This window comes from Engystomops pustulosus, chromosome 1 (genome assembly GCF_040894005.1).
Source record: "Engystomops pustulosus chromosome 1, aEngPut4.maternal, whole genome shotgun sequence".
Classification (NCBI taxonomy): Eukaryota; Metazoa; Chordata; class Amphibia; order Anura; family Leptodactylidae; genus Engystomops; species Engystomops pustulosus.
The window spans coordinates 270,691,971-270,835,278 of record NC_092411.1 but is presented as its reverse complement, the minus strand read 5'-3'; the positions used below and the strand labels follow the sequence as shown (position 1 = coordinate 270,835,278).

At 42.9% G+C, this 143,308-nt stretch overlaps 2 protein-coding genes across 3 annotated transcripts in view; both read left to right on the top strand.

The window, feature by feature from the left end:
- The window catches only part of MSANTD1 (Myb/SANT DNA binding domain containing 1), a 6,001-nt gene extending 4,982 nt beyond the window's left edge, over window positions 1-1,019 (top strand). Inside the window, exon 3 of the mRNA XM_072132626.1 lies at window positions 1-1,019. This exon is cut by the window's left edge and continues 243 nt beyond it. The gene's annotated coding sequence lies outside the window, so the exon portion shown is untranslated.
- A 23,910-nt stretch (window positions 1,020-24,929) lies between these two features.
- On the top strand, window positions 24,930-134,074 carry RGS12 (regulator of G protein signaling 12). Of its 2 annotated transcripts, none has more exons than XM_072126156.1 (18): window positions 24,930-25,046; window positions 32,806-34,728; window positions 37,656-37,772; window positions 88,720-88,741; window positions 108,849-109,018; window positions 110,163-110,255; window positions 110,524-110,667; window positions 111,507-111,686; window positions 112,496-112,655; window positions 114,437-114,549; window positions 115,522-115,710; window positions 117,476-117,549; window positions 118,180-118,306; window positions 120,415-120,511; window positions 120,833-120,900; window positions 122,080-122,236; window positions 122,624-123,223; window positions 132,325-134,074. In XM_072126156.1, exons 2-18 carry the CDS (start codon window positions 32,878-32,880, stop codon window positions 132,666-132,668), a joined length of 4,506 nt encoding a protein of 1,501 aa, XP_071982257.1. In that variant the 5' UTR covers window positions 24,930-25,046; window positions 32,806-32,877; the 3' UTR covers window positions 132,669-134,074. The 2 variants fall into 2 exon arrangements, with proteins under 2 accessions (XP_071982257.1, XP_071982258.1); XM_072126157.1 differs by lacking the exon at window positions 132,325-134,074 and adding an exon at window positions 123,406-123,925.
- The last annotated feature ends 9,234 nt before the right edge of the window (window positions 134,075-143,308 follow it).

The following is a 143,308-nucleotide window of genomic DNA, read 5'->3' as shown; positions in this document are numbered from 1 at the left end:
CCTTCTCGGTGATCAACCAGATCTTATGGATCACGCTCCACCACATATCTCCTTGTATCGGTGCCTTTTATGGTTTCTTGGAGGACACCAGGAAGACAGGATCTTTGAGGAGGACCTTTAGTGAAGGACTTTGTTGACTTCATTGAGCACTTATATGTGGAATATTATAGTAAAATCTAATTATATGAACTAAAAGAGTTGTCTGACTACAGAATATTCCTTGGATACTGGAGGGAATGTATGGACAACCAGATGTTTTGGTAACATGGTGGCCAATAAGATAAATGATTGTCTAGGTGAAACATGGAGGCTTGGATTTCGCGAGTGTACATCCCCATACCCTATATGCTAATAGGACACATGGACGAGGGTTGATGTGGTTGTCCACCATCCTACCCAATGCTCAGATTTATATAATGGATACATCACAATCTATGGGCCACGTCTGTGGTGAAGACATTTACAAAACCTCACGTGTAAGATGATAGAATATGTCCATCTCCACTGCAGTAGATCCAACCACGTTTCAGATAAGAAGATTGTTCAAGAAATCTTACAGGAAAGAGCTGCTTTATGTTATTCTATATGTTTAATGCCTCTTACACAAGATTGAATCCAAACTCTCTGTTGCCTGACGCATGTTATAGAACAGCGCCCCCTCCAGAAATAATATCACAGGTTATTCGTTGGGTATGAGGAGACACTATTTTTAGGTGAGAGGTCCTGCTTTAGGACCCCTGATGCTGCTCCTATCTTGCTGCAAGTGGTGCTGCCAGAGGCAAGAGGCTCAACTCGCCTCATGAATGGTCCAACCTCTGGTCAAAATTTGTACCAGTTTCCCCAAATAACAGGTATTTTTAACTTTAAAGGGGACCTACCACCCCGATTCTACCTTTAAAGGTAGAATGGGTGGTAGGTGGTTGAATGGGAAGTGAGGATAGCTCTTTTTGGGCTAATCCTCACGTCCCGGGTGTCTTTTAGAAAACTTTATTGCAGGCATATGTAAATTTTTTTATGCGGCTACTGGGGCGTGGAGTAGCCTGACATGAGGCTACTAGTCGCGGCTACTCCACGCCCCAGTAGCCACGTTACTCCGCCTACCATTTAATCTTCGGCGTGCAGCTCCTCGTAGTTGCGCGCCCTCATCCTGGTCCCCCGGCATCTGCGGCCTTCTGCGCATGCGCAGTAGCTCCAGCCGCGCAGAATGCAGAGGACCAGGACGAGGGTGCGCAGCTACGAGGAGCTGCACGCCGAAGATTAAATGGTAGGCGGAGTAACGTGGCTACTGGGGCGTGGAGTAGCCGCAACTAAAAAGACACCCGGGACGTGAGGATTAGCCCAAAAAAGGGCTATCCTCACCTCCTATTCATCCACCTACCACCCCATCTACCTTTATAGGTAGAATAGGGGTGGTAGGTGCCCTTAAAGCTATATGTGGCATTGTGGCTCAACCCTTATTCACTTATAAGGAGCTAAGATGTATTACCACACATAACCTTGAGACAGGTGGGGCACTTTTTCTGGAAGATTACAGCTCTGTTTCTGGCAGCTAAACTAACCCACACTAACTATCCCTATATTGTTCCTCCCCATGCTTGTAAAATTCCACAGTCCATTTGTAAGGTTTATTCACCATTTATGTATATTCATGTTCTTCTAGCTCAGCCTCACCTCCAGTTTCCTGATTTCTCTTCAACCGAGTCAGCTCAGTTCTGCTACATCATTCACCCCTCCCTCAGGAATGAGAGAGATGATGGTTGTTTGTGACTTTCTGAAGAGAATTCCACTGGGAGGGGAGAATGAGGGAGCTGATTTCTCTTCAGTGAGTCACACACAGCCAACATGTCTCCTCTCATTTCTCTCAGGAATTTTCAGTGACTCCCACTCTGCTGGTGTCTCTCTCATTCCTGAGGGAGGGGTGAATGATGCAGCGTAGCTGAGATGACTCTGCTGAAGAGAAAGTATAGTGCTTGTCAATCAGGAAGCTGGAATAGAAGATTATGAATATGCATAGATATCACAATGGACTGGCGAACTTTACAGGTATGGGGAGGAACAGTATAGGGATAGTTGTACTGCTGTATAATAGCAGATTTCAAAGATATATTTAGTTAGAGTGGGTTAGTTTAACTGCCAGGTTCCCTGTAACCTATAGATGCCTTTACGCTGTAATGCCACATTAAGATCTGGCTAGCAGGACTGCTTTGCAAAAAAAAAAAAAAAAAAAATATCAACTATAAAAATGTGGATATTATTTCCAGAGGCTAAAACCCCCAAAAGACTGAATACTATTCTTAGAAACGTCTCATTTAGATGGTCAGACTCCTTATTAGGAGCCTCTCTAGGACCCCAGACCTGGGGTCACCGTATAAAATGTAAGAATATTTTTCTATCACAACAAAATTGCAATGTGAAAGGTCACCATTATTTTTTACAATTCTGTATTTTGTTGGAAGAGCAGATGTGATCTATTTTTTCATGTTGTATTATCTGTGGCTTACACCATGCGGCATCATTGATCATTGCATTGTCACTGTGAGAACATGTCACGTAATAAAAGATTTCCATCAGAATAAGAGCGTAATATTGGTATAAAAATATAGAAAAATAAAATCTAACCAATGTAATTGCAGATGGTAGCACAGATATTGTGGTATAATTGTATAAAAAATACCTGCAATTCTCACTTTCACCACTCAACCTAATAAAAAACTGGCACTTGCTTGATCTATAGGAGATTTCTTTGCAGCAGTCACCTCATTTACATCACAGACAAAATGGAACACCATCATTACATCACTACTGACAATAGATGATGTCACAGCTTATCTCCTCCCCCTCCCTGTACAATGACCTCTATATAGATAACACTGACCCATCATTACATCACTACTTACAATAGATGATGTCACAGCTTATTTCCTCCCCTCCCTGTACAATGACCTCTATATAGATAACACTGACCCATCATAACATCACTACTGACAATAGATGATGTCACAGCTTATCTCCTCCCCCTCCCTGTACAATGACGTCTATATAGATAACACTGACCCATCATTACATCACTACTGACAATAGATGATGTCACAGCTTATCTCCTCCCCCTCCCTGTACAATGGCCTCCATATAGATAACACTGACCCATCATTACATCACTACTGACAATAGATGATGTCACAGCTTATCCCCTCCCCCTCCCTGTACAATGACCTCTATATAGATAACACTGACCCATCATAATATCACTACTGACAATAGATGATGTCACAGCTTATCTCCTCCCCCTCCCTGTACAATGGCCTCCATATAGATAACACTGACCCATCATTACATCACTACTGACAATAGATGATGTCACAGCTTATCCCCTCCCCCTCCCTGTACAATGACCTCTATATAGATAACACTGACCCATCATTATATCACTACTGACTATAGATAATGTCACAGCTTATCTCCTCCCCCTCCCTGTACAATGACCTCTATATAGATAACACTGACCCATCATTACATCACTACTGACAATAGATGATGTCACAGCTTATCTCCTCCCCCTCCCTGTACAATGACCTCTATATAGATAACACTGACCCATCATTACATCACTACTGACAATAGATGATGTCACAGCTTATCTCCTCCCCCTCCCTGTACAATGACCTCTATATAGATAACACTGACCCATCATTACATCACTACTGACAATAGATGATGTCACAGCTTATCTCCTCCCCCTCCCTGTACAATGTCCTCTATATAGATGACACTGACCCATCATTACATCACTACTGACAATAGATGATGTCACAGCTTATCTCCTCCTCCTCCCTGTACAATGATCTCTATATAGATAACATTGACAGATTATTACATCACTACTGACAATAGATGATGTCACAGCTTATCTCCTCCCCCTCCCTGTACAATGACGTCTATATAGATAACACTGACCCATCATTACATCACTACTGACAATAGATGATGTCACAGCTTATCTCCTCCCCTCCCTGTACAATGAACTCTATATAGATAACACTGACCCATCATTACATCACTACTGACAGATGATGTCACAGCTTATCTCCTCCCCTCCCTGTACAATGACGTCTATATAGATAACACTGACCCATCATTACATCACTACTGACAATAGATGATGTCACAGCTTATCTCCTCCTCCTCCATGTACAATGTCCTCTATATAGATAACACTGACCCATCATTACATCACTACTGACAATAGATGATGTCACAGCTTATCTCCTCCCTCCCTGTACAATGACCTCTATATAGATAACACTGACCCATCATTACATCACTACTGACAATAGATGTCACAGCTTATCTCCTCCCCCTCCCTGTACAATGACCTCTGTATAGATAACACTGACCCATCATTACATCATTACTGACAATAGATGATGTCACTGCTTATCTCCTCCCCCTCCCTGTACAATGTCCTCTATATAGATAACACTGACCCATCATTACTGACAATAGATGATGTCACAGCTTATCCCCCCCTCCCTGTACAATGTCCTCTATATAGATAACACTGACCCATCATTACATCATTACTGACAATAGATGATGTCACTGCTTATCTCCTCCCCCTCCCTGTACAATGACCTCTATATAGATAACACTGACCCATCATTACATCACTACTGACAATAGATGATGTCACAGCTTATCTCCTCCCTGTACAATGACCTCTATATAGATAACACTGACCCATCATTACATCACTACTGACAGTAGATGATGCAACAGCTTATCCCCTCCCCCTCCCTGTACAATGACCTCTATATAGATAACACTGACCCATCATTACATCACTACTGACAATAGATGATGTCACAGCTTATAACCTCCCCCTCCCTGTACAATGACCTCTATATAGATAACACTGACCCATCATTACATCACTACTGACAATAGATGATGTCACAGCTTATCTCCTCCTCCCCCTCCCTGTGCAATGACCTCTGTATAGATAACACTGACCCATCATTACTGACAATAGATGATGTCACAGCTTATCTCCTCCCCCTCCCTGTACAATGTCCTCTATATAGATAACACTGACCCATCATTACATCACTACTGACAATAGATGTCACAGCTTATCCTCTCCCCCTCCCTGTGCAATGACCTCTGTATAGATAATACTGACCCATCACTACTGACAATAGATGATGTCACAGCTTATCCCCCCCCCCTCCCTGTACAATGACCTCTATATAGATAACACTGACCCATCATTACATCACTACTGACAATAGATGATGTCACAGCTTATCTCCTCCTCCTCCCTGTAGAATGACCTCTATATAGATAACACTGACCCATCATTACATCACTACTGACAATAGATGATGTCACAGCTTATCTCCCCCCTCCCTGTACAATAACCTCTTTATAGATAACACTGACGCTTCATTACATCACTACTGACAATAGATGATGTCACAGCTTATAACCTCCCCCTCCCTGTACAATGACCTCTATATAGATAACACTGACCCATCATTACATCACTACTGACAATAGATGATGTCACAGCTTATCTCCTCCCCCTCCTGTACAATGACCTCTATATAGATAACACTGACCCATCATTACATCACTACTGACAATAGATGATGTCACAGCTTATCTCCTCCTCCCTATACAATGACCTCTATATAGTTAACACTGACCCATCATTACATTACTACTGACAATAGATGATGTCACAGCTTATCTCCTCCCCCTCCCTGTACAATGACCTCTATATAGATAACACTGACCCATCATTACATCACTACTGACAATAGATCATGTCACAGCTTATCTCCTCCCCCTCCCTGTACAATGACCTCTATATAGATAACACTGACCCATCATTACATCACTACTGACAATAGATGATGTCACAGCTTTTCTCCTCCCCCTCCCTGTACAATGACCTCTATATAGATAACACTGACCCATCATTACATCACTACTGACAATAGATGATGTCACAGCTTATCCCCTCCCCTGCCTGTACAATGACCTCTAAATAGATAACACTGACCCATCATTACATCACTACTGACAATAGATGATGTCACAGCTTATCCCCTCCTCCTCCCTGTACAATGACCTCTATATGGATAACACTGACCAATCATTACATCACTACTGACAATAGATGATGTCACAGCTTATCTCCTCCCTCCCTGTACAATGACCTCTATATAGATAACACTGACCCATCATTACATCACTACTGACAATAGATGATGTCACAGCTTATCCCCTCCTCCTCCCTGTACAATGACCTCTATATAGATAACACTGACCCATCATTACATCACTACTGACAATAGAGGATGTCACAGTTTATTTCCTCCCCCTCCCTGTACAATGTCCTCTATATAGATAACACTGACCCATCGTTACATCACTACTGACAATAGATGATGTCACAGCTTATCTCCTCCCCCTCACTGTACAATGACCTCTATATAGATAACACTGACCCATCATTATATCACTACTGACAATAGATGATGTCACAGCTTATCTCCTCCCCCTCCCTGTACAATGACCTCTATATAGATAACACTGACCCATCATTACATCACTACTGACAATAGATGATGTCACAGCTTATCTCCTCCTCCTCCCTGTACAATGACCTCTATATAGATAACACTGACCCATCATTACATCACTACTGACAATAGATGATGTCACAGCTTATCCCCTCCCCCTCCATGTACAATGACCTCTATATAGATGACACTGACCCATCATTACATCACTACTGACAATAGATGATGTCACAGCTTATCCCCTCCCCCTGCCTTTACAATGACCTCTAAATAGATAACACTGACCCATCATTACATCACTACTGACAATAGATCATGTCACAGCTTATCTCCTCCCCCTCCCTGTACAATGACCTCTATATAGATAACACTGACCCATCATTACATCACTACTGACAATAGATGATGTCACAGCTTTTCTCCTCCCCCTCCCTGTACAATGACCTCTATATAGATAACACTGACCCATCATTACATCACTACTGACAATAGATGATGTCACAGCTTATCCCCTCCCCCTGCCTGTACAATGACCTCTAAATAGATAACACTGACCCATCATTACATCACTACTGACAATAGATGATGTCACAGCTTATCCCCTCCTCCTCCCTGTACAATGACCTCTATATGGATAACACTGACCAATCATTACATCACTACTGACAATAGATGATGTCACAGCTTATCTCCTCCCTCCCTGTACAATGACCTCTATATAGATAACACTGACCCATCATTACATCACTACTGACAATAGATGATGTCACAGCTTATCCCCTCCTCCTCCCTGTACAATGACCTCTATATAGATAACACTGACCCATCATTACATCACTACTGACAATAGAGGATGTCACAGTTTATTTCCTCCCCCTCCCTGTACAATGTCCTCTATATAGATAACACTGACCCATCGTTACATCACTACTGACAATAGATGATGTCACAGCTTATCTCCTCCCCCTCACTGTACAATGACCTCTATATAGATAACACTGACCCATCATTACATCACTACTGACAATAGATGATGTCACAGCTTATCTCCTCCCCCTCCCTGTACAATGACCTCTATATAGATAACACTGACCCATCATTACATCACTACTGACAATAGATGATGTCACAGCTTATCTCCTCCCCCTTCCTGTACAATGACCTCTATATAGATAACACTAACCCATCATTACATCACTACTGACAATAGATGATGTCACAGCTTATCTCCTCCTCCTCCCTGTACAATGACCTCTATATAGATAACACTGACCCATCATTACATCACTACTGACAATAGATGATGTCACAGCTTATCCCCTCCCCCTCCATGTACAATGACCTCTATATAGATAACACTGACCCATCATTACATCACTACTGACAATAGATGATGTCACAGCTTATCCCCTCCCCCTCCATGTACAATGACCTCTATATAGATGACACTGACCCATCAACAAGAGGAATAAGGAGACAGTGAAATATAAAATCCCAGGTGCTTCATGAAAATGCTAGTTTACTTTTGTATATTTTGGTGCGCCCCTTGAAAATGCTACCCTTGTCCTTGGTGGGCACTTGTGTTCCTACGACCCATCTCCTCTGGGACATTCCCTGTAGGAGGTAAGTGTTCCTATCTGTGCTGTAGCTTATTATTCAGGACTGGAACAGTGGAGGAAGGAATACAGACTCGTGTTTTCTATCCTCAGCCAAATCTGATATTTGTATTCCTCAGCCGCACTCAGGGATTTGGCCCATTAACCGCAGGCAGGGAAGAACATTCAAGCCAAATGGAAGTTTATAATTTAGAACGGAAGTAAGGAAACAAATGGCAACTAAAAACTGCTCATATAAATGATGGCATTAACAGCAAGTATACCCAAAAGCTACAGAGATTAACCCTGAAAGGAGAGGGCAGCATTCTACAAGCAGAAGTTTATTGTGTCCTATCCACAGTCAGCGCTATAAAGACAGAGGCTTCATGAATAACATGGTCAGTCCCTCCATAATGTTGTCAGTCATGATCAGTGCCTCCGTAATGTTGTCAGTCATGATCAGTGCCTCCGTAATGTTGTCAGTCATGATCAGTGCCTCCGTAATGTTGTCAGTCATGGTCAGTCCCTCCATAATGTTGTCAGTCATGGTCAGAGCCTCCATAATGTTGTCAGTCATGGTCAGTCCCTCCATAATGTTGTCAGTCATGGTCAGTCCCTCCATAATGTTGTCAGTCATGGTCAGAGCCTCCATAATGTTGTCAGTCATGGTCAGTCCCTCCATAATGTTGTCAGTCATGGTCAGAGCCTCCATAATGTTGTCAGTCATGGTCAGTGCCTCCATAATGTTGTCAGTCATGGTCAGTGCCTCCATAATGTTGTCAGTCATGGTCAGAGCCTCCATAATGTTGTCAGTCATGGTCAGTCCCTCCATAATGTTGTCAGTCATGGTCAGTCCCTCCATAATGTTGTCAGTCATGGTCAGAGCCTCCATAATGTTGTCAGCCATGGTCAGAGCCTCCATAATGTTGTCAGCCATGATCAGTGCCTCCATAATGTTGTCAGTCATGGTCAGTTCGTCCATAATGTTGTCAGCCATGGTCAGTGCCTCCATAATGTTGTCAGTCATGGTCAGAGCCTCCATAATGTTGTCAGTCATGGTCAGTGCCTCCATAATGTTGTCAGTCATGGTCAGAGCCTCCATAATGTTGTCAGTCATGGTCAGTGCCTCCATAATGTTGTCAGTCATGGTCAGTCCCTCCATAATGTTGTCAGTCATGGTCAGTCCCTCCATAATGTTGTCAGTCATGGTCAGTCCCTCCATAATGTTGTCAGTCATGGTCAGAGCCTCCATAATGTTGTCAGTCATGGTCAGAGCCTCCATAATGTTGTCAGCCATGGTCAGTGCCTCCATAATGTTGTCAGTCATGGTCAGAGCCTCCATAATGTTGTCAGTCATGGTCAGTGCCTGCGTAATGTTGTCAGTCATGGTCAGTGCCTCCATAATGTTGTCAGCCATGGTCAGTGCCTCCATAATGTTGTCAGTCATGGTCAGAGCCTCCATAATGTTGTCAGTCATGGTCAATCCCTCCGTAATGTTGTCAGTCATGATCAGAGCCTCCATAATGTTGTCAGTCATGATCAGTGCCTCCATAATGTTGTCAGTCATGGTCAGTGCCTCCATAATGTTGTCAGCCATGGTCAGTGCCTCCATAATGTTGTCAGTCATGGTCAGTGCCTCCATAATGTTCTCAGTCACAGTCAGGGATTCAAAATTGCAAGAAAAACAGATGCAAATACATTGTAAGGAAATTCATTCCTTTTCAGAATCATCATTGGAGCCTGGGATTTCACCATTTATGAAAATTGAAGTATCTAGCAGTGAGCTCAAGAGGGCGCTATCTTTTCTCTCTATTCGGTATATTCTGCACTCAGGACCTTTTTCCATGCTGCTACACATGACCTCCCATGTAACGACCTCCCATGTAACGACCTCCCATGTATTGACCGCTCATGTAACAACCTTCCATGTAATGACACTGGGTTCATCATTGTCCTTAAAATGACTGCTGTAGCTTTAAGATGGGTAGAACATTTCTTTGTTTCTATATTATATGTAATACAATGCAGGAAATTAATCAGAGCTCAATGTGTATTGTGAACCAGGAATAGAAAGATTATTTCGGATTATGATATATCATTTAGCAAAACCCTTAAAGGTGCGGGAGTACAGAAGAGTAAAGTCTTCCAGAGGATCTATTGCCTCCTCTATCCACAGTAATTTGGGTAAATTTACGCTTGTAAAGCAAAATGTTGCATGGGTACAGGGTGCGCTAAGACATTGTTCTCCACATATGTATAAAGCAACAAATGATGATGAAAAGTGACCTTCAGCTGGACACAATGGGGGGATTTATTAACCCACTTTGGCCCAAATTATCTAAAATGGGGCATGGCCGGTGGGTAATAGTCTGTGCACCAAAACTCATCGTACCAAGATTTATCATCACAGTGATCTGTCACAGCAGAAGACTTATGTCTAACTTCGGACCATGTGACACATTGATAATTACCCCCCAGTGATTCTGTGGGTTCACTTGGCCGTTCCCTCTCACCAGCTTTTTGAAGAGACCACTTTACTCCTCTACATGGTATAGAGGACGTGTTTGGTACTGCAGTTTAGCTATACAATAGAGCAGGGTTGTCAAACACATTTTTCCCAGCAGTCACGTCAGCCTTATGTTTGCCTTAAATGGGCAGAATATCATTTTATCACTGTATAAATGTATCTACTTGATCTGTTAATTAGTTACATTACAATTACAATCAGCCATTTGAGGGAAACCATAAATCTGAACAAATTGTTAAATAACCGGAGACACCGGCATGGCCTGCATGTGCCCCTAAAGTAGTATATGGTCAGAGTGCCCTCACAGTAGCCAATCGTCACAGTGTCCCTACAGTAGCCAATAGTCATTGTGCTCCTATAGTAGCCAATAGCCATAGTGCCCCCATAGTAGCCAATAATCATAGAGTCCCCACAGTAGCCAATCCTCACAGTGTCCCTACAGTAGCCAATAGTCATTGTGCTCCTATAGTAGCCAATAGTCACAGTGCCCCCATAGTAGTCAATAATCATAGTGCACCCCACAGTAGCCGATAGTCATAGCCACATTAAAAAGACATTATAATAATCCCTTTTCTCTGGTCCCCTCACATATAATGTACTCCTTTATGTAGAATCTCCTGCCCCCTTCCCTGATGTACATGCCAATATATGTTTTCCCATCTACTCACCTTTCCCCATTCCCCCATAGAAGCAGCAATCTTCTTCACTGCTCCTCTGTGCGGCGGCTCTGAAGACAGTGATGATTTGATGACAGTGCTGGTTTCAGAGCCGGATGTAGCCAACGTACAGTGGAGAGGAGAAGAAGACTAATGCTGCTTCGGGGTACAGGAAAAGGTGTATATTGGAATACTGTCAGCTCCTATACTGCTCTCCTGACTAACGCAGAATAGGGGCAGGGAGACGAGCCGGATAACACAAGGTGCGAGCTAGGATTTGACCCACAGGCCTTGTGTTTGACATCTGTGTAATAGACTATTTGACAGATGGTGCCACAGATGTGATACCTGTGACGCATAATCACCTAAGGATAGGTAACCAAATAAAATTTGTTGGGAGACGGGTCTGAAACAACAGCATAGCTTAAAGGGATGCAGAATAAGCCGTCATGTATATACCCTGGTGCCTAAAATGTCCATCTCCCACAGAAGACATCACAACATAATAAATATGGGGGTCCATATTGTGGATTTTACATTGAGACCAAGGGGCATCAAGTTGTATCAGTTGCATCGGATGTGTAGTATCAGTGTGAAATTTACAAACATTTGCAACAATAGAACAACATGTATCCTAAAATTTGGGAACAGGTATGGTAAAAAATATGTAGTCATATACACACTGGATATAGCAGGGGCACAATATGTCTGACTTCACCCAGGACCATAAATCTCTGAACATTCATTACCAGAATCGGAAGTTAACGCATTGTGGATTGAGCCACTGGAACAATTTCAGGAAAAAGAAGAATAGTGAGTCGTGTAAAGGTCACAGCGCTGAGGAGGAAAGGTTATAACTGGAGAGCGCAAAACCGAGGAATGACATGAACACAGCATGGTAAAATATATACAATATAATAATACTGAGACCTGCTGCTATTGTCTTGCCGACCCCTGACCTCTACTGACGTATTCTTCACAAAATAAAATTTCTATGTTTTCTGATTTCATGTTATAATTTTACTTGCCAAAAACGTGTGTCCAGAAATAGACAGCACTGACTGGACAGTCTTTAGACACGCCCCCCACAATGGTAACACCCAGTTGTCAATGTTTTCGTGCAGGGACACAGATGGTGAATTTTCAAGTATTTACGAAGACAGATATTTCTGGAGAGGTCACACAGGGGTGGGGAGAGGATGGGTAGTGAAACACTATGGTGGATGTAGTGGAGAATATTAGAGGTGAGTTTTACTAAATCATCCCTTTATTACATGACGTATATCGGTAACACGTGTGGGAGGGGAGGTCATTAGCGCTCACATTCCTGGATCTCCTCTGTATACAGGATGACAATGATACAGTGAGGAAGATTTTATCTTGTAAATTCTGCCATAAATTCTTTGCACTGATATAACTTGTGTGGTTCCCTCCTCCCATTGTACAGAAAGTTTAAGGGGTGGATTATTGCTCTGGATGTACTTCTAAAAGTTAAGGATGATGGGATAAATGTAGTGACACAATTACATTTTAGTGTCCTAAGCTCCACCCTTTAATGTACCCCATCATAGTATACTGTAATTGCTTCTGTCCTGTGCCCCCCACACTGTCTAACGCAACCAGCCAACTAATAATGGCTCCTTATCTGTAATCCTCCTCTTTATCATTGTCTATATGATGCCCCCTCTCTATAGTCCTCCTTATAATGCTCCCCTGTTCATAGTCCTCCATATAAAGCCCCCTCTCTACATAATTCTCCATATGATCCCCCTCTCTATTGTCCTCCATATCATGCCCCCTATCTAAACTCCTCCATATAATGATTCTCTCTGTAGTCCCCCATATAATTCCCCCTGCCTATAGTCCTCCATATATGCCCCCTCCCTATAGTCCTCCATATATGCCCCCTCCCTATAGTCCTCCATATAATGTCCCCTCCTTATAGTCCTCCATGTGATGCACTCTCCCTATAGTCCTCCATATAATGCCTCCCTCTCTATTAGTCCTCCATATAATGCCCCCTCCCTATAGTCTTCCATATAATGCCCCCTCCCTATAGTCTTTCATATAATGCCTCCCTCTTTATAGTCCTCCATATAATGCCCCCTCCCTATAGTCTTCCATATAATGCCTCCCTCTTTATAGTCCTCCATATAATGCCCCCTCCCTATAGTCTTCCATATAATGCCCCCCTCTTTATAGTCCTCCATATAATGCCCCCTCCCTATAGTCTTCCATATAATGCCTCCCTCTTTATAGTCCTCCATATAATGCCCCCTCCCTATAGTCTTCCATATAATGCCCCCCTCTTTATAGTCCTCCATATAATGACTCCCTCTTTATAGTCCTCCATGTAATGCCCCCTCCCTATAGTCTTCCATATAATGCCCCCCTCTTTATAGTCCTCCATATAATGCCTCCCTCTTTATAGTCCTCCATGCAATGCCCCCTCCCTATAGTCTTCCATATAATGCCCCCCTCTTTATAGTCCTCCATATAATGACTCCCTCTTTATAGTCCTCCATGTAATGCCCCCTCCCTATAGTCTTCCATATAATGCCTCCCTCTTTATAGTCCTCCATATAATGCCTCCCTCTTTATAGTCCTCCATATAATGCCTCCCTCTTTATAGTCCTCCATATAACGCTCCCATCCCTTGATGAAAAAAAATACTCACTATTGCCTGTTTCCCTCTAGAAGTGCTCTCCTCTTCTCTGATGCTGATGACTACCCAAAGACATCATCACATGTGCCTAATGGCCTCAGCCAAACACAGCAGTGGCATAAGACCAATGGAGGAATGGGGAGGCAATAGCTCTCTACTTCACCATAGATTTCCACTTCATGTCGCTTTGGAGGGATCTGAAAATATGGGACTATTCCACCAAATCTAAATCTATCTAAAAATTACCTAAAGCCATTGGGGGTCATTTACTAAGGGCCCGAATCGCGTGCCCCGGGTTTTTGGCGCACGTGATCGGATTGTGGCGCATCGGCGCCGGCATGCACGCAACGGAAATCGGGGGACGTGGCCAAACAAAAACCCGACGGATTCGGAAAAACCGCCGCATTTGAAAAAAAAAAAAAAAAAGTGTCGTGGGACACGCGCTTACCTGCACCAAGTATAGGATCGTGCACTCCGGAGGGCCTCGGGGAACTTCAGCGCAGCAGCGACACCTGGTGGACGTCGGAGGAACTGCCTTAGTGAATCGCTGGAAGACCCGAATCCACCGCAGAGAACGCACCGCTTGATCACGAATGGAACGGGTAAGTAAATCTGCCCATTCTCTGCGCTGGATTCGGGTCCGGCCGGGATTCATCAAGGCAGTTCCTCCGACGTCCACCAGGTGGCGCTGCTGCGCTGAAGTTCCCTGAAATGCACTGATGTTCACGATCCTATCCTGGATGAAGGTGAGTGCAAGCTCCGCGACACAATTTCCTTTTTTAAATGCGGCGGTTTTTCCGAATCCGTCGGGTTCTCGTTCGGCCACGCCCCCCAATTTCCGTCGCGTGCATGCCGGTGCCGATGCGCCACAATCCGATCGCGTGCGACAAAATCCCGGGGCAATTCAGGTACAATTGGCGCAAATCGGAAATATTCGGGTTACACGTCGGGAAAACGCGAATCGGGCCCTTAGTAAATGACCCCCATTATGTTTCGTATGAACATGGCCAAATGCAGCTTTCTAAAGCAAATTCAGCAGCACAGCCCGCTAAGTGCAGGAACTGTACAGACTTTACGGACACAAAATAGGGTGTTCTTATATTTTTTAAGAATACTATTTAGAAAGTTTAGGAAAAAAACAAAAAACGTAAGATACTGGTTTATACAGTATAGCAATGCTCTCTGGACATATTTGTCTTCAGCTTTTTATGGAATATCTAAGAAAACAAGGCTTTTATAAATGTCCCCAATCCAATGGCTGACACAGGTCATCACCCCAGTGGAGCCAAGTCTCTCATATAAAATATGCAATGTCTGCTGCCTATATAATCCAATAATTGAGATGTATGGAAAACCCCCAGTGATCACCATGTGATGGATCATGTGAAGGTCACTGCCTGATAATATATGTTTCAGGCAATGTAATGTCATCTGATCTGGGTCAAACTTCTGGTTACAGAGGAAAATAGAAAGTTTAGTATCTATACACACAAAGAAATAGCATACGCCAACACAACAATGCAACAAGGTAACAAACAGGTTCTACACGGATCGTTCTGCTGGAGGCGACGAGTCTGAATAGTCTCAATACATTCTAACAGGGACCAACATTTTATCAGCTTTAGTTCAGAACTTCTCTACTGAATCATTTCTGAATATTTTTATTGCTAGGGTATTCATGTTTTTGTGATACAGTGGTACAAATCCCTTGCACAGACATAGAGGGAAATGAAGAAAAATACAGTAATATGCTGCCTGCATGTAGCCACCACTAGAGGGAGCTGTTGAGAGTACTGAATACAGTAGAACTGTTATACTAGTTAAAGGAAATATTGTTCCCTACAGAGCAATGCCTCAGGTGCTCCAAATCCATCATTTACCTTTTATGTTTCAGAATTGTAGCTTTTCCAAGTGCACTGGGGGCTTGTCCTCACACTGCTGTGCTCTTAGCTCTCTGCTAGTAACTCCTCTACAGCCCTTCCCCTTTTCAAGGCAGATCTAGTATCCAAAAGTCTTTATTCACTATTGAGACTATGGACTGTGAAGCAACTTTTTTACTTAAAAAGCCACAATAGTTAAAGGTGGACAATTATTATAATGTTGCTATTTTAGAGATCTGCTGATGGAACAAATCCCAAATAAAAGTTTGGGCAGAGTATAAGAGGCAGTTGTTTTATATCCGCCATCAGTTTTCTCTATTTCAGTATGTGGCGCGTGTCACCGCTTACCTTATCCATAGCACCATGTCAGACGTCTATACAGCTGCAGCTTTGTTCCTATGAGATCCGGTAATTACAGACTTTGCATAAGTGTCACATAAAGGCTTAGCTTGTGGTATATGAAACAGATGGCTCAGGATGAACAATGCTATAGATTTGCTGGGAAGCTCATTAAAAGACACTTTAAAAATGTAAATGCCAATAATAAGATGAAGATGACTATCACTAGTAACTGCTACTTAGGGCTCTATCACATTGGCGTTGTTTCTCACGTCCGTGATTCAGTGATTTTCACGGATGCCTCACTGAGCCATTGTTTTCTGTGGTGTGTTACTTCATTTGGCAATAGAAGTCTGAGAGTCTGCAAAAGAAAGAAAAAAAAAAAAAAACACTTCCGTTTTTTCACTGATGAGGCTTTATTGAGGATGCAGATAAAAAAACGGAAGCAGAACTAAGATGAAATGCAACGGATGAGCAAAGGACGCGACACACGCCAGTGTTAATCCACCCTTAGTTACTTTTTTTTTTTTACATTTTGGACACATACAGATCAATTTCCTCTTCCTGGCTTCAGTGATTTGTCACTGATGTCTTACTGAAGCAGTCTTTTCAATAGGCTTTTTCACACTCCGCTTTTTCCCATTGATCCAGTCGTCAGCGAACACAAAAACGGACACCTTTTCTAACTATCTGCCTCCCTTTGACTGCAATCTTAAAATTATGGTCAGTAAGTAAGAGACTTTGCCAATTAAGGCCACCTTGCAGGCGTGAGGAGAGTTATAGCCATTCATGCTCCACTAGGAGATTCTGGGAAATATGCAAATATGTTGTCTATGATGGGAAAAGAAAAACCAGGCCACTTTTAGCTACCGTGTAACACCAAGCACAACATCTCATGTAAAAATCCATAGTGTATGTGTTTTTTTTTTCAAACAGGAAAAAAAAGTCCTGCAGCCACTATAATTTTTCAGTAAAAAAAAAAAAAATGGATAACGGATGACATAAAATTTACGTTGATGTCAATGGGATTTTTAATGGATATATTTATCCTCTGTTCTTTACTTTTTTAAGGGGGTTTGTGTGAACTGAGCCTTACTGAGAGATGTGACTTCTGGAGGCAGTAATATGGACATATGACGGTCATACACAACATCCTGACGCTGGTTGCCTAATGGCATTGCCTGGAATGATTATGACCTTGTTACTGAATGGTTACTACATTTTTTATCACCCATTTTTCGTGTTTACGGTCAGAATTTTATGTATATGTCAAGGCTGCACAGTATATTGGACACACAGTGGGATATCTATAAGGTGACGTGTGTGTACACAGTTTACCTCTGGGGCCATGTGTGTGGCACAATAAATGTGTGGGAAGCAGTAGATGGTCAGATGTCAGAGCATGCTAGGAAATGAGACTGAAACTCAGAGACTCAAAGGTTTACTATGGGACCCAGTAATCTGCAGTTACACCCTAAAATAAGGATCTTAAAAGGAGTCAGTCACCAGATTTCACCCCACTAAACTACTATCTTTTATGTGAAATCTCACTTGTTTACCTATAAAAAAAAAAATTCCTCCAAAGTCAGGTGAAAATGAGCAGAGAAGAGTCATATTTTGCCCGAGGTGAGCCAAGTTTAGAGGCTGCAGGAGGAGTATCACATAGAAGCCCCTATCTTCCGTTCTGTAGTACCTAAGATCATGCTGCTGGTGTCATATTAAAGATAAGAATCTCATCTTTCAGAGCACATCAGGCTTGTGGTGCTACAGAACCAGAAATACAGATTAAGTTGGAAATGTGAGCTGCATATATAGATCTGGTAAGCAATAATATATATATAATATATAATTATTATATTATATATAATATATATTATATTATATATAATAATATAATATGTAACCAGAACATAATTTGACATAATATGAAACCATGTTTTTAGATACTAAAAAACCTAAGATAGGAGCATCTGAAGTGACCCTCCCACTCTAAACTTGACACACCTCAGGCAAAATATGACTCTTCTCTGCTCATTTTCACATGACTTTGTTGGAAATTTCACATAAAAGAAAGAATTCTAGAAAGGACAATTCATAGAAAGGATATTTCATAACCTACCTGATGGGGGCTGCTAGTTTGTACTTTTGTTCTGGTTTGGTTGCTGACAGACTCCTCTTAAATGGGTTCTCCAATGGTAGAGAAAAAACATGGCTGCTTTCTTCCAGAAACAAGCGCCACAACTGCCCATGGTTTGTGCCGGTTTTGCATCTTAGCTGTATGTAAATGAATGGAGCTTAGCTGCAATAATGGAACTGATGTTTTTAGAAGAAGAGTGAAGAAATCAGGCGACTAATGTTTTTAGACCTTTGGACAACCCCTTTAAGTCTCACCTCCTCTGGTGGTCTCAGTGGAATTCAGTGTGAATACGGCCCTGTATAGACAGAGACAGTAGGAGTCTACATATGTTACTGTGAATGCGAAAGACATCCCAAATATTAGGAGTTACTGCTCTCCCCCCTTGCTGTTTGTGTGTCTTGTACAGAGAATAAAACCTTCTTCTCCTCAATCACAGATTTTTTTTTCCCCAGGTCTCATTAGCTCCTGAAATTCCTCTCCTTATATTGTTACACGCGCCATTAATTTTTATAGGAGCCGACATATGTTTCTGTTTAGTGGATCCATCATAGTACAAGTCATCCTGCAAAACAAATTGTCTCCATAAAGAAATCCCTGGCAGGAGTGACATTTCTGGGATCACATTCCTATGGCCCGGCACTGGATACCTATAGATGTAGGTCATGAGTCATTGCCGGCTCCTCGATGTATATAGGTGTATATCATATGTACGGACAATGGTTGTTTTATGACATTTTTGTGCCCTGTGGGGCCTGATTTATCATGAACTTCTATGTAAGTTATGCAAAAAGTTGCAAAAAGTTTTATTTTCGGAATTTATCAGTTAATGCCTTGTGTTATAATTCATGTACTGTGTGGCGGTATTATTGAGTCACTCTGTAGAGACATTATTTACTTATTTAAGGACATCTAACACCAGGACGAAAGACTCTATGCAAATGAGCCTGAGGGGCTCCAGGCTCTATTAACACCTTTCGAGCCTGGAGCCCCTCAGGCGCATTTGCATATAGTCTTTCATCCCGGTGGTAGATGCCCTTTAAATAGCTGTAATGTTCAGTTAATGTAATGTCATTGGGGCAAATTTATGTTAGTCTGTTTTTTGGTTGTGTTTTAGTGATTTTTTGGGCACTTTTTTCAGCAGTTCTCTGTGTAGCAGTAATCCTGGTTTGTGCCTAATATGTCTTTCTATTTCTCCTGCTTCCAGATGTTTGCGCCCTATTAAACATTGATTTGCGCAAAAACACTTCAGTCCTGTCCCTGGGTAGAAAAAGCTATTTTAAAAAAAAAAAAAAAAAGTTGTGCTATTTTAAAAAAATTGTGCTTAATAAGTCTCAAAAATAATTCTGCATTTGCCAAAAAGCCAAAACTACAAAGACAAATGAGGTGCAAACATAAGACGCAAGAAGAGAGCAGAGGAGGGGGAAATAAGATAAATGACCCCCATTATTCGTTCACTTTGAAGTGGTATTATTTAGCAGGTGTATAAAGGTATTATTCGGTCATTATATGATGGTATTATTTAGCCAATGTATGGAGATAATATTCAGTCACCATATTGTGGTATGATTTAGTCACTTTATAGCTGTATTATTGAGTTACTAGAGCCTGTTACTACAGCCATTGTATGTGGGTCTTATTCTGATTCTCTATGGTGGTATTATTCATCTACTCTTTTGTAGTATTATTCAGCTACTGTATGGTGTATTATTCAGTTACTGATATTCAGTTTCTGTATCCTGTTATAGTTCCCTTAATCACCTAATGGAGGTATTATTTAGGCAAATAAGTTTCCCAGGATGCGGATTGGCTCTTAGCTACCTTGTAAGGCAGCTCCCTTAACATCAAGCATGACTTTCAGGAAACCTAATGACATGATGTGGGATTAAAGCCAAACCATTATATCTTTTCCATAAGGAACAGATTCCCAACTGTAGACAGCGCTGTTTCGACGTGTTTGCGTCTCTTCAGTACAGTGTAGGGAACGGGTTTAGTTGAGTCACCGTATAGCAGTAGTATTCAGTCAATGTATAATGTTATTATTCAGTCACTGTATGGTGATACTATTCAGTTACTTTTTGACTGTATTATCCATTTACTCCATGGTGCTATTCATTCCCTCTGTGTTAGTATTATTCAGTCACTGAATGGCGATATTATACACTTACTGTGTGGCGGTATTATTGTGGCAGTTTTCAACATACAAATATCTCTTTGTGGCTAGACTTTCTCTATAACAGACTTGGAGAGAAGACATATATTATCACAATACAGGGAAATTGCTTTACTCCGGGAGCAATGAACAATCCTGCATGCCTGACGTTCCATGAAGGAGTTACGGTATTATATGAGATGTGAGGCTGAACACTGTGCAGAACTAATGAGTGGAGTCCTGGAAGATCCTTCATAGAGGACAAGGTGAGGAGCTGTCACTTCTATCTACCTGTAATAAGTTATAACCTTCCTCCATGAGCTGGGACATTTTATGAGCTTTGATCTCTTGTAACTAGAAATCTTATCTCCGGCCGTTGAGTCTTGAAGAACGAGTTTTTATTCGTAGACTTGCGGCAGGTGAATAAATCATGAACTTGTCTCAGGATCGTCTTACATGTCACGTGGTGGGAAAGCGACACAGGTGAAAGGGCGACGTAACTGACTGGGTGCCGGGTTTTCAATTTTGGCGCCTGAATCAGACGAGGCCCTTAATCCTGTGGTTACACACATATCTCTTCCTAGGAAAGATGGATTATGCCTTGTATGGTCGCTCTTAAAGGAGTTGTAGCGTCCCTACAGTTAAAAAAGCTTCACACAACACTCAATACGGGGGCATATATTTCTGACAAAATACTTGAATATTTTCTACTTAAAGGGGTTGTATCAAGTTTAATTGTTATCTTCTATACACAGGAATGGGAATAACATTCTGATCGGTGGGAGGAGACTCCTAGGACCATGAGAATGGACCTCAGCAATTCATGAAAATTGAAGTGCTGTCCTCACTAATTGATGGAGCTGCAGCTTGAAAATGTGTCCTGCTGCTCCATTCAGTGTTTGTCAGTGTGGGAAATTGCTGAGTGCAGCACTCTGGTATCTCCCACTTTCCCCATTCACTGTCTATGAGAGCGCTGTGTTCAGCAATTTCCATCATTGAATGGAGCTGATGAACACCTGCTTGACCTGGCACTCAAGTAGTGTGAATGGGAGCCCCATTCTTATGATGGGTGGTTGGAGCCATACGGATCAGATTGTTATCCCCTATTCTTGTAACTTGGACCATTAAGAGGCTCTCTTCCTGTGTTCACTATCACTCACAAATGGGGCACATTAACTTACCCGTCTCGTCGCGATCCCTGAGGTGCGTTGTCCGACAAGGATTCGTAGCTGCCGCGATTCACTAAGATTGTGCGCTCGATATCCTGCTTTTCACGCTTCCCCGGTGAGGTCCGCCGGAGTTCACCTTCTTCTTCCTGTTGTATGTAAGCGCATTGTAAGCGACACAATTTTGAATGTTAAATCCTGCGCTTAGTCTGAATCCGTCGGGTTGCCTGATGGCCACCCCCCCGATTTGTGTTGCATGAATGTCAGCGCGATTGCGCCAAAATCCGATTACGTGCGCCAAAAACCCCAGTTAAATCTGGCGCAAAACGGAAAAAGTCGGGAAACTTGACGAAAATGCGGTGTGCAGACCCTTAGTAAATGAGCCCCATAGTGTTCAGTAGAGAGGCAGGAAACATATTCGACCTGCCGCTCCATCAAGTAATAAGAACGGGACCCCCATTCTCATGAACTGCAGGGGCCGTTTCCTGTGGGGGTCCCAGCTGGCAGACCCCCATTGATCACATTACTAGCTCCTATCTTGTGGATAGGGGGATAACAATCTAAGTAGGGACAACCCCTTGGAAAGTCTGATAACAGTGATTTTTGTCAGTACCAAAATGGCGACTGTTATGTGACCCGGTATTAACGGAGACAGAAGTGATGACTTTGAACAGATAAAGGGTTTAATTAACAGAACTGTCTATACTTAAAATTTACATTGTTGCCCATAGCAACCAATTAACTTTCACTTTGTAAGTAAATGTGATTGGTTGCCATGGGCAACAAGGTCAGATTATGTCAGGGACTATTCATTAATTATAGTGAGGAATATCTGCCAAAATCCAAATTTTATGGTGTAATATATCTGCTTTTTAGTAGTGAAACACACACATATCTACCGCATTCACACCTACATATACAAACTCACAAAATCCAAAGGCTTCAAGTCATCCGTAGTAGAGACAATAACAGGTCGGGCCTGTTCACACCTCGTGTCCCTAGTAACAGTAGACATTGCCCCCGATACACCTCAGGTGTCACTTTCACCTCCCTGGTAGATCAGATACAATCTGCATAACTTTCACTGAAGTGGGAGAATATACCAGATCCTTAAAGGGAAAGTGTCGTCAGACAATGACCTGTGTTTGTAATGAAGTCTTTATGTTTTACAGATTTTACACACATTAGTTGTCCTCGGACCACAAGCAGTGGTTCTGGGGTGTTTTTTTTTTAGGTCGGTATGTCATCAGTGTGTAATCAGTTTATATTGGCAAAAAAATGGATGAGGGGCAAATGATATCTTATTACATCCTCTTGAAGGCACACCGTAAGTTACCTAGCAACCAGTGGCGTAACTAGAAGCTGATGGGCCCCAGTGGAAAGTCTGTGCCAGGGCCCCGGCTATAATGTATGGTTTATAGTAATAGGGCCACATTTATCACTTTTGTGCGCCTAAGTGTAGTAGTTGCGCCTAAATTCAGGCGCACTGTTTTGCCAGATTTATCACAAGCTACAACCATCTGTGATAAGTTAATTTCCTGCCTCTAATTAATCACTTTACTTTAAAACAGTTTAGGCGCAATGTTAGATTCGGGCACTTACATGTGATCCTGCTACAAGCTCCTCTCTGCTTCTCCCACAGCCCAGAATGAAGATAACACTCACAGCAGCACCCAGGTGTGTGACACCCTGCACCCAGTGACCTCCACAGCAGGGGCTTCTCCTGGAGGGGATCCCCCAGTGCTGATCTCCTGCTGCACCCCTGTAATTCTGGCCAGTATTCCCCTCAGATACTGAGCAGAATTACATGGGGGACACTTGTATGTCGTATCTGCAAGCTTCTGCAAACTTGTGCAAACTTCTCTCCTGTCTTGCTTTGAGCTCAGCGTTTTTGCAGAATATTTTGTAAATAGAAGGTGATGAACTGTAAATAGAGTCTGCAGCTCCTGTCTGTAATGTATCTATTATATGTTCCAGTGTCTGCAGTGTATGTAATGTATCTATTATATGTTCCAGTGTCTGCAGTGTATCTAATGTATCTATTATATGTTCTAGTGTCTGCAGTGTATCTAATGTATCTATTATATGTTCCAGTGTCTGTAATGTATCTAATGTATCTATTATATGTTCCAGTGTCTGCAGTGTATCTATTATATGTTCCAGTGTCTGGCTGAGCTCTGCTGCTAGAAATGAGCTGTTCTGCAAAGGGGCTCAGTGCTTTCTTCTCAGATAACGCCACCTTCGGGCTGGAGTGTTTTTGCGCCCGTTTTTGCGCCTAATTGCAAAAGTCGCACGTGATGAATATCATTAGGCGCAGCAAAACATCTGGAATTGAACGATAGATGAGGGAAAGGTGGTTATTTTAGCTGCGCGGCTAATTTGACGTTTAATCGCAAAACGGGCGCAAAAACGGTGCGCCTAAACGAAAAGGCGCAAAAACAACAGAAAAAACAAGTGATAAATGTGGCCCATTGTCTTCTCATATGGGAAAGTGACACCATAAGGGCCCTCTTGGGCCCGGGAGCAACCTCTGCACCCCCTCAAGTTACGCCCCTGCTAGCAACTTCCCTTCACCAGGCTAATATGATTGATCTATCTATACAGTCATTCCTCAGTCCTACTAAACTTAAAGGGAACCTGTCAGCAGAAGGTGCATTAATAAACCCCAACCATTAGGTTGCCATGCAGCTGAACACCATCCAGATCATGTATCTTTCATGGCCCAGTGTGGTGGAATCATCCAGAATATCTACTTTGAAGTGAGATGTAAAATGGTTGTATAAAAGCAGAGATTTTAACACTGAAGTCAATCTCTCTCTTCCTTTAGAAAGCACCTTCATTGTAATTGATGGTCCTGAATCCAGATATATCACTAACCAGATCACCTTCTTCTTCCCGCTGCATGTAAATGCTTGGGCTTGCAACACGATTCCTTAAATCATGGTCAATTCTTGTGCAAGGATAAAGTAAAATTAAATATATATATATATAAAGAGTTGTCGATAATCTGAAGGAACAGACAGTGAAACGTGTGCGATTTCTATGCGGTTTATTTGCGTCTGTCTAGTCGCAGGTGAAGTTTGGGACTCTGCACCGGTAAACAGCACTGACCAATGAGCGACCCCCATTCATATCAACACAAGCATCTCCTAGGAGACCGGAGGGAGGGCGGGCAGAGCAGGGCGGGGATAGGCTGCGGCCGGGGCAGGGGGCGGGGCGCGGCTGCGGCTATTGTCATCTGCGGGAGAGAGAACTCGCAGGACGGGAGGAGGGAGAGAAGTTTTTGAAATGGCAGAAAGTGATCGGGGAGCAGGCGGGAGGCCGGGGAGCTGAGCCACACACACGGTAAGGGCGGCCTGTGCTGCCGGGCGGGGGCGCTGTGTGTGCGGGACCCCTGGACAGGGCCGGGCCCACCCCGGGGGCTGCGGAGGGTGCGGGACCCCGGTGCACAGCTCATGTATTCTGCTGAGAAACTAGCACTCCCTTAGTGGCTGTGCAGATTTCCTAGAACCACAACTCCCAGCATGCCATGGTGGTTGTACAGCTGTTCTAGGACTACAACTCCCAGCATGCCCTAGTGGCTGTCCAGATGTTCTAGGACTACAACTCCCAGCATGCCCTAGTGGCTGTGCAGATGTTCTAGAACTAAAACTCCCAGCATCCCCTGGTAGTTGTACAGATGTTCTTGAACTACAACTCCCAGCATGCCCTGGTGGTTGTACAGATGTTCTAGAACTACAACTCCCAGCATGCCCTAGTGGCAGTGCAGATGTTCTAGAACTACAACTCCCAGCATGTCCCAGTGGCTGTACAACTGTTCTAGAACTACAACTCCCAGCATGTCCCAGTGGCTGTACAACTGTTCTAGAACTACAACTCCCAGCATGACCCAGTGGCTGTACAGATGTTCTAGAACTACAACTCCCAGCATGCCCTAGTGGCAGTACTACAATTCTAAAAGTACAACTACTAGCATGCACTTTTTGAAATCCACATGTTGCATTGTTGCTCTACTGCTACTGGTAAACTACAACTCCCAGCATGCTCTGCTGGTCTTACAAGTATTCTAAAACTACAACTCCCAGCATACCCTGGTGGCTGTGCAACTTCAACCATTCACATGTGGCTGTACAATTATTTTAAAACTACAACTCCCAACATACCCTGGTGGCAGATGTTACAGTACTACAGTTCCCAGCGTGCACTTTTTGCTATCCAGATGTTTTAACCTCCCATCATGCATTGTGGTTCTAATGTTACTGGGAAACTACAACTCCCAGCATTCCCTGGTGTCCTCTTACATAATCACAGCTCCCAACATTCCAGGATTTCAGCTGTACTTAGATTATAAAGGAATGTTTTTAATATGAGGATTTGCTGGGAGTTGTAGTCTCGGCTGCCCCTGTATATGATATTACATAAGGCACTTGGTTTAGTAATAGAATGTAGTATAGAAGACACCTGGACACACAGCAGCCTGCACAGCTGGATTCTGGGAAAGCTGGGTATGACTGCCATATGTCTACATTCACATGCAGCAGAATCTTCTGGGTTCTTATCACCCAGCTTTCCAAGGAACTGATCTGACAACATGGTACAGGGCAGGGTGGTCTACAGTCTGGGGGATAAATCCGGGGTTCTTCCTAGTTGTAAGTGTTGGTTGCTGAGAGACAAGGTGAGAGCAGGAGGCATTTGGGGACAATGTGATTGTGTATTACAGGCGAGCAGGAACAAACATTGCAGATTGTGGAGTGACTAGTGACACATGGCTAATTACATACACATCAGCCGCTCATTAGAGAACGTACAATATCGCCTCACTGCTAATTATCCGTATCCTGACCAGAAGGTCACAGGTCATAAGGACCCCAAACCGGATTGTCTTGTTTTCTATGAACTTTTTATTTGTTTTTTGCTTTTTTTGTTGTTGTGGGAGAACTGGAAACAAATAGACAGAGGATGGAAGGAAGGATGCGGGGAGCTGGTCTGCCCCCCCTAGATTCTAACCCATAGCAGGATCTGCTACTCATATACAATAACCTGTAGCACAAGGCTACACACTGCTACTATGCTCTATATAGGTAGGTACCTACCTCATATAGTGTATTATCAGTGTGTAAGTGGAGGTTTCATTGATGGGACCTGGATACAGAGACACAAAACTATACTTGGTTTTATAATAGCGAATAGATATAATTGTATCCAGTCTAAACAAAGTTCTGTGAGCTAAACCACCTGGACTGACACATTGTAGCAAATTCTCTGGAAGATGTAAGCTGCTGTTTTTTGGAAATCTACCATCAAAATCCATCCTGATAAACCAGGGACACTTACTCATAGACCCAGGCACCGTGACTGTGTTATCTTCTTATATTTGTTATCCATGGCTTCCATTCTTCTACAATCAACTTTTAAAATTATGCTAATGAGTCAGAAGGTCTCTGGGGGTGTTACCAGAGCTCCTCTCATCCAGGCACAGTGACTGTGGTAATATTCTTATATTTGTTAGCCATGACCTCCTTCCTTCTAAACATCAACTTTTAAAATGATTCTAATGAGCCAGAAGGACTGTGGGGGTGTTATCAGAGCTCCTTTGTGCTGTAGCTTTACAAGCTGTTATACTGTGCAGGAGCACTTCCTCTTCCCACTGTGATAGATGGAGGGAGAAAGGGCTGATGAAGCAGGAGTGAGACACTGTAGATCTTTTATTAAGATATATAATTTAAAACATGACAATAACCCAAAACATAAACCAAACATTATATATAATATATACAAAATATTTTCAACAACCCACCTGCTGGTCCAGCCCCATACACACCTAGCACCCGTATAACATATACATCTAAATTAAATAGTGAGACACTGTAACAGCCTATGAAGCTACAGCACGGAGGAGCTCTGGTAACATCCCCAGGTCTCCTTCTGGCTTATTAGCAGTACATTTTTCGAAGGACGGAGGGCATGGATAACACATATAAAAAGATGGTAGGTTTCCTTTAATCTCACGTTGTCTGGACATTATAGAATTGCATTCACTTCCAGACAATAGTGGGACTAGCTGTGTGCATGACTCTGACCATTATTAAGACTATTCTCATCCACTGATGGCGGGCAGAGAACTTGAAAATGATGAGGCGCGGATGTATAAAGTGTAAAAGAAGGTTGGAGAATATATTTACTCTTAGCTGAGAGCAGCACTGACTGTCTGTGGGTCTGTCTGTCCCTAATGTACTTTACATGTTCATTGTAATCCAGTGGAAGGTTTACCTTGATCGAGCCCCTCCGGTCTTCATCTGTGTGATATTTCGGTGACTCTCCTCTCGCCCCCTGCCATGCCTCCAGCGTCTTAATCTGGACTAGTCTGTCTGGAGATTACCGCAGCTCACATACAGGGCAAAGGCCTCGTCCGGCTTCTGTACAAGTGACTAGACCTTCCATAATGAGCCCGGGATACAGGTGCCTGCAGCGGGTGACACACAGGGGTCTCCATTGCCCCCCTGGCCTCAGGAAGTAAATTGTAAGGACAGTTTGTGGGGATCATTCACACAAGAGAAACCTTTTCAGTTCACGACTGGAAATGTGAAATCATTTTTGGGACCGTAATATGGAGCAGGATCTGTAAGCTGCAAATGGCTGTATCCCATAGTCCTCCGGGCCATGTCCGTATACTGCAGGAGGTCCACGGATTGCTGCCTCCATATTGGCAATGCCTGAAAATGGCGTAAGACCACACTAACATGTATTGTAAAAAGCTGATAATAACGTAAGAGATATTAGCCAAAGTGCACATACAGGCAGTCCCCTACTTAAGAACACCCGACTTACAGACGACCCCTAGTTACAAACGGACCTCTGGATGTTGGTAACTTACTGTACTTTAGCCTTTGGCTACAATAATCAGCTGTAACAGTTATCACAGGCGTCTGTAACGAAGCTTTATTATAATCCTGGTTCTTATGACAACCCAACATTTTTAAAATTCAATTGTCACAGAGACCAAAAAGTTTTTGGCGGGGGATACAATTATAAAATATACATTTCCGACTTACATACAAATTCAATTTAAGAACAAACCTACAGAACCTCTCCTGTACGGAACCCTATCCTGTACATAAACCTGTACATACTGCCTGTATGTCTATAGGTCAAATTTATGGAAAAATTGTACAGATTTTAAAGCTTGGGGTTTTTTTGGAAGTGATTTTTTTAAACGTGTCATTATTTGCAACATTTCAGGGGAAACTTGACGTGATATTTCTTTTGAGTAAAAAAAAAAAAGTTGAACTTTTTCTTTTCTTAAAAAATTATGTGAGTTTTCATGTAGTTTAATGTTACAGATTGTTGCTACCCACATCTATCTCTCTCATATATATACATTGTATCATTATATATTTACTATACTTCCTATATTCTGTATATATTACTACATATAACTGTATATTACATAGCGCTGGTATTACAGATCCTGGGAGAACCTTTTCCAGTCTCTGTAGCCCCACTGCCTTGTGACTGCTGCAGATAACGTATTGGCGCCTTTATTTGAATGCGGCTGCCTTTCAGTTGCTTTTCCCTTTGACCTATGTGGGTCATGTGACTGGAGCAGGTGAAAGACGATCTTGTGCCGGGTTCATTAATTATTCACCCAGAGTCTTATTTCAAAGAGTTTAACATGGGAAATGATGATACGGCTCAGTGCGGGCGGCATATGGATCGCACATACACTTTACTGTTGTTGTTTTCTCTAGTACAGGCGGTCCCCTACTTAAGGACACCCAACTTACAGAAAACCCATAGTTACAGACAGACCCCTGTGACCTCTGGTGAAGCTCTCTGGATGTTACTATAGTCCCAGACTGCAATAATCAGCTGTAAGGTGTCTGTAATGAAGCTTTACTGATAATCCTTAGTCCCATTACAGCAAAAAATGTTTAAACTTCAATTGTCACTGGGGCCAAATTTTTTTTTTCTGGATCTACAATTATAAAATATACAGTTTCGACTTACATACAAATTCAGCTTAAGAACAAACCTCCGGACCCTATCTTGTACATAACCCGGGGACTGCCTGTATATAAAATTGTGCGCTGATCCGTAATCTCACAAGGTGCGCTGGGTCGTGGCTTGCACATCCCTTCCACACCCATATAGGACAATAAAAAAATGCAATATATAAATATATTAAAAGTGCGGGCGGCACAACAATCCCAGGACATGGTAAACATTGCTGTATATCTACAGCTCTTATACATAGTGAATTACCAGTATATATAGTGTATTTTGTATCCAGGAAGATCCTTCCATAGAAAGTAACTTTAAAATTTATTTAAAGGGATTGTCTGGCTTAATAATGAATCTCTCTGGAATGTAGAAGGACATTGTTGCGGTCCCTGTCACTGATAACAACTTAGTGGTGTATGGATCTAAATCCTCATGACAGGTTCCCTTTAAAGTCTGTCCACCACCTGTTAGGTAATTGAGATCCTAAACTTTCAACCTTATTAGCTTGAATAATTTAAACATTTCCAAAAAAGGGTCTCTCTAGAGTATTTTTGTGAGGCTACACATATGGAACGTGGCCATGCTGACATGCAAATGCAGTCTGAACAGTCTCATATCCTTTCATTGATCTCTACCACTACATGCCACCAGAATGGGTTTGCCTTATTTTATATATATATATATTCTGTACATGCTGTGTCAGACTGAGCATCCTTGGGCTAACCAGATAAAAATTATTCTTTAAACCTACCCCGTGAGTCAACTACTAAAATCTAGTAGACTCCAAATTGTGTTGTGTTCTATTGAACCTATTGTGCCCATGAAGGATCTGCGGATTCTCTGGTGGGCCAGTCCGACACTGTGTACATGCTCAGCATGGAGCTTCCCTTTCTTTCTTCTACTCCAGAACTAATATGAAAGAAGGAAACAGTTGTTAGCGCTTTGTATTTGCTTTTCTTTCTGGCACCTTCTGTATTAAATCTGCCCATGAATAATAGATGAGTCACATATGCATCAACATATATACAGATACATATATTACTATAAGTTTCTACAATATAATTGTGATTAATATTAGCAATTTAAGATGTAGGACTACATGACATGCTAAAGGAAAGTTCACCGCTTGGTCTATTTTGCTAATATCCGAACTTTTCGGCATTATCCATGATCTTCCCTTTGCATTTGACTTACGGTACTCCCCTGCCCCCTCTCATTTTAACAATTATTTGTATTTATTTAACTTAAAGAAATTCAGAAACCAAAAATTTGTGTATAACCGCAGTTGACCTATTACCCCCTTGCGTATCCAACTTGCATACCAAGATTATTGGTAGGCACCATGGCTCTGGTAATCTTTTATTTGTTATCTGAGGGGTGTTACCAGAGCCCTTCCGTGCTGTAGCTTCACACTGTCTTCCTTCCCCCCTGCTGCCTCAGCACTTCCCCTCTCCCTCGGTGTGCTGAAACTTCCTCTGCTGCTGTGAGATTACATCAGGCAGAGGGAGCAGGGGAAAAGGGGAGAGTTTAACAGCTTGTGAAACTACAGCACAAAGGGGCTCTGGTAACGCCCCACTAGCCCTTTTGGGCTCATTAGCATACCAATAAAAGTTGATTTTAGAAGGAAGTGGGCCATGGATAACAAATAAAATATTACCACAGTCATGGTGCCTGGATCTATGACGTTTGTGATGTTTCGGTTACTTAATAACCAGTCAGTCCCCGCGGCTGCATATTTCCTAGACCAGCTTACAAATATTTTGATAGAATTTACGCTCTTTACCCCATGTAATAGCCTTCCTTCCCGCCAGCTAATGATCATCGGGAGTAAAGTACATTACGTGATTTCCATTGAGAGAACCTTCAAGGTACACAATTAAATGACCCTTTAATGAATGCACTGGCATGTTTTAGATTTTGCATGTCATTTACCTTTATGCCTGAGAGTATTAGTTAAAGGAGTATTGTGGAACCCATCCAAAAAAACCTCAAAAACTCAGAACAGGTTAATACCGATCCTCCTCTGTGCTCCTATTCTGATGAGTTTCCGGTTCTACTTGGTGGTTCTTTATAAGATACAGGAACCACAGGTGGTCCCCTACTTAAGAACACCCGACTTACAGATGACCCCTAGTATCAGACGGACCCCTCTGCCCCCTGTGACCTCTGGTGAAGCTCTCTGGATGTTACTATAGTCCCAGGCTGCAATGATCAGCTGTAAGGTGTCTGTAATGAAGCTTTATTGATAATCCTTACAGCAAAAATGTTAGAAAATACAATTGTAACTGGGACAAAAACATATTTTGTCTGGATCTATAATTATAAAATATACAGTTCCGACTTACATACAAATTCAACTTAAGTACAAACCCAAGGAACCTATCTTGTATGTAAATCGGGGACTGCCTGTACTGCTCAGCCAATCACCAAGGTCGGTCACCAATCAGACGGTGATTGGTCCAGCAGTGATTTCCTGTTTGTGAAGTCGTAACAGGAAGTAGAGATTTGCCACCCCAAATCAAAAGGGAGTTGATTAGATGACTACTTTTTAACTTATTTTGGGATAATTCTCAGAAAATTCGAACCCATTTTTCTGCATGTTTTCGTTAAACATGGACACTTATTCCAAAAAGTTGTGGTTGATATTCTACCTCAGCCTCAAGTTCTGACTTTATAAGGTGAACCCCCATTGTACATACGTTATGTCAAGCCACAATTTTGCACAATGAGTGGCCATTAGTTCGATGATGCGAATTGACTTGATAATTTTTGGACCGCTAATGAGGTTTCCACTAAGTTTCCATGTAAACCATAGTGTTCTGTATGTGATTCAGTCTTGTTAAATTTTGGACAACCCACAGTCTTGTTAAATTTTGGACAACCCACAGTCTTGTTAAATTTTGGACAACCCCCAGTCTTGTTAAATTTTGGACAACCCCTAGTCTTGTTAAATTTTGGACAACCCCCAGTCTTGTTAAATTTTGGACAACCCCCAGTCTTGTTAAATTTTGGACAACCCCTCTTTAAGCAGATGGACTTGCTATGGCTAGAAGTTGACTTGATGAAATACGGATGCTTAATGTGTTTTGTATTTTTTTTTCAGGAGACTTCGACATATGAGTTTCCGAAACTCCAAATTTTCTAAGAAGATTACTTCACACCAAAAGTCGATGAAATGCATAGGCCAGGTGATCCCACCAGGAGCCGGAGTAAAATGCATCTGCCACAGAGATTGAGGAGCGTTGAAGTCGCACGGGGAAGAACAGGCTATGGCTTTACCCTTTCTGGACAATCTCCTTGTGTCATAAGTAGCGTCATTAAGGACAGTCCTGCAGAATTTGTGGGACTGAAGCCTGGAGACCACATATGTGCTGTCAATGATATCAGCGTCAAGAACGCGACTCACGAAGACGTAGTCAAGCTGATTGGGAAATGTTCTGGTGTCCTTCATATGGATATTGCTGAAGGAGCCCGTCATTTGGATCCATGCTCAAGCGATGAGGAAATTGCTTTCTACGAGGGCAAGACTTTGTTAAAACCGAGGCCTGATTCCAAAGCATTGGGTATAAATCGAGCCGAAAGAGTGGTTGAGGAGGTGCAGTCGGGAGGAATATTCAGTATGATGTTTGAGAACCCAGTTGGTGGTGGAAAGATTGACCATCAAGCGGCAAAACACAGGTCAAGGTCAATGTCTGCCTCCTGCTATGAAATGAGAAGGGACAGGAAGAACCACAACCTTGACTTTCTCTCGAAAGACGAAATATCAAAGATGATAAACAGCGACTCTGTCTTCTCCAATGGCCTGCAGAACCTGGAGGACTTTGAGTTGGATGCAAGTATCCTAAATGTTGGGATGATAGTCGGGTATCTTGGTTCCATAGAAATCCCTTCTACAAGTTCGAACCTCGAATATGACAGCTTACAGGCCATCAGAGGATGTATGAGGCGACTTCGAGCAGAACAAAAAATACATTCTCTCGTATTGATGAAAATTATGCATGACAACATTCAGCTGTGTAACGATAAGGCGGGTGTCATAGCGGTCTACCCAGCAGAGAAGTTGGCCTTCAGCGCAGTTTGTCCTGATGATAGACGGTTCTTTGGACTTGTAACTATGCAAAATTGTGACGACCAAAGCTTGGCACAGGATGAAGAAGGGGTTCTCCGGACATCTTGTCATGTCTTTATGGTAGATCCAGAATTGTTCCACCATAAAATACATCAAGGCATCGCCAGAAGATTTGGATTTGAATGCACTCCAGACCCAGATACTAATGGCTGTTTGGAGTTCCCACCGTCTTCTCTGCCGGTTCTGCAATTTGTCTCAGTTCTGTATAGAGACATGGGTGAGATGATTGAAGGGGTGAGAGCTCGTGCCTTTCTCGACAATGATGTGGATGCCCATCAGAATAACAGCACCAGTAGTAACAGTGATAGTGGCATCGGAAATTTTAATCAGGAGGAAAAGACTAACCGGGTGCTGGTGGTGGATTTGGGAAGTGCCCCAACCAAACATATTCCGCATAACATTTGGGAGAATCCGGGAGGAAGAGGGCAGAACCAGTCGGTTGTACATTGGAATGGCTACTGCAATGAGGATGATGCGCACTTTGGAGTACCGCATGGAGCAATAGCTGATAAACCACAAAACTTTAAGAAACACTTAGGTCCTTCTGCCCGCATTGAAGTTCCGGTTATCCCACCCCGAGGACCACAACTTCCACCGAAGAAATCTGGTGTTCTGGAGGGCCAAAAGAAATGGCTGCCTGTTCATGTTATTCGGGATTGGCAACAGGGGAATGTTAGTGATCAAGAATCCTACGCCGACTCAACTGATGGGTGGTCAAGTGTTAATTGTGGGACCTTACCGCCGCCGATGAGTAAGATTCCAGCCGACCGATACAGAGTTGAAGGGAGCTTTGTACCACCTTCTGCTCGCAAGGATGACTGGCCCAAGAAAGCCTTTGACATACACCACATTTTTGGCGGTGGACATGGTTCCAAAAAGTCCAGAGAAGATAGAAAGGTGAGATGGGGTCAAATCCTACATTTTTAAATCTTAGTGATGTTGTCCCTTTACCAGACCTCATTATAATAAATAATACATTCATCAATACCCGGAAGATTAGGGATTGCTCCACGTCTTCATGATCTGGCAGGAGTATTTGTGGGGCATCATACACATATTATATACTACTGTTGCTTTATTATATACTAGCTACTCATTGCTTTTCCTTTTTTCTCTTTTTTTTATGAAATACACATGACGTTAATACTTAATATTCATTCTACCATTGCTTTAATGGAAATCAGCTGTTCTCCAGACATCCTGGAGAGCTGGGGCTGGACACCGTATTCTTTACGTTGAAACTGCGAAAGGCTCATTAAATCAGTCAGCAGCCTAACTGAGAAAGTGGAGCTTCAGGGCGCGTTCACACGATGCCTTTGCGTCGTGTTTTTTCTTGCGTTTTATGACACATTCCAAAGTCTTCAGCCTTGATTACATGCTGAAGATACATTGCGTTTTAGCAGATGCAGGGGAAACGCGATGGAACCTCAGCATGTGATCAAGGCTGAAGCCTTTAAGATGCGTCAAAAACGCATAAAAAAAACACAGCGCATTGTGTGACCAGGCCCTCATGTGCACATGTTAAGATTTGTGTTTACAAAACTCAACCATTGACTCGATGTTAACACACACTTTAACGTGGTGTTAACAAACCACGTGCGTTAACGCATTGTTAACGTACGCATTAACATTGTAACATTGTATACGCAAATCACCTCTTCTCACCTGACGCAATGTAAATGCAACCAAATCGCAACGTGTGAATGCCCCCATAGCCTGAGAAACAACAGTTACTGATTATAGTTCAGCCGTAATATTGGGGCCTTAAAGGGGTTTTTCCTACAAATTCAAGTTAGGCCCTATCCACAGGATAGGGCCTAACTTGCTGATCGGTGGGGGTATCGGTGATAAGACCCACACAAATCACGGAAATGAGGGGTCCTTTGGGGTCCCACGTAGCTCCGCCGGGCACTTTGTCGCACTTCTGCTCCATACATCTCAATGGAGCCAACAGAAATTACTGAGCGCCGTTTGCTCCATTACTTTCATGAAACGACAAGGGGTCCAACACAGGGACCTCATCTGATCCCTTGTTGTTGTAACCTGTGGGGGTCTCGTCACTGAGACCCCCACTGATCAGCAAGTTAGCCTTATCCTGTGGATAGGACCTTACTTGTTTCATGGGGAAAGCCCTTAAATACCCAATTATATTAATTTTATTTAAAGCGGTTGTGTCACATTATACACTTATCCCCTATGGATAGGAGATAATATGATAGCTTTGGCTCTGATCGGGAGAATAGGGGACTTCTGGAAAGTCCCATAAAAGTTTACCCTGTTCTGTTTAACACGGATGATCTGCAGTTTCCAACAAAGCATAAGGCTGTTTCTCGGATAAAATGTAGACCCTTTTTACCCTTACCCAACCCCTTTAATTATGCGGTGAATGAGAACCTGCTACGGGGAAGGGGAGTGTTCATCCTGGTGGCAGTGATTTATGATTGTGAGGAATAGATATTCCCATAGTCCAGGCATAAATATTGTCACTTAGATGATTTTATGGCTGTTAATATTTAGCCTGTGTTTGGATATTGTTTTTCTGTGTTTTTGTAATAAATTATTCCATGATCACATATACAATCGCTTTATTGTAGTATGGGCAGGGCATAGCGGGAGTACGGCTGCTGATTTTCCTAATTTTTTTTTTGGGGGGGGGTTAAATGGGCTCTCATTTTCATGCAATGTCTTTGTGTTAGAATAGTCACCCAAATATTCACAGCATCCCCATTGATCAGCTGTAAATTACAGGGCAAGGTGTTTAACCTGTGCCTATTGTGGTTTTGAATTATTGCACTAGTCATGAAGGTAATTGCTGGGTTGCAGATCTGCTTGGTTGGGGTTCTTTGTCTTAGTGCTCTCCTGCTGTTTCTGTATGCGTCGGTATTGCAGATAAGTGTCACTGGGTCTAAGTCCTATTCTGTTGTTCATGTTAGGGTCAGTATTGAAGATGAGGGGTATCTGTTCCAAATGCTCTCCCATTGATCCTGTTGGAGTGCCATTCATCTGAAATACTGACCCAAGTGCTCTCCTGTTGATCCTGTTGGGTCGCGGTGGGTCAGTATTGCAGATGAGTGGCATTGGGTTCAAGTGCTCTCCTGTTTTTCTTGTTTGGGTCAGTATTGCAGATAAGGGACACTTGGTCTGACTGCTCTCTTATCGTTCCTGTTTGGGTCAGTATTGCAGATGGATTGTAGTGGGTCAGAATGCTTTATTGTTGTTCTTGTTTGGGTCAGTATTACAGATGAGGGGCACTGGGTCCAAGTGCTCTCTAATTGTTCCTCCTGTGTCACTAATGCAGATGAGTATTACTGGGTCCAAGTGTTCTCCTGTTATTCTTGTTTGGGTCAGTACTGCAGATGAGGGACACTAAGTCTGACTGTTCTCCTGTTGTACCTGTTTGAGTCAGTACTTATGAGGGGTATTGAGTCCAAATGCCTTCCTGTTGTTTTTGTTTGGGTCAGTATTGCTGGTGAGGGACACTGCTTCTGAATGGTCTCTAGCTGTTCCTGTTTGGGGCAGTTCTGCGGATGTGGGGCACTGGGTCCAAGTGTTCTCCTGTTGTTCCAGTCTGGGCCACATGAGTGGCACTGGGGTCAACTAAATAATGGAAAACCGTGTTAGTACCCAGGAAAGGGGATTGCCATAGGTGAGGTCCAGTTCTCCCATCTTAGGACCAGTCATAATTCATATACTGATATAGCATTCATGTTCACGTGTTCCACTGTTCTTGGCACGATGTTAGACAGAAAACCACCCACGTATGCAAAGTCTTTGTTCCTAGCCCATTACATTCTATAACTTTTTATATTGTGTGTATTTTATAGAGCTCAAAATTCGGCCATTCCGGTGCGTTAGCGCAAGGTCCTCAGCGCAATTCAGGAAGGAGGTCACTTGGAAGATCAAAGAGGTTCAGCGTCACCAGGTCCTTGGACAACTTGGAGGTAAGGCGAGGGCTAGCCTTATTGCTTTATCCATGCGTTGTTCTGAAACATATCTTGCCGTTCATTTTGAGGGGGGTCTAGGATGTTTGTTGACTGAGAAATTGTAGCTGTGGGTTCTCCTTGGGTAGAGTTGATCCATTGGAGTAGACAGTGGAGGCCAGTGGGGTCCTACCTGGCCTGAGATTGAAGGGTTGCAGCACAGCCCTTATCACTTAAGAGCAATGTACAACCCATGAGGGCCCCATAGGTCACACCACGGTGAGGGCCCCATAGGTCAGACCACCACCAATGGTAAAACAATGGCCTAAGTGAATGAGAAGCCATCACCTTTAAGGAAGTGTCTGTGTGTTGGTATTGTGAGGGCTGCAGTGATGGCCTTCAAAGGGGGCAGCAGAAGATGTGATAGTGTTCTTGCTTTTTTTATAGCAGTAATGATATTTTAGGTCACTTTTTCAAAAAAGGAATCGCCCCTTTAAGATTCTGCTCTACAAAAGTGTGAAAGTTGTGGTTTTATGAAGTGTACGGTAAAGTGCATCTGTAAATGGTTGTTCTGTAAAGACTTAATAACGAAGGGAGTGGGGGGGTGGTCTGGATTTTATCATAATTGCTCAGATACGACCTGAATACTGCAGATTGTATGGAATTATGATTATCATTACAAGACATAAGACAGAAGTCTCCAGGAAAGTAGAATCCGGACGTATTTCCGGCCGTACACTCAGTGTTATGTTTCCACAGGGATCGGCTACTGTGGTTTCACTTGGCGCAGTGACTGCATTTCCACATTTTTATCCAAAAGATATATAGACCAGCAGCTAAGGGCAACACCCAACCCTGAGCACAGTAATAACAAGGCAACAATGTAACCGAAATAACATTGTAACATAGTGACACCGGGATATACACTGTATATAACAGGACAGGACATAGTGACACCGGGATATACACTGTATATAACAGGACAGGACACAGTGACACCGGGACATACACTGTGTATAACAGGACAGGACATAGTGACACCGGGATATACACTGTATATAACAGGACAGGACATAGTGACACCGGGATATACACTGTATATAACAGGACAGGACATAGTGACACCGGGATATACACTGTATATAACAGGACAGGACATAGTGACACCGGGATATACACTGTATATAACAGGACAGGACATAGTGACACCGGGATATACACTGTATATAACAGGACAGGACATAGTGACACCGGGATATACACTGTATATAACAGGACAGAGCACAGTGACACCGGGATATACACTGTATATAACAGGACAGGACACAGTGACACCGGGATATACACTGTATATAACAGGACAGGACATAGTGACACCGGGATATACACTGTATATAACAGGACAGGACATAGTGACACCGGGATATACACTGTATATAACAGGACAGGACATAGTGACACCGGGATATACACTGTATATAACAGGACAGGACATAGTGACACCGGGATATACACTGTATATAACGGGACAGGACATAGTGACACCGGGAAATACACTGTATATAACGGGACAGGACATAGTGACACCGGGATATACACTGTATATAACAGGACAGGACATAGTGACACCGGGATATACACTGTATATAACACTACAGGACATAGTGACACCGGGATATACACTGTGTATAACAGGACAGGACATAGTGACACCGGGATATACACTGTATATAACAGGACAGGACATAGTGACACCGGGATATACACTGTATATAACAGGACAGGACATAGTGACACCGGGATATACACTGTATATAACAGGACAGGACATAGTGACACCGGGATATACACTGTATATAACAGGACAGGACATAGTGACACCGGGATATACACTGTATATAACAGGACAGGACATAGTGACACCGGGATATACACTGTGTATAACAGGACAGGACATAGTGACACCGGGATATACACTGTATATAACAGGACAGGACATAGTGACACCGGGATATACACTGTATATAACAGGACAGGGCACAGTGACACCGGGATATACACTATATATAACAGGACAGGACATAGTGACACCGGGATATACACTGTATATAACACTACAGGACATAGTGACACCGGGATATACACTGTGTATAACAGGACAGGACATAGTGACACCGGGATATACACTGTATATAACAGGACAGGACATAGTGACACCGGGATATACACTGTATATAAGAGGACAGGGCACAGTGACACCGGGATATACACTATATATAACAGGACAGGACATAGTGACACCGGGATATACACTGTATATAACAGGACAGGACATAGTGACACCGGGATATACACTGTATATAACAGGACAGAGCACAGTGACACCGGGATATACACTGTATATAACAGGACAGGACATAGTGACACCGGGATATACACTGTATATAACAGGACAGGACATAGTGACACCGGGATATACACTGTGTATAACAGGACAGGACATAGTGACACCGGGATATACACTGTATATAACACTACAGGACATAGTGACACCGGGATATACACTGTGTATAACAGGACAGGACATAGTGACACCGGGATATACACTGTGTATAACAGGACAGGACATAGTGACACCGGGATATACACTGTATATAACAGGACAGGACACAGTGACACCGGGACATACACTGTGTATAACAGGACAGGACATAGTGACACCGGGATATACACTGTGTATAACAGGACAGGACATAGTGACACCGGGATATACAATGTATATAACAGGACATGACATAGTGACACCGGGATATACACTGTATATAACGGGACAGGACATAGTGACACCGGGATATACACTGTGTATAACAGGACAGGACATAGTGACACCGGGATATACACTGTGTATAACAGGACAGGACATAGTGACACCGGGATATACACTGTGTATAACAGGACAGGACATAGTGACACCGGGATATACACTGTATATAACAGGACAGGACATAGTGACACCGGGATATACACTGTATATACCAGGACAGGACATAGTGACACCGGGATATACACTGTGTATAACAGGACAGGACATAGTGACACCGGGATATACACTGTATATAACAGGACAGGACATAGTGACACCGGGATATACACTGTATATAACAGGACAGGACATAGTGACACCGGGATATACACTGTGTATAACAGGACAGGACATAGTGGCACCGGGACATACACTGTGTATAACAGGACAGGACATAGTGACACCGGGATATACAATGTATATAACAGGACAGGACATAGTGACACCGGGATATACACTGTATATAACAGGACAGGACATAGTGACACCGGGATATACACTGTATATACCAGGACAGGACATAGTGACACCGGGATATACACTGTATATAACAGGACAGGACACAGTGGCACCGGGATATACACTGTATATAACAGGACAGGACACAGTGACACCGGGACATACACTGTGTATAACAGGACAGGACATAGTGACACCGGGATATACACTGTGTATAACAGGACAGGACATAGTGACACCGGGATATACACTGTATATAACAGGACAGGACATAGTGACACCGGGATATACACTGTGTATAACAGGACAGGACATAGTGACACCGGGATATACACTGTGTATAACAGGACAGGACATAGTGACACCGGGATATACACTGTATATAACAGGACAGGACATAGTGACACCGGGATATACACTGTATATAACAGGACATGACATAGTGACACCGGGATATACACTGTATATAACAGGACAGGACATAGTGACACCGGGATATACACTGTATATAACAGGACATAGTGACACCGGGATATACACTGTATATAACAGGACATAGTGACACCGGGATATACACTGTATATAACAGGACAGGACATAGTGACACCGGGATATACACTGTGTATAACAGGACAGTACATAGTGACACCGGGATATACACTGTGTATAACAGGACAGGACATAGTGACACCGGGATATACACTGTGTATAACAGGACAGGACATAGTGACACCGGGATATACACTATATATAACAGGACAGGACATAGTGACACCGGGATATACACTATATATAACAGGACAGGACATAGTGACACCGGGATATACACTGTATATAACAGGACAGGACATAGTGACACCGGGACATACACTGTGTATAACAGGACAGGACATAGTGACACCGGGATATACACTGTATATAACAGGACAGGACATAGTGACACCGGGATATACACTGTATATAATAGGACAGGGCACAGTGACACCGGGATATACACTGTATATAACAGGACAGGACATAGTGACACCGGGATATACACTGTATATAACACTACAGGACATAGTGACACCGGGATATACACTGTATATAACAGGACAGGACATAGTGACACCGGGATACACACTGTATATAACAGGACAGGACATAGTGGCACCGGGATATACACTGTATATAACAGGACAGGACATAGTGACACCGGGATATACACTGTGTATAACAGGACAGGGCACAGTGACACCGGGATATACACTATATATAACAGGACAGGACATAGTGACACCGGGATATACACTGTATATAACACTACAGGACATAGTGACACCGGGATATACACTGTATATAACAGGACAGGACATAGTGACACCGGGATACACACTGTATATAACAGGACAGGACATAGTGGCACCGGGATATACACTGTATATAACAGGACATGACATAGTGACACCGGGATATACACTGTGTATAACAGGACAGGACATAGTGACACCGGGATATACACTGTATATAACAGGACAGGACATAGTGGCACCGGGATATACACTGTATATAACAGGACAGGACACAGTGACACCGGGACATACACTGTGTATAACAGGACAGGACATAGTGACACCGGGATATACACTGTGTATAACAGGACAGGACATAGTGACACCGGGATATACACTGTGTATAACAGGACAGGACATAGTGACACCGGGATATACACTGTATATAACAGGACAGGACATAGTGACACCGGGATATACACTGTATATAACAGGACAGGACATAGTGACACCGGGATATACACTGTATATAACAGGACAGGACATAGTGACACCGGGATATACACTGTATATAACAGGACAGGACATAGTGACACCGGGATATACACTGTATATAACAGGACAGGACATAGTGACACCGGGATATACACTGTATATAACAGGACAGGACATAGTGACACCGGGATATACACTGTATATAACAGGACATGACATAGTGACACCGGGATATACACTGTATATAACAGGACAGGACATAGTGACACCGGGATATACACTGTATATAACAGGACAGGACATAGTGACACCGGGATATACACTGTATATAACAGGACATAGTGACACCGGGATATACACTGTATATAACAGGACAGGACATAGTGACACCGGGATATACACTGTATATAACAGGACATGACATAGTGACACCGGGATATACACTGTATATAACAGGACAGGACATAGTGACACCGGGATATACACTGTATATAACAGGACAGGACATAGTGACACCGGGATATACACTGTGTATAACAGGACAGGACATAGTGACACCGGGATATACACTATATATAACAGGACAGGACATAGTGACACCGGGATATACACTATATATAACAGGACAGGACATAGTGACACCGGGATATACACTGTATATAACAGGACAGGACATAGTGACACCGGGACATACACTGTGTATAACAGGACAGGACATAGTGACACCGGGATATACACTGTATATAACGGGACAGGACATAGTGACACCGGGATATACACTGTGTATAACGGGACAGGACATAGTGACACCGGGATATACACTGTGTATAACGGGACAGGACATAGTGACACCGGGATATACACTGTATATAACGGGACAGGACATAGTGACACCGGGATATACACTGTATATAACAGGACATAGTGACACCGGGATATACACTGTATATAACGGGACAGGACACAGTGACACTGGGATATACACTGTATATAACGGGACAGGACATAGTGACACCGGGATATACACTGTATATAACGGGACAGGACATAGTGACACTGGGACATACACTGTATATAACGGGACGTAGTGACACCGGGATATACACTGTATATAACGGGACAGGATATAGTGAAACCGGGATATACACTGTATATAACGGGACAGGATATAGTGACACTGTATACCCCTATATAAGTAATTGTATACATACTGTCTTGTATGTACATGCCGGGGACCCCCTGTACCAGTTTGCTCTTTGCTCTTCTGATTACTTGTTGCCTCTGAGGAAGAATATAATGGGATTTTATACATGAGGAGCAGAACCTTTGAAGACATGAATCATCAGAGGGATAACATGGAGCCCGGTGTACAGGCTTCTCCTCTGTGCCGGAGGCTGAATACTGCACAGCTGGGGACCTCTGACCCGCTGCCCTAGATGTGGCCCGATGTCTGAGGAACACAGGAGCCATTGTCCTCCACATACACAAGTGCAATTACTTTACTATTCACTCTCCAGCCTCATCTCCTGCCTGGACTGCAAATCACTTCAAGGGCTTTTCTAGCAATAACCTTGACTTGTGCAGCCGATTTCTAGAGAAAACATGTTTTCACTGCAGCCGCCCCAGTCATTTCTTATCATATCTTTAATGTATACAATGAAAGTGGACTTTTATTTAACCTCTTCCTCGAACATAGCGGCTGATCCAATAGTCTCAGGACATCCTTTCATTTCAGAAAGTAAAGAGAAAATATTTTTACCTCAGCAAGTACTGGGTGAGGGCTGCTATCTGCACAACATGGCGGCCATTTTGAAAGCCGCCATATTGAATCAATATGCTGTAACCAACGACCAGGAACGCGTCCTTTGGTGCACAGATATCAGGCGTGTTGCTTTTGGAGCTGACGGTGCTGGATCCAAATGTTTTGAACCCACATGAGAATATGTGGAGAATTTCTGTGTTTTTAGCTTTGGAAACATAAGAGCTATTGTAGATCGGATTTCTGAGTCAATCCCTGGTCTTTCTTGATGGTACATGACCACCTTCCCATTGAGAAATTTGCCTTTGATCCAATATGGCAGCTTTCAGCATGGCGGCCATGTTTCTGTCATAGCCTAAAAGATAACACCCTCACCCATTATTTGCTGGGGGTATCAGATATTTTCCCTTCAGTTTTTGAAATTATGCTAATGAGCCCTCAAGAGACTCATTAGACTCATTAGCATAATTTAAAAGTTTATTGGTTCTAGAAGGAAGCAGGCCACGGATAAAAAATATAAGAAGATTACCACAGGTATGGTGCCTAGATCTATAAGTAAGTGTCCCTGGTTAACCCTGCTTAATTTTAGGGGTACATTTCCTTTAAGGGGTTGATCCAAGATGTTATTGTCCCCAATCCACAGCATATAAATAATAACTTGCTTATCATTGGACGTCTGACTAATACCTTTTCTGACCACCTGCAGTCGCCACTAGATGGAGCTGTTGAGGTTATGTTTATAGATATCCAGTCATTAAAATGTGCATTACCATATTATTCCGCACTCGATTATAGAGCTAAAACTACATGACGATAAAAGCTGTTCTCCTGCAAAAAAAAAATCTGCTTTTTTTCATGTAAAATTTATCAATTCACTGTAAATCTTAAAATAAAGAATAGTGAAATACGCAACTTTCTTTAACTTGGTGTTTTCCTGCCGTTCCTCTTACTTAAGATTCTGCTTTAGTGCGGCTTGTCTGAGGAGATATGGCGGACAGGCTTATGTGCTAAAGAGCTTCCCTTTAATAATTCAGGCTCTAAGCTCATGTTTATTCAGTGTATAAATCCAATCTTATTCCGATATTACCACCAAATATCTACGGTATGTGGATGACTGCAGAGAAGTCATGTGAAAAGAGTTTATCCCTGAAAAATAAGACCAAATAGACCAGAATACCTGACCAAAATAGTCTATCAGCCTCTTAAACGAACTTTCCATGTTTATTTTGCATAATGAATGGATGGATGTGGCCAGATTTCACTCCATAAAACTACTAGTACCCTGAGGTAGGGTATTAAATATCTTTTCTAGAGTTCCCTCTCTCACACGTTCGCCAATAAAAGATCTCCTTCAAAGTCAAGAGATAATGAGCAGAGATGAGTCATTTTTTTGTGTGAGATGAGTCACTTTTGGAAGCTGTAGAGGGAGCGACACTTTTGACGCTCCTTTTTTTTTATTCTATAGAATAATACGATGTCATATTAAAGATAAGAATCTCATCTTTTAGACCGCATCAGGCAAGGAATAGACGGGACGTGGATCATTATCTGTAACTTGCATTTCCAATCTCCGGTTCTATGAGTCACAGAATCAAAAGACTGAGGTAACATGAACTGATGAGATAATAATAATAAAATAATAATATGGGCGGCACGGTGGCTGAGTGGGTAGCACTTCTGCCTTGCAGCGCTGGAGTCCTAGGTTCGAGTCCCACCCAGGTCAACATCTGCAAAGAGTTTGTATGTTCTCCGGGTCCTCCGGTTTCCTCCCACACTCCAAAACATATTGGAAGGTTGATTAGATTGTGAGCCCCATTGGGGACAGGGACCGATTTGGCAAGTTCTGTGCAGTGCTGCGTAATCTGTGTGCACTATATAAACAAATGAATTATTATTATTATAATAATCTTTATTTCTATAGCGCCATCATATTCCATAGCGCTTTACAAATTATAGGTGACAAATACTAATATAATATTTTATTACAAACATTCATATGGAACAATAGGAGTAATAGAACCAAAGTGACACTCCTCCTGCAGCCTCTAAACTTAACTCATCTCTGGCAAAATATGACTCTTCTCTGCTCATTTTCAGAGTTTGGGATAGATTTTTTATGGGTAAACGAGTGAGATTTCACATAAAAGAGGAAATTCTTGAAAAGACATTTCATCCCCTAACTGAGGGGAATAGTAGTTTAATGGGGTTCCCTTAATTTTTGTATTTAGCTGTTAAAAAATTAAAGCTGCGTTGTGTATTGATATTCATCATTGCTGTTTGCTTTGGTGTAGCTATTGACAGTAGATAGTATTATGGGCTCTTATTATTATAGGTATTGCCCATCACAGGGAGCAGCAGAGGCTGGGCATGTGCCATGAGGGAGGCTCAGGCTGTGAAATGTTTTGCCAGTCATTTCCTATAGCAATGTGAATAGATTTCCTTGGGTCAGATATACGATTCATCCTGCCATCATATCAGATTGGTGTATTCTGAGAGATATGTTCTATCCATGAGGCTCTCCGCAGTCATCTCCCAGCCAGGATTAGTGCTGAGCCTGCATATAGCATTCATAGCCACCAGCAGGCTGCAGAATTACACAGCGCCGACAGAGAAACCACTTACCTCTCAGAATCAGCATCTACTTATAAAAGCCGCAAAAGGACATATATAAGAATGGCAAAAACAGATAGTGAGTGCAGCTCTGGAGTATAATACAGGATCAGGATCAGTACAGGATAAGTAATTTCATGTATGTACACAGTGACTGCACCAGCAGCAGAATAGTGAGTGCAGCTCTGGAGTATAATACAGGATGTAACTCAGGATCAATACAGGATAAGTAATGTCATGTATGTACACAGTGACTGCACCAGCAGAATAGTGAGTGCAGCTCTGGAGTATAATACAGGATGTAACTCAGGATCAGTACAGGATAAGTAATGTCATGTATGTACACAGTGACTGCACCAGCAGCAGAATAGTGAGTGCAGCTCTGGAGTATAATACAGGATGTAACTCAGGATCAGTACAGGATAAGTAATGTCATGTATGTACACAGTGACTGCACCACCAGCAGAATAGTGAGTGCAGCTCTGGAGTATAATACAGGATGTAACTCAGGATCAGTACAGGATAAGTAATGTCATGTATGTACACAGTGACTGCACCACCAGCAGAATAGTGAGTGCAGCTCTGGAGTATAATACAGGATGTAACTCAGGATCAGTACAGGATAAGTAATGTCATGTATGTACACACTGACTGCACCAGCAGCAGAATAGTGAGTGCAGCTCTGGAGTATAATACAAGATGTTGCTGAGGATCAGTACAGGATAAGTAATGTCATATATGTACACAGTGACTGCACCAGCAGCAGAATAGTGTGTGCAGCTCTGGAGTATAATACAAGATGTTGCTGAGGATCAGTACAGGATAAGTAATGTCATGTATGTACACAGTGACTGCACCAGCAGCAGAATAGTGAGTGCAGCTCTGGGGTATAATACAGGATGTAACTCAGGATCAGTACAGGATAAGTAATGTCATGTATGTACACAGTGACTGCACCAGCAGCAGAATAGTGAGTGCAGCTCTGGAGTATAATACAGGATGTTGCTGAGGATCAGTACAGGATAAGTAATGTCATGTATGTACACAGTGACTTATCTTTATAGTTGAAATCACTGTATACTGTATGCAATTGTTAAAATAGTGCTGGTAAGTGAACATAACTTTTCGTGAATTAAATAACATTTTAAACTTGGAGTTCCATGCTATAGATACCTACTGTGGCCAAAAGTTTTGAGAATGACACAAATATTATATTTTCACATGATCTGTTGCAACTGTAGCCCCATCCCGAAGCTGAAACACTTAAGAGACGGTCCTGGTGCCTGCTGGTCCTTCTTGGGCGCCCTGGAGCCTTTTTGGCAACAATGGAACCTCTCTCCTTGAATTCCCTGATGATGCGATAGATTGGTGACTGAGGTGCAATCTTTCTAGCTGCGATACTCTTCCCTGTTAGGCCAGTTTTGTGCAGTGCAATGATGACTGCACGTGTTTCTTTAAAGATAACCATGGTTAACAGAAGAGAAACAATGATGCCAAGCAGGGCCGGATTATAGGCGGGGCTCCCGGGGCTCGAACCCCAGGGCCCCCACCATCTTGCCCCCCCAGGGGGGCCCCACCAGATCGCGTCCCCCCGGGCTATGACTCCTCAGCCACCACCTCTCTTAGTCGTCCACCCGATCCGGCACAGGTGTTCGCCTCCCCGCATATCCCCCTGCATGGCCTCCCCGCCCACCTGTCCGCCCCCCGGCACAAGTTACCGCCTCCCCGCCCTTCAGCTGCATGGCCGAGCCGTCCGCCCCCTGCCCGCCTCACTGCCCGCCCATCCCGCTGCATTGCCAGGCATCCCCGCCTGCTCGGAATCCTGCTCGCGTTCCCTCCCCCCCCCCTGCCGGAACAAGCAGCCTTACCCAGCATCCCCCCGCCGCCAGCCGTCCTCCGCTTAAAACTTCCAACCCCCCAAACAAGCAGCCATGACTTTTCAATTAATTGCTGTGAAGCTGATCACTCTTTATAACATTCTGATGTATATGCAAATTGCCATTATAAAACCTGATGCAGGAGACTTTGTAAAAATTAACATTTGTATCATTCTCAAAATTTATGGCCATGACTGTAGTGATTATGTTGTGTATATAATGTTTGCACCAATCTTCCTCGCTATTGTGTACATATTGTGAGCAGTAAATAAATCTTTCTCACTAAGGTCTTCTATGTGACTGTAGCAGAATCCATTATACAGATTAATAGTGCGCAACAACGTGATTGATACAGATGAAGAATCATTACATCTCCAGCGCCAGACACATTCATTTACCAGAGCAGGAGGGAAGTGGGGAGCAATGCAGGGCTGTCATTACTGTCATTTCATTGGTTTTAATTAGAACTTGTGTAGTACAATATTTTTCCTGCGGAGGCACTGCAGGAGGATTGTAACCTTGCTGCTGGGTGATTATATACAATACAGATGATTGCTGAGGGACCCTGCGTTAGAACACCATGTGATTAACATATTCTGAGAGGACTGTAAAAAAAAAAAAAGGTTTTTGTCATGTCAGATAATTACTGATGGAGTGTCACTTATCTATTAGTTTTCTATGTTTTAGGGTAATTCTAATTATAAAAATAGACTTGTTTCTGCCTCTTGAGTCCGTTTTACAACAGACTGTAAAATGAGAGGTTCTTTCCAAGTTTAAAGTTTATACTGACATCTAGTGGACAATATGAATATTGCAGCATTTAAAATAATTTGTTCATGAATAGTCAAGGAAAAACAACCAAAATGTGGCTATATATCAGGGGGGGAGGAGCTGCAGAACAGTAATGTCTTATATAAGATACACATCACTGTTCTTAAAGATTGTGAGTAACAATTGTGCCTGTTGCCACTGGAAACAGACAACAAAACTGTAGTCAGACACTCCCCTTACAGTTTAGCGGATCTCTTAAAATATACAGCTTGAGACCGCCTGGTTCAACAAATGCAAATCATCCTAGTAGAATTGAGAATGCAGCCTCCGAGTATAACATTTCTAAAATAAAAGGTCAAATTAGGCCACTCTCCTTCGAACAATTCCTTGAAATAATTGTGACTCTATATCCGTATTATCAAAGCAGAACTGTGAATGCAGCTCTGGAGTATTAACAGAAAAAAAATTATGAAAAATTAGGGCACTCTCCTTTGAAATAATTGTACCTCTGCATCCATATCATCACAGCAGAATTGTGAATGCAGCTCTGGAGTATAACATGAACAAAAATGTTCCTTGAACAACCCATCAAATGATTGTGCCTCTATATCCATGAAATCATGAAAGCAGAATAGTGAATGCAGCTCTGGAGTATAACATTTAAACATGATCACATTTGGGAACGCTCCCTTGAGCAACTGCAACTTGTGCCTCTATATCTATATCATCAAAGCAGATTGGTGAATGCAGCTCTGGAGTATAACCATCTACCCCCTTTAGATCCATTTGATCATTGCATAATTGTGAACACAGCTCTTAAAATGAAAAAAATACTAAAATTAGAGTACCCGCCTTTGAAATAATTGTCCCCCTATGTCCATGTAATTGAAGGAGAATTGTGAATGCAGCTCTGGAGTATAACCATTTGAAATAATTGTGCCCCTACATCTATATATGTGTAATAATAATGTATGTCCTCTGTGAATTGTATTTGTCATGGAGAAATCTTGGTATATGCTTGTTCTTCCATGGAGGCCACCTAGCCAGGCAGTGGTGCTCCTCATCAAGCCTGTGGACTACACAATTTCCCTAATTCCGACTCAAGATCCACCAAAATGGTCACCGACACTCCTACTCCACAGTCCTGGTCACTCTAGCAGTACTGAGATAAATGCTGGCATTCCTTCCCAGTGACTTATTCCTATGATCTGTAGTGGGAAAGCTTCATTACTGAGCATGTACATAATGTGCAGCACACATTCATCTCAGCTAAAAGCCATGAAGAGGGTGGCACAACTTTTTGCCAACGAGACACATGTGACATGAGTTATGGTCCGCACCCTGTTGACAAACTGATGGAAGTTTTCATTGATGCAGGAGATTGGGCAGCGGGGAGTACAACTGAGCAGTCCCCACTGCGTCAGAACCCGGAGCAGAGCAGACCCCGGAGAGGACCCAGGTGTGGTTACTACTCACCAGCTGTACTGTACTGCTCCCGGATCCTCACCTGCTCCTGACACAGCTCTGCTCCGGGTCCTGATGCCACCGCATGCTACCAGCACAGAACACATAGCGGAGGAGGAGAGAAGAAGCTGCAGTGTGGTGCGCTGGGAGTCTCCAGTATTAGTATTTGTCTGCTCTGGGAGTCTCCAGTATTAGTGTTTGTCTGCTCTGGGGGTCTTCTGTATTATTAGTCTTCTGCCATATGTCCTGTGCTGGTTGTATGAGGTGGCGTTAGGACCCGAAGCAGAGCTGTGTCAGGAGTAGGAGAGAACCCGAGAGCAGTACAGTACAGCTGGTGAGTACTGACCACACCTGGGTCCACTCTGCTCCGGGTTCGCCTGGGTCTCCAGTATTTAATCTGGGGGTCTCCACTATCATTGTCTACTCTTGGGTCTCCACTATTATTATATGCTCTGTGTTCTCCACTATAATTGTCTGCTCTGGGGGTCTCCACTATTATTGTCTGCTCCGGGGTCTCCACTATTATTATATGTTCTGTGATCTCCACTATTATTGTCTGCTCTGGGGGGTCTTTGCTATTAATGTCTGCTCCGGGGTCTCCACTATTATTGTCTGCTCTGGGGGTCTCCACTATTATTGTCTGCTCTGGGGGTCTCCACTATTATTGTCTGCTTTGGGGTCTTTGCTATTGATGTAGGCTCCAGGGTCTCCACTATTATTATATGTTCTGTGTTCTCCACTATTATTATCTGCTCTGGGGGTCTCCACTATTATTATCTGCTCTGGGGGTCTCCACTATTATTGTCTGCTCTGGGGTCTTTGCTATTAATGTCTGCTCCGGGGTCTCCATTATTATTATATGTTCTGTGATCTCCACTATAATTGTCTGCTCTGGGGGTTTTTACTATTATTGTCTGCTCTGGGGTCTCCACTAGTATTGTCTGCTCTGGGTCTCCACTAGTATTGTCTGCTCTGGGTCTCCACTAGTATTGTCTGCTCTGGGGTCTCCACTAGTATTGTCTGCTCTGGGGTCTCCACTAGTATTGTCTGCTCTGGGGGTTTTTACTATTATTGTCTGCTCTGGGGTCTCCACTAGTATTGTCTGCTCCGAATGCAGTATTTGGTTGCTGGGGTGGTATTTATTGCTGTACTTTGGTATGTATAATTTCTCTGGTGGCATTTTGTGCTATACTGTGTTTGTTGGTGCATCTAGGGTGCTGGTGTCCCTTAAATTTGACCAGTATGACAATAAAGAAAATGTTATCATCTTTATCATTTATTATATGGCTGTGGAGTCAGAGTCTGCCCATTGGTCATGGAATCCACAGCTCTGCTCCTCACCAGGACATCATGCATGGGGTGTGAGAGGAGAATATAGCCTGGTGCCTGTGCCAGTAAGTGCCCAATAGTACATGCCCTCTGCTTAGTAGAAATGTGACTCTGGGACTGGATCTGAACTGTGAAGTGAGAAGGAGAAAGCATTCAGCATACAGCAAGTATTGCTATACCTGCCATGACTACATTTGGCCACTAGATGTCACTGTTGTAACTTGAAGATGCCAGAACCCCCCTTGACCCATCATAATGGGATCACATTTATGTACAGTGCAATGTCCCGTATCGTGTTTGCAGCTCCAGCGGCTGAATGTTGACATTTTTCCCATTTGTAGTTTTTCTACATTAACCTTTCTTCAAACAAACAACATCAACACGGTGATATTTTCTTAGAAAAATGCCTTTTCTCCTCGCATTGCCCCAAGGGTTTATATAAAAACCATAGATTCTGTTTGTTTAGGGCATGTACCTGCCTTCTGGTGTGTTCATTACATCTAATACCATAGAGTGGCTGCAGGCTCGCTTAGTTCGCTTAGACTAAATGTCTGCAAAATATTCAGATTTTCTGTTGCAAATCACGACTGTGTGTGTGCGCCTTTCTATAAGTTTTTGAAATTCCAAAATTTGATTTCAGTAAGAATTGTGTAATACTTAACAGATCCTGCGGAGGCACACAGGGGCAATGCATAAGAATTGTGTAAAACCTAACATATCCTGCGGGGGCACTGCAGGGGCATTGAATAGGAATTGTGTAATACTTAACATATCCTGCGGAGGCACTGCAGGGGCATTGCATAAAAATTGTGTTATACTTAACAGATCCTGCGGGGGCACTGCAGGGGCATTGCATAAGAATTGTGTTATACTTAACAGATCCTGCGGAGGCACTGCAGGGGCATTGCATAAAAATTGTGTTATACTTAACCTATCCCGCGGGGGCACTGCAGGGGCATTGCATAAGAATTGTGTAATACTTAGCATACCCTGCAGGGGAGCTGCAGGGGAACTGTATATGAATTGTGTAATACTTAACAGATCCTGCAGAGGCATTGTAGGGGCATTGAATAAGAATTGTGTAATACTTAACAGATCCTGCGGAGGCACTACAGGGGCATTGCAACTGTATATGAATTGTGTAATGCTTAACATATCCTGCAGGGGAACTGTATATGAATTGTGTAATGCTCAACATATTTTAAGGTGTCGCTTCAATTTAATAAAGTGCTTGTAGTTGTGTAATGCTTAAAATATTCTGGGTGGGCGCTGCAGCCGAACCAAATAATATTTATTAAAATATATTTCAGGGGTGCTGCAGGGAAACTAAATAAGAATTGTGTAATGCTGAACATGTCCTGCAGGGGAGCTGCAGGGAAATTGAATAAGAATTATGTAATACTTAACATATCCTGTTGGGGCGCTGCAGGGGAACTGAATATGAATTGTGTCATGCTTAACATATCCTAAGGTGTTGCTCCAGGGGAACTTAATAAAAATTGGGGCGCTGTAGGGGAACCAAATAAGATTTATTAACATATCCTCCTGGGGCACTGCAGGGGAACTGAATAAGAATTGTGTAATACTTAACATATCCTAAGGTGGCGCTGCAGGGGAATTGAATATGAATTGTGTAATACTTAACATATTATGCAGGGGAGCTGCTGGGGAGTTGCATAATAATTTGTAGAATTGCTGCTAGGTTCACCCACAAGTCACAGCTGATCAGTAACCAGATACCATCATCAGCCTAACAAAAAGATCACCCAAGCTCTCTTTTTTATTAAATAAATGGGCACATGGGCTTTTAATGATAGGTGGCTTAGAGGTTGCCCTGCTAGAAAGGATGTGCTGGTATCAGCTCCCCACAGCTCCTCCACTGGATAACTGTGGTACTGCATGCTGTCCTTTTGAAATCATTTTGAAATCAGTGAAGATATGACATTGTATCTGTGTTAGATAAGGTTCGTGAATAGCAAATTCTTCTTTTATTTACCCACAATGCCTTATAATTTAATGAATTCCCAAATCCAGAGAAAGCCTCTCACTACTCCTCTTTGTCTAAATTACCCTTCTATAGGGGATTCCCTACACGAGGGAAGTTCTGTGGAAATGTGTAGGTGTGTGTTAGACAAACTTCCCTTTTATAAGAAATAATAGAATTTTTTTGCTTTTTTTATGTTTATTTCAAGGCAAACTTGAAAATCTTACTTTTCCAACCAATCAGTATAATAACTGTGAGTAACCTATGCTAATGCTCCAGACCTGTGGTCTAGTCCCAGGGACAGGGGCTTTTTATATATCTACATGAACACTCATAGCGATGTTTTTTCTCCGGACACCTTAAAGTGGTAGCTGTGGATCACTGATTTCAGTACTGGCTCCATATTGGGTAAATATAAGAAGGGACTTATAGCTTATACTCGCTTCTTTCCTGCACCTCCTGGCACCACCAGCCTCTGTTGTTATACCCAGGCTCAGCGGGGACATCACAACCATAATGCCCACCCCTGCTACAGCTTTTGGCTGCTGCCTGTATTAGGCTTTCGGTGTGGATGTGACGTCATCTCTGAGTATTGTATAGCGACACAGGCTGGCAGTGATGGAAGGCGCTGTGCTGGACTGGAGCACACAAGTGCCTACCAGGGACCAGTTCTAAAACATATGTGATCCCAGACAACCCCTTTAGGTGAATCTGTCCCAGAAATGCAATTTTTTGCATCTTCCAGCATTCTGAATTATTTCAGTGCTTTATAAAACTTTATTTCACATTACCTGGCTCTCTGCCAGCAGCGTATAGTGAGTCCTGGGGAGGGGGCGCAATTGCAGCCTGTGTGTGCCTGTATCTCTTCATGTATTCTTTCTCTCCTCCCCACAATCCTGATCCCTACTCTGCCTGCTCAATGCACATGACAGGAAGTGGATGAGGAGGAGGGAGCTGGGTGAGTGTGGACGAAAGGAGACAGACACAGGCACACACAGGCTGCAGCTGGACTGGGACTCGCCACACATTGCTGGCAGGGAGTCAGGTAATGTGAAATAAAGTTTTATAAAGTACTGAAATGATACAGAATGCTGACATTTTTAACATTAGCATAACATAGGCTATTGGAACCTGTCACCAGCTAAAATTTACATTCCTGCTGACAGGTTTGCTTTAAGTGAAGGAGACTAGTCACTATACAATGGATGCTACTGTTCTTGGTGAGCAATGAAGAGGCCACTGAATGCTACAGTCTCTTTAGACCTATGATGGGGCACGAGGGGGTCTGTTTGTTGAATCCCTACCAGTCTTATATTGATCATCTATTCTTGGCATAGTACATAATTCCCAGAATACCCCTTGAATAGACTCTATGCCTGTTAAAATATGTACAAACTAGAAAGGGTTGTCCAAGTTGTCCAGGTTCAGGAAAACATGGCTGCTTTCATCTAAAAACAGTGCCCCACGCGGCCTCAGGTTGTGCTTGGTATTGCAGCTTTAGCTGTACTGAAGGAGCTGCAATACCAGACACAAGCGGTGGGTAGAGTCACCAGCCTCTCCTTCTTCTAGTGGCAATTGTAGTAGTTTTTAGTATTACTTTACAATAATTTAAATTTTTTAATGGTATTTAAAAATAATTAGAATTGAAAGTGTATTTAATTTTACACATCTTTTCCTGAAGCCTGAGATGCACTGATGGTAGGACAGGAGGATTTAGGACAGAGCGGGTTTTGTGGCCAGAAATCTGCAGTGTTATGAGAGGGTCACCTGCTTCACCATTGTAACACTGGAGGGACACTGCTGCGCCAATCCCTCTCCACCAAGCGATTAGGACGTCAGGGTCTGCGCGCTGCCCCCTGGAAGTGTACTTAATGTGCCTGTCCTTCTTGCACCAAATAGGCTCAAAATTTTGTAAAAGTCCAGAAAAAAATATATGTACTGGTCACATACTATAAACACTGCTCTGTAATGTCATCCCTGTATATATAATCTAGAGATGATATATACTCTATATCACTACTATATACCGGTCACATACTGTACACACCTGCTGTGTAATGTCCTCCCCATATAATAGAGCCTAATGATTCTATATCCTCCATATTACTGCTATATACTGGTCACATACTGTATATACTGCAATGTAATGTCCTCCCTGGATATAGAGCCTAATGATTCTATATCCTCCATATCACTGCTATATACTGGTCACATACTGTACACACCTGCTGTGTAATGTCATCCCTGTATATAGAGCCTAGTGATGATATATCCTCCATATGACTGCTATATACTGGTCACATACTGTATACACTGCTGTGTTAGGTCCTCCCTCTATATAGAGCCTAGTGATAATATATCCTCCATATCACTGCTATATACTGGTCACATACTGTATACACTGCTGTGTTATGTCCTCCCTGTATATAGAGCCTAGTGATGATATATCCTTTATATCACTGCTATATACTGGTCACATACTGTATACACTGCTGTGTAAGGTCCTCCCTGTATATAGAGCCTAGTGATGATATATCCTCCATATCACTGCTATATACTGGTCACATACTGTACACACTGCTGTGTAATGTCCTCCCTTTATATGGAGCCTAGTGATGATTTATCATCATATGACTGCTATATACTGGTCACATACTGTACACACTGCTGTGTAACGTCCTCCCTGTATATAGAGCCTAGTGATGAATTATCATCCATATGACTGCTATATACTGGTCACATACTGTACACACCTGCTGTGTAATGTCCTCCCTGTATATAGAGCCTAGTGATGATATATCCTCCATATCACTGCTATATACTGGTCACATACTGTACACACTGCTGTGTAATGTCCTCCCTGTATATAGAGCCTAGTGATGATTTATCATCCATATGACTGCTATATACTGGTCACATACTGTACACACTGCTGTGTAATGTCCTCCCTGTATATAGAGCCTAGTGATGATTTATCATCCATATGACTGCTATATACTGGTCACATACTGTACACACTGCTGTGTAACGTCCTCCCTGTATATAGAGCCTAGTGATGATATATCCTTTATATCACTGCTATATACTGGTCACATACTGTACACACCTGCTGTGTAATGTCATCCCCGTATATAGAATCTAGAGATGATATATACTCCATATCAGTGCTATATACCGGTCACATACTGTACACACTGCTGTGTAATGTCCTCCCTGTATATAGAGCCTAGAGAGGCTATATCGTTCATATGACTGCTATATACTGGTCACATACTGTATACACTGCTGTGTAACGTCCTCCCTCTATATAGAGCCTAGTGATGATATATCCTTTATATCACTGCTATATACTGGTCACATACTGTATACACTGCTGTGTAACGTCCTCCCTCTATATAGAGCCTAGTGATGATATATCCTCCATATCACTGCTATATACTGGTCACATACTGTATACACTGCTGTGTAACGTCCTCCCTGTATATAGATCCTAGTGATGATATATCCTTTATATCACTGCTATATACTGGTCACATACTGTATACACTGCTGTGTAACGTCCTCCCTCTATATAGAGCCTAGTGATGATATATCCTCCATATCACTGCTATATACTGGTCACATACTGTACACACCTGCTGTGTAATGTCTTCCCTGTATATAGAGCCTAGTGATGATATATCCTTTATATCACTGCTATATACTGGTCACATACTGTATACACTGCTGTGTAATGTCCTCCCTGTATATAGAGCCTAGTGATGATATATCCTCCATATTACTGCTATATACTGGTCACATACTGTACACACTGCTGTGTAACGTCCTCCCTGTATATAGTGCCTAGTGATGAATTATCATCCATATGACTGCTATATACTGGTCACATACTGTACACACTGCTGTGTAATGTCCTCTCTGTATATAGAGCCTAGTGATGAATTATCATCCATATCACTGCTATATACTGGTCACATACTGTACACACTGCTGTGTAACGTCCTCCCTGTATATAGAGCCTAGTGATGATATATCCTCCATATCACTGCTATATACTGGTCACATACTGTACACACTGCTGTGTAACGTCCTCCCTGTATATAGAGCCTAGTGATGAATTATCATCCATATGACTGCTATATACTGGTCACATACTGTACACACTGCTGTGTAACGTCCTCCCTGTATATAGAGCCTAGTGATGATATATCCTTTATATCACTGCTATATACTGGTCACATACTGTACACACCTGCTGTGTAATGTCATCCCCGTATATAGAATCTAGAGATGATATATACTCCAAATCACTGCTATATACTGGTCACATACTGTACACACTGCTGTGTAATGTCCTCCCTGTTTATAGAGCCTAGAGAGGCTATATCGTTCATATGACTGCTATATACTGGTCACATACTGTATACATTGCTGTGTAACGTCCTCCCTGTATATAGAATCTAGAGATGATATATACTCCAAATCACTGCTATATACTGGTCACATACTGTATACACATATTGTATAACTTTAATAGTTGGTTACTGCAAAGGACCAACTTAACAAAAATAATGGCTGTTCTTCCCCATCTTGAAGCCTAGACAAGAAAATGTTCTCACCGATGCCATTCATACATGCGCCCTCCCTCCGCATAAGGAGCCTGTTATACCCTTCAAGTTGACGATGGAGAGTCACAACTACGGCTTTAAGCTGTCCTTTGTGCAGCTGTGTCCCTGACCCCGTGCTTAGTGACCCCTGCGATCACCTCACACCCAGGGCGGCGCTATGGGTAGGCAAAGGTGGCAATTGCCCAGGGCCCCCTGAAAGGGGAAAGGGGAGAATCTCTTCTTTCAAATGAATCTTGAATTTTGTTTCTAGGTGCTATGGATCCAGAGATATTCAGGTTTAAAGTGAGAATATCAGGTGCCATTTTTATACGGCAGTTCAACAGTTAATATCTCCATTTTCCTGACACTTAGAAACACAAATTTAGATTCATATAAAAGAGGAGACTCTCTTCTTTCATATCAATAAAGAAGTGAGGTTCTATGTGTCACAGAGCCAGAGATACAGCCCCCTGAAATGTAGTCCCCTCCAGATTCTTAGCCATCAGGTTATAGGGAGAAATCACTGCACACAGGAGCTGCTGCACCTCACAGACAATGGAAATAATCACTTTATGTGTTACTACATCTTGAGAAGGGATAATATCAACTAATATTCATGTATTTAACCCTTCTCTATGCAGAACTATCTAAGAACACACTTTCTCTATAATTGCCTTTTATTTTGTGATATTTTTTTTGTTGGGAAAATTGACTGATACAATGAACATTTGATCCTCTTCTCCTAATGTGACTACACAGCGACCCAGAACATGTCCATAAAGTTATATGTAACACCAAAAACACACACATGTTCTGGAATAAAGTTTTTATTTCACTCCATCCTCCATTATTTACCCCCATGTTATAAGGTTCTCCCTCTCATTCTTATGAAGCGCGGAGGGTTCTGTTATTGTGCGGATAATACAATGGCGCACATCTAAATGTGACTTTTATTATCTCATTAGCCTGGTTTATGGATATATATTTATGTATTTGTGTTACCATTGTGTAAGGAACATACAATGATAGATCTGTGTGACACTCAGTGCAATTTTCTGCAGTTCCCTTTGCTGCATATTTTGGTGAATATACACAAGTGGGGCCTGTATGATTTCCTCACGTCTTAGGCTACATTCACACTGATGTATGGGGGACGTATATACGGCCGATATACGTCCCTCATACACGGCAATGGGCGCACAGCGCCCTACGGGAGCGGTATGGTGCAGCACACGTGCGGCACCGTACCGCTCCGTACCCCGGAAAAAGATAGGACATGTCCTATCTTTGTCCGTAGTACGGCGCTGTGCGCCATAACTTCCTATGGAAGGGGGCGGGTGTGAGCAGCGCTCACCTCCTCCTCCTCTACCCGTGCACTGCCGTTGCCCACTACGGTACGGTACGGGCGGGAAACAGCAGTGTGAATGTAGCCTTACTGTTTTAGGAAATTATATTTTCTTTATATAACTATTCTGGATTTTACATATTTGAATGTTAATTGCCAAATGCATCGTCTGGTTGTCTGCTTTATAGGTTTATATAATTCTATAGGTTTTATGGCACCTTTACTTTTTTATTCTGTTTTATTGATATATTTTGCAGGTTGTGACTGTCTTAAAATTTGTAGCTGAAAAGCAGATATTTAGTTATTACAGTGTTAATGATATTATGTGGATTTATTTATGTGACCATATCAATATGAGGCATTTGTGAACTCTACACATGTCCATCTATTATATTTAGGAGATGTGAAAGCAAATATTTTCTGTTTGGAACAAATTTTTTGCCATCAAAGTAAATTTTTAAATATTTTTTATAAAATGTTTCAGTTTGATTCAAAATTGCATGAAGGCGCCTATGTCTATAAAATCTTTGATGCAATTTTGCAAATGGGGCAAGTGTCTGCTTTCAGAAAATATCGGTCCCTCTCCCCATTGGGAATCACAGTCTAATCAACCTACCAGTAATTTTTTGGAGTGTGGGAGAAAACCTGGAGGACCCAGAGGAAACCCACGCAGACACAGAGAGAACATACAAACTCTTTGCAGATGTTGACCAGCGCTGCAAGGCTGTAGTGCTAACCACTGAGCCACTGTGCTGCCCATCAATCTCAATATGATCTATCTCCTATAAAATTCTTCAAAATTACAGTTTGTTTTACCATACTAAAGGGAGCCTCTTACTGACTGTGACTGGTCATAAAATAGTTATATTTTGGGGCCCCACTTTTAGTTTTGCCCAGGGCCCCACTTTGTCTAGAACCGGCCCTGCTCACACCGTAATATTAAAAGCTAGAAAAACCCCATGACCCTCCCTAATGGAGCCCTCGTTAAAGTGATTAGCTCTGTGAGGAGAAGTCAGAGGTCCTTGTCTCCCGCATGCAGAACCAAGATTACAGCAGGGAAGAGGACAGGACTCAGACAGGACCCCTAGAGTGCCACCACGCCAAGACACCTCCGCGGACAGATACCCAGGGACCATGCCCAAAATAACAACACACACACAGCGAGGGATGTCCATTAACATTTACTTTTATAAGGAATTTAAAAAAAAAATGGAGATCTTAGAAGGTGTTTTTTTTGAGCCGATGCTTGACCTTGATGTGGTAGCGCCTGATATCATCATTTGACACAATGGGGCTCATTTACTAAGGGTCCGCAGACCGCAATTTCGTTGTGTTTCCCGAATTTTTCCTTTTTGCGACGAATTGCCCCGTGATCAGATTGCTGCGCATTGGCCCTGGATTGAATGCGACAGAAATCGGGGGGGCCTTTTGTCGGACAACCCGACGGATTCGGACAAACCACGGAATTTGAAAACTAAATTGTGTCACAAGATCAAGCACTCACATGCACCGGGAAGAAGAAGGTGAACTCCGGGGGATCTCAGCAGGGAAGCGACACATGCAGGAAATTGGACGCACGACCTTAGTAAATCGCGGCAGACCCAAATCCTCGCCGGAAAACACACCGCGGGATTGCGACAGGCGGGGTAAGTAAATCTGCCCCAATAGGAATTTGGAGATCAACAAGCTAAAAAAAAGTCCTTCTGTGTCTCTCATAACACAGGTGTTGTTGTGCTATAGCCAAATGGACTTTAAACTGAGTTTCTTCTGCCTTGTTTGGAATAGGTCTTAATGCCAGAAGTGGCAAGATCTTCTCCATTATAGTTGTAGGGGACCCTCTCTTTCTACTCAGAAACCATCAGATTTTGGACAGCCCCTCGCAGGACCTCCAGCTTGTCTGCTCCTCAACAAGGATGGCTTTTTAACAGGCAGAAGCCTCCTGTATTCCTCTCTCAGTCATCTGTCTCTGTAGCTGTTGTCATCAAAAGATACCAGGGACTGATATCTTCTCTGGAGATCCCTTTGGACTATCACTCTTGAGTGCCTTCTCGAGTGACTGCTATGAAGAACTGACCGACTTGGAAGAGCATAGGCAGTTGTATCCAAATTTGCTTATCTGTATGTCAGCTGTTGGTAAAAAGGACCCCCTTCGACGTAGTCTCGGCGTTTATCATCAAGAACGTGTGGTTCTGCACTAAGACTACGTCGAAGGGGCCCTTTTTACCAACAGCTTACATACAGATAAGCAAATTTGGATGATGCGGACTTGTGTGCTGGCGGACCACCCCTCATAGGTGACTGATACGTGGTGTGTTAGATTGCGCAGCTTATGACGGGGAGCGTATACTCTGTTCCTCTTTTCCTTGGTTTTCTCTATATATCCTTGGCTTTCAAACAGATATATTGATGGCTTATATCTTGTAAACCACAAACCTCTGAACATGATTTTGATTTGATGTCACAACGCTTGGTGATGTCTACTTTGGGTTCATGAAATTAAGGAATTTTGCTACTATTGCTCGGAATTCTTCATCCTCAACGAGGCACATCCATATTTTTCTCTTGGTACATGGAAAAGACAAGATACAGCTTGAAGATATGAGAGAGAAATGAGACAGAGATAGATATGAAATAGAGAGATGATCTATAGCTTGATCTATTGAAAGATATGAAATAGATAAATAGATAGATACAGGACATGTGACATATTCATTAGATAGAAGATAATGAAGAGATCGATATGAGATGCTTTAGATTAGGCATCACATTATTTATTGTTTCTATATATCTTATGTCTATCGATCTCATATCTATCTTTTCGCTATCTCTATCTATTTCCTATCTTTAGATTTCATATCTTTTTGATCTATCTAGCTCACAGAAACTGACACGGTCTAAAAGACTTGGTAGACTTCATAGTCTTACGGCTCGCCAGATTATCAAAGAGTCCAATTCACGGTGTGTCACCGTACCATCCTCGGGGAAGAAGATCGAGCATGCTCTATCTACTCCCATATGTACGGCTGGGAACCATTCCTTGATTCCTCTCTCCAGTGTGCGGCTGTATGATCGTCTGGGTAAACAACACGTTTGTGTTAAAAAGGCCTAAATTTGTCCCAATTTTTAAGACTGGATAGTCTACTTTTAGACCTCATATTTGTTGGCTTCTATCTCATATCTATCTATCTATCTATCTATCTATCTATCTCCTATCTATCTCTAAATCTATCCATCTCTTAGCTATCTATTTCATGTCCATGTATATCATATAAATCTCTCTCTCTTTACATCTATCCATCTTTTATCTATTCATCTATCCATCTTTTCGCTATCTATCGATCTCTAAATGTATCCATCTCATAGCTATCTATCTTTTTCATAGCTATCGATATCATATCTATTGATCTCTGACTCTAAATTTATCCATCTCATAGCTATCTCAACATGTATCCATCTATCCATCCTGTAGCTATCTACCTAGGTTTCTTTTGGCCGTTGGTTATCTTTCTGATGCTGTACGTCATGCCATTGTATTTTTGGGATGTTCCTGAGCGCTGTCCTGTTCCTGAGGGTGCGGGTACACGACGTAGCTCCAAGTGATTATGACTCAAAGGATTCCATTAATAAAAGTTCTGAGCACTGGAGGAATTATCTGGATTTTCCAGTTCACTTTTTAAGTGTTTTCCAGGTTTATGGGGAATTTCAAGTATTAACATTCTGTTCATAACATATTTTTATCCAACGGCGTGACAAGTGTACGTGTCCATAGCGGTTCCTCAGCCCTGAAATGTACAAGTGTTTCAGTGAAGCGAAGCTTCATGGGAATGTGACCTACATAAGTGTTGTTTTCTTTTTATTTTAGGAAATAGCGGATAGTGGTTATGGGTGCACTTTCAGATCATAATGGGATATTCTTATCCTTAATATAACTCCCTCTATGTCCAGTTCTGTAGCTCAAAGAACCATAAGCCTGATGTGAACTGTAAGATGAGATTTGTATCTTTAATATGACACTAGAAGCATGTTTTTAGGTGCTATAGAACTGAAAATATGGGCTTCTGAGGTGACACTCCCCCTGCAACCACTAAAGTCATTCAATCATTTTTGTCTGATGTTGGGATATTATTACAGGGAAAAGTGTGAAATTTCACATAAAAGAGGGAACTTAGGACATTTCTTACCCTACCTGAGGAGGCTGGTAGTTTAGTGGGGTTAAAGCTGGTGACAGGTTTCCTCTAAGTACCGTATGTGGCCATATTTATGATGGCACTGTCTGTGGCACATGTTATGATGGCACATACCCAATTATCTCTAAGGGAAGCCTAGAGTGACCCCTGCAGGGAAAATGTAGAATTATGTACCATTCATTCAAATAAACAGGAAACCATTTTTTCCACAGTCATTCTGAAGGGGGATCCTCTTTTTAGACCCCATAAGGATAGGGTTGTACTTATAGGATATCCCCATTAAATAGCTTGGAAATAGCTTAGAAGGGACTAAAGTTAAATCTTTTAAGCTGTGACTTCAGTGACTGGTTATTGGGGTAATGTATACCATACATTGTATACATACATAATAGACATCCGTCATGAACCCTGTGCAGTTTTTATATGGCTGCAATCATAGTATAAATGTCGCAGTATAACCAGTACGGGGTTAAGTGCTTCTTATTTGTGTATGATACAGTAATAGCCGGCATTATAATGGCTGCCTTCACCGTGCCGCTCCAGAGGATGCCTATTTTCATGTCTTCCTGTCAGAAAGACTCGACTGCTGTTTCATTATCTTCCTCCGAGACCATTCCGCAAAAGTTAAGTCCTACGCTTTTCTTGTCACCCATGGTTACTCATCAGTTCTATACAAGTAGACCTGATCTCATACATTTAGAAAATACTGCCTACCGCCCAAATTGGTGCAAAATTTGTAGGATTTGTGCACATTAGGTCCGCAGGGGTATCCGATTATGATGTAGGGTTATAGGACAAAGAAAACATGAAAGGTAAGGTTTTCCTTTTACAAGGCCTCAGATACTTATCTCAAACACAAGATTGGACATTGAAACACAAAAATCGAATAGAATGGAAGAACAGCTCCCTCCTCGGTAAAGTGGCCAGGCTGGGTAATTCAGCTAAGCTCAAGTGAAATGCTAAACTGGAAAACCCCATTAAGGAAGCTATACACTATAGATTGTTGGCTATAGGTTGGACACCTCCATTCCCCTTAGGGTTACATGTATGGAAGGTGCAAAGAGAATGAGGTGCAATGTCCTTCCATGTATATAATGAAGGTTATATACTATATGTTCATAAATCACACACATTTCTGCACATACACATGCCACACATAGGGGTTCATTTACTAAGGGCCCGAATCGCGTTTTTCCGTCGGGTTTCCCGAATATTACCGTTTTGCGCCCAATTGCCCCGGGTTTTTGGCGCACGCGATCGGATTGTGGCGCCTCGGCGCCAGCACGCACGCGATGGAAATCGAGGGGCATGGCGGTCGGATAACCCGACGGATTCGGAAAAAATGTGTTGCTCGACACGCACTTACCTGCACCCAGGAATAGCTTGGTGAACTCCAGTGAACTCCGAAGGACTTCAGCGCAGCAGCGACACCTGGTGGACATCGGGCGCGCTACCTTAGTGAATCGCCGGAAGACCCGAATCAGCGTCGGAGAACCCGCCGCTGGATCACGAATGGACCGGGTAAGTAAATCTGCCCCATACACTTACTCACTGTACAGGATCTGCCAGGTGGGCAGGAATGCCCCCACACTGCCCACATCCATTGACAGCAGCGGAGGGCTATCCATTGGAGCACAATGCATCTTTCTATATGGAGATATATGGATATGGAGCTAGAGATCACACAGAGAGCACTTCTATGCCTTGCCCCTCTTACCCGACTGCTGCAGGAGAGGAAGGAGAGGAGGGAGCACAGAAATCCAGAGCATTCATGCAGCCAGTAGTGCACAATGTTTTATCTGCTTCTGGTTGGATGGATATACAGCAGGGGCTTTCATGTGCTTCTTAGTGCACCCCCCATGACTCTGGGGCCTTAGTTGGGTCACCCCCCTACCTGGTACGCACTGAATGCACACAAGAATGCAAGTGAATGCAAAAAGGGTAAGCTGGACCAACCTTTCCCGTAAATCTGTTCTCTCGTGAGAATGGGCATCTAAGCGTGCTGGGCAGCTGCCATGGATGATGATAAGGACTGGCTGTACATCTATGGGCTTACACTGACTTGTCATCCTCCTGGGTATAGCTGAGGAGCTGAGGCCTATATCCCAGATAACTAGGCTGCGGAGTAACAGTGACCCAGACCATGAACTACATGGAAATACTTGTAACGTCCTCTGGAGGTAACATCTGATCTTCATGAGCTCGGGGAACGATCCCCAAGGTTAAAAAAAACCCCTTTAAAGGAGTATTAACTTCACTTAGTGGTATGACATATTGCTAGGATATGCCATAACATTAGGACCACTGGGGATTTGACCTTCGAGACCCTTGCTGATACAGACAGTGAAAGGAGAGATGTTCTTTCAACATGTCACATGCTGGCTCCCCCAGCCACTCACTGTGCAAGGAATTCTAACACCGGAGAACAAATTCCGAAATCCAGCTCCTTTCTCAGTGTAGTGGTCGGCCTAGGGATCTGCAGCTCGGCTCCTATTCAATGGATATCAGATGGATAAATCATTGATAGTGTCAAACCTGGAAAAAACCTTTAAAGGACTGTATGCAAATGAGCCTGAGGGGCTCCAGGCTCTAGTAATACCTATGTAGCCTGGAGGCTCAGCCTCTTTTCCATATAGTCCTTCATCCTGGTTGTAGATGTCCTTTAAGGGAACATTCATTTATGAATTTGTTTTGCAGCTCTGCAGTAAATTACTACTGCCGGTCACATGACTCCATAGGTCGGTTGTCCACAGGCAAGTTCAGTCTGAGAAAAGCGCTCTGTGAGCTGGCAGGGCAACCTTCAAGTCGCAATCGTAGAAAAAAGCCAGAGACACAAAGGGTACAGGCACCGTTTCTTTTAAATGATGTTAAATTTGCAGTTTTCTTACTTTATCCACTTATCCTTACTATCTTGGACACACTAGGGTTACTCCATTTATTCATATTTTAGATTTATTGTCCAGGATTTGAAGAACAGCGCCACACCTGACAATGGTTTATTACGGTATTGCAACACAGCTACATACAAATGAATGGAGCTAAGTTGCAATACTATGCACTGCACATGGTAAGGGATGGCGCTGTTTTTGGAAGAAAGCAGCCATGTTTTTCAACACCGTCATAGCTGGTAGTTGGGGCTGGTCATATAGGGTGGTGCCACCAACCCTAGGAGTTTTGGATATAATAATCGTGGATGTCAGATTGAGGACAGCTCATCTTATTACTAACGCCTCTTATAAAGCACAACCAGAAGTAAGACCTGACCGGATACGTCAAAGCCACCACTTTGTTACTTTTTGTTCTCTGAATTATGAAGATTTGGGTCATGTGCCCGGGAAAGTTCTGTCCACCCCCTGTTTGTCACTGTGCGTGTTGTACCTAGTGTCAGGACAGATCGCGTGAGGAGAGTTGAAGACTGGGTGATAACATCTTACAAGACAATGAATTCTTGCTACTTGTATTAAAGTCGGCTACGGCTATGTGGTTTCCCTCTTAAAGGGATACTCCAGACATATATTTCCTGACGTAAACTTACCATACAGAGGGCAAAATTCACTATTTGTTTGGATTTTTCTTCTTTTCAGCTGCCAAATGTATGACCAAGCATAGTGTGACTAGAGCAAATTGTTTATGTCTACATAAGGGCAAACGGGGCAAATGGCTGCGGGAGCGGGCAATAAAAGAGCATGAGGGTGTCTGGCAGCCCAAGTGTACCATTACATATATATAGGTATACATAGGCACAATACATCTCCATTCTGTGAGTACAATGCACCTCCCCCCCCATTCATACCTGACGTGCGCCCCCTGCTGCTTGCTTTTGCTACTTGTTGTACTGACAAAAACCAAAGAAGTTCTCTGACATCTGTTATAACCTGTGACATGTGGCCTTGGATTTGGGTCCACAAGTCCTCCAGATCTGTCTCCAAGCCTGGTATATTTCTCCTTATTAGGATTTAAAGGGGTTGTCTGAGATAGAGGCAACCTCATCCGTCTTTTAGAAGTTCTGTACGAATAAAGAAATATTTACATATGTAAAAGATAATTAATTACAAGTACAAAAATATTACAATTAATTTTGATACTTCTGCAGTCAGGACTGTATATGGAATTGGCCTAAAGGGGTATTCCAGCAACAACAAATAATCGCAGTTTCACAGGAGAAGGAATAACTTGCTGATGTGAAGGGGGTTACAGCGATAGGACCCCCATGGATCAGAAGACTGGGGTCCGTCGTAAACCAAAGGAATGGAGCAGCACGTCGGACATGTGCGCTGTCACTCTAGTCATTATCTACAGCAATGGAATGAATGGAGTACATAGGGATGAATAAAGCAGAAGGACACATGTGCGACCTCCTTCTCTGTTTCTTTGGGGATATGACACTGTAAAAAACCCAACTGGTCAGTAAATTATCCCCTTACTATAACTTGTTGTGACTGGAAAACATCTTTACACTTGTTAATTGTAGCGATGCCTGCCTAGACCATGTGCCTATTTAATGATTAGGCCTATGCCATTAGGCAAAAAAAAGGGTGAGTACCGTCTCTACCCAGCTGTTATAAGGATATGTAAGGAGGTTTTCCGGCATATAGTTGCAACAGATAGCTACAACGTATCCCACTGTATACTTATACTATATACTCATACAGTGGCATACAGTTCTTTACTTCACTATAGCCAGTATAGTCACAGGTCCCCCACGGTAGCCAATACAGTCACCAGTCCCACACAGTAGCCAAGTCACAATCATGCTTCACAGTAGCCAATAGTCACAGTCCTGTCCCACAGTAGTCACTTGTCACAGTGCCCCTAGTAGCCAAAAGTCAGTGATTTTAGTGGGGATAAAGGGAAAACAAAATGGCAAGGCTATGTTGTAGAGGTGGAGCAGCCCCTTCTGTATTTCATGGGAGGATGGAGGACTGAAGAATACCCCTTCTCCTCCTACTCTCCATCCAGCCTAATCTTTCTGTATGAGGCAGGGATGACATCATCACATGATGTCATCACCTGCCTACTCTCCTGCTTACAGCAGATTTACAGTGTTGGTGCAGAGAGCTGCCAGCTGGATGGATGCAGACAGAGCTCATGTCCCGGCACAAATGTCCCATCGGGCCAGACAGCGGGACAGAGCCCGAAAACCAGGACTGTCCCGCTGGATCCGGGACTGTTGAGAGGTTTTCAGCTATAGGTGTCTGGAGGCTGATAAGTCCAAACCTGCATTTCAGGTGTAGGCCCTGGGTTCCCTCCCTATAATCCTGCCATGGCAATGAGGTAGCGAGACTCGTGTGAAAACTCCAGCCTTGATAATAACCAATGTCACTGAGGCCTAGTCTACACACAGGCTTAATGTAGGACAAAACATGTCTCACAATTTGTCATCTTGTTCATCTGTTTTTTATCATATTGATATTATTTAAGCACAGAAACATTTCTATCCTAATATAAATTGGACAAATTACCATGGAACTGTCTTGTTGCTCATAGCAGCCAATCACAGCAAAGCTTTAATTTCTTAAACTACCTTGGTGAAATCAAAGCTGCATTGTGATTGGATGGTTGATATGGGCCACAGAGCCTGCATCAGATAATATTGATAAATCACATTCATGTACCTTTACATATTTCTATTTTATTTCTCACACTAGTGGATATTTCCCCCTATTAATATCTTGGGTGCGTCTCCTGCTTCCCCTCTGTCCTGACACATACAGTACATGAAGTCACTTTAGAAGAATTTCTTCCGGATGAGACTCGTACATGAACATTACTGAACAAGTCCTTTCAGAATTTTCCTCAGAAATATAACATTTTCTGACCACTATTTTGCCTGAGGTGGCACTTTTTACAGCCTTTTGGAGTCAGGTTGCAGCAATTATTTTAGTAATTTATGTTGGTGGATCAAAGCTATGGACAATTCCTCCAAATATGTTAGCACTAGTTGTCCCATGTACATATACCCTTCAGTCACCCTTTTATAACTGGGGTCCGTGGTACCCCAAAAGGATGGAGCAACAGGTCCAGCTCCATTAACCTTATATGGTTCTGACGGAAGTAGCTGAAAAACACACAAGATGAATAGAGCAAAGGGACCCCTGTTCTCCTAATCCATGAAGAACCTCTCCGATCATTACATTATCCCCTATATTGGGGGGGGGGGGGCAACCCCTTTAAATATTTTGTTGAACCATTTTCTTGGCAGTTAACTGACAACCAAGAAATATTGCATTACAGCTTCTGTGGTGGCTGTACCCCAACTTTCCTAGACACCTGACTGGCAAATATGCAGTCATACATCTTTCGCACCTGATGTTTGGGGTAGTAAACTTATTAAAGGCCTTATTGTCTGAACTGCAGCAATTGCGAGCATGGAATCCCGAATTGTGCCATATGGAATGGACTGCAGAAGTGCATAATCGGCCTGGGCTCCATTCACTTCTTGGAAGTCCTATACAAAGGAAAGGGACCTGAACTTCTAATTGGACAAAGGGGATGAGCCCGATCATGACATAGGCTGGGCAAGCACAAGTCAGACTGCTCCTCTCCATAGAGCAGCGCAGGACCGGTGCCATAACAGGACAAAATATAGGACATGTCTTATATTTCGCTGTGCACGGTCATGATGCGGTGAGATCTGTGCTCACTGCACCGTGGCCGGGCGCCATAGGCATCAATGGAGACTGATACGGATATCGGTCCCGATTACATTTGTGGGAATGAGCCCTCAGGCCGTGTTGTTCACACGTTTTGTTTTGAAACGCATGACAACAGCTGAGGAGAGGAGATTTGCCTAATTACATTACTGTTGACATTGGCATGTTTATATTGTTAACGTTACGTTAAACCGGTAACATTGTATTACCGGTTGTATCTTTGCCACATCTTCTCCTCAGCTGTTGTAATGCATTTCAAACTCAATGAAAAAGCAACCAAAGCGCAACGTGTGAATGTGGCCTTATGGCACATTCAGGCCACGGTCACACGGACCGCTAAGCGTCCGTTCATAACGCGACGCTAGCGCACAGGGGGAGGTCCTCGGCCCGAAAGCACATGCGTTTCCAGAGAAACGCACGCGATCGGCTTAACAATCGCATGCGTTTCCCTGGAAACGCATGTGCGTTCGGGCCGAGGACCTCCCCCTGTGCGCTAGCGTCGCGTTATGACGGCATCACACTCGCCACTAGCGTTACATTTACAAATGCAATTAAAGCGCCCGAGGGCAGGACCATGAGCAATCACATGTGCATTTCCAGTGAAAGGTATTTGATCGATACCCAGCACCCGGTGTCCTGCGTTGCTTAAATGTGTGTGAACAGGCCCTTAGCTTAAAGGAGTTTTCCTTGAAGATTAATTTTCCGCCATGCCTCTGCATGCATCATAAAGATTTGGCCATATATTTGTAATACATGAATAGGCCCCTCAGACCTGCCCTTTGTATGTGCCCCCCACTATGACTCATACTGGGGGGTATTCAGCATGGGAACCCTCACTATGGTGTCCATACCCACAACTTATGGAAAGCGATTGTGTTCAGCATACACGACCCTATTAGTCATAGACTGAAGTCATATTTATTTCGCTTCTAGTATAAAACCTTGTCAAATACGGCTCCACATGACGGATATCTCGAGCCCCCGACCTCTCTATCCTTCTGACCACATGATTGCCGCATGTAAAAAAAAAATATCACTATTTCCCTTCTCTAGTACTAATGAAAGAAGCACTTTTGGTCATTATGACCATTTCCATATAATTTCGTGACACATGAACGTGGCGCCGAACCTACATCCCCCGCCTGATTCCTATAAATTACAGGGAGGACCTTATTCTCTCCATAATGAAGTCCTAGGTGGAGTCCAAATTTAGGTTCCACTTTTACCTCTCCTTTGATGTAATAATAGATCCCACTTGTAATATTAGAAATTTGTAAGGCTTGATGATGGGGATTATAGTGATGATGAAGGTGATGATGGGTGCATTTAGGATCTTACACCCCACTAATCTCAGCCCTTGCACTGGCTGGTAGCTTATGTATGGATGGGGGGCGGAATTTAGTACAATGGCTAAAAATATCAGAACAAAGGCCGCACCTTGGGGGTTTTTTTTGAAAAGAGGATCCCATGAATGGCTGTCACAGAGGCTCAGCAATTGTCCTGCTCTGTAAGGGGGAAGGCCAGAGTGTTTAACATGGGCGGAGATAGGAGGGGGGAGAGAGAGGTGCTGGCTGAGCCTCAGCTGCATTTCACAGAACTGAACTGATGTAGCAACTTGATCATCTGGATACAAGCAGCAACGTTAAAAAAGGGGGGGCTGCGCTTACCACCATGAAAGAGACCTTTATTGAGGATCTACTGGGCATTGAGGACACCCTAAACACCAGCCGGTTGTCGGTGAGTGGCCACAATGCACAGGGGCCCCCTTAGGCAAGACACACTTCTTATTGTCTGGTGCCTATGCCGGTGCATTCACAGCAACATACTGGAATCCTTTCTTCTCCCTCCAGACTTTAATTGTGTTCCGCTGACATGTAGCAGAGCTGAATTTGTCACCGTTTTTATGGCAAATGTACAAAATGACAAACTCGTCTCTGCTGCGTTCAGAAACTTTTACAACTTTTTTTGCAATTTTTCTTTTTCTTTAGGTAGAGCGAATGTGTGTTTGTTTGTTTTGTTTTTTTCTTCTTAAAAAGGGGGGCTCCTTGTATAGGAATAAAATGCAGCTTTTGTTGGGAATGCCGGGGCCACATCTGTGCCATGTAGACGTGTAATTAAATTGTCTGTCTTTTAAATGCTCATTAATTAGCAAGTTGCAGGCGGTGTTGCTGTTGGAGCAGCATGGGGGCAGCGCAGGGCTGGTGGTGTCACACTGGTTTGTTTAGGTTTGTCATGACATTACCAAATAATCTTATAAGGAATAATCTTATAATGTGTCCCATATAGAGCAGGGGGCAGCGTGGATTAACCCATTAGATGCCTGATTGCATTGCAGAGGTAACTGAAGGTCACTGCTGCTCAGCCCCAAAGGCATTGATTTCCACTTTACAACTGGTCGCTTTTTATTGCATTTGATACTTTTTATCTTCTGTTTCTATTTAGTATCTTCTGCTCGTGTGTTATCATCCTTTTATGAAGTAGCGTATTGTTTAGTGCTGTGACTTTGTCAGTCCTATTACCCATCTAATTACAGAGTATGGTACACACAAGAAATGTTAGCGGGAATTGACATCAGCAACTGTATATGTTTTGGGTTTTTTAGGTGTGCACCAATAATACATGTATAGGCTTAAAAAGGATTCAGTGTACAGTACAATAAGTAAAGAGGTGTATTCAGTAGTTGGATAATATCAGATTAGTGGGGTCCATGCACAGGGGAGTATTATTTACACTTTACTCTGTGATGTCACATTCATGTCATACGACTGGTTGCTTCTTATTTCCATTTATGTCTATGGTACTGAGCTGCAATACCAATCACAGCCACTATATTATGCATGGTGCTGTGTCTAAGTGAAGAGACTTAAGCACACACTAATTTCCATTCCATGTGAACACGCTCTAACCAATTTCATCTTCACTGACACTTTCCTAAACGTGCAGTTTGTATTTGTGTGGCGCCGCTTATCTTTGGATGGACAGGTTAATCCAATTTCTCCAAACCTTGTATTAGACGACAGTCAGCAGTCCCAGTGGATGACAGATTATCAGCAGATGTTGCCTTAGATGGGAGAGGATTGTCTAGATTTGTGTGAACACCTGTACTGTGAAAAGTTTTCAGGGGCTGGATCTGAATTTATTTTTTCATTTACGGAAAGCAAGAAGACGAGGAGTAAGGCTGCGTTTTCAATCCGCTGCAGAGGAGATTTGTCTAATTACATTGTTGTCAACGTAGCGTTTACATTTTGTTAATGCATGTGTTAACACTTGCGTTGTGTAAATGCAATGTTGACAACAATGTAATAAAAAAAAGCACCTCTCCAGCTGTTTGAAAACGCATTCGTTAATGTAAACGCAGCCTTAGGGCGATGCCACACACGACGTTTTTAAGCATGCGTTTTCAGTCCGTTTAAAAATGCATCGGTTTTTGATCGTTTACCGTGCGTTTGGCTGCTTACAACCTGTTTATCTATTAAGCTGAATGGGGGGGGGGGGGGGGCGGTCAAAAACGGATGCGTTTTTAAACGGGCTGAGAATGCATGCTTAAAAACTTACCAAAAACGCCATGTGTGGCATCGCCCTAAGGCTACATTCACACAAACGTATGGGCGATGTATATATTATATATGGCCAACGTATATACGGTGTGCACGGCGCCCTACGTTCCATACCTGGTAGAGAGATAGGACACACGTGGCGCTTCTGTCTCTTTTTCATTGCGTTTTGGAACACGTCGCAAACTCATTGGGGGAAAAAAAGCGTGCCTTTTAGTGTGTTGACACACGTGGCGTTTTTGGGCTGTTTTTAGTTTTCAGATTGTTAAAAATGCATGCGTTCTTTTGAAAACGCATGCGTTTTTTACAGGTATGACCAATTATCTTAATTCAAATTGGTCAAAAACGCATGCGTTTTTTTTTTCGGTCTAAAAACGCATGCGTGCATGTGTGCTCCCACATCTCTCTCCATTCACTTTTATGGGGCTCCCAAAAACAATGGCGGTCCTTTCTTAAGTGGCCACAGGATGGAGGTCAATGGAGGGACACGGTTTACATATGACTTTTCTAGAATCTGATTGTAAGCTCTTCTGGACATTATGTCTAGGTGAGATTACACAGGATATTCTGACGTTGAGGTAGTACCTTGCGTCTGTACATGTAGTGAGTGACATGACTCTGCCAGGCCTCACGTTGTGTGACTTGGCATGCCTTCTCCATGACTGGCCTGAACTATTTATATATGGAGAATCCCAGGTGTTTGCTCAGTCGTGGGATCACAAACTTGTAAATACACGCCAGGGCCAAAAAGTGCTGAGCCAAGCCACCGCAGCGTAATATCCTGGAGCGTTTCCTTACCCGCTGGGCTTACCACCTGGGGTCCTTACAAGGAGCTGATACTGGGATTGTAGCGGTGTCCTGATGTGATCAGCGATCCTCCACTATGACTGATCTACGTATCGCCTGTCTTATGAAGATGACATTAAGAAAGAAGATTCCTTTTCCTTCAGAGGGAAAAGATGAGAAGGTAAAGTCATGAGCTGCTTGGGAAAAAATATAAGATTTGTGTTTCAGTTGTTTGCCATTTTCCAGATCTCTGCTTGCTGTCAGCGAATGAGGACATTGTATAGTGCTCTGTGATAGGGTATCATGATGTATCTGTGTGAATTCCATCCTGAAAGGTCTCTGAATGTAACACAGAGGCTTCTCATTCACTGACTGGTAGTAGAGATCTTGGAAATGGCGAGGAGTGGAAACGCAGGATAAATCCTTTCTGTGTGTGGACACTTCAGTACATCTTACAGTGTACTAACATCTGGTCGCTGCTCTCAAAATATCTCAGAAATGCGTAGTAAAAATGCCTGGGCCTCATCCATAAAAAACGTTCCTACAATATGTGTCCGTGTTAGGAATGGCGACTCCTGTTTGCTGGGCCACCCCTAGTGTAAGTGAATGGCGTCACATTGCGCCCCCAGAGGATGTTATGACTGGGACCTCCTGAAAATATCCAGAAATCCAGTCATAACATTATTTACGATTATTTTTATTTACATACATAAAATTAGTGAAGGAGCCTCTCAGGGCGAAACTGTAGTCTATAGGGACACCCATATATCCTTACAGTATGTAACTACATGGCCATATACACAGATCTATTCGGTGGACATTGAGATTTTGGGGTATTACAAGATTAAGCCCGAGGCTGGATGTAATGGCTGAGGTATGAGGTGGAGATAATGTGAGATCACATGGAGGAGGATGCCTTGTGCTACCTGTAAACAAGCAAGGAACTATCTGACAGGATGACGAGGGATTTGTTAATTATGTAATTAACAGGCTATTCACTGATGGACTATGTTGCTAGAGCCAGTCATATACATTAGACGTGGAAAATTTTAATAGGATCATCTAATGTATATGGGGACCTCCAGATGTCTGAGGAGATAAGGATCAGGCCTTGAGATTTTAGCAGTCTGGTCCTTTAATTCTGTGCTTTCTTCCTGCTCAGGACACATGCATACTCGGCTGACTCCAGGGTTTAGCCAAGACAGGATCTGACATGATGGACATACATATATATATTTGGCTCCCCTCCAGGAGGAAAATGGTCTCTGTGATGCCACCTATGGGTGCCTTCTCTAACCCTCCTCAAACCCTGCTTTGTCAATGTGCAAATGTTTCCTATGCATGGGTTTTCTTGGCCTGTTGGACACTTAACAGTGTAGCCCCTTATAGAGAGAGGGGGGCTTGCTTTTTCCTGGAGGAAAACTTTTTGTGTAGCATTGTAAAAGCTGGAATTGCTTGAAAAGATTTCCCCAAACTTATCTACAAAGGAGAGGTAAAAGGGCCACTACCACTTTCCTTTTAAAGCTTTATAAACAAAAACGCTGAACTTGTTGAAATCCAGTATGTCCCATCCATATTTACCGCCGCATATACCATTGAGAAGGAGTTCGAGCGGCATATACAACTGGAATGGAATTGACCGGATCCTCTTGGAATGATCCAGTCGTTTATTTTTCCATGATAACATCGGATGTGTGTTTGTCTATGCTAATAGCATTGTGTACGGTGCAGCTCTTGTTTTGGTGGGAGCAGCATGGGGCTAAACTGCTGGGTAATTATCACAACGTTCCACACAAAGACTGACTATAGAGAACAATCCCAGAACTGTGCTAATCCTCCATGAGGAACCCGGCCTTGGCTTGTGTGCTTTGTGGTCTGGGTGATGGGGTAGTTTTTGTAATGTTTTGTGACTAAATATTTAACCAAATCCCAGGAGCTGATTTTGGAAACAAAGAGAGTAGTAGTGGGGTCTGGGTGTCGGGCATTACACTTTCTCTTCCATTGTGAGGACTCCAAAAACTGCATGAAAAAGCCTAAACATGTAAATATACCCCAAGGCCGTGGCTACACAGAGTTTTTGTTGCGCTACTAATTGATTTTTACTATTTGGGGATGTAGTCTTAAGCAATAAAGTGAGTTGCCTGCTGTCTTGTACACTGCAGCTGTCTCCTGGTAGTTAAAAACAATTAGGAAAGTCTAGGTGTCAACCCAACCTTATGTTGGAGAGAGTTGGGCCTTCTGCACTTGAGGACCAAACTCGGACAGCAAACAGACCTGATTGGCATGTGAGGTCCGCTTTTGCTCCGATGACTGCCTAGAGTCGCAAAAGGCAAATGTTTAATAATTTTATGGCTCAGGCTGGTAGCATGTGTATGAGCCCATAAAAATACTTGGGGCCGTGTGCTAGCTGTTGAAACAACAGAGAGCACATGTCCAAAAGCTAAGTTCCTGGGAATGTAGCTTTAGACCTGTTGCATACGATTGAGTTTATAACGTCCCCACCAGGGACAGATAGATCCTGGTGTCCATCTGCCCCCATATACTAAGTTGCTGGTTTGGTTGCAGCCTAGATGTGAATGGCACGGTATTGCACTCCTAGCGTAGGCCTCATCCACACCTGTCCAGTTGGCTTGCTGAAGTGCAGTAAAACATCTTCTTGTTGCAAGGGATAGGAATAAGTACCTCATCCCTGGACCAATTGTATGCCTGGTTGGCTCTGCTTCATCTGCACAAGATCAGCAATCCGCTTTGTAGTACAATCTCAAGATGGATACAGATAGAAATACCGAGACCCAAAACCCAGGGATGAGCCTATACTTATAGACTTTATAACTCCAACTTGTAAAAGGTTCCATGGAGCTAGCCAATAAACAGCCTACATCACCTCAGGTGAAGATACAAAAGATACATTTAAAATAGATCAACCATGTTTAAATGTACTAACACCCTCTCTCTGGACAGTATACAATTGCCTCGGATTACTAAAGGATAGCTTGTTTAGTAAAGGCCCAACATCTGGGACATGAAAAATATGGTTTGACTCGCTCTGGGACTGACTGTCTTGACATGCTGAAGTTTGTCCAGTGATACAAGGTTTGGTCTGGTAAATTTCCCCCTGTGCATGGAACACGATTCTTGGACTGAACTCTCGTGAGGACAACCGTCCGTAGACTTGATACCCATGAGATGTACTTCCACCACTAGTCATCACAGATTTGTTAATGGCTTACCACTTATGTTTGGTAGTAATTACCCTAGTGACAGGACATTTATTCCTAAACTCTTACAGAAGGTTATGACCTCTAAATGGTGTCTATTAGGATCCTCCGTGAACATACATTTCTGTACGTTTGGGCTGTCCAATAAACTGCGCTGACACGTGATGTTCTTGCCTGTATACACACATTTCGGGGATCGGCCGTCCCCATGTTCAGCTTTACCAGACAGGGAGGTTTACATTTCCCAGTTGCCAAAGCGGTGAGTAATCGAGCAGGTTAGCAGAATTCCATGGCATGTAGAGACAGCGTACACACTCCAGCCTCCCGTCCCTTCTGCCTCCTAGTTATGGCAGTGCCCCGGAGAAACTCTACTCTAACATGCCGCGATTAAGAAAAGGATTTTGGAGAAAACAGACATTTGATATTTTCGATGATAAGGTGAGGGGGTGACTGGTGGTGTTGGGGGTCTTCTTAAAAAAGATTATCTGTATGTATAATATATGGTAGAGCTAACTAGTCCCTAGTCCAGATTAATGGGGGATATTCATAAAGGTGGGGGGGGGGGGGGCTTGTGCAGAGGTTTCACTGTCTAGGTGAAGGTCTATTATTGGTTTAATCATCTAATAATAATGGAGCTTTTCTTTTGTGTAGCTTTAGATATAATTAAGTTGTAAAGTCTGGAAAAGAAATAGTGTGGGCTACCTGGTTCAATGCTTTGTGTAGGGTGATTCTGTATATCCCAGGATTGAACATATAATCAATGAAGCCTTTAGCTCTTTGTATGTGTATATGTTGTGTATATGCCACCAGGTTAACACAAAACTGTGTTAACGAAATGTGTGTGTGTGTGTGTATGTGTATATATATATATATATATTATTATTTAATAATTTTTTTCAAAGTCCACACCCCCTCCCCCCTCCAGTCTATATTGAGGATTTTGATCTCCCAATTCTTGCCTGTCAGCCAGACAGCCATGCTCTGATTGCTACTGTATCAGCCATAGTTAATAAATAATTTTGGGGAAGGTTCCAGGTCCTTCACCGACCAATAACTAATGAACAATCCTGTGAGTAGGGTCACTTGTAGTATACAAGTTCGTAAAACTCCTTTTAGCGAATGGGTGTTCTGCTTTATCTCTGAGTCGAAATGTGACATCAGATGGGTACTGCCAAGGGGTTTTCACTTTTAGAAAACAAAAATACCTAATGTAATGAGTGGCAACTTAGAAGGCTCATAAATCCGGTAGTAAAATACACACAAAGGGGTATATTCAGCAGAAGTAACAGTAAAACTGTTATAGTTGCCCATGGCAACCAATCAGAGCTCAGCTTTTGATTCCCCGCAGCTGTTTATAAAATGAAAGCTGATATCTGATTGGTTTCCATGGGCAACTAGAACAGTTTTACCTCAGATTCTTCTGATAAATCACCCCCAAAATTCCTTTTCAAATAAAGAAAAAACTATAGGCCAGTTAAAGATCACATATTATATAACTACTTCTCAGCTTCGGGCCACGGCTGTAATGGTCAACGAACTGTTTAATGGAAATTTCCTTCATAAATTGGTGACCCAGGGCCTGTGTGTTGGCTCCTATCCCTACTCATGGCAGCCCTGTAATTATCTGTGATATAATTGGTATGTTTTATAGATGGTAATCCGGCTTGTACCAGTAACCATGGTGTGTAGACAATATACAGTAAAATCCTCGGCCTTTGATGCAGGCCTCTGGGCAGCTGTGCAGGTTCCCCATATGGTATATTACCCCCTTATTTAGGCCTCTGTATATAGTGATGGGGGCCTTTATTATCTACTTTTTTTGTATTTAGCCCTGGCCAATGTATCTGCCTCCCGTTGGGCTTTTGGTTGCCCCAAACAGCTGTATATAGCATTGAGCTTCCTGTCACAGTCCACGGCCCCACATAAAACACAGGATCCGCTCATGTATAAGTAATTACATTGAGATGCAATGGTCATTTGGTTTCCCATTGTCGAAAAAACAAACACCTTCTTAGAAAAGGCCAAATGGCTGCAAATGTGCCCACGACCCTGTGAGAGTCCCCAGTATACAGCCCCGCCATTATAGGGTTAGCATGTGTAATGGTCACACCTGAGGTGACAAATGGCTCCACATGCCTGTGACACCCACAAGAGGCTAATTACGTGTGATGAGAGCCGGCCAATGATGAATACTGCAACTTCTCAGCCCTGTCATTATACAGAGTACATCATTCATCATGGCCGACCAGCGCAAAACCTATCATTTCCATAATGGGACTGTCTATAGCAGGGGTCAGGAACCTTTTTGGCTGAGAGAGCCATAAGCGCCACATATTTTAAAATATAATTCTGCGAGAGCCATACAATATGCTTAAAGGGACAATGGCTCCAGCAGTCATTAGTACAGCAAGGAGTGTCCCCCCCCCCCCTCCCGTACTAAGCTCCCACTGGACCAAAACAATTGTAATTCCCTGTAAAATAAAAAATAGATAATTTACATTCGAGCTTGTCCCTATACATGAGCCAACCGCTGCAGAACATCCCCATACAGACGCCAACCGCTGCAGAACATCCCCATACAGACGCCAACCAATGCAGAACATCCCCATACAGACGCCAACCAATGCAGAACATCCCCATACAGACGCCAACCGCTGCAGAACATCCCTATACAGACGCCAACCGCTGCAGAACATCCCCACACAGACGACAGCCGCTGCAGAACATCCCTATACAGACGCCAACTGCAGCAGAACATCCCTATACAGACGCCAACCGCTGCAGAACATCCCTATACAGACGCCAACTGCAGCAGAACATCCCTATACAGACGCCAACCGCTGCAGAACATCCCTATACAGACGCCAACCGCTGCAGAACATCCCTATACAGACGACAGCCGCTGCAGAACATCCCTATACAGACGCCAACCGCAGCAGAACATCCCTATACAGACGCCAACCGCAGCAGAACATCCCCATACAGACGACAGCCGCTGCAGAACATCCCTATACAGACGACAGCCGCTGCAGAACATCCCTATACAGACGCCAACCGCAGCAGAACATCCCTATACAGACGACAGCCGCTGCAGAACATCCCCATACAGACGACAGCCGCTGCAGAACATCCCCATACAGACGCCAACCGCTGCAGAACTTCCCTATACAGACGCCAACCGCTGCAGAACATCCCTATACAGACGCCAACCAATGCAGAACATCCCTATACAGACGCCAACCAATGCAGAACATCCCCATACACGAGCCAACCAATGCAGAACATCCCTATACAGACGCCAACCAATGCAGAACATCATTATACAGATGCCAACCAATGCAGAACATCCTTATACAGACGCCAACCGCTACAGAACATCCCTATACAGACGCCAACCGCTACAGAACATCCCTATACAGACGCCAACCAATGCAGAACATCATTATACAGATGCCAACCAATGCAGAACATCCTTATACAGACGCCAACCGCTACAGAACATCCCTATACAGACGCCAACCGCTACAGAACATCCCTATACAGACGCCAACCGCTACAGAACATCCCTATACAGACGCCAACCAATGCAGAACATCCCTATACAGACGCCAACCAATGCAGAACATCATTATACAGATGCCAACCAATGCAGAACATCCTTATACAGACGCCAACCGCTACAGAACATCCCCATACATTAGCCAACCAATGCAGAACATCCCTATACAGACGCCAACCAATGCAGAACATCCCTATACAGACGCCAACCAATGCAGAACATCATTATACAGACGCCAACCGCTGCAGAACTTCCCTATACAGACGCCAACCAATGCAGAACATCCCCATACACGAGCCAACTGTTGCAGAACATCCCTATACAGACGCCAACCAATGCAGAACATCATTATACAGACGCCAACCGCTGCAGAACTTCCCTATACAGACGCCAACCAATGCAGAACATCCCCATACACGAGCCAACTGTTGCAGAACATCCCTATACAGATGCCAACCAATGCAGAACATCCCTATACAGATGCCAACCGCAGCAGAACTTCCCTATACAGACGCCAACCGCAGCAGAACTTCCCTATACAGACGCCAAGCGCAGCAGAACTTCCCTATACAGACGCCAACCGCAGCAGAACTTCCCTATACAGACGCCAACCAATGCAGAACATCCCCATACACGAGCCAACTGTTGCAGAACATCCCTATACAGATGCCAACCAATGCAGAACATCCCTATACAGACGCCAACCGCAGCAGAACTTCCCTATACAGACGCCAACCGCAGCAGAACTTCCCTATACAGACGCCAACCGCAGCAGAACTTCCCTATACAGACGCCAACCGCAGCAGAACTTCCCTATACAGACGCCAACCAATGCAGAACATCCCCATACACGAGCCAACTGTTGCAGAACATCCCTATACAGACGCCAACGTGTCTAAGCTGCTGCATAACCTCACATTAATGTAGAAATGCAGTGGTGGGGGAAGATATGAGGGGATGATGCAGATGGGTCTGTAAGGGACACTTAGGAGCTTCTTAGCTGCTCCTGCACACAGGACACCAAGGGGTTAAGGCAGAGTGTGAGGAGACACTGGGGGGAGGGAGCACTTATCTCTGGCTGATTCCGGGCTGCTGACTCCTTCTCCTTCATGTCTCCGGAGTGTGCAGCTCTCTGGTCTCCTGTATGAATCTCCCGCGCTGCTACATCCAGCGCTGGGATTGGCTGCAGGCAGACAGTCTCCTCCCCTCCCTCTCACACACGGAGGAGACTGCTGCAGGGAAGGAGAGGGAGGCGCCGCCCCCGAATTAACCCCGCGGACCCTGCGCTGCTCTGCCGAATACATCCAGGGGCATAACTACAGCCGGGGCACAACAGCCTGGTCTTGGCAGGCATATTAGCAGTTGCTGCAGCTGTAGTTAAGCCCCTGGATAGGAGCCCCGGCTGCGAGCCAGATGCGGCCATCAAAAGAGCCATATCTGGCTCGCGAGCCATAGGTTCCCGACCCCTGGTCTATAGGATTCTTACTAGAAGACAAATCGCACAGGTCATGGGGTCAAGTTAGGAGCACTCTCGGCTATTTCATCTGGGTCTGGGAGAGCTGGGTGGCGACCGTTATGGTGACTATCACAGCTTTACGTGTATTGGATGAAGTTCTGTGATTAGGGAAAGCTGGGTTGTCACTCAGCTTTCTGAAGAATTAAGCTTTGTTTACATGCTGTTGTTCTTTATACCCCACTTACAGACTTCCATACATTTCTATATGGAATAGTGGTTAGGATTGTGGGTTTCAACACTGATTTATGCTGAAATTTATAGCAAATCTGGGACTGGTTGCTGTTCTGAAGGAAAGCTGTGACTATCTTTTTTCTGGAAATCCGAAGCTAAAATGCTAAATGAAGAGTCCCAGATCATTGACTTGTATATAGCACATAAATGGGTGCCAGGGCAGCGGGTGGCATGCACTATGGGATCACCTGCAGAGGAACCACATCTTATCCAGGGGTGGGATTTAGGATTCCAATCTGTTATTTTGCCCCCCTGAGTGGGCAACAACTGCTGCGTAGTTCTATTGCTGACCATAATGGTGTCTTATGGCTTTTGGGCTTGGCCATTAGGTGTGACCCGCTACACATTTGTCTCACATCAGCCACCATCTTCCTGCAGGATGGTACAGATGCCAGGCTTGTGCTCCGGCTGCCCGCTCTCCATACACTTGTGTGAGTCACTGCTGGGCTCTGTGTGGCTTCTTCTTTGTGGGTGCACTACTGTAAGTCATGAGTCACGCCTCTGAGATATTTGCACAATAATCCGGCTCCCTGACTATATAGACATGAGCAAACAGGAATAATGATATGTGCAGTCACCAGCTTCCTCACACTACTTAAAGGGGGAGTCCAGCTTTAAGGGATAGTAAACATTCTGCATGAGGCCAGACTCAGACAGCCGTGTTTAGTCCATGAAATCCAGGACATGAATCTTGGAGTCCCTCCCCTAAAGACTAATGTCCCATGCTATAGTCATATTTTTAGTACAGGATGACCATATTGCTTATTCCCATACTTCAGTCTGTGGAAATATGATCAAATGGTCCATAATTCGGGGACTAAATATGACCTGACCTATAACTTATTCTTGAACGAAATCTACCAAATCCATCATGATAAACCAGGGACACTTACACATAGGTCCAGGCACCGTGACTGTGGTAATATTGTTTTATTTGTTATCCGTGGCCACCTTTCTTCTAAAATCAACTTTTAAAATAATGGTAATGAGCCAGAATGGCTCTAGGGTTGTTACCAGAGACCCACTGTGCTGTAGCTTCAAATGCTGTTACACTGGCTCACTTTCTCCCTGCTCATCACTTGCCCGCACTAGCTACCCCACTCCTGCATAATATTAATAGCTCTTAACAGGCTGTGAAGCTACAGCATAGGTGAGCTCTAGTAACTCCCCCCACAAAGCATGTCAGGGTCATTAGCATAATTCCATAAATTGATTTTTAGAAGGAAGGAGGCCATGTAATCCTTTCCATTGACAGAGAGGAGGTATTAGAGCAGAGGAGGAGGCTTGTATTATGATCTTCTCAGTGTCTGTGTATAAATTAACGCATGCCCCACCCTCTGCTCCAGCTCCTCCTCTCTGACCGTGGAGAGGATTATAATGGCCCGATACTGGGACGGATAACGATGGCTAGAAAGAAAATTCAAAGTGCCCCAGATTCTGTAAAGCAGTTCCTACATTCTCCTGGCCGGTTCTCGGGCATACCCTCTTTAACGCCTCGTGATGTTAGGAGCAGTCCTCCTCTCTGAGATGTTTACCTTCCGATCCAGATTTACTTGGAGCAGCTTTGAAGGAATGTAAATAGTCTCTTCAATGAATAAACCTTCTCAAGTGTCTTGTACAAGTGTAGTACTCCTTACTACTCCTAGGAGTAGAACATCAATGACCTAACCTTGACCTACATCATGAGTGAAGGAGTCCAAACCTTGGAGGACCTCGGTGTTGAGGACACCAGGCATCTTTATGATGGTGATTAGGAGGTTAGACCAAAAAGTCAAAGGTTCCTGATTCAATTTATGCCAATGTATCCTACACCAACCCTATAGAACCTCATAGAATAATAAATTTTTTATCATTTTGTTTAGAATGGGGCAGAATTTTAGATGTTGGCGTTGCCTGGCCTATTACAAATATGTGAAGCTAGAGATTGGATCGATGGTATTCGGTCTGGATGGACTCTTGTTATACGACAATGGAGTATCTCACCTGTATCTCCATAAAACTTACATAGATTTCAAGGAAAGGGAGTTGAATAACTGTATTATAATGAATCCTCATCATCTTCTTATTACTGAGTGTTCCGTGTAGTGTAATTACCCAGAGTGATATCTGCTGGGAATATTCAGGAGTAGATAAACCAAGTACAGATAAATGCCTGGACTTTTGGGAATGTCCCGCGGGTCCATATAACAGTCCCATAAGCCCCAAGCACTTGATATCATATACCAGACTACAGGCGGTCCCCTACTTAAGGACACCCGACTTACAGACAACCCATAGTTACAGACGGACCCCTCTGCCCACTGTGACCTCTGGTGAAGCTCTCTGGATGCTTTAAAATAGTCCCAGATTGCAATAATCAGCTTAAAATTGTCTGTAATGAAGCTTTATTGATAATTCTTGGTCCTATTACAGCAAAAAAATTTGAAACTCCAATTGTCACTGGGGCAAAAAAAAAAAATTGTCGGGAACTACAATGATAAAATATACAGTTTCGACTTACATACAAATTCAACTTAAGAACAAACCTACAGTCCCTATCTTGTACGTAACCCGGGGACTGCCTGTATTGTGAATTATTTTTTTGCATAAATTAGTTCCATTTGTGTGACCGCCATGGAGTAATTTGTTATATACCGTCCTGTAATTATCACTTTTCTGATGATATTGATCAGGCGACTAATGTACATAAGTCATCACCTACTTGGGTATTTTACATGTCCACAGGAGATTGGGACCAGCACCTATCTGGAGAACGGGGATGCACTAAGCCCCATCCTACCAACCCCTTTCAGATAGGGCTTGGGCCCCTCTCTATATGTATGGTGACCCCTGACCGTCCTGTGTTGTAAGATGAAAGGTGAGATGCAATGGATGTTAAAGTGGATGTAAAGGTAGTCTCGCCGTGGCTTGGTTCCGTTTCCATATTGAGAGAGTACATGCATGCTCAGCCAAGCATGGGGCGGCACAGTGGCTTAGTGGGTGGCACTTCTGCCTTGCAGCGCTGGGGACCTAGGTTCTAGTCCCAGGTCAACATCTGCAAAGAGTTTGTATGTTGTCTCCCTGTTTGCGTGGGTTCCCTCTGGGTCCTCCGTTTCCTCCCACACTCCCAATACATACTGTTAGGTTGATTAGATTGTGAGCCCAATCTATTGCTGCGTAATCTGTATATAAATTATTGAGAGAATTATTAAGCATGTAGGTTTTATGGGGAAGTTTTTTTATTGACCACTGTGGAATATGTAGGACTAGTCCTAGTCTTGGCGGTTTGAATGATACTAATGGTGATTATCTGTCCATCATACTTTATGGTATGTCTGATCTTCAGAGGGTGCACAGAACATCTTCCATACAAGTGGTCTCAATACCCAAGGTTTATCAGTATTACCATGTAAAGGACCATTTACCAGCACCGTGATTGGGGTAATCGATTAAAATTGATTATGAGGGGGTGTTTCCAGTGCCCCTCCATGTTGCAGCTTCCTTGGCTGTTACACTGTGCAGGTTCACCGCTCCACCCACTCCTCCTTCCACTGTGTTGAAAGTTCCTCTGCTGCAGTAATATTACATCAGAGGGAAGGATAGTACTGAGGGAGTAGAGGGGGAGATGATGTTGCAGTACAGAGGAGCTCTGGTAACACCCACTCATTAGCACAATTACAAAACTTGATTTTAGAAGGAAGGAAGCGGTGGATATCAAATATAAGAAGATTACCACAGTCACGGTGCCTGGATCTATAAGAAAGTGTCCCTTGTTTATCCTGAAGGATTTTCATTTTCTTATAAGTACATTGTGTGAACCTATAATGAAAAAGCATGACCCGTGATGTGGTGTATTGCCCTGATTTCTTGGAATAGAATGTTTGAGTGCAGCTTTGGTTGTGAATGGAGGAGAAGAGTCAATCTATTAAATTTGTAAAGCCCACATGTACCGTACCTTGTGTGGACACGACGGTGTGTGACCCGATCCCTAGATATGTAATAATCTACATTACTTCCAGTAAAGTTGGGTTCACTTTGTATTCTAGCGTACGAGCCTTCCCTCTGCAGAATATCTGCTTATGCAAATGATCCGGGAGTATTTTTATCCCAGTCCTGATTAGTGTTTTTATGCAAAAGCAGCATCTTTTTTTTTTTTTTTTTCTTCTTCTTCTATGAACTGCGTGTGACTGATAGGACTGAAATCCTGATTATCCGAGGAGGAGTTAGTCGCTGGCTTGTTTCTTGTGGGAGGGTGGAGTAAATTCTGTGATTCAGATGGATGTGCCGAGCCAGAACTGTATCACAATATCTTGTACATTCCGGATTGACAGATTCACGATTTTATTTATTTTTTTTATTCTGTTTATTTTTTTTTTTAAATCGAATTTAACATTTTTGGCAGTTGTAATGCGGTTCTGTAAACACTCATGTCTCTCTCTTCTTCTCCGCAGGCCGCCACAGTCTCCGATGGAGGTAAGACCAAATTTCTTCTACATTTTTTCTTATGAGTTTGCATAGAATGTAATGAGGTGATGTAGCAGAGCTGAATTGGTTTTGCATTCTATTCTGCGCTCCTGGATACTTAGTCGGCTCTGCTGCATCTGTTCTCTTAACTATTATTACCTATTATTGTGACTTCAACCTAGACCTGTTATGTAAGAGGTGCTGTCACCGGGTGCTGGGTGATGGAGTACTCCTCGTCCTCGCCTCACGGAGCAGACAAGTTGGATCGGGTTGTGTAACATGTCTGTGCATGGTTGCCTTGTTGTAGTTTACTGTAGAGGAGCGGAGAAAGTTGGGTTATTAAAACCAACGAGACACCTTGTCACTGGTCTCCTTACCCTCCAGCGCAATCCTCTGCATGTAAGGACAGGCAGGTTGTCAAACACTGTTCACATAGACAGCAATGCAGCGTAGAATACTTGTCTATTGTCTCCTAGTCTTCTCCTTGCACTCGGATTAACCCAATAAATGCTGCCTTGGGTCCCTGTTGCCTAAGCAATTAAAGAGTTAATGCAGGAAGTTGTGTAAACGACCCCCCCCCCCCCACACACACACACACTACCCAAAAAAAAAAAATTAGATTTTTCCGAAAATGTAATGTATCTTGATCAATCACTTTTAGTTCCTTTCGTTCCCTAAAAAGTAATAATCATTGTTTTATAGATAATTGTTCCCAAAATAACCAATAATGTAATATAGTTCGGGATGTTGACCTTCTCGCTGGCGACACTAGATGTCCTTGATCAGACAATCGTCCTCTTGTTCTTATGACAAAAAAATATATATACAGGTTTATTAAAAAAAAAGTTAAATTTGAAGAAGCAAATTTCATGTTTTCCATTAAAACTTATGTAAATGAGCTTCCCTAACCAGCATTGCTGGATCTCCGTAATATGTACATGGACTGAGAGGTCCGTCTGTAAGTTGGGTGTACTTAAGTTGTGGACTGCCTTTACAAATAATAAGTGGAATTACATAAAAACTCATTGAATTGTTATTGAGGTTTGGATATACCGGCAGATGTAATCTATTGTCTACTTGTATCAGCTATGTTTAGGCGAAAAGAACTAAAACTCCCCAAACTTGCAGATTGTCTACATATCTTTTGTGAAGAGGAGCTGATAATCGGTCGACTTTTTGGGGGTCAGTGGTACCAGAAGTAGATCTGATTCCTCCTACCTACATCTGCCCTAATCTTTATTTGACTACCGTAATCTTAAAACCTAATCTAACTTTTACACATTACTTTTTAAAAGTTTTTAAAAATTACCTGGAGAGGCTACTGGGGCGTGGAATAGCCTGTCTGGTGAGGCTACTCCTCTTCTTTCCGACGTCTCCGGGTGCCAAGGAGCTCAGAGTCCTGTCCCGGGTTCCTGTCTGTAGCCCAGGACAGGAGCTCTATAGCCCCTAGAGAGGTCGGAGAGAAGAGGATGCGACCCAGCGGTGGGACGTCTGAAAGAAGAGGAACGCGCTGGAACGCACAAGTTAGATTAGGTTTTCAGATTAGTCAAAGATTAGGGCAATTGTAGGTGGGAGGAATCAGATGGTAGATTCCTCACGGTAGGTTTCCAATAGGGTTAAATGGCACCTGCCTGTGTATTGTATCGGAGCCCGTAGGTGAAATGTGGCGCCATCTTTTCTCCACCAGACTACAAACTGTAGCACCCATAATCCTGCCTGATGTGGTATTGAGAATATACTGGTATGCCGTTGATATTTGGGAATGGTTCAGACCTAGGTCTTCCTCCTTAACAGGGGCTTTGTTATGATTCTACTGAGCTTTGAACACCAATTTGGTAGAAGAGTTCAGTGTGTGTAGAATTATGAGAATGTCCATGTTCTCATTGGAATCCACAAAGTTTTACAGAAGTTTGAGAAAAATGGGCAAAGAAACTGCTCTGTTTTTACTGGTATCTTAATGGAACTGACAGAAACTCGAATATGAACAGATCATGTTCTTAGCTGACGTTTTTGGTAACTGTGTCCTTCTTCAGGCTCTGAATGAAGCTTGGAGGGGAAAGGATCTCGGAATAGGTCAATAGACATTGGTCCTTTTTGTAGTCTCTGATGTAGGTCTACATAGATGGCAAATACCCGTAAGAGCTATTTTATAAACTGTCAAACAGCTACCCCTTTTCCCAAAAATATTCGACAGGTAAGACACTGTTCACAACTGCGTCAGGGCTTTCCATTTTAGGAGAACGGATGAGAGCAGATTCCCTATTTTATTTCACCATTTGATAACGGAAGGGGGAATGGAACCTGCCAAACACAGGTGTGAACTTGGCCGTCGTCTCCCAAACCCAATCAGATCTCCTCTTCTCATTTAATTTAATTTTTTTTTTTAAATACCATTATGATATATTACAATTTTTAGCGAGTGCATCTGTTTTTTTTCATCTTACTAATGAAGACGCTTTTGCATAAATTTACTTGGCAATGGCAGCAGATGTTTTGTCGCATAAAACTGATAATTTACACACATTTTTCCCGCCTTGATTAGCAGATCGCGACGTTACCACTTTATAATCAGGTCTAATCAACATTTTATTCCATGTTAAGATCAAGTTTTTCACCACTTTTTTTTTTTTTTGAGAATAGACTTTATTATTATTATTATTGCATTTGTGTACCTCATTGGTCAGATATGAAGAATAACTTTATTACCTAACAAAATCGAATACGGTATTGCAAAAACCAAGCCTAAGATTCACTATCACTCAATATTAATAAAATTCTGCTCTGCCATAGGCTCAAGCAAATGGGGTTGAAGAATTCACTCCAATAAAAGCTATTTTACCCAGGTACATAAACAAGGCCATGACGAAAATGAGAAATAAAAAGCATAAATATGGGGAGGGAGGGCAGTGCAGGTCCAGATGATCAGGAGTTCTCGATTATAAAGGTCAGAGACCCTTGGAAATGCATAAATAAATGCATATATAAAATGCCTAACCATGTGACCACAAATACCGGCCAATGGCTCACTGTCACCTGGGGATAGAGCTCATCTTCCCCAGGGGACAGCTGTCCATTGGCCAATGACTGTACCCAATCAAAACCTGTTGCCACATTGGCTGAACTATAACAGGGTGGCAACAAGTTTAGGCGGGAAACATTTTCCCGCCTAAACCATACCTGAGGTAATCAAGAGATGACTATAATCCCATGTGGATCCCTCCTAAGGGTGATGCCCCACATGGCGTTTTTAGACCGTTTTCAGTCAGTCAGTGTTTTTTTGTTTTTTTTTGTTTTTTTTTTTTTTTTTTGAAAACTCATCTGTTTTTGTCCGGATTTCCCAATTATCTTAATTAAAAACGCATGCCTTTTTAAATGGACTGAAAACGCATGACTGAAAAAGGACTAAAAACGCCATGTGTGGCATCACCCCAAGGGTCCGGGCTGCACACATTCCCTAAGACCATAAATGGGAGAGGCTGGCTGAAGGAATAACCTATCAATCATACGGAATCACCATTTTATTGTCCGTTGTAGGAACACCCAGCCATCGGCATGTTATCCCCTAGGCCAGTGATGGCGAACCTATGGTATGGGTGCCAGAGGTGGCACTCGGGGACCTTTCTGTGGGCACCCAGGCTCTCGCCTCAGGACAAAGTTCACCAGACAGGGCTTAAATCTTCCAGTAAGAAGGTGTGAACAGGGCCAGAATATTTTTGGAGGTCCTACTACTGGCCCCACTATTCTTCCTGTACAGAAAGACCCTGGAGAGAAGCTACAATGATGTCTGAATTTGCCTTCCTGCTTTCAACTGTATTGGTGTCCTCAGGGGGCTGATACAATTGAATGTTGTGGAACAACATAGAGCAATAAGTTAAAATTTTCAAGTTGGCACTCAATGGTAAATAAGTAGGTTTTGGTTGAAGTTTGGGCACCCGGTCTCTAAAAGGTTTCTCACCTGGGCACTTGTAAGGATCAAATTGTAGCCTGATATAATTATAGTAGGTTTTTAGGAAGTTTGTCCATACCAACCAGACTGTCTCGTGAAATTATGTACAGATTAAAGCCTAGGTCAACGGTTATTTCTATTATTATATGTTAACTTCTACATCTGATCTGATGTGTGGACAGTGTTGTTATGCCGGTATGGGCATCAGGATGGGCCTGGTGCCATATCTGAGGAATGGGCCGCGTACACAATCTTTACTCTCCTCGCTGCGTGTATCTTATCAGTAGAGTCAGTCCTGACCCGTCACACACTCTGCCCGGGTTATGTAAGTTCTTGAACACTCCACCGCTCTGTCCTGCTCATATTCCATGAAATCTGTGACAAATACGGAATTCCTGGAATTAAGCACAGGGAAGGAACCAGGCCGATTGTTTACAAAGTGGTATCCAGGAGGGTTTTTTTTTCTTTTTATCGATGGGGTTTTCTGTGGATCAAAATGTCTAATGTGCAGGGGATAATTTTCTAATTTTAATTGGCCCCTTATTATCCATGGTGGCAGGTCACCTGGAACAATAGGTGCCCCGGCTGTTTCTTTTAGAGTGCCACACATCTGTGCTGGTAGATTGTGATATTGCAGCTTATTCGGTGCAGCAGAGCCACAATGCCCAACACAACCAAGATGTGCAGAATCACCATATTGACGAAGACATCACCACTAGAAATACCAAAGTGCCGTAGTTTGTTTGTTTGTTTTTTCAAAATTAGTTTGTTTTGTTTTTTTGGGGTGGGGGGGTGGGGGGTCTAAAACGGTCAACTACAAATAAGCAGATTTAAGGTTGTCCTGTTTCGGGGCTGAAAATCTGAAGTGTCTTCAGCTCCACCACAGGTGAACTGAATAATCTTTGGCCACACGGTGCTTTATGTGGCTCCTTCTTCTTTGTTTAAACTACTTAGTTTGAGGTTCTAAAATTTAATTTATGGATTTTTGGGAATCCATGTACTGTGTACATCTCCAGGGAGGTTATGGAGTTAGTGATGCTATTAACATCTTACATTTTCTACAAGAACATTTTTGGTGTCTTGTTTTACAGTATGACTTCTCCAAACACCCCCCCCCCCCCCCCAAACAGTACAATGAGGTATTTGTATGGGACTTGGTGGTGACCTCAGCACGGTGACCTGTGGTGAGAAAACACAAGTAACTTTGAGTGTTGCCTTTAAGTCATCGGACTGGGGGGGGGAGGGGTGTGTTTAAATTGGATAGTGTAAATAGGACTGAAAATTGATGATGATTTTATTAATAATTTTGTCATCAACTTTGATGTTGGAAGATGTCTCCTCTCTAAGTTTTAAGTTGTCTTGCTTTTGGGACTTCAACATTTTTTTTTTTTACTAACGATTTTTTTTTTGTGAAGAGAAAAAAAAAAAATTATATATATATAATTTTTACTTTTGCTGTAAAACCACCTATCTGGGCACAGATAAACCTTAGTGAAATTAAAATTAAAGAAAAATTTACAGGGGTGACGAATTAGACTAATATTGTAGAACCCTTTAATTTTTTTTTTTAGTTTTGGTTCTACATTCCTATAAAATTAGGCTATGCCATCAGTATTGGATCTCTTCACTCCTGATGATCTGTTGATTTGTTCATTGCTTTCCAGAAATGGCGCCATACTTTTCTTAGTGGCTGTCCAGGGTATTACAACACCTTCCTATCTGAATGAATGAGTCTGAGCTGTAATACCAGGTTCAGCTACTGAGAAAACAGTTGGCACCATAAAAAAAATTGCATAATTTTCCCAACTTTTTTTTTTTCTTTTTATTTTTCTATGACGGTTTATTAAAATCGAGAGGAAATGAAAGCTGTGTGTATAAACAGGGCAGTGTCTGACGTGTAATTCATGACTGGGGATATCTGCTGTGTTATGGAGATTATATTTCATCATAAGCGCGTGGCTCCGCTCCAGACTCAGGACTTTACTAGGATTTCTTGTAAAATTGGAGTAGTTTGCGGTGAGTTTTCCAGCACTGGAAGCCGAGTTTTGCTCTTTTTTTCGTCTCGAAGTGTAGAAGTTAGAAAGCCGGCAGACATTGATTTACCATCCACAGTCCATCCTTAGCTTCTCCAGGAAAACCCTCTGCATATTTAGTATGTCCTCTGGGATACATGATGATAAATTCCACAACGGCTACAAAGAAAGGCTGGAATTCCAACCATAGATATGCTTTCTTACATCGGCGCCCCCTATTTTATTGGCTGTGACTGGTATTACATCACAGCTCTTAACTTTGAGCAGAAATGCCAAACACCGCCCATGTAAATTATTGTTTGCAGTTATTTTGGTGACATACATTTTTTTTTTTTTTTTTTTTAAGGGTGTTTTTTTTTTTTTTTTGTTTTTTTGTTTTTGTTTTTTTTTTTTTAAAACTATTTTAAGAATTGTGAGCAGGCTGCATTTTCCTGGATGTTTCCTGATTCAAGTGCTCGCACTCTGGTCCCCATAAACGTATAGAGGATGTCACATTTATTATGCGCTTTACGGCTTTGCCTATTACTGGTCTCCGTGATCACGTTCTGCTCATTCTGTTTATGTGGAATCTTGTGAATGGCTCAGTTACTGTAATGAAACCAGGTTAAACAAATTGATGATGTCAGTCATTGTCTATCTGAGCCAATCACTAGCCTCTGTATGAACATGTGAATAATCTGTACATGACCACAGCCGTTGGCTCAACCATCACAAACACTGTGAAAATTACATCATCGCTTATGGTCTGATGCGACTAGAAGTCCTAGAGACTGAAGAGGAACCAAGGAGCTTCCTGGTAAGTGAGAGGGATTTAAATTCCTTGAGAATCTCTCCCCTGGGATTGGAGAGAGAAGTCCAGAGGATTGGAGTGACAGCTTTTGAACTGGGGACCTCCAGAGAAGTGAGAGGCCATTATTCTAGAACAGTGGTTCTCAACCAGGGTTCTATCGAACCCTAGGGGTTCAGTGAGTTGGTTTTAGGGATTCAGCGGAGCCTCCACCACGGAGGTGAAGGCACACATATTCGATTTATCACTAAAGAAGGCTTCGGTGAATGAGCATATGAAACTGGTGGGTTTGGTACCTCCAAATAAGGTTGAGAACCACTGTTCTGGAATATCAGAGTGCCAGCATTGGGACTGACGGACTCCAAAGAAGTGAGAGACCATTAGTCTAGAGCAGTGATGGCGAACCTTTTAGAGCCTCAGTGCCCAAACTTCAACCAAAAGCCACTTATTTATTGCAAAGTGCCAGAACAGCAATTTAATTAGCAACAGAGGTCGCATTAACTTTTTCAAGGCAGAGTAAAAATACTCCTCTTGGCATTTTGGAGGAGTATTTTTAGCCGACAAGGAGTACACACCATAGAAATGCATAGGTTATTGTCCCAACGTCCGGTCCCGTACGCTAGTGCTGCGTTTGTAAATGCAGTGCCAGCAGTATGTGTGGCCACACCCTTACGGATCACAGCTGAAACATGTATGTGATCGCACAAAGCTTGACTTGAGTTTATAAACACAAGTCAACTGGAATGTGTAAAAGCAGCCTAAATTGTATTACCTTTACCTTGTAACCATATAACTGATAGTGATGCAATAGTAAACATAGGCAAGCAGACTATCCTTGTCAGCTAATGGCTCTCACTTTTTCTACCTTTTTTTTTTTGCCGAAATCCTTGTGGAGTAGAGGAACATATGTTGCTGGAGTCCGTTCGGCACATTTACTAAGAACAGTGCAGTCTGTACCATGTGGAGTTGCCTGTGTAATGTGCAGAAGGCACACGTGGCGTTTTTATGCAGTTTTTAGTAGAGCGTTTTCAGATCGCAAAAAAAACGCATGCGTTGAAAACCGTTAAAAACGGCCCAAAAACGGCTTAAAAGCGCCAAGTGTGTCTTCACCCACAGGGTACAGGATTTCTGACGCACGCTCTTCATGAATCTGGTGCCCCCTGCACTTCCTCAACGCAGTGCACCAGTTTTTTTTCTGGTGCACTTGATGATAAATCTGGATCCCTGTTCAGTGCAGAAATTTGTGGCATGTGAAGAGTAGTGCAACCACACCACAACACAGTAGTGTGCAACACTAATGTGGCACAGACACTTCTTAAATACCTGCGCAAGCAGTTTGCACCTAATAGAATGTGCAAAGTCCGACAGAAAACTAGCGCATTGCCCATAGTAAATGTGCCCCAATATATTTACACAAACGCACAGACATGTATCCAATATGCTTATACATATATTAAGTGACATGTGTACAAAATCCATACATAAGATATTTTGACATGTGTTCTCCACATTGTACATGTCAGTCACATGTAAGGAGGATGGCAGAGATAAATAACATGCTAGATGAATGACAGGACACAGGGCTCTGCAGCTTACCAGATGCCGTTATTGACCATCTATTACAATGCATTGGCCTCTGTGCCCTGCAGTCCTGTCATCAGAGCTGGCAGTGCCCCCGGTGACGAGAAGGGCAGCTGAGGGTGCTTGGGGCAGCTGAGGGTGCTTGGGGCAGCTGAGGGTGCTTGGGGCAGCTGAGGGAGCGTCTGCACAACTTGTTGTTGCTCCTCTGCCATGATGATCGCCGATGCTGGGCTCAGTGTGTGAGGGAGAGGTGGTAGCAGGACTACGGACGCAGCTCTGCACACTCGGCCTTTACCCTGACCTCCAGTAAATCACCTCCCGTGGCTGGAGGGACATGACGGCAGCAGCTTGTCCGGGGGAGGAAGGCAGCTTGTGCCATACAGCAGCGTGGAGCAGGGTTTTCTTGGGCTGGAGGACAGTACAGGGCCAGGTGATAGGAGCAGGATGGGAGCTGGCAAATGGCTTTTTTTTACCTGGTTCTACAGTACTTTGGAGCAGAGGAGCGTGTATAGCTAAAGTCTGTCAGCCGCACAAACTGATGAAACATGTGCAGACTCCAGTGTACTAGTAATATACACACAAGCACTCGGGCCTGTACACAGTGTCGCCCCCTGTGGCAGTGCCCAGTGACAGGGATGTCAGACTCAGGTTGTCAGTAATGTCCGGACCAGACATCGCACAGTAATCTTTGGACCCTGTGAGGATTCCCCCCGTCACCCTCTCCCTCATATCCCCGAGGTTTACACTTACTTGAAGGAAGTAGTGGGGATCCCGCCCAGCACCCGCCGGCTCTCCCATGCAGAGCCTGACTAACCATCCGTGACACTATGCTGCAGGGAGATACACAGACCCGACCAATCTACTGGCGGCACTTTACAACCAATAAAAAAGCCCCTTACATGCTGCTTAATACTGGCAGCGTAAAGGAGCTTTGCTATTGGTCTTGTGCTGAGCCGTGCCCGCGCGCTGTGATCACAGTAAAACTCTCCTCTACGATTGCAGCGCGCTACACTGCTTATCGAGCACTTTACAGAGGATAATTCCCAAGCGTACTTTTACGCATGGCAATTATTCTGGGGAGTAATGGCGCCTCATCATGCGTCTATGACGCTTGGTGAGGCGTTAATGCGACCTCTGATTAGCAATATATTTCTCCTTGTTCATTGACAATTTTCAATCCTTTAGCCTCCCACGGACACCAACGCAGTTGCAAGGAGGAGGGCAAATTCATCCATCATTGTAGGAAGATTCTGCAGGCAGATTCCTGTCTGGTGAACTTCATTCTGGGGTGATGGCCTGGGTGCCCACAGAAAGGGCTCAGAGTGCCACCTCTGGCACCCGTGACATAGGTTTGCCACCCCTGGTCTAGAGGATTGGAGTGCCAGCACTGGAACTAGAGGCTTCGAGAAGTGAGAGGGACCATTAGTCTAGAGCAGGGGTAGGGAACCTACGGCTCGGGAGCCAGATATGGCTCTTTTGTTGGCTGCATCTGGCTCTCAGACAGATCTTTAATAAATAGTGATGGCTGCTGTGTGTCTCTTAGGCCCCTTCTATACTTGCGTTTTTCACGCACGTGTTCTGCGCGTGCTTTTGACGAGCAGAACTTGCATTATAATCAATGGGCTTTTTCAGACTTGCATTTTTATTCACGCACACACACGCGTTTTTTTAACGCACGTTTAAATCTCTGCATTCTCTACTTTTGCAAGTCACACGCGTGAAAGACGCACCATATGGTAATGCATCAAAAACGCATTGCACTCTGAGACACATGCAAGTGCAATGCGTTTTTCATGCATCAATTGCCATATAAAAGATAGAGCTCAGCCCTGAGTCCTTTAAATTGCATTGAAAACGCGGATGAAAAACTGAGACACTGAACAAATTTTGATGAAAAACTGATTGAACTCTGATACAAAATGTCAGTTTTTCACTGACCAAACCCTGATCGCTCCCTGATCAGACTGACGTGATCTGCAACGCAAGTGTGGAAGGGGCCTTAGACTGATCAATGTGGCTAACCATCTACTGGGAGGCATGTGGTGGGTATTAGGATTTGGAATAGTGAACCCCCTGGACCACTGCAGACGATGATGTAAGCAGACACCTGGGACCAGAATCTAAGTGGCCCCGGTCTTCACCAGAGCCCGTCGCAAAGCAGGATGGTCTTGCTGCAGCGTGGTACCACCAGGTCATTCCACAGGCGTGACTTGTGCGCGGTGGTAGCCAAGGTCGAGGTGCAGGATCACTAGGCAGTCTCGTGGTCAGGAACAGGCAGACGGTCAGGAGGCAATGATGCCAGGTCGTTGATGGATCAAGAAGACAGGGCTGACAGCGAAGGAGCAGAATCAGGAACAGGTCTGGGGTAACAACAGGAGGTCAACACTTGGGAAGGAAACACTGTGGAAAGCTTCCTAATCGGCATGAAGCACTAAGATCTGGCGGGGAATGCTGGGAGCCGCCGGTCTTTATAGGAACCCGGGAAGAGGGTAGCACCAATGGCACCAGCGGCGCGCTGGCCCTTAAAATAAATGAGTGCCAGCGCGCTGGCCAGCCAGGACGGGAGTGGGAACATGATGAGGTGAGTGAGCACAGAAAGGGGCGCTGCCACAGAGAGGGGCATGGGTGTGCCTGCGATCCCAGACGTAGATCACAGGGGCACCCGTGACACTGGGACTACCTATCTACTTGGGGGCATGGGCATATTGTACGGCTCTTACGGAATAATATTTTAAATATGTGGCGTTCATGGCTCTCTCAGCCAAAAAGGTTCCTGACCCCTGGTCTAGAGCATTGTTGGGTAGATCACATCACTCGCTCATGGGCAATGGGCCTTCGTCTAGAGGATCGGAGTGTCTGCACCAGCCTTGTTGGGAGAAGTGTGAGCGACCAGAAGTTCATAGGATTTGATTGGCAGCACTAGAAATGGGAACCTCCATAGAAGTGAGAGGGGCCATTAGTCTAGAGCACTGATGGTGAATCCGTCAGAGCAGGTGCCTAAACTACAACCATAACCTACTTATTTATCACAACTTTGCTTTGATACACTTTCAATCATATTAGGGCCTGAGGACACCAATGCTGTTGAAGAAAGGAGGAGAAAGTGGGACTATCTTTGTAGCATCCCACCAGGGTCCCCTTGCTCTAATGATATCCCTGCCCTGTCCACATATCCTAGCTCCTCCTGTAGTCCCAGGCAGCCAAAGGTGAATCTTTAAAATATCCCAGAGCACAGCCCTTCCTAGGTTGCCAAGGACTGCATGAGAATTGTGTGAGTCCTGGCAAATTCTTTGGGCGACCAGGCCATTGTCCTAGCAAAGTGAAAGCTCTGAGTGCTACCTCTGCCCAAGGTTCACCACCACTGGTCTAGACGATCGAAGTGCTGGCATCCGAAGTGAGAGGGACCATTAGATAGGAGTGCCAGCACCAGCCTCGTTGAGAGAAGTGTGAGGGACCAGAAGTCCAGAGGGTTGGAATTCCAGCATCAGAACTGAGGACCTGAAGTGAGAAGAATCTGAAGTCCAGACTTCTGGTGCTGGAACTGGAGGAGCTCATTATAAACCTATATGAAATATAAACCTTTAGCTTCACTCTGCCGCCTTGCACAGATTGGGCACTATCCTTCCAGCAGTGGGGATGCTCATACGTGTAGTACTGCTGCAGCTTTAGGCTATCCCCCACCTGTATCACCAATATAACATAAGAGTAAAGTTGGTAAGTGGCTCCTCTCCTCGCCATTGGTCGCTGGCGGCTGTGGCGTTAATAATTGAGGCGTCTTTATTTGCGGCAGGCTAAAGGTCCTCTTTATTCCATTATTTAGTAGCCTTCCCGTGCTGCTTTGTTAAGGGTCCTATCGGTTTTCACTCCTTGGAGCCATAGAAGGGGGTGGTGAAGGGGGATCAATCAGTCAGGAAGGGAAGACTGGCCGCGGATATTTCAGGAAAATTCCGTTAATTTTTCGTCTTTCTAATGTGGAGGCATTAACCAGGAACAATGTGGCAGTTCATTACCAGGGGCTGTACCCGCGGGGCCATGGGGAGCAGCAGCTGAAGCGGGCATGGATTCTGATGGCTGGTTCTCTGTGAGTGATTTGAAGTATCTGGTGAGGTGGCACACGGGATCCTACCAGCTGTACCCAGGTAATGGGCCGTGCCACCCCCTGTCCTTCTTCCCTTTTCACTCTCTTGTGGCTTGTGTGAAGATCTTTCCTCCTTGGCAGAACACGTTCATAGCTTTAGTGACACGTTTTTACCTCTGCTATACCAGGGCAGAACACGATATAATGCATTCCTTTAACTTGGCAACGATCCTGCGCCCCATTAAGATGGCATCAATTACGTAGCTAATAATTCTTTGTAAAGCCCTAGACCTTATTTCCAGGAACTTTTTTTTTTGGCTTTGGACAGAAGATTCTGTGCAAGAACAATGCAATTAACTGGTGGGAAACATTCAGGAGTAGCAGAGCTGAGTTTGTTATTCCATGGTAGAAGTGGGTACACTGGGTGTTGATGTATTCAGCTCTGCTACATCTGGAGGTGTTGATCAAGAAGGATCATAAGACACTTTCACTGATCCCTTTAGTTCTACAGTGCACCCACTGGACATATGTGGTTTGTAGCCAATCCTACAGATGCCAGATAAACGCCAAGGGCGGCCATCTTTTAAAGGGGTAGCTAAAAATAACTATTGCTGGTCTGTGTATCACTACTGCACCATCTGCAGTGAGTTAAACCATAACTGTAATACTCGTCACAGCCTCTACACAATACAAGGTCACTTTCAACTACTAACATCTACCCTTTTAGAGGTATATGGAAAGGGGGTTGTCATAAAGGGGGAGCCCTTTAAATATAGCGTCTCAAAACAGGAGGCTCTTTCAAAGAGTGGCGCCACCCCTGTCCCTGGGTCGAGTCTGGTATTGCAGTTTACTTATAGAAGTGGAGGAGGTCAAGCTGCAATACCACACACAACCTATGGAAGGTTGTGGCGCCCTTTTCAGACTAAAAGCAGAAAAGTTTGTATTCGGTCTACTAAGGACTATCAGTTTTAAAGGGTTATTCTAAAACGTAATCTAACCTTTTTATGTGATCTGTATATGATTGGCTGGGTGCAAGTTTAGTTTAGTTGATGAGATTGGGGTGAGGATGGGGTGTCACAGGTCCTGCTGCATCCAGAGTGGCTGAGTGAGTAGCACTTCTGCCTTGCAGCGCTGGGGTCCTGGGTTCAAATCCCACCTCTGGGTCCTCTGGTTTCCTCCCACACTCCAAAACCTACTGGTAGGTTGTTTAGATTGTGAGCCCCATGGAGACAGGGACCAATTTGACATGCTTTGTGCAGCGCTGCGTAATCTGTGTGCGCTATATAAAGAAAGGAGTTTATTATTATTATTATTATTATTATTATTATTATTTTATTATTATTATTGAGTGACCTCCAATCAGGACACAACACAGGAAGTCAAGTACCCTGGCAAATGAAAGTGACTTCCTGTCTCATAGGAGAACCCCTTTAATTGCTTACTTAACACCGTGCCATGCAATGTTTAGTGGTTGTGCTTCGTATTGTATCTTCAACAGATAACCACTGGGGATCCCGGATGTCGGAGCCTCCTGCAATATATTGATCCCCTATCCTAAGGGTGCGTTTGTATTATGTTAACAATGTCTTACCGTGTTTTAACATATTGTTTATGTATACACAATGTAAACCTTATGTTTGCATAGTATAAACGCAGTTGTATTGCATTGGCAATGCATTAAAAAACACAAAGTGTGAACGCACCCTAAGGATCGGCCATCATGACTTAAATCCTGTAATATCCCTTTAAGATAACTGGTAATAAAACCTCCATACATGTCCCTTCGGGCAAGTTCATCAGGTGACTGACGGCACAAACCTCCATCAAATCAGGTATTTCTATCCATGTGAACTGTGTGAAAAGCAGAAAGCAACAATTTACAGGATATTTCACAGCACATTGTCGGCCTCCTATCTGGGATAAGATCTGAGGCGTGTATCAGAGCGATGGCAGATAAACCCCGCGTTATTCTCACAATGTTCTGAAGATGTATATCATGTCTTCAAGAATTCAGCGCACATGAGAAAACGGCAATTTCATGTTTAGTCAGAGAGAAATGGCTATTTTTAGCGGCACAGAGATAGGGGGAAACGGCACATGAATAATGTTATAATAACCCATCGGACAGATTCTGGAGGCAATTGCCAGTTTCTTCAGGAAAAACTAAAAAAAAAAAAATCTGCTCCCAGCAATATAAATCAAATCCCAGCTGTCGGCAAAGGTTAAAAATATACATTCAGGCTCTCCCCGCACTTTAATCTTGCCTACGAGTCTTTCTTCTCGAATGGAGATTTCCTTTAAGTTTTGGACTCCTTTTTTTTTTTTTTTTTTTTTTTTTTTTTAAACCTATAACAGTATATAATCCCATTTTGGATAATCTGGCACCTGTTCAGAATTCCACAAGATTACAGGAGAACGAGTAGACAGTGTGAACACACCCTTAATCTCCTCATCATTTCTGAGTTTTTCAGATGCAGTTTTTGATATCCAAACCAGGAGTGGAGTGAAAACAGGGGATAAACTGTTTCTATCAATGATCTGGTTTCCCCCCGTCATGATCTACACCTGCTTTTGGCTTCAAGAACTGCATCTGAAAAACTCAACGTATAAACGCACCCTAACTTGTGCGGTAGTTAAAAAAAAAAACATGGCTGCCTTCTTCCAAAAACACTTGACCTTGGTTTGTGATGGTATTGCAACTCCGCTGCATAGAGATGAATGGAGATTGCAATACCGGCACTAACCATGATCGGGTGTGGTGCTGTTTTTGGAAGAAAGCAGCCATGTTTTTCAAGCTCTGGACCACCCCTTTAAACTTTGGAATTGTAATCTGCCTAAAAGAGGCTGCACTGCAATACAAATCACAGCCACTATACAATGTATGGCAGAGTAGGAAGTCAGTAGACCACCATGTTTATGTCAGTAATCCAGAAAAGGACTAAGGGATAGGCTCCGGACCCCACTGTAACGTGCGGTGATTGTAAGAGTTCTGAGCATGTGTGACCACTGCCTCAGAAAAAGTGAATATGAGTGGACCTAGGTTTGGGCCACTTGACCCAGATATTTTGCTGGAATGATGGACAAACACAAATCCGGAAATTGGACATCCCTAGCAATTGATCATGGCTATGTGCCCCCCATCCCACCCCTCTTCATGGCCAATCATAGCCTTGGCTAGATGCTATACCAGCAATATGTCTGTGTCAGATGGTCAAACCCGAACCTGACGATCAGGTCCTCTAGTCTATATTTGTCACTGCTGCATTTGCAAATCACCTGTCAATTTTGGTTCATATGATTTCCGGTTCATTTTGTGGTCCCAAAAATCAGTCCATCAGGAACTTGTCCTCTAGGTTGCAGATAGAAGAGAGTTGTCATTTATCGGACATTCCATTTTCAAAGAGGACCTTTCACCACCTTCACCAAGTTCAGCTCTGCATCCTTTTATACATACCTCCCCACCAATTCTGGCAAAGTTGGAGCTCTCTCTAGCCCTGCCCATGTCCTTTTTGTACCTCTAACATCAGATGGGCGGAGCTGGGGTGTCTGCATCCAATGCCATATAATAATAGTAGATGAGATGACTCTGCTCATATTGCCCAGGTCTATACAGCAATGCTGAGCTAAAAATTGTACAATTTCAAGATTTTTTTTTTTTTTTTGTTCTAGTAACTAAAATAATTTAACCTTTTTGTAATAAAAATTATATATTTATTTCATTTTATAACCATCAATAATTTTATAATATCTGGTAATCTAGCAAATGGCCTGGCTCAGTCTGAACCAGCCTAACCCAAAAATCCAGTATTATTTAAAGGGCATCTACCACCAGAATGAAGGACTGTATGCAAATGAGCCTGAGGGGCTCCAGGCTCCAGTAACACCTCTGCAGCCTGGAGCCCCTCAGGCTCATTTGCATACAATCCTTCATTCTGGTGGTAGATGCCCTTTAAAAATGTTAAACTCTTTTGCCCTTTGGAAGTGAGGAGGCTTTAACCTGCATCTGGATTTCACAGCCAGTGGGGAGGAGGAAAAGAGCCAGATGAATAGATAGGAAAGAATCTTTCTTTTTCATAAGACTTTCTTTCTTCTTTTATAATTTTTAATCATATATATATATATATATATATATATATATATATATATATATATATATATATATATTTCTTTTTCATTTTACATAATTTTAATCTTTTCTTTTTAAAATTTTTCTACAATTTTTTTTTTTTTCTTTTTTACTATTTGAAATAGTAATAGCGTACACAATTCAGTAGGCCACTAATTTTGTCAGATCATAATCCTGCTTGGCTCCGAGCACTTCTCTCTGTTGTCATGTCTGTAATGTGTGGATGTCATGGCCCGGTAACATAAGGCAGCCCGGAGCACTGTTCTGGCAGATCTAGAGCAGAACATCTCATCTTAGGCCAGAGGTCCTCTTGGCCGTGCGACTGGAGAACCCCTGGAGCAAAAGAATCGGGCTAGGAAGACGTCTAGAGAAGTTTGGCCTGCATGTAAACTCTCAAACCTGACGTTCTTCCTCCTGGGTTCCTGTGAATGTCACATCTCCTGCTCTGTGGTCAGCTAGATATGTGCCTTGGAGAGAGAGCGTTGGGAATGAGGACACGCAGGACTTCACCTATGAAAACTTCATGCACTTATAGATCCAAGTTGGACCTGGATCCCGTGATTAGTATTTTTGTGAGATACACTTCCGTCTTTTTATGTGTCTTGGCTATTTTTGAGAATATTATTTCTTAGTGGAGTGAAAATCCAGATCCTAAATCTGGCTCCAATGGTGGAAGTGTAATTGGAAAACAAACTGTTAGTGTTCTACAAGATTCTGCCAAATCTATAAAAGCTATGAGGGTTTGGAAAACCTCGACTTCACTTTTATTTCTTTAAAATGTACAGGATATGATCTCTTCCAATTTTTTTTCAAGCTTGAATGGTCAAAATTCAAGGGGGATTGTCCGAAGTTGGGAAGTTATCCAGTGGATAGGGAATCCCTTCCTGGTAGGTGGGGTCATGACTGATGGAATCCCCTTTGATCATGAAAATTAGTGTCTGTCTATACCTAATTAATGGTGTAGCAGTTGAGCATGTGTCTACTTATTCTCTTTCGACTGCCAGAGATGGATAAAGGGGTTTCTGGGAGAATACGTTAGAGCAGTGGTGGCGAACCTATGGCACGGGTGCCAGAAGTGGCACTCGGAGCCAATTCTGTTGGCACTCAGACTGTTGCCCCAGGACAGAGTTCACCAAATATGACCAAATACACCAAATCTTCCTGCAGTCCCAGGCAACTTAAGAGATGCTTCTCTCACCATTCTGGACCAACCATTCTTCCTGTACAGAGAGACCTTGGAGAGAAGCTATAATGAGAGTAGGAACTGGCCCTCCTTTGTTCAACGGTATTGGTGGCTTCAGGGGCCAATACGATTGAAAGATGTGGAAGAGCAGGTAGCAATAAGTTACTTCTTAAAAAGCCATGTTGGCACTTCACAGTAAATAAGTGGATTCAGCTTGTAGTTTGGGCACTCTGTCTCCAAAAGGTTCGCCATCACTGCGTTAGAGGTTAATGGGACTCACACGTTTGTGATTGCTAGTGGTCTCAATTGCTGGACCATAAACAATCTATAATAATCTGCACACGCACATAACCTTCTAAACCATGATGGATAATGGATATCAACAGTAAGCCCTTCTGCACCCTATACTACCCCAGTTGTAAAATTTAGGAACAGTTGAAACGCCAAAATGTTCCCTATTCTGTAGATCAGTGCAGAAAATATTAATGTATATTTGATTACGTACAAAAAATTGTTCAGGAGGTCATACAGATTAGATGAATGTTGGTGCCCCTTTTGATATTGTCACATTTGACCTAGGTGTTTAGTGGTGGCCAATCTCTGGCCAGATGTCAGGGACGAGATTGGACAGGTCACTTTCTCAAGCTACTGGACCAACGATGAAGTCTGGCAGTGGCTTAATCTATGCTTCCTGTTAATAAGATGTATACACCCTCGGCCAATTTTGAGTGGGTATGGGGGTGACTATTTATCAGACTATCTTCCAAAATCTTTTGTAACGTTCTAGATCCTCGTAGTTTTGGATGTGAAGGAAAATTGGCTAGTTTGTTCTATACTATTTCTATGGTTTCTTTCATCTCTTTAATGTATCTCAGGCCCACAAGTCTTTGATTGTTTCAAGACTTTTCTCCAAGGGCATTGACTAGAGATGAAAGTTCTGTTTTGGCAAATCTTTTTGAGTTTGATATTTTTGGGCATCCTGTAGGGGAACCAACTTAAGATATAACTCTATTGGTCACCAATTGTTCAGAGATCAGAACGTGTCATCACACCTTTGTTGGATTTTCATCTTGTGCCCGACAACTCTAAAAAATGGCCACAATAGATGTTGGAACCCTTGTCCAACGCTTCAAAAATATGAAGACCCGAATACCAACCTCTTGTCTGCCAAACCTTGGCAATAATTTATACATAATGGATGTTTCGGTGGTGGCCCTGTGTATATCCCATCTTGTTATTCAGCTCCGGGCTATTGTATGTTTTCTATGGATGAACACATTTGCCCGACACCGCCCCTCAGTCGCTCTACAGAATTTCTTGGCTCAGATTAAATAAACAATAATGAAAATAACAGGCCTTTCTGCTGGTATATGAATGTGCAAGCCCGTGGAAAGGCCCTCTTTGTTGCACGTGGCGCGTTAACATAATGATAGGTCTTTTGGCACGTTCTCCTTTCTCTAGTCAAGCTGATTGCCCATTGACTGCCACCCCGCACACAGAGCGCAGAGGGGGAGGCTTAATTATCCTGACAAGCCTCTAATCCCGGGGCCTTGTGGGCTGTGTGATGATTTGATTGCCGGCTGCCACCATGGTGCGTCCCATGTGTTAGATCAGCCTTATCTTAACAGTGCACTGTTATTTGCCAGAGCGGAGATAAAAGCTCTGAAAGCGTTACATATAACACTGCGGAGTCATGTATATGTATGCAGATCTTGTGGGGAGAAGATGCTGTGCTTTTCGGGAATGCAAATCGGACTGAATCAGCAGGGGGTACCGGGTTGTTTGAGCTCAGAGGTGCAAATATAACTGTAGATAAGGATGTACTTGTAAATCAACTTTTTACAGAAATCGGGATTGGTTATTTTTGTTTACTGAGGCATGCGTGTGATTGTATAGCGTGGCCTTGCCATTGTGCTAGTATCTCGCTTCTACAAAAAATATTTGCACATACCGCAACGTGAAAGGTTTACAGGCAAGCTATCTTCTTTGTAATCAGGGTGGGATCGCTCTCATTGTATGAAATGTCTTGTATCTTCCTTGGTGTCCCGGCCTATAGTGTTTTATCACCTACTTAACACATTGGTGGTGGGGGGGGTGGGGGTGCGATCAGGTTTTCTCAAGTGACCTTTTTGAAAGGGGATGATATCCAAAGTTGTGAAGTCAGCTTTGAATATTAAAAATAAGTCCTCAGTTTTACATTGGGTCGCCAATTCAATATGGTTGAGAATACAATCAGGTTCTGATGAACAACAACCCTACGCAACACTATTGTCTTGCCTTGTTCAAGTCAATCCTTCCATGCCGAAATTTTTGGTTGTTGCCTATGTAGATAGCTTATGGGCTACAGTGTAAATCATAATTCCCTGTTATGTTTCCCACTAGAACTGAACAGTACTGATCTAAAAGGATGTATCAGCGAGAACAGCCTGAGCAGCAATGCCAGCCTGCCCAGTGTACAGAGCTGCCGGAGACTCGGAGAACGGCGGGTAGCCAGCTGGGCCGTATCCTTCGAACGGCTCCTCCAGGATCCAGTAGGGGTCCGATATTTCACAGTAAGTATGACCCCGAACTAGACCACTGATCCTAGTAGATGAACACTTTTTTGAAAAATGGGTCAACAAAAATTTTGAATAAAACCTATAACTAAAGTTCATTTTGCCGGCACATACCGTATGTTTAGAGTAGAGAGCAGCCAAGTACGGGGCTTATCGGGACAACTGCTGGAAAGGAACTGTGATAAAGCGGAGTAATTGCCGAGTGCTCTTCAAGCCATAAGTGGAGCAGCTGCCGCTGAAGTGGCTCATCAAAAAAAGAAATCTGACAATCCATGTGCAGAAAAATTAGTTTTACATGGAAATTACAATAATGAGTTCACTATGTGGCTTGGCGCCATGTCTAAAAAAAAAAAGTTAAGTGGGTTGTTCTTGTGTTGTGAAACCAATTTTTTTTTAGAACTCTTTTTAGGGATTTCTGATATAATGGGGAATCATTTGCTCTGGAGGACCCACATCCAATTGAAAGTGTGTAATACCTAATTTGGCCTGTGGTGGTGCTGCTGGGAAATTGCACTCTTGGAAGATCGTGATTGGAACTCGATCACTTTGATTCCGAGCAGGGAGACTCATTGCAATGAGGTTATTGCTAAGTGAAGTTGGTATTTTTGAAAATGGACAATCCAAAAATAATAATTCCTCATTGGGAAATTGCAGTTCAGGTACGACCGAAACTCATGGTAGCACTAAGATACAGATGTCTTGTGCTAGGGTGTAGGCTCTGAGGAGACTCTTCTTGGTACAGAACCGTTCCTTGTGTTACAAATTAACAATTTAGCGTCTTTAAAAACCTCTCTATAGTTTGGGTTATGTAGCTTCTATACATTTCTATGTGTTTCTATGGTTACAGACTACAAAGAACTCCTGTGTAGTCTGCTCCTGCAGTTATACATCACTCCACTCTCTCACCTAGACCTTGTAACTAATCTGTGCTTAGGTCAAATGTTTTTATGTCCTGTATCAATAAAGTTCATCAGACGGACAAAGTTTTTGGTGGTTTATTGCACTTGTTTTTCTAGCAGGTTGTGAATATGTTCAATGTTTTTAAACTCTCAGATCTCCCCCCCCCCCCTTTGATTTATGTATGTAGCAGAGGTGATTTATTGCGATCCGTGTTTTTTTTTTTTTGTCTTGTCCCCTGCAGGAATTCCTGAAGAAGGAGTTCAGCGAGGAGAACATCTTGTTCTGGCAGTCCTGCGAATATTTTAGTCGTGTTCCAGCTCATGACAAAAATGAGGTAGATTGCTTACGCAACGAATGAATTTTGTGCGTAATCCTGTTATGACCGGGGTTTGTGGATTCTGAAAAAAAAATCCGTGACTTTCTGCTTCATACATCGATAGCCAGTTATCCTCAAACCTGAAGAACCGGTTTCTCTGCGCTTGTGTAGTGATGCCCCCCTATAAGGCTGGGCACAGCAGTGCGCATGCGCAGCACCCCCTAAAGCTGAGATTGTTGTTTGTTTGTTTATTAATAGTGTGTGTTTTTTTGTATTTATTTTACAGCTGTCATACCGAGCACGGGAGATATTTAATAAGTTCTTGAGCAGCAAAGCAACAACGCCAGTAAATATTGACAGCCAGGCTCAACTAGCCGATGACATATTGAATGCGCCGCACCCGGATATGTTCAAAGAACAGCAGCTCCAGGTACGGCTGCGTTATTTCTATTTTATAAGGTTTTTTTCAAACTTTTATTTTTTATTACTACTGCTATTATTACTACAATGATTATTATAATGATGATTATTACTACTGTTATGTATATATATTTTTTTAATTTGCTTTTTATTTCCCTTTGAAATTTATCTTCTATTTTTTTTGTTTTGTGTCCTTGCCAATTAATTTATGGATTTTTTTTTGACAATGAAGTGGTCAAAAGCGTCTGACACCTGTTGGAGCAAGTCTCTGGCTCAGTCTATTAATTCTCATATGGTGTATCAGGGTTTTTATTTATTTTTCTTAATTTTATTTCTGATGCCACAAAAAACTTTAATTTATTACACTCAGTTTTAAAATATTTCTTTGTTTGTGTCTGAACTATAACTAAAATTGTTACAATTTTCTATAAATGATATACAGGCAGTCCCCGGGTTACATACAAGATAGGTTCTGTAGGTTTGTTCTTTAGCTGAATTTGTATGTAAGTCGGAACTGTATATTTTATCATTGTAATCCCAGCCAGAACTTTTTTGGTCTCTGTGACAATTGGATTTTAAAAATGTTGGGTTTTCATAAGAACCAGGATGAACTCTAAAGCTTCATTACATACACCTGTGATAATTGTTACAGCTGATTATTGTAGCCTAGGACTAAAGTACAATAAATTACCAATATCCAGAGGTCCGTTTGTAACTAGGGGTCGTATGTAAGTCGAGTGTTCTTAAGTAGGGGACCGCCTGTAGTGAAATATTTGTACAGATGGGGGAACTGCATAAAAACAATTTTCATTATTATTATTTTTTTTTTTTGTTTCTCTTAAATTTCAGATTTTTAACCTTATGAAATTTGACAGCTACACCCGCTTCCTGAAGTCTCACCTCTACCAGGAGTGTATGCTTGCAGAAGTGGAAGGGAGATCCCTCCCAGACCCTCAGGAGATACCGAGTAGTCCCACCTCAAAACATAGCATAAGCTCTGACCGCTCCAACATCTCCACTCCGAAGAAGGTATGAAAAATGTAACAGATTTATATCAAGCTTGACAAACTTCTTACTGCTATTTGGCAGACAGTCGAATTCGGGTTTGTGTCTGAAAAAAAGTCACCGTTTTCGTGTGTAAATTATGGTCCATTTATTGTAAGCCCTCTGGAGTGTGAAGATACCATCAAGAATGGTTTGGATTTGAGATGTTTTTGTGTTCCACATAGTTGGGCTGGGGATGATCTCTCCCAGGCTGTGATAGTCTAGAGCAGTGAAGGCGAACCTTTTAGAGACCGAGTGCCCTAACTACAACAAAGACCTACTTATTTATCCCAAAGTGCCAACATAGAAATGTAATTTGTGATTTATACTCCCTTCTCTGTCACAGTTTTCATTGATACCGGCACCTGAGGACACCAATAAAGCAGAAAATAGTCCCAGGTAGAGCTGTCACTTTAAAATAGCTCTGTGCACAGCAAGTCCTGTGCTGTCTGGGACTGCTGGAAGATACCTGGAGTCATCTCTGGTGATGGCCTGAGTGCCCACAGAAAGGCCTCTGAGTGCCACCTCTGGCACCCGTGCCATAGGTTCGCCACCACTGGTCTAGAGGATAAGTGCACTTGGCTCTTTGAGTGCTCTACTATGTCTGACCTGGTGTCATACTTAACGGCCATCAATCTCCAGAAGTGTCTCCACTGAAGTGTGTTTGTCCCTACCACCAGATAAGCAGAATCTCACCGCCCACTGGTGGAAGAAGATAAAAATATCATCTCTGGAAGCTAATGCTCTGGTCGTAGAAGTAATTGACCTGACCTCTCTTTCCTGTGTATGTACAGCAATCCAGCAAGAAAACCAAGTCAGGAAGATCTCTGAACGACGAGTCCGGAGGAGAGGAAGACAATGAGAAGAAGAAGAAAGGGACGTTCTTCTCCTGGTCAAGGAGTAAAAGCATGGGGAAGTCACAGAAGAAGAGAGAGAATGGAGACATCACTAATGGTAACTACATGACCTGCCAAAAAGTGACAAACTAGAAATCTACCCACATATATAATGAATTACAGGCTTAAAAAGTTCCTGTAAACTTTCTCCATATCCTATTTTTGTGACTACATCCCTTCCATATATAATAACCTCTTTGGAGTATTAAACTTGGCTCCAGAGGTATCATTTATATTACCCCTCTGTTAATCCTCCTGGAAATGTATGAATAAATTGTATTGGGATGTCTGTGATCCAATTACAATTTATTACCAATTTGTCAATATCAGACTGTTGAAGACTACCACTTATTGCCATTGAGAGTCGTAATACCTATTTGTTAAGATTGTTGCACATATCTCGGACTAACGGAGGAACAGTGCAATAGATTTAAAGGGAACCTGTCAGCTTAACACCTTCCTGCTCATGTTTTAGGGGTATCATCCAGTTTATTTGTTTTACATGTGATCTAAAATGGTTGTATAAAGTCAAGGGGGCGGAGAGTCAAGTTCTCCCAACCTCATGATGTTTCCTCTACTGTGATTTATATGATGCACCAGACTTATGGAGAGATGGTAAGTGATGTCCCTGGATGCAGGACTTTCGGTAATATAACAGGGAATGCTCTGAGGAGAAGAGAGCAGGACTTTAGTACTAAACTCTCCGCCTCCGTGACCTTATACAATCAATTTTGATCTAATTTCAAAGTTTATTTTCTGGATACTGCTACAATGTTGCCCCATGAGAAAACATGACTGGAAGGTGTTAATCTGCTCGTCAACTTACTGGTATTGGTTTATTAAAGGGGTTTTCCCATTAAAAGTTTTTAATCCCCTAGTTATGTTTATACAATAAAGATAACTTTTGACCCCTTACTTTGCAATTTCACTCCGTTTTATTGCCGTTTTAGCTCCTATCGCTCAGTGACGGTCAGTGTAAGATTCCAGAGTGTGAGCGGGGACTCTCTAACCAGACACTTCATGATTCTTTTGTGTTATGAGATGCTGTGTGCTGACAATGTGCTTAGATTGTCAGGGTACAAGGTTTATCTACACTTTTATTTGGCTTCGGAACAGTCTACTAGTATCTGACACATAGAAAAGGATAGATTAATGAGATGGTTATAAAACACAATAACAGTCTCCACTCTGCTAACTCACCTAATCATGAGTATGTTTAAGAATCTTATCTTAGTGTAGATACCCCTTAAAGTTAATTTCTGCAGGTTCCCTTTAAGAAACGTTTACGTTTGATACATGTTCTTTTTTTTATTGGTTGAGATTGTGCTTGGACTTCCTGAGGTAGAGGGATGGAGAAGGAGTTGTAGTTTCAAAGGCTGTTACACTGTGCAGGAACACTTACAGCAGGCAGAGGGAGGGGAAAATGATGGAGAAGCAGGGGAGAGACCGTGTTATAGCCAGTGAAGCTACAGCACAGAGCAGCTCTGGTAAGGCCACCTAGAGCCCTTCTGTCTCATTACCATAATTTTAAAAGTGGATTTTAAAAGGATGGAGACCATGGATAACTAATATAAGGAGATTACCACAACTTTTTTTTAAAAAAAGCTTTTACATTATGCAAATGAGCCTGAGGGGCTTAGTGCTCCATTAAGATGGAAAGCTAGAAACGCCAGAATAATAGATTGGAGTGTATATGACACGTGCTACCTAATATGTTAAAGCACGACCCCCTGCATGCAGCTTCTGACTGTGACATGGGGGGGGGGGGGGGGGGGGAGATAAGCTTTTCCTATTACTTCTCATCTTACTTGTATTTTTCTCCAACCTTTTTCCTGGCAGAGTCGTCTCTTATCAACGGGGCCCCCAGCAGGAGGCGAGAGTCGCAGGGTTCTGTCTCCTCTTCGGCGAGTCTTGAGATGATTCATTGTGGCAGTAATGGCAATGTGCTGGAGGTAAGCGTCACATTAAAGTTGTAATCGTTTTACCAGACAGAAATTGTTATCGGTCGTCCTGACATTATAACCTTGCATCACTGATTCTGTACATTTTAGCATAGACTGGTGTGTATTTCCCCGCGGGAGAATTGTAAACTTCACCTTCAGACGGCTCCGGGAACTTGGACTTGAATCCATCCGATCTGGCTGTTCCGTGTTCTGATGAATATTACATGTCCTTCCGCTGAGTTAGGGAATAGAATACTAATTATTTGTGGGTTTCACTGAATTTTGTGGATGTTTAGTAAAGCACCTAACCTGCGGTAATTGTATAAACCAAACTGGGACTTCAGAATGAGAGAGACTCGGGTATTCTGGCTACAACTAAGGAAAGTGGCTGTGCTCAATGTCAGGCAGCAGCTACAAAAGTAACAAAGATCTCAAGAGATGGAAAAACAAAGAGATGTTGCAGGCTTTAGCTCAGGACTCCACATTGTAAAGAGGATACAGATGAGTTGGAGAGGGGACAAAGGCAGACACCTTGTTAAAGGGGTTGGCCCAAGTTTTTAAGTTATACTCAAAATGACTGCTGGGATATCCACCATTTACTAATGGGTGGAGCAGAGTAATGATCATGCATCCTGCTGCTCCATTCAATTGTAAGGGAGGGATGGCTAGCTCCATACTATTGATTGTATCTTCTCCAGATCCCGGTGGGGCCCATTATCGTGATAGGTGGGGGTCCCAGCAGTCGGACCCTTACCGTTCACTTTATGCTAAATGGAATCCAGACAAAACAACTTCTCTAGAGTGATTGGATTTACAAATACTAATACTTGAGGCTTGAATAATTTGCTTACTATTCCAGCATCCGGTAGGTTTTCGCGCTGTGCTGCTGCTTCCCCGGAGGTGGTAAATGAGCCGCGTTGTCTGAATCCCCGGTTCTGCCGTCTGCTTCTTTATGACCTGTCACTTTTCTCTCTTCTATAGTTTGAATCATCCAGAGTGTCATCTTCGGAGAAACCCCCCAAGCACTGCTACATCACCCTGCCTGACGGCTCGTCCTGTGCCATGGCCGTGAAAAGTGGCTTCTCTATCAAGGAAATCTTAAGCTGCCTCTGCGAGAAGAACGGCTTCAACATCGCGGCCGTGGATCTGTTCTTAGTCGGAGGCAATAAGGTATTGTAAATTTTTACGAAATTGTGTTCGGAGCAGTTTTTTACTCTTGAATTAAAGGGGTTGTGTGATTGAGGAATTTTTTTTTAAACCCAGCATGATTGACTCTATATCTGCCCCTATATTGGGGGAGTGTCGGGACAACCCTATATGTCTGGTAGCTGGTCATCCGCCTTTGCTTGTGCAAATGAACTTTCATGTCTAACCAAGGTGCAACGTGTTCAGCTATAGAGGGGGGTCCTGCACCACCTTAACAACATTCTCTTACTGTCTATTAGATAACATCTAAGGGCTATGTGTTCTATTTGAACCCCCCCCCCCCCCTCCCTGCCATTGGTCTCCATTTTCGGCCTAACTAATATGAACATGGTTGTTAATGGAGGAATCTGATAGATGCAGACCTGATTGCCATCTAGTTGACAGCTATTCCCATCAAATCCTAAATCGCATGCACACTCTTCCAAGAATTCATGTATTGTCCATAAGGAGAAGGGAATATGCTGCTGCCCATCTCCTCTCGTGTGGGCTATCTCTATCCCCAGATATCACATGCATTAAGTTTTCAGCAAGTCTCCTGCGCCTCCTATACAGAGTAACTGTATTCAGTGTCTTGGGGCCTCAATGTGGTTTTGACTGAATATATATAAGAAAATCTACCATCAAAACCCATCCTGATAAACCAGGGACATTACTCATAGATCCAGGCACCGTGATTCTGGTAATCTTCTTATATTTGTTATCCATGGCCTCCTTCCTTCTAAAATCGACTATTACATTTATGCTAGTCAAATATTAAAATTACCAGAACCCCTCTGTGTTGTAGATTCAGACTGTTACACTGTCTCACCCCCCCCCATCCCCCAGCTCCCTCTGCCTGCTGTAATCTCGCACAGCGGGAAGGGTACGTACTCCTGCACAGTGTAACAGCCTGTGAAGTTACAGCATAGAGGGGCTCTATGCCCCCAGAGCCCTTCTGACCCATAAGTTGATTTCTAAAAAAGGAGGCCATGGATAACAAATATTTTGATGGTAGATTTCCTATTAGAGATTTATTCCCACCATTCTGCCTTTTTTTTTTTTTGGCATCTCTTTATGCAAATGAAATTCTCTGTGCATTAGGTGCGTGTCTGTGCCATATGGTGCACGAGGGGTGTGGCCATGGGTTTTTTTTTTTCTCATTGACATTGTGACTTACGACCCAGTGCTGCTTCTTTACACAATGATTGAGATTCCCATAGAAAGAAGGAAAGACGAGTGCACCTGATGTCCTAGGCCGCCCCTAGTGCACCAACAAGCCCAGCAATGCCTTATACAATGATTGAGATTCCCATAGAAAGAAGGAAAGACTAGTGCACCTGATGTCCTAGGCCGCCCCTAGTGCACCAACAAGCCCAGCAACACCTTACACAATGATTGAGATTCCCATAGAAAGAAGGAAAGACTAGTGCACCTGATGTCCTAGGCCGCCCCTAGTGCACCAACAAGCCCAGCAACGCCTTATACAATGATTGAGATTCCCATAGAAAGAAGGAAAGACTAGTGCACCTGATGTCCTAGGCCGCCCCTAGTGCACCAACAAGCCCTGCAACACCTTATACAATGATTGTTTTGCTTTGGGAGCTGATTTTCTAGTCTATGGTTTTTAGAGCAGGCGCGGGGTTAATCGTCTCTCGCTGCTGTGTAACACACGTCTCGGCGTGCAGCCCGTGCGCCTGGCGGTGTAATTTATTGTACGTTTCTGTATATTTTGTCTCTGCATGTAATGAAGCCCCTTGTCCTGAGCCAAGACAGCAGCATTCTGGAGTCCCGCGATCTAAGAATAGAAAAACGCACCTTATTTCGGTAAGAGAAACAAAATGAATCTAACAAATGTAAATCTGGGCGGCGGAGAAGTTTTTCCACTCAGACCCTCCTGGCAGCGAGGCCGCCTCCAGCCGCTGTGTAATAAATGTGCAGCCAGGATCGGGAAGGGCTGTGGTCTTCACTCCCGACTAACAATCTCCCTGGGATTGTGGCTACAATGCATCATTCACAGTGTGTGCCCTGCATTATCAACAGTAACACATCATAAAAACAGGGGGAAAATTATAAATATTTCAGTTTTCTATTAGGATTTTTTTTTTTTTTTTTTGTGTTCCGTAAATGATGCTTTGATGTTTAGGCTTTTACTACTGAGGGCTTGTACTTAAGACTGATACATAGAATCTAACAGACCATGCAGAATCCTTGGAAAGTTTAACTGACGTTCCCTGGAATTCTATTCATCCTATATGAAATTCTATATCAGTTTGCATCATAAGAGATTGGACCGTAGTGTATGGAGGTCTAAAAAGGAACAATAAAAATTTGGGGGGATAAAGAGCTAATTTTATAATTTTTTTATTTATCTATAAATAGTGAAATACAACCTAAAAAACAAGAAACCTCTTCAGCTCTTTTTTTTTTTTTAATTACTGTTTTTTATATTTTTAGTCTGGATCTGGTACCAATCAACAGATCAGTGGGACTTAAAGCCAAACCGACAAAACCAGTAACGGAGGTCCTGCGCCCAGTGGTCGCAAAATACGGGCTGAATCTTAGCGAGTTGGTGGCGAGACTTGTATGTTCTGCTTTTATTCATCCTAATTGTATAAAAGTTATCTAGGAATTTATGATTTTTTTTTTTTTTCAGAAATGTATATTTTTTTTAATATTGTTTTTACCATAATTATCTGTGTATGTATAATATTTTGGCAAAACATCCTATATGGTGGATATTTACTAACCTAAATGCACCAGTAAAAAGTCTGTCAAAATTGCTGCCAAAAACCTGAGAAACGTTCCACAAATTATGGGTTTCAGACCATTTTCACTTTTTGTTTTACACTATGGCCAATGCTTTAGTTTATACGTGAAGGCACCAAAATTTGATCCAAAATCTTGGCACAAAACATGAGCAATCAAGTCTACTGATATGTTGTTAATTTTTACAGTACAGGCGGTCTCCTACTTAAGGACACCCGACTTACAGACAACCCATAGTTACAGACAGACCCCTCTGACCTCTGGTGAAGCTCTCTGGATGTTACTATAGTCCCAGACTGCAATGATCAGCTGTAAGGTGTCTGTAATGAAGCTTTATTGATAATCCTTGGTTGCATTACAGCAAAAAATGTTTAAACTCCAATTGTCACTGTGGCCTAATTTTTTTTTTTTTTTTTTTGTCTGGATCTACAATAATAAAATATACAGTTTCAACTTGCATACAAATTCAACTTAAGAACAAACCCCCGGGGACTGCCTGTACTATCATCAAGATGACGCATATTTCACCCAATGACAGGTTCCCTTTTTTATACTAATTCGAAATCGGCTTTTAACATTACTTCTTCCACTCACTTTTCAAATTTATATAAAAGTTTTACCCTGCAAACTGCATGGAGTTTCAGAGGTGTTGGAGTCCCTGGTGTCATCATTATCATCTCCTCCTCTCTCCTCTGTTAGCACATCTGCAAGAGGGAAAGGGAGAAAGAGCTAGAGGAGAGAGGAGATAATGATGATGATCTAACAGAAGCTCTCCACAATTTGATGCAGTTTGCTGGCAGGGAGGCAGGTAAACTTTTATGTACTAAAAGTGAGTGGAAGCCGTAATGTTAATGGTAAAAGCAGTTTGGGAAATAGTTTTTTAATAAGGCTAATCAGTCATTGGGCAAAAATTTGCGGTCCTGATGATAGGTTCCCTTTTTAAAGGGCTTATCTATATTTCCAGGCGGCCCGGGGTGGTAAAAGAAAAAGACAAATATTTCCATACCTCAGTTCCTGGGTCGCTCCAACGCTTCTTTATCTTCTCTGTATCTGATTGGAAGTTCATGGGTGTCACAGGACCTGCTTCAGCCAATGAGTGGCCACATTGGACAAAGGGACAACACAGGAAGTGATGTCTGCGGAAGCTGCTGAACGGATGAATGGAGACCCGTGAACCTCCTCAACAAAAATATGTTTTAACGATTTTGAATAAAATTATCATCTGGTATTGGACACTTTTGGGGCAGATTTATCATTGGACACCATTTTAACTTGAGTTTTTAGATGCTTTGATCGCTGCACATTAGATTTACTCAGTGGCTTAGACAGCTTGATAAATGTGATTTAATTTTGGGCACATGAGGTCGCAAAGTCTGGCGAAGATTTGCGAATTTTTGGTTAAAAAGTTGTTGGAAAAAAATATTGCCACCTAAAGGGGTCTGAAGTAAGTTTGTACCTAAACTTGTGACTTTTTGAAGTTGCACTTCATAAATCTGCCTCCCACCTCTGGGTTCAGATGATAAATCTGGAGTAAGTTGTCTGAAGTTAAGACTGGAGTGACCTGCCAAAAAGTTGCCACCAAACCCGGACATGTTACTTGATGGGCTGCAGAGCCAATCAGGCAGCTTTACGCACCTAGCAACTAGGCCTGGCTGTGATTGGCCGGGCGGAGCTGCTGAACTAAGAACATCACCTCCACCTACATCTGCTCACCTCCAGTTGACAACTTGGCTCAAATCGGCAGATCCTTCAATTTTACGCCTTGCAAATGTCTCACAATTTTTGCCCCTGCAGTGATACATCTACCCCCGTTATTTATTTAGTGTTGGTGTATTTTGAACAAGACCCCGACTTCTGCCAATTAAATAAAAATAAAAATTTTATTTAAAATCCAAAGTAAATGACAAATTTTGTTGCTTGTAGAGCGGAGAACAAGAACCTTTAGACTTGGGCGTCCCGATCTCTACCCTGGATGGGCAGAGGGTTGTACTGGAAGAGAAGGACAACTCCAGGACTAAGGGTAAGTCCGTCTTATACAGAAATGCTGATTATTGGAAGTTTTTTTTTCCCAACAAATGAGGCAGATTTTTTATTTTCTTGGCATAATATTTATATAAATTTGCTGAAATTGCTCGCCGTATTTGGATTTTTCTTCTGGAGACCGATACGTGAATAATTTCGGTGAAAATCCGTTGCACTAAAACCACATTTCCGCACCTCTGTGTCCTGTATAAATCCTGCACTTTTTTTTTGGCTTCAGCCGTGAATAGTCGCTTTATGTTGTACGCAGTTGAATTATGTTTTTGTTAAAGTTACAGATTGTATCATTATTTCGTTGCAGACAAGTCCAAGAACCCAATGATGAAATCCACTCCTTTGCTGACAAACTCCAGGAATAATAATTTTGCGGTAATTAAGCCATTGATCTCTATATCCCAGTTTGTTTCTTTAGGGAATTCCAAATTTTTGCTATAGAAAAAAAATATCTATTTCTTTTTAATTGCATTTCACAACATAGATCCACATAAAATATCCAGACACAATGCAAATACGTAGCTTTTCTTACCTTATTATTTTTGAGTCCCGTATTCTTTACTTTTCCATTTACATCAAAAGATGAATTAAGAATTTAACTGATGCCAAATTTCAGTGCATTCTGGGAGATCAGACCGGAGCAGTTAGTTGTTATATATATATATATAATAGACAATCAGATTAATTTTGAAAGCAGCTTTGGAGGTGACTAGAGGAGACAATCCTGGAGCTCAAAATAACCAAAAAAATTGTATCTGTAAATTTTTTAACAATTTAAAGAGGTTGTATTTTTTTTTTTAATCCCCGTTTGGGGACGACAACCTGCTCAGTGATGGGTGTGATTGCAGGGACCCTCCCAATCCCTGTTTTCACTCATTGATGGAGCTGTAAAACAAGTGTCGATACTGTGAGAGAGTGGGAAATCTGTGAACAGATGGGGGTCACAGCCATTTTACTCCCACTAATCCGATAGTTATCCCCTAGGGATAACTATCACACTTGGCACAATCCCTTTAAGTAACAGGTGGATGTACAGGATAGAGGTGACCGCTTAGCTAAGATCTCACATGCTCCACTTTTTACCATTATAATGGTGGTTTACACAGTGTACAACAGGACCTTCTTCCCCACATATAGTGCACTTCCTCCTACACTCTGTAAATGTGGGTGGAGGGATAATGGGTAATTTTACCAATATACATCTGTTCCACAATATATGGCGTTATGCGCTGCTTTCTTGATATGTAAAGTGAAGGCTCCTGTCTTTTACCTCATCAGTCAGAGATTCCTGTCCATAAAATGGCAAAAGATGGAGGGTTAGGTGATCTCTAACTGTCCATGAACAATTGCCCTGCCAGGACCTTAATCTTGGCAGGGTGATTGCTCATGGACAGTTATAGGGTCATGTGATCTCTATCTGTGGCCATGTTATGGACAGGAATGTCTGGCTGATGAGGTAAAAGACAGGAGCCTTCACTTCACATATCAAGAAAGCAGAGCACTTGTAGCCTAAGATTTAGAGACTTAATAAAAATGTTCCTGATGTTGTCTTAGGGAGAAGATCGGCCACTTGTGAAATCCTCATCCATCCGACTGAAGGGGGAGTACGGCAAAGGAAGCGGCAGAGACACCCGACAGCAGAGGAAAGACGACGCCGTCATGAGGATGGGCAGAAAGAAGCAGCACAAAATTAATCTGGATGAGGCTGAAGGTACATTTCTTTTCTCTACCAAACAGTGGATTTGTCTTTTGCCCAGTATATTTTACTCTAGGGTCATGTTTTTTGAACTTTTTAAGTTACTGTACTTTTTTTTTTTTTTGTTTTTTGTGTGTGTGTGTGTATTTTTAGGCTCTTGTGGTGTAGATTGCGATTTATATTTCTTTTTACTTTTTTTTTTTTTTTTTTTTTTCTCTTTAATTTAGATTCTGTGTTGACCTGGAATTTTCTAAAATTTTAAGTGTATTTTGTACTTATTTATACATTTTTTTTTTTTAAATGTTGTATTTGGGGCAAAAAAAACAAAAAACAAAACAATCATGATCTATTTTTTTCCAGGATAATATATTGTCATTAAATTATTCCGATTTTCTCTTGTAGCTTTCTTTGAACTGATCTCTAAAGCTCAGAGTAACCGAGCAGAAGACCAGCGAGGACTTCTCCGGAAAGAAGACTTGGTACTTCCAGATTTTCTCCGTCTGTCTCCACTTGACACAACTTCCTCCGGCCTCGCATCAGGAAACCCCACCAAGAGGAGGCCTGAGAAAAGTAGTAGCCTTGACAAGGGCAGTAGCGGGTCGTCTAGTATGTTGTTAGGTACGCACAATGGCGGAGACAAATCGGGCAAGTACAGTGGACTGGACAAACGGGACAGACATGACATTGTGCCACCCACTGGAAGGAAACCATATGTCCCGTTCAGCGCTCCACTGTCTCCGATCCCACATGTTCAAGAGAAAAAAAACCCGAACCGGGAAAGACTATCCAGAGACTTGTCCACCGGCAACATCCAGACTGTAGAAGATGACAATGTCGCCGATCTCACCCTAGTGGCCGAAGGAGACATTAGCAGTCCCAATAGCACTTTACTACCATTACCCCCGTCACCATCTTTTGATGTCAGTAAGCTTTCCGAAGCTAACTTTTCACCCCCACCTCCATGCTCGGGCAGTCAAGATAATTCTGGATATCAGAAATCAGGTATTTCTAGATTTTAGTGATGTGTGTGTGTGTGTGTGTTGTGTTTTTTTTTTTTTTTTTTTCTTCGAAACTGCAACCCCGGCCTCACTCGGTTTTATTCTATTTGTATTCTTTGCACTTTTAAACATTGCAAAATTGCACATTTTTTATTTTATTTTTTACTGCATGTTTCTGTTTACCAGTCAAGTGCCAAGACTCTCCATTATGAGCTCAATGTTGTGTTTACGACCCATTGACAATGACGACTTCTGTCCTGTATCCTACATTATCTAGTGATCTTTATCATCACTGGAGATACCAAGAATCTTTGACATGTGGATTACCCCCATTGGGTGCCTCCATATCACCCAATCTTGTATTTTAGACGATCATGACGGTCCTTGAGTTAGGACACCTATCAACGTCCTGCAGGAGGGACCCTTAAGGGAAATAATGTAACGGTGTATTTGGCACCATGGTGGTGCGGTGGTGGTCCCAGATCACTGGTCTCCACCAAAGATTTTTACAATAACTTGTTTTTGGTGCCAAACATCCCTAAAATTTTTGTAGCTTTCATTAAACTGCCGTTTCTGTTGTTGTTCATGCCAAAAACGTAATAACGACTCCATAGAGAATTTTATTTTCCAGCCTGAGGACCCACTATTGCATATAACTGCCTCCCCCCCCCCCCCCAAAAAAAAAAGTCGGACATGTTGAATTTTGACATGCCCAATTATTATTATTTGTGCCTGAGCCGAGCTTGCATGTGCATTGGAGGGTGCAAGGAATAGCCAAATAGCCAAACACTACAGCGGTATTACGTATATGACTACCCTTAGAGATAACGGGGGGTAGGGGGTTATCTAGGGGGCTTTTATCCCAATTAATCGTCAATCTTTATATCAAAAAGGGTCCAAATAAAAGGATTCGGTTAAATTTTTTTATATTTTTCTACCACCATAGCATTTTATCACTACAGACAAAAAAAAAAAACTCCAACCATTTGTGAAAATTGTGTACAAATTTTTATTTTTTTATTTAAATTTTCTTTTAGTTTTTGTACAAAATTATTATTTTTTTTTTCATGTTTACATAAGGGACCTCCCTAGAATGTTCTGTACATACTGTGGACACTTCTCCTGCATGTTGCTCATGATGTATAGATATCTGTACAGTTTTTATCGATCCTCCGACTCCTCAATCGACCCCCTTTGCTATAAAGTGTTGCCTTCATGACGCATGAACCGTGTGTTTCCTCCCGTTGTATTATTTTTCTGCTCTGATCTCTCTATGGTTTATATAACGCACTGTATTTTTCCGATCTCTCCTTAAAGGCTTTCTACATCCCTTAACCCTTCCGATGTAACCCACTCATCTTACCGTTATTATTAGGCAGCTAATATTACTAAGATATTCTCCGATCAGGGCCAAAACTAATTTTAATGAATTGTGGAGAAAAAAAAAATTAAAGTGTGAAATTTCGTTGATTTCTTACATTCTTAATTTTAATTTTTTTTTTCTATCTAATGCTGAAAATTATATAATTTGGCTGCTTAATCAAAATGAATATTTGGTATTGGGTTAAAAATAAATTCTATAGTTAATTACTGCAAAGTTTTGGGGCATTTGAAAAAAAATATACAGTACATGGATGGATCACCTTTTTTAATAAAAAAAAAAAAAAAATGTATCCCTTTAAACATTAGAGATGAGCAGACCCAAATTTTAAGTTTGGGTGCGTCCCGCACAACTTGGGTTAGTGTCCTCCTGACCAATCACAGCCATGGCTAGCAGCTGGGGGCGTCAATTTGCTGAATTGACTTGTACGGCCACCAATTCGGCAATATGTCTCGGTCGCCCGGACCTGAACTTAAATAAACATAAGGGGAGCCAAACTTTAACACTCCATTTTAACCTGTCCCTGACTCCCTTGTATCTGATTTTAACCAAACATGTTCTCTAAATGGGAAGAGGGGGATAAGTCGTAAATCTCTGATATTAACATTAAACAAACCTAAAACTTTCATTCTCAAGTAAATTGGGAGCTGGGTCCCCCATAGACATCTTATCAAAATCAATGGTTTTGACCGACCTTTCCTATTTGTATAAGGTCTTTTAAGTTTGAACAGAGTTTCGATTGTCTTCCATGAGGACCACCATTGTTATACTACCTATTTTTGTGCCAGGTTGTGGTCTTTAGTTGCTTAGTTTTACCCCATTTCCATGATGGAGTCAAAAGGTCCACTTATATATACTAGGCGGGAAGGTCCACTGAGATATATCGTAGGCGGGAAGGTCCACTAATATATATACCAGGCAGGAAGGTCCACTAATATATATACCAGACGGGAAGGTCCACTAATATATATACCAGACGGGAAGGTCCGCTAATATATATATATACTAGGTGGGAAGGTCCGCTAATATATATATATACTAGGTGGGAAGGTCCGCTAATATATATATATATACTAGGCGGGAAGGTCCGCTAATATATATATATATATATATATATATACTAGGCGGGAAGGTCCGCTAATATATATAATAGGTGGGAAGGTCCACTAATTTATGGTAGGCCTTACCACCCAGTATATAAGTCCTCCTCCAGGGTAACACCATAGTCCAGGTTAGGTGTTTGGTATAGATGGCCTAGGTGTAGATGATAGATCCCCACCCCGATATGTAGAATTCCTTTAAGGGCAATGTGATTGCACTTTACAAATCCTGAAATGATCTTGTATATTGCATGTAATCCCGATATCGTGTGATCTGTAGCCTGTGCTCGCCTCCTCCTGCTTTGTAGACATCTTGATTGTAGAGATTTTGTGTGCATTTTTTTGTATCAATTCTCTCAAAAAAATAATAAACTCCGTTTCCATTCTGTATCTCTCTCTCCTTTTTCTCGTTTTTGTTCTTTCGCTATCAAATTTTTGGAAAGTTTTTGATCTAACAAATTCACTGCCTCACCCCCCAATCATATCATACATCTAATGACATAACAAGAGTCCATGTAATCTCGCTTTGCTCTGGGGGAATGAGATGGAAATCGCCTGTTTCGATAAAGATGTATTGATCTGAAAGTCTCAAGGTTAAAGGGTCACGTAAAATAAAGGGCAACTCCGGAGACCATCGATTTTAATGTCGGTAGTAGAAATTGCTGAGTTAGCCGCACTGTAGCACACTGGTTTAGGGCTGCATTCCACTTTATTTTGTATTTTTTAGCTAAAAACAGCACCAGCACTGTTAATGGACTGTTTTATATTGCGCCTAAGCCCTTTTCACTTGAACTCAATATCAGACACAACCTATGGATTGTGGTAGGTGGGGGCTTCACTTAATTCACATTTCACCGTGTAAATAAATATATCCTGGAAGATCCTTTAAAGAAGTTTGAAATCTAAAAATAAGATTTCCGATGTTAAGGGACCACACAAAAACAAATCCTGCTTCCAAGGAACTTTTACATTTTGGAGAACAGTCAATCTCCGGAGAAGTTTCCCATATGAAATATGCGATCAGGATGGAGATGACAATGTGTGTGATAAAGTGAGCGCAGCTCTGGAGCGAGGAGCTATATCTGGTAGTGTGTGACTGGGGGCTTATCTTGTCCTGCCGGTGATGGATGAGGACAGTGGGGGGAAGTAAACACTAACGTTTGATTGTTTTCTAATGTCTTCTAAAAAAACAAGGAAGATCGTCCTTGAGATAAGACCACTTGGGCCAAGTAAGGGGTCATTCATTCGGAGGTGGTGGAAGGCCACCTTAATATATGAACATGGAGACAAGGACTCGAGACACTGATGGGATAAGGCATCAGATTATTGGTTTTATCAGTTCTCAAATGAAAAATCTAGTAGAAGGAAATATGTGTCATACTAGGGGGAGGACTACCCAGGAATAGTGGAACCTGGTGGACCAGGCTATACAGAAACCATATCAACGATGCAGATGTAATCAGAACCCTAAAGGGGTTCATACCGATTCAAAATCTACTTTGTTGGGGTCTTAAAGGGGTGGTCCCAAGTTATCCCCTTTCCACAGCATAACCAGGAGATCAGTGAGGTTCTGACCGCTGGCACCCCTATTGATCATAAGAATGGGGATCCTGTTCTCACTAATGGGTGGAGCCGCAGGATGAGCATGCGCCCTGCCGCTCCATTCCCTGACTATTTCTGTCCTTCCCATAGAATTGCATGGAGCAGGATGGTTCACCCACTAGTGACCACAAGATCCCTATTGTCCAAATTGTGGGGTTCCCAGTAGTTGGACTCCCAATGGTCACCTTGTTATCCCCTATCCTGTGGATTGGGAAAATTTGGGACAACCCCTATTACAAATCAATGACACAATGCAGGGATAATTAATCGGTTTAAGGATATACAGTTCTGTATGCAAGTGCAAAGGAGGCGGAGCCACTCTGACAGGTTTGCATACAGACAGGTGTGATGAAGGCAGAAGTAAAAAATGTCAATCATGGCTGAGAGGAAGAGATCCCTAAGCATTGCCAGAGCACTTGCAACCCTCTAATATCAAATTGGGCCCCCCCCCCCATTGGATTTTAAGGCTGATTTGCATATCCATTCACGGTGTGTTTATGCTCCTATTTACAGCCCCTACATGGCACATGACAGGAACCTTGGTATAAAGTGAGCCTATCAGGAGCTCATATATAATGCTCAAGTCAGTAACTAGTGCACTCACTAACCCCATGTCACAGTTGGGCAAGTAAGGATCTTAACCTGCATCCTCTTGTTTCATAAAATCTATATAGATTTTACTCCTCAGATCTGCTCCATTACAGCCTTTTAGTATAGTTCAATTAGACACTCCCTTTGGCTGCACATTCTAATGAGAAGTCAGAGGTAGTCTGAGACACACCCCTATTTAGTCATTGGTTCAGTCTGCAGCAAGAGACACTGGGGGTGTGTCTTAGGCTACCTCTGACTTCCTGCACATATTAGCTCTGCCCTAATGGACTTCAGCTAAAATATAAAAGCAGTTAAGGTGCAAGTTCTATAGGAAGGGTATCAAAGAAAAAATCTCCTCTAGGTACTGACTTAAAGCAGTTGGTCACTGAAGGTGTCTTTGCCTCCTTTGATAGAGTGGTGGGAGTACGAGTATGAACATAATCTCCTGCTACAGCTCCTCCTATTCATCAGAGCTCAGACATGTAAACAAAGATCCACAGTGAGTTTGCAGACAGATCTAAAGTAAAGTAGCAGGACGGCTGAATCACTTGATGAACATTCAGGGATTGTTATTAAAGCAATAGAGACACAGGAGCTATTTATGTAAAAGAGTGGCCAACCCCTATTAATGTTTTACTTGTTGTAAGAGTCATCTAGTGTGACATCAACGTCAGTTAAATAAGGAGAATAGGGTCATAAGGGGATGGTTCATTCTCACCGCAAAATTCTTCTACAGGACTCCCCCTCTTCTTCCCCCCCCCCCCCCAAACAAAAAAAAAAATGGTGATCTATAATAGGCCGGCCATAGACCTCTAGGAAAACCTCACACATATCAGTGGTTAGAGGCTTCATCTACTGAAATCTAACATGGCCAATGCTGTCCCTAAACTCAGGGCCTTCACTTTTTAACATTGGGCTGCAGGTACAGGGAGATCGACTCTGCTGTCCTGAGCCACCTGGCAAATGGATCATCTCAATAGACCATAACACAGCAACATATTACAGCTGCATCCCCTGAAACCCAGTGGCATAACTAGTAGAGGCAGGGCCCCATAGTGAACTTCTGAACCCTACTTGCCCCTTTAAAAAAAATATACATACAGTGTATACACATCCTATACACATCACAAATACACACATACTGCATATTCACATCAAAAACCCCAGATAGTGGGGCCCCCTGATACTGCGGGCCCCATAGCAGCTGCTATGGCTGCTACCACTGTAGTTACTCCCCTGCTGAAATCCAATAACCCCTGTAGTTTACAAACCATATTCCACATTGTGCTGAAAGCTCAGCAAAATCACCAAAGGGTCATTAAACTCCACTGAATTAACTAGTGATGATTAAGCATATAGGAATTTTTGAATCCGTATTTATTTTTAACTGCAATTTTTATTAAAAGTTTAAAAAAACAAAAAAGATTTTCTCCGAACACAGAGCAGGGTGCACAGCATGAGATTCACTGCTACACCATAGAGATAGGCACTGTTAGGAAATTGCATCCTAAGCCTTTGCCCTTGGGCATGAAGAGGTCACAGAGGTACAACAAGACCATATTACATTCCCACTATACACAGGGGCCCATTATATGAATGACCTGAGGTGGGTACATAAAATAGTTATTATCTTGGACAACAATTCTGTAAACTTAGAGGTAAATCGGCAATTAAGGGGGTTGTCCACTATGGGAAATGTTATTTTCAAGTTGTGTAAAAATAACAAGAAAGTTATACTTGGATGTAGCTACCATCCCCCCATAAAGAGGCTCAGTAGTGACATCATGTCGACATTGGAAACCGGGTTTGACCCAAGTTTAGGCTACATTCACACAATGTATGCCCATTGTACCGTAGTACGGCAGGCATACATCGGCGCCGGGGGGGAGAGGAGGAGGGAGAGAGCGCCCTTTTCCCCGCCCCTCTCCATAGAGTAACATAGGGCCCGGCACCATATTCCGTCGAAAGATAGACATGTCCTATCTCGCTATGGGGCAGCATGTGTGCAGAGCCATACTGCTCCCATATGGCACCGTAAGGCCATTGAGGTGTATGGGGGACGTATATACGTCCCCCATACGTTCCTGTGAATGTAGCCTCAGACTGTGGTGGGTCCGTGCTATCAATGTGGCGTCACCATTGACCCTCTGGATACCGACAGAGGCTGATTGTTAAGGGAGGCACCACATCAGACCAGAAATAAAGGCCAAGGTAGGAAAAAGCTGTTTGTAATTTTTTACACCACCAGAGGTCCATTGAAAAAAGGTTCCGATCCCGGTTGATATTATGAACTCTTATGATCTGTATCCATTTTCGGAAGCAAATCTGATGAAAAAATACAACATGGAAGACCAATTTTTGAACATTTATATAACCTCAGTTGGCGCCTCTCACATCCCCCCTCAAGGGTGGACTGACAACACAACTACCAGTTGCCGACTGCCTCCTTGAACAGTTTTATCACTTTTTTTGTTGCGTTTCACTGCAAAAACCTGATAAAACATGTCCGGTAATGTCTCCTGCAGGACCTAAAATGACATCACTTCAGGTCCTATCACCTGGGACTCGTCCATGTCACACACTTGTTCCATATCAATTGTCAAGAGCAAGAAAGAGACAAATCTCTAAGGGTGTGTTCACACGTTGCAGTTACAACTGCATCACGATCAGCTTTGAGGTGGTTTTACGTGCAGTTTTGTCAATTTAACAAGTGAAAGACATGAACTGAATGGGTGTATTTGATTTTGAAGGGGAAATCTGTTCCCACAAATGTCTTTCACTTGTTAAATTGACAAAACTGCACCTAAAACCACCGTGTGTGACTGCACCCTAAATGATTACTACTTTGATACAATAATACTGCCCCCTATGGAAAAAAAAATGTATTTCAGCAGTGATTGGGAGCTACATACCCTTTAAGCAATAAGTAAAAAGCGTCTCCTTGTGATTCTGAGCTTTTTATGGCTGTCGGGATCTCTTGTTATTGTGCAGATCTCCTGGAGTTTATCCCAGGACTCTGTTCTCCGAGGTTATAATGAATGTGAAGGAATACCACGTCATGCCACGGAAGCCTTGTCTTATGCCAGTCCTTACCATGGTCCCATGCATAAATACAACAACCACTTAGTTTCCAGTCACAACACAGAAGTCTGGCCTCCTAAAAAAAAACTTTGTAATCAAATACCAGGATTTCTTTCCAGTCACATTGAAGGGAATTTGGAAAGATCATTGATTTTTTTTGTTGTTGTTGTAATATGTTCATATCATCAAAATATATTTTGGATTCTATTTCTTTGGATTCTATTTCTTTGGATTCTATTCGTCCGGCTTCATGGACGAGTGCATGCAGCCCCTCGTAGCTGCACACCGAAGATATGTGGGTAGGAGGATCAAAGAGTCTACTGGGGCGTGGAGTAGCCGCACCGTGTAGCTTCAGCTCCGGCTACTCCACACCCCAGTAGCCTCTTTAGAAAATTAGCATATTAACTCAATAAAAGTTTAAAAAAGATACAGGGGATGTGAGGATTAGCCCAAATGGCTATGCTCAGGTACAATAGAGGCACCTGCCCCCTGATCTAACTTAATAGGTAGATCCGTGGTGGTAGGTTTCCTTTAAGACTATTCGCAGTTGTGTTTCATTGCAAAGTAAAGACTCTAGAGCAATGTAGAACATACCTGAAATCAGGGTGATAATGTCTAAGCCATAATAATGGGTTATCATCTAAGCTTTCATTGAAGCACATGATTTTTATGATGTTTCCATTTTCCAGCTCGATCAGATATGCTCTACATGTTGTGTCTATGGAGGATAGCATCGGAGGATTCCTGGAAATAGAAGAGGCAGGGTTACATGGGGGCACCTTGGGTACACCACAGAAAATTAGTATTAGGAAGGAAGTCATGGTCTTCAAATACTGATCTTCTGCTAGATCTTTGGGGACTAAAACCATATAATGACTTGCACTCGAAGGAGGACATTCAGGGTCCTTGTTGGGGAAGTGTTACCATGGTGACCAGCTTGGTTGGCTGGTATCCATTTCCAAAAAATTATAGGATCTGACAGCAAATTTCTCTTGTATATGGACATTGTTACATTGAGCATCTGTCAAACTTCCCCTGGTCCTGGTAGGACAATCACACACTTGGGTTGGGTTCTCCTTGATGTTGTAAGACCTCAAGACCACAATGAACGTAACATTTTTCTGATGGTTTTCAATGGTTTGCACAGTTCACATAACATTTTCTGATGTCCTGATCTCCTGGCTCCATCTATGTTTGGAGGAACTTCAGAATGTTCTTCACACATGGTATTGATATACATAGAAATCTATACCATAATATAAACCTCACATACAGTGATGTGTGTGCTAGGTGAATATGAGAATTTCATATTTTAGATCTTCTCAATTTTTATATTTCTCTCCATCTCAGGTAACAAGGACCGTAAGAAAAAGAAGTCTCGAAGCACAGAGAGTTTTTTGGAGCCATCTCCAGATTTGAAGGACAGAACCCCAGGCAGACACAACAGTTCTGCTCATCGTCCGCAAGCCGGTAGAGTCATTGATGTGGATGGAGTTAGACAGACACCAAGAAAACACAGCTCTGGGGAAGACTTGGGGAACCTGAGCTTTGAGGGCTACATTTCTGAACTAAAATCTTGCAAAGGACGAACAAGGACGGGGGTGTGTAGGACATCTGACCTCCCATCTATGGTCACTGCTAAGAGTGAGAGAAGCAAGGATTCAGAGACAAAATATAAGGCTACGTTTGTGTAAATTGGGTATCAATGGTATCAGAGGTCGCATCTGGAACCTCACCCTTGGGGTAGCTAGAAGTCCCCTCCACCATGTAGGAAGACATTAGTAATATAAATAGGGGACGGTAAATGGGGGTCTTCAAAAAGACTCCAAACCTTCAAGAGAAGAGACACTGCCACGACAATGGGGACATTATTTTCTTCCATGTATTCGCGAGATGGTTGAGGTCCTAGGATTGAAGATCTCTTCTATCGTCTCCCATATTACTCCATGGATGTGTGTGCGTTTGCTATTTATTTTGCCAATCATTTTTCGGAAGCTTCACATGGATGGACATTAGGCAATGCCGCTTCTACGCCCTTATAAAAGGGTGCTACGTATTTCGCAAATATTCATAAAAAATGGTCATCTCATAGGAAGGTGGTCTCCAGGTTCAACTCTTGTATCATCCTTGACTATATTAATGCACCCAAAAGTATAGAAGATATGGTCCCCAAAACACTGGACACACTTCTAAATCCAGTCTTATATCCACATAGTTGTCTGTAGGGGGTGGTTTAATAATAGTCTAGATAGTCCACGTTCTTCACTCAGTAGGGGGCACTGGTGAACACAGGCAGTGTCGTACTGGGTTTCCTTAGGCCCACCAGAGAAAATCAATCTGGGAGCCCACTCTTCATTATTACCCAGGAAATATACCCTAGCACCCTCCAAATTGTGGTGTTTTCTGATGGACCTCTGGGGTTCAGTATTGGGTTGAGCTGGGGCCCACCGGAGGATCCTCTGGTACTCTGATGGGCCAGTCCGACACTGAACACAGGTGATAAAGCTGTGATTAGACTGACATTCAGGAGTCACCAATAGTGATGATACTTATTTTACAGATAAGGGGCCATTACTAGACCCACCTATGATAATATCTACTATTTATGAAATTGCCCTTTAAGGGTTTGTTTGAACATCAATTAAACTTCTATGGCGCCACAACTCAACATCTGAAATAAGCTGCCACCAGATTAGGGTTATTCCCCTTGACCCATTCTGAACACATGCATGCTCAACCAAGTTAGGTGTGCACGTGTATGAGGAGTATGGAGGAATAGCTGTTTGACGATGTTTGTCTAAAATGTATCATTTCGACGAAAGCAGAGATGAGTTATTTTTATACGCGGGATGTCTCTATTCCACATGAGATGCTTGATGGAGATGAATGATGCACTTTGCCGTCTTGTCACTGTTCTCTATTGTTATTGTCCTGATGACTATTGTCTTTCGCATTTCAATTACATACATTGAATCATTCGCCCATGACACGCGTGACGTCGACTGCTCGCATCAGCGGGGGGGAGGGGGGGTGATGTCACTTAAATTATTCCGTGCTGTAATTTCGCTGCCTCGTTGTTGGGGTTGTGGTTACGAGGAGGTTGTACAATATGCAATTGTAAAATTAAAAAAAAATATTATTTTTCTATGACGTGAAATTTTTGTGATGGTCTTTTAAGCATTGAGATATGGTAATTCAGTAATTACCTGCAGTTTTATGGGACATCGATATCAGGTGGAATTGTGGTTCCGTTTACTTGAAGTGAACGGAGCTGACCTGCAATACCGCATTCTTCCTGTGGACGGAGGTGGCGCTGTTTTTATTATATTGCAAAAACACAGATAAAGGATAAGATGAGATGTATTTCTATGTGTAAAAATTCTTCTGATTACTATGCCCCTTCTTTATAGCAGCAGGAAGAGCAGATAAAGTTGGAGAGCTACTGACGGGTCACTATACATGAAACTATTATTTGTACTGTAGGGAAGGGAAACTTACACCAATGAGACACTTTGGCAGGGTCGATCAGAAGGCGTTACATACAATGCATTATTGGGCTTGTAGGAAACTGCCTTAAAGTGTCAATTCTCTGGATCCTCCCACTCCTCACTGGATCTGCACAGTACAGGGAGAAATACCTGATTATATGTGAGAAAACGTGCACACAACTTATGCCTCCCTTTCTGTAAACCCACAACTTTTACCTTTTTGTAACCCCCGATCTAATGTCTTCCATTTCTGTAGCCACTTTTTTAGCAGTCGAATTCTGAAAGAAAACTCAGATCTTTCCCTGCCCCCCCCCCCCTCCCTCCCCCACAGGAGAATTTCCCTTTCCTCAGCAACTTCTTATCCTGTATTCCTATAACTATAACCCTCAGCATCACACTTTTTCATGCTCCTTTAATCATACTGGTATCCTGTAAGATAGCACTAGTCCCTTAAAGGGAACCTGTCACCAGGTCTTACCCCACTAAACTTTGGTAAGGTATAAAATGTCATTTCTAAATTACGTCTTTTGCGTTTCCCAATAAAGAATCTCCTCCTAAGTCAGAAAAATATGACTCTTCTCAGCTCATATTCCCATGAGATGAGTCATGTTTAGTGATTGCAGGGGTACTTCAGAAGCCCCCATCTTCTGTTCTGTAGCACATAGAAAAAAGCGAATTGTGTCATTTTAAAGATAATAATATATTTTCAGATTGTTCTGTGAGCAACAGAAGTAAACATACAGGAAGTTTAAAAAACATAGGTGGGAATTTGATCTTTATCTGCAGCTCACATTTCCAACAATGTCTTTAGCTGCCGGTATCTTTGTTTCTGTAGTTCACAAAACCAGAAGCCTGAAGTGATCTGAAAGATAAGATCCTTCATAATAGGACACAAACTGCATGTTTCTAGGTGCTATAGAAGATATAGAACAGAAGATATGGACTTCTGCAGACCCATTAAATTTGACTCATCTCATGGGAAAATGTGCTGAGAAGAGTCATAATAATTAATAATAATTCTTTATTTATATAGCGCACACAGATTACGCAGCGCTGCACAAAGCATGTCTAATTGGTCCCTGTCCCCATAACCTAACAGTATGTTTTTTGGAGTGTGGGAGGAAACTGGAGAAACCCAAGCAAACACGGAGAGAACATACAAACTCTTTGCAGATGTTGACCTGGGTGGGATTCGAACCGAGGACCCCAGCGAGTCATATTTACCTTGGGAAAGATTCAGTTTTATTGGTAAACGGATGACTTTTCACATAAAAGAGGGAAAGGACCCTATTACACCCTACCTCAGGGCGCTGGTAGTTTAGTGGGGTAAAACCTGCTGACAGGTTCCCCTTAAGGTTGCGGGTGTCTTTCCTGATACACAGCGATTACAATTGGTGACATCAGGACCACTTCTGCCGCACTGTTTACATGACCGAGGTCCTTGGAATGAAGTATCCATGTGTCTGAAGTTCACCTGCGGACTGTTCGTACTCTGCAATTATCCGGAGCAGAGTTTATGGGAATAATGGAAAATGTGAGGCAGCTGTGCGCTGTTTTGTATGAGCGCGATGACAGTAATGGGGCTGATGACGCTATTGTGAACGATAATGAGTATAAAAATATTTGGGAGGAGAAATGTCATCCATCTCCCTGCAAATCCCTTTCAAATTCCTCACAATCCCAAAATGTTTCCTCTGTTGACATCACTTTGCTACATTCCCGATACAGCATTATCTAAAAAAAAATATGCTTATTGAGTAATCTAGGACCTTATACAGATAATAATGATAATTCCTTTATATTTATACAGCGCTGCACAGACCTTTCCAAATCGGTCCCTGTTCCCAATGGGGCTCACAATCTAATCAACCTACCAGTATGTTTTGTAGTGTGGGAGGAAACCGGAGGACCCGGAGGAAACCAACACAAACACGGAGAGAACATACAAACTCTTTGCAGATGTTGACCCTGAGCATTGAACGCTGCAAGGCACTAATGCTAACCACTGAGCCACCGAGCTACCCTGAGATACCCCAAAATATCTAACCTGCTAGTGATCCCACCCCATATACACAAAATAACCAGTATTACATGTTCTGTACTGTGCAAAAGTTTTAGTGGAAAAAGTGAGTAAAGTGAAAGAACTGAAGTAAAAACTTTAAAACAGCATCTGCTCCTCGCATGGACATCATGGAAAATGTTTGTTGGTTTGTTACTTTGTTACTTTGTGTTCACCAATAAAAATAGAATTGATAAAAAAAAAGATACACAGTTTTCAAAGAAACTCAGAGGTACGGTAGTTCCAAACATCTTGGAGAACTACCCAAGGATCTTCTCTGGAAGTCTCTTCATGTCACTCCTGCCGATCTCAATGTTACTCTCGATCACACTGGCTAGGTGTTTGGGATAAAAAAGACATTTTTTATCGCTTCTATTTTTGGAAGCGCTCTTACTGTGGGGGTGTTACTACAGCCCATAATTCCCAATTGTTGTGGATTAAGAGGCCCCCTCTCTGCCCCTCGCTCCTCCCGGCCCCATACATTACAACTGCAGAGCAGCCTAAGCATCGGGGCGAGGAAGTGGCGGGATCAGCTTCCTGCTACCTCCTTGCGTGTCTGAAGGAGTCATGTGAGGAGGTGGCTCCTTCCCATAAGCTGTTCCCGCCCCTTCCTCTAAGTCACATTCAAATTCCGTCAGAAAAGTGGGTCTGCTGCGGGGGAACGGGGTAATAAGGGGTTTTTTTGGTTTAATACCCCCAATGGGGAGAGGGGCTCTCACAAAAAGAGGTGTCACAATAAGAGGAGGATAGAGGGTGGAGGACAGGGGGCCACAGTAAGAGGAGGATGGAGGACAGAGGTCACAATAAGAGGAGGATAGAGGGTGGAGGACAGAGGGACACAGTATGAGGGGGATGGAGGACAGAGGTCACAATAAGAGGAGGATAGAGGATGGAGGACAGAGGGACACAGTATGAGGGAGAAGAAAGACAGGAGGTCACTATAAGAGGAGGATGGAGGACAGGGGGACACAGTATGAGGGGGTGGAGGACAGAGGTCACAATAAGAGGAGGACAGGGGGCCACAGTATGGGGGAGAAGGAGGACAGGAGGTCACTATAAGAGGAGGATGGAGGACAGGTGGACACAGTATGAGGGGGTGGAGGACAGAGGTCACAATAAGAGGAGGACAGGGGGCCACAGGAAGGGGGAGAAGGAGGACAGGAGGTCACTATAAGAGGAGGATGGAGGACAGGAGGCCACAGTAAGATGAAGATGGAGGATAGGGGGCCACAGTATGAGGAGCATGGAGGTCAGGGGCTACAGTATGAGGAGAATGGAGGTCAGGGGCTACAGTATGAGGAGAATGGAGGTCAGGGGGCTACATTATGAGGAGGATGGAGAACAGGGGGACACTTTATGAGGAGGATGCAGTACAGGCGGCTACAGTGTGAGGAGGATGGAGAAGAGGAGGCCACAGTATGAGGAGGATGGAGAAGAGGAGGCCACAGTATGAGGAGGATGGAGAAGAGGAGGCCACAGTAAGAGGAGGATGGAGAAGAGGAGGCCACAGTAAGAGGAGGATGGAGAAGAGGAGGCCACAGTAAGAGGAGGATGAAGAACAGGGTGCACAATATGAGGAGGGAAGGTGGAGGACAGGAAACCACAATATGAGGAGGATAGAAGAGGAAGAGAGGGGCCACAATGTGAGTAGGAAAGGGGAGGGCACATGAGTACAGAAAGCTTGGGCATTATAAGTTTTGGGAGATAAATAAAAGTGGGGGACCAAATGCAAAGGGATGATAAAATAAAAGAGGGGATATTATATGTTGCTGATTTGCAACAAGTTGCTGTGGCTTCATAGGCTGTTACATTGTCTGTCTTGTAGAACACAGTGCAGCCGCGACACAAAACTGGCCCAGACACTTAATAAATACATGTACAAGCAGTTTTCACGTTCTTTTCAGTGCAAAGTCAGGCAGAAAACGGGCACAACCATTGGGTTGTCTTCATCTGGACATTTAGTACCTTTTACTGTGCCTACCTCCCATGTCAGGATGGAGTTCCTTGTGCCCACCTGAGGGCGCACCCCTCATTATCCCCCACAGAATGGACATCCAGATCAGTTTTGGTTCTGCTGTATCTCTGAGGTCAGGATTAGGTGAACTCTCTGGAGAATCTAACATTACCTGGCACAATGGAGGATCCTCTGGTACTCTGTTGGGCCGCTCCATGTATTGGATCATAGGACCATTAGGCCCATTCCCTATGGAGCTACATAATGAGAACCTGTGTAGGTGCCCTTCATCTGAGGTTCTATTGGGTTGGTGGTGGGAATTGGGCTAATAGAAAGTTGGTTAAGGGTCAATCCAGACATCACAATAAGGTTCCCAATTTGGTCTTTCCTATGGTGCTCCATCTTTTCTTTGTACACACAAACTTTTTTTGCCTTTGTTTTTACATTTTGCAAATTCCAGATATTCTTTATCTCCGAAAGGAAAGTTCTGCTGATACCAAAAAGGAAATATGTTATCAGGACGTCGTAGCCGGACATTGTTATTCCAACGTTTCTCAAAAAACCCCTATTTTTAGAGGAGCGGACTAGAACATTTCCAACGCCCGTGCTCGGTTCTTCCTCCACAATGCTTGACATAAACACCCACATAGAGCGGCGTCACCGCGCCAGCTGCAGTTTGTTTTGGTCAATGAATGGGGAGAAACGGAGGAAGGGTAAGGACGCAGTCGTGCTGCAATATCATCCTATACAAGGATGGCAGGGCTCCAATTACAGCCTTTCAGGATGGTAAATATTACTGAAGCGAGTGCGGGCGTCTATATCAACACAAGAAAAATAATGAAGGGGTTGAGAGAAGTGCATATAAGGCAGAAAAGTTTTTAACCCCTTCCAGCCGGGGGACTTCTTATGGCTGCCAACTTTCCATTGTTTCCGTCGTCGCCAAGCAACAGGAGCTCGAACCGCAAAAAAAATGTCAAAACATTGGTACGATTTAATGCTTGATTATTCGCGCCTGCAGGATCTAGAGATACAGGAGTGATGGGACAATACAACCTAATTTATCAGCTACACGACCAAGTCTGCGCTGTATTAGCACATGAACGACTTCTAAACAAGAATAGACAATTGGAATAAGCAGAATTCCCATGGAGATGAAAAAAGGGCACCACTAGGTTGGGGGGACAACTCCATTGCTGGACTGTGATTTCAACATTTGAACCCCCATGTAGGATGTTCAGAGGCACCCAATGGGTGGCTGTCCAAGACCCATGACACCCCAGAGATTTGAAGCACCTCTTTATCAATCTGTTTACAGCATAAATCAGTCAATTTACTCCAAAAACTGTTGAGACACTTTAACAAATTATAATCTAAAAGGGGTGTAGCCTAACCAAAGTGGCAAAATGAATTGCCCCCCTCCCCAAAATATACAACTGGGGCTAGTAATCAGCACTACTGACACTGTGCCAGCTAGGCCATATAAGTAGGATAAAGTTTAGAATATCAATGATAATTTGGAATAATTGGGGCCCCCACCAGATTTTGTTCCCAAGCGCCTCCACCTACCTTGAACCGGCCCTAACACAAAAACATAACGAGAAGAGAATCAACTGTTGTGAACTAAGAGGGTCAAAATGAACGGAGGAAAGTGGAGGGGAAAGGTAATGGGGAAAGGTATCGGGGAGGAGAGAATTTCAGGTGTCAAACCTAGGACGTGGTCATCCACGTCAGGCAGAGACTGGACGGTAAGCCAAGGACTCCAGATCTTATAGAAGGTCTCATATTTCCCAGCATCCCTGGGTTGCAATTTTACCAAGTGCATTATCAAAATGAAGGCCTCTAAGAAGCTTGGGAGGGCTGTCAGTAAATCTCCATAAGTGGGGAATTATCTAATTGCCATAAGGAAATGGCAAAACAGGTCATGGACATGGACAGAAGCACCAATTCTGATGAGGGATGAATAGGCAGATATCATGGTACAATTTAAAGATGTCCAGCCAAAGTTTTTGGATATGGTGCCTTCCAGTGGCGTAACTAAAAGCTGATGGCCCCCAGTGCAAAGTCTGTGCCAGGTCCCCAACTATAATGTATGGTTTATAGTAATAGTCTTCTCATATGGGAAAGTGACACCTCTTGGGCCCGGGTGCGATCGCAACCTCTGCACCCCCTCCAGTTACGCCCCTGGTGCCTTCAGCATCCCCACACTGCCAGTAAAGGTCAGAGACTTCTATGTAACTTGACTGGAGTCCTGTACCATTGGGTTAGTATCTTATTATTTAGGTACTGGAGATGGAGGTCCGTATTAGGGTTCTTTATGGATGTTTGTATAGTCTGATTTTTTTTGGTACTTCAATAGTTGCTGGGGTTGGCTGTGGAAGATTCATTCCAAAAATATCTTTGAACTTAATGTTTTAGGGAAAAGTTGTCATGAGGATCTGGAGGGGTCGGAGAAGAGAAGCAAAGGGAAGTATCTAAGATCCTAGAAGACACTAGCTGTAGGTCAATGGGTTTATATAGAAGCTGTCACTACTCCTAACGTCTCTGTTAGATGGAATACTTTTGTTTTCTAAGTCTTCTTGTGAATCTGAGCACAGATAGGTGGTGCCGAATATAGGCACAGCATGGGAGGGCCGACTGGAGAGAGGGAACAACTCAGGGTCTATTATCTACCTAATCCGTAATTTACCACTGGAGGTACTCAGGGGATAAAGTGCGGGATGGTACCGTATATATCCACAGCAGGGGACGTTTCCTCCATATTATTAACTCATTGTGTTCTACCTTTTGTACACGTAGCCATCCTGCTGAGAGAAAAATCCAAGGAAAGCGGAAACATAAAGAGCTTAGATGTATGGAAGGAGACCGCATGGGGCTAGACATTCATTTATACTCAGTACTGTTTCTTCATGTGACATATAAAAGCTATATACCTATTTACATTTAGCCTTTTCAGGGTTTTCTTTGAAAGAACAGTTTTATGTCATTCGGTTTTAGTTATTTTAATCAATGGCTCCTCAACGAGGACTGATGGATCTTTTGTCTTTGTAATACTCCAATACTTGAAGCTACTTGTCCATCCTGAGGTCACCTCCATTTGACACTAATCACTACATTTGGAGGGCTTTGGTCTTTTTACTTCCTACTAAACACAGCGCCATACAATGTACAGTGGTTGTTCTTGGTATTGCAGCTCAGTCCCATTGACACAAGTGCAGCGCTCTCATGATGTCGGCCAGATGTCGTACCCCCTGCTGGTCTTCAAGGTCCTAAGGATAGGAAGATGCAATCCCCAAACAACAACTGTTTGCTTATTAGTCAGGATATTGTTGGTCTTCTTAGGGTATGACATAATGGGACCACATGTGGCTAAATCCTTGGTCCCCCATGTAGTCAATCACAGTGTGAATTTGCTGGTAACTAATGTGACGGGATGTGTGGCCATAAGCCTATACAGGTCAGTTTTCCTTAGAATACTAGCACCCAGTAAATCTACTCTAATGGGATAAATACTTTTTCAAATGTATAATAATATGTTGATCTAAAATTATTCTCATCTTTAATTCAAACCACCCACTACGACTCCAGGACTTCTCCCAAGCTGCACCAGTTCTCTAGAATGCCCTACCCTAGACTATCAGGCTAATACCCAACCTCCAAAGGTGGTTTCCTACCGTGTTACCCGAATATTTCCGATTTGCGCTGATTTTCCCTGTATTGCCCCGGGTATTTGGCACACGTGACCGGATTGTGGCGCATCGGCGCCGACATGCACGCGACGGAAATCAGGGAAACCGCCGCATTTTTTAAAAAAAAAAGTGTCGCGGGACACGCGCTTACCTTCACCCAGGATGGCTCGGTGAACTCCAGTGCGCTCCGATGCTCTTCAGCACAGCAGCGACACCTGGTGGACGTCGGCGGAACTGCCTTAGTGAATCGCCGGAAGACCCGAATCCACCGCAGAGAACGCGCCGCTGGATCGCGAATGGACTGGGTAAGTAAATCTGTCCCAGTGTCTTTATGAACCCGTCCTGTGCCCTTCTCCCATCTATTATCCTGCAGGCTCCAGATACCAATATAAAGGCTTCTGTGCTGTTCCATTCTCCTTGGACTCTGTGGATATATACCATAGTGCCTCTTGACTGGTTCAAGCAGCAGAATTTTTATTTATTAAATAATTTAATTGATTCTGTTCCATTATAAAGAATGGCCATACAAGCTCTTATACCTCTTGTGTCACCCCCTCATCCTCATAGACTGTAAGCTCTTGTGTCACCCCCTCATCCTCAGATTGTAAGCTCTTGTGTCACCCCCTCATCCCCATAGACTGTAAGCTCTTGTGTCACCCCCTCATCCTCATAGACTGTAAGCTCTTGTGTCACCCCCTCATCCTCATAGACTGTAAGCTCTTGTGTCACCCTCACATCCTCATAGACCAGTGATGGCGAACCTATTACTATGTAAATTGGTTTGTATATGTCCCCTATGATTTGTAAAACGCTATGGAATATGATGGCGATATATATACATAAAGATTATTATTCTATAGCATATTGTATTTAGTTATCAGTCATCAAACTAGTCCTGATAAATTGAACAAATAGTTAGCAGAGTTCCTATTAATTAGAGAGGAAAGTTAACGACCTTTGTTATGTGTTCTGGTTACTTACTGAAGTGCTGACCTCTACTGGTGTAATAGAGTAGCGCACCCATTATTTAGACAAGTATGATGATGATGATGAATACATTAGTGATGAGGCAGAGAACAATTATTGGAATAACTCATGCAGGGAATTATTTCATAGGATACATTTATGTTATAATTTTACATGTTAC

Bases quoted from the DNA above. Each gene is read 5' to 3' on its own strand.
- RGS12 (XM_072126156.1), top strand. From the start codon at position 32,878: ATGCATAGGCCAGGTGATCCCACCAGGAGCCGGAGTAAAATGCATCTG. The intron at 112,656-114,436 runs GTAACTACATGA...TTTTCCTGGCAG, and splicing joins GAATGGAGACATCACTAATG to AGTCGTCTCTTATCAACGGG. The intron at 122,237-122,623 runs GTACATTTCTTT...TTTCTCTTGTAG, and splicing joins TAATCTGGATGAGGCTGAAG to CTTTCTTTGAACTGATCTCT.